The sequence below is a fragment of the Pan paniscus genome, chromosome 21 (assembly GCF_029289425.2).
Source record: "Pan paniscus chromosome 21, NHGRI_mPanPan1-v2.0_pri, whole genome shotgun sequence".
Taxonomy (NCBI): domain Eukaryota; kingdom Metazoa; phylum Chordata; class Mammalia; order Primates; family Hominidae; genus Pan; species Pan paniscus.
This window is the reverse complement of record NC_073270.2, coordinates 22,014,059-22,135,954: the sequence shown is the minus strand read 5'-3', so window position 1 is coordinate 22,135,954 and position 121,896 is coordinate 22,014,059. Positions and strand designations below refer to the sequence as shown.

The window sequence follows — 121,896 nt, the reverse complement described above, 5'->3', positions numbered from 1 at the left end:
GCTATTCTGGGCCTCTTGAATTTCCATATGAATTTAAGATCAGCTGGCTAATTTCTAACATAGAAACCACCTTGAATTTTGATGGGCATTGCATTCATCACTTTGCTTCATGATGACACTTAAAAATGAATATGCAAGTTCATATTTATGTCATAAAATTTCACTTGAATAGCAATGTAGTCCTAAGTTTTCCCATAAAACAATGAGAAAACTTAAAAGAACATATTTATTTTGGACATCACATATTAACACAGGGTTTCAGTTTGTTTAAAGACTTTATTTGAAACCGATGTCACAGCACGTTAGTCATAAAAATCATCAGAATCATCGGTGTTATGGTTTCTAGGGCGTAAAGCAGCCTCAATTTCTGAGTTACTGTCGTCAGACTCATCCCAGAGGGCTGGAAAATAAAACCAGACAGTCATTTAACATTTTTGCACTCTGGTTAAGAGCTTACAAAACAGCACAGCATGGAAGGACTGGTTAAGCGGAGTGTCAGTCTGCAAAATGCCTAACAGGGACACCACATGATGTACCTGACCAGACACACCCAAATGCATGTCATACTGCACAAATTACACATTTCAAAGTGTGTCCTCTGCACTGTTATGGAAAACAATTTGCAGAATACTTCCTTTTCCCTTCTGTTGTGCCCAAATCTTTATTATAGGATAGGGATTTAAGGTCAGGGTTACATGGAAGCAGGGCTCCCTGGGGTGTTGTATCAGCCTGATGCTGCCCCACCTCAGCTGCCCCTCCACTTTCATCTCCCACTCTTCTTTATGAGAGCAGAGAGGAGAAGGGAAAGACGTGGCAGAGGAGTAAGCAGAGATGGTTATCCTGAGACAGGACTTTGGTCCACATCATTTACTTGAGAGGTGATCCCAGGAACCATGGGGACAGTGACACAAGGAAGACAGGAAGCCAATGAAGGGTATGACGACGAGTGGGTGCCTGGCAGTGAGTGGACAGGCAAGGCTCAGCCTGCTGGGGCCCCCTGAGAGACTGCAGAACTCTCCCCAGATTGTCCCAGTGAAGAGCAAGGCAGTGGGGTTACTGATCCACCAACTTGCCTCTGTTGGTTGAGGGTTGCTCTCAACCCAGGGCATAAACTCCCTGGTACTTTGGGCTGCCTTGTGAAGGCTGAGCACGCTCCTGCAGCCAGAGAAAGCCCTCAGGCAGAGAGACACAGCTGCTTGGTGCAGGAAGCTGTAGGCGCGTCTGTGAATTGGAGCTGAGGTGCCCTGCGGGTGGTCTGGCAAGATGTGGTGGAGCGGACCACGCCTACTACATCAACAATCCCTTAACTCTGCTGACACCTGCATGGCACCACCTGCCAGCTCTGTGCTGACTTCTCATACACGACCCCATCTCATCCTCGCACCAGCCTGGCAAGGTAAGTATTAATGTTTCCATTTCGCTGGGCAAACAAACGGACGCTGAAGGGGGTTAAGAAATTGGCCACAATCACAATGCCAGTGAGTGGCCAAGCTGGGAGTCCCATCCAAGTCATCTGACTCAAGCCCATACTCTCCATCACAACCCACTGGGTACTTGTCTCCCCCACAGTAGGTAGCTGTCCTTCTAGAAGAGTAATTCACAGTGGGGTGCTTGCTAAAAAGGCAGATTCCTAGGCCTAGGTTCTACAGCAGCTCTGAATTAGTTTCCATACTGGGTTAGCAAAGTGGGACATACTGGGGCTAAATAAATAGCAAATATTTTTGTTACTGTCAGTAAAACTATTAATCAAATTATACCTTTAATTTAAGGTATAAGGGGTTTAAGGAGACAGGAGCTGAGAGAGCCCAAGCTGGGCAGGGGATATGCCACAGTGTTATGGTAGGAGGGCTAGATTTTTCCTGTGAGCTGGGTGTTGAAGGATGAATAGGAGCTCACTGGGCTGAGGAGAAGGAAAAGGAACTCCCTACAGAAGGAACAACATGGGCAAAGGTACAGAGGCATAGGTGTGCTACAGCTGAAAAAAGCTGACTGTGGCTTGACCCAAAGAGGCGACCTTGGGAGGAGTAAGCTGGAGAGCAGGGCTGGGGCCTCCCAGGAATGGAGAAAGCTCAGACTCTACCCTGCAGGTACGGGGAGGCATTGGCCGTCCTTACACAGGAAGGTCAGGGGAAGGCAGGGTTTGGAGGCTGGTGGCCAGGTGGAGGAGCTGGGATTTCCCAGGAGCTGGGAGGAACTGGGTATGAGGAAACCAGTTAGAGTTACTCCAAGAGCCTGTCCCGTCATGAGCAATGGGTGCTTCTGAGGATGAGGAGAGAGGCAAGAAACATTTCATTGGTAAAATACACGGTGCTGATAATTAATTAGACATGGAGGCCAGGATCCCCTGCAAATTCATACTTGCAAATTACAATGCTCTGCCCCTGTGGTCCATGGCACCCGTGTGGTCCTGTCTGTGAAGAACTGAGCCTCCAGAAGCCCTCAGGTTCCACCCCAGGGACAGCTGCAATGGCAGTCCCTGTGAGCATGCCCGCTTCAGGACTCACATGAGGGTGCAAACAACAAATGCATGTCACAGAGTTTTTTGGTTAAAACAGAAAAAGAAAATCTAGTGTCCGATTATCTCTCTTACCATTAGATTTTAAATTGATCACGGGTTTCTTTTTGTTTTCATGCCTGCAAAATAAAGAAACAGTCTAAGTTCTGAAAAAGAAAAGACAATGAGACTAATATTTTCATAATGAACGCATTAGAGAAGAAGCCCTTTGATTCACTGGAGGCCAGAACTTTACACTTACTTCCCAGAGTTTAAAAGTAAAGGGAAAATATCGGGATGCAGCGTGGCCTTGTCGGGAGGGTCGCTACTCAACAGCATTGCTCCCGTCCTGCGTGTGTCCTCGGCAGGTCTGCATGGCCCACCCCGCCCTGCTGAGCTGTGCCTGTGTGGGGCCCTGTGTTCTTGGGGGAGGATGATCGCATGTTCCCCTGAGGCAGGGGACCGGTTTCCCTCAACAGTCTTCTGGAAGACAGTGATGCATCAAACTTCAGTGCTTTCAGGCAAGCTAAAAATGAAACACTTGCAGTAGGGAATTCAAGATGTTGGTAAGGAAGTTAAAATACTTAGTCAAACCAGTAGCAGCAATACTAACAGTTAAGAAAGGAGTTCAAAACAAACACCTGGTAGAGGGCCCTGCAAGTGTCACATAAATGCTAGTGTTCGTGGCATCCAGGACCGTCTCGACTGAGGCCAATATGACAAGAAAACTGGCTCCACGGGATATGATTTCTCTGTGTGCCTTTTCAGGAGCTTTTGCAATTTTAATGAATTTAAAAGTCTCCTCAGGGAGTGCCACTCGAATGTTTTATGATGCTGAGATTCTTTCAGAATTGCCTGAATGGTCACAGGAGATGGTGGGAGAGAAACCATTCTTGGTGCATGGCTCGACACTTTGCCCTACCCCACGCACCACCACCGCCCTTCTCACGGCCAAGGCCTTGTTCTTCTGGACACAGGACACCCTGCAAATATATCTTTTCCTTCCCTTTGGGCCAAGTGTGGTTGACTTTTGGCTTAAAAATCTATGTTTTGCTATAATTTACTTTTTTTTTTCAGAAAAACATGCTCCACTAAGGTATCATTTTCCAGGCTACCTTTCAGTGTTCCCTTTAAATTTAGTGCCTGTTCCTTTAATTGCCATGACTGAGTAGTGCTCACAGCCATTTCTCCATGAAGCATGGAATACCCCTACGAGCATCTGGAAAGGCCAGCAGCTGACTAACAGTCCTGGAGCTGCCAGGATTGTGGGGACCTGTCAGTGAGGTGAGCCTGCAAGAACCCATTTTACAGAAAGTGACACACACATCACACACACACTAAATGCAACTGCAGGGATGTCTATTATTTCCCCACCTCCCCCTACCTGAGGACACTGGGCTAGGTGCTGCAGGGGAGGGTGGATTATAAAAATGCTAGGAGGGGTGGAAAGAGGCTAATTTGCCAGCCACGGTCCATACAATAAGAGCCACAGGGGGAGCAGGAGAGATCTCTGCCAGCTGGGAGGATGGAGAGCACTGTGGCAGGTGATTGGGGGAGCTGCAGGACCACAGAGGAAGCCCGGCACCTCCAAAGGCAGAGGCCTTCACAGGCCAGGACTGGGGAACAAGGTGTGGCGGGGTGGGGCAGCAGGGAGCCCCTGACACAGGAGAAAGGACACAGTGGCAGGTGAGCTCAGCTCCTTCCATCTCAGCAAATGGCACCCCTGACCCACTAGTCTCCCCAAGCCCCTCTCCAGTCTCCACTCCTCTTTCCTTCACACCCAGTCTGGCCCTCGGTCCTGCCAATTCCACCCCCACCCCCCTCGCCCCCCCTGCAATACTTCCTGCAGTCCTCACCAGTTCCCTGGGCACTGCCAGCACACTGGTCAACAAAACTATCAGCTCTTGCTTCTATCTCTGCAACAACCTCCTAACTGGTGACACACACTCATCTTGTCCCCTACTATCCATTTTCCACTAGGCAATGAGAGTGAGCTTTCTGAAATGCAAATCTGAATTTGTGAGGTGAATGCTCCACTTCCTCGCTTAAAATTCTTCAATGCCTTTCCATTGATTTCTGCACAAAGACCTAAATCCCAAGCAGTGCCTCCAAGGTGGATCCCCCAGGAGTGTCGTGCTGTCCTGCTGGAGCCTTCCCACTTCTGACTCCCTATCTTTACCACTGAGTCCTCGTCAAGTTGCTGTTTCACATCCACTTGTACAGCCAACTGACGTGCCACTCCTCCCCCTCTGAACAGCAAGATCCATGGGTGTAGTGACCACACCTGTTTCAGCTCACCTGGGTAAGGCGGTGCACAGCACTTAACAGGTGCTTAATGAGTATGTTCACTTGGAATGAACAAGCGAACTTCACTAAGCATAGGGCCCTGCTTAAAGGCATTTGATCAATATTCAATTATACAATACTTGATTTACATATTTCTATTCAATATTGCACTTCAGAATCAAGTTTCTTTGGCTTCCCTGCTGGCAAAGAAAAAAAAATAAAAACCCAGAAAAGGTGAAGCGGAAAAAAAAAGGAAAAAGTCATGCACAAGGCTGTAAACACAGACACATGAGAACATCTACGCGAGTGTGTGTTAGTCGTCACTTAACTCATCAAAAGCAATCAGCCAGCAATGCTGAGTCCCAGCACGGAGGTGACCCACTGAGCATTTCAGGGACCTCACTTCCGCATGTGGCACTCTAGGAAAAAATGATTTCCTGAAGCCATGTCTCTATGAGGCCACTTGAACTTGCTTTTTCTGTTTGTCCCGTGGTTACACAGTGTAGCTCTGAGAACATTTAAGCCACAGGGAGCCAGTAAACATCCCAGTGAAATGTGAATTAATTGTGTAATGCAGGGAGCCAGTAAACATCCTAGTGAAATGTGAATTAATTGTGTAATGGTTCTTAATTGTCTGTGTGATTGGTTTTCTCACAGGAAACATGTTTCAGAGCTAAATGTGCGTGGTGCGTGGCCTACCCACGGAGAAGGGCAGAGCGTGCTTTCCAGTGTTTTGTTCTCCACTCTCGTATCTAAGGAGCAATTATTTTTCCTTTTGGGAAAATCTCTGAAAGTAAATGTGACCCTGCAATTCATAGTTGATTTTTTATTATACAGAATTCTTGGGGCCAACATTTTTTTCTCTAGGTCATACCTAATATGTAAAGCTAAGGCAAGGCTGATGGAGAAGCCTGAGAACTTTCTATTGTGTGCTGGATAGAGCCAACTACTTTGGCTACTAGAGTAGATGAAAGAAAAACAAAACTGCATTTCAGAAAGTAAAAGAAATCAAAGAGTTAAGGTTGTAGGCCATGGGATATGGTCACCATGTGGTCTTATGTGCTCAGAATCTAACTGTGTAATGTTTGCTGAGAGTGTAGAAGTAATGTTTCCATCTTGTAAGGCAGACGTTGGCAAAGGTTTTCTGTAAAGAACCAGAGAGTAAATAGTTCAGGCTTTGTGGGCCATATGGTCTGCCGCAACTACTCAACTGTGTTTGTAGCACAAAAACAGCCATGGGCAATTTGTAAACTAAAAGATGTGGCTGTATTCCAATTAAACTTCACGTATAGACACGGAAATTTGAATTTCATATAACTTTCAGGTGTCACGAAACATTATTCTTTTAATTTTCTTCCAACCATTTGAAAATGTGAAAACCACTCTTAGCTTGCGGGCCGTATGGACCCAGGCAGTGGCCTGGGCATGGCCCAAGGGCCACTACTGTTGTAAAGAACTGCCTCACATGAGGCCCATGCTGCAAGCCAGAGAGCCTGCCTTTCCCCTGCACCATGGCTCAGGAGCGACTCTTGGAACCCCAGAGGGCAGACTTGGTATTTTTTCCCTAGAAGTTTACAACTGGACTGGAGGTCCTACTTCAAAATAAGCCATTTTCAGGCAAGACACTGCAGATGATTAACTGAGTAAATTAAAATATAACCATGTTCCGCTGGTCTCATTTGAATGGGACAATCGGCTGGGTGTGGTGGCATAAGCCCAGCACTTTGGGAGGCTGAGGCGGGTGATCACCTGAGGTCAGGAGTTCGAGATCAGCCTGGCCAACATGGTGAAACCCTGTCTCTACTAATAATACAAAAATTAGCCAGGCATGGTGGTCTGCGCCTGTAATCCCAGCTACTTGGGAGGCTGAGGCAGAAGAATCGCTTGAACCTTGGAGGCAGAGGTTACAGTGAGCTGACATTGCACCATTGCACTCCAGCCTGGGTGACAGAGCGAGACACCGTCTCAAAAAAAAAAGTTAATTAATTAGTTTTAATTAATTAAAAAATAATGGGACAATTATCTCTGCAGAATTTCCCAGTAGCTTTGGTCATTTTTTCTCCCAGCTGTACCAGGAATGTCCCATTCCCATTAGGGAGATGCTCACTTGTTACCATTCTGCTGTACTGACTTCATCACATCTCTCCCCTCTGCCTAGCCATTAAGCCATCTTATTTTGGATGCATTTTGGTAACTGCTTATAAATTCCCCTGCTACTGATAAATCAGATTAGGACAATGCTAATCAAAGTCACTTGTGTTCTCAACCTTGTTAAACTTAAAAAGTTAGGGCCAGCCAGGACTTCAACAGAATAGGTTTTATCCGAGAGCAGCCCTGGCACACAGTGAACACTGTATACGTGGAGTCAGGATGACACAGTGCACTATGGAAAACAGTAACAATTACGTGTCAGTTGTTCATTTTATATGAACAAAAGGCTAACGTAGCTAGAATTGGTCTACACAGTCAACATCAATATAAAGTTAGTAAGAATTACTGACAATAGGTTTTGCTTTGTGGAGCCAACAAGTAAAGACAAAAATGAGACACAGAATACCCAAGGCCAAGAAACCCACTATTTAATTAGAACACAGCATTCACAGATTATCAATCCAGAGCCTTCACTGTGCAGTGGTTGAGCCCAAAGAGGTTAAGAGATGTGTCCTAAGACACACAGAGCGAGCCAGCAGTAGAGCAAAAGTGGAACAAAATGCTCCTCCTGGGACACTCCTACAAATGTACACGTTGTAGACACCCGCCCCACAGGGCCTCCTGAGAAGCAGTAAAACAGTAGGGCAGGGAGAACCCTGCCACAGCATGTGCCTGGCTATGTGAGCTGCTTTCAGAAGCTGAGACAGAATCAGCTCTGGGGCCAGACAGACTCTGCTCACTGCATGATCCTGGGCAAGTTGCCTACCTCTCCAAGCACCAGTTTTCTTGTCTGTAGAATGGGGACAGTAATGCCTTCCTGGAAGTGTTCTGATAAATTTACAGACAATCCTGTGTGACAGCCTGCAGACAGCAGACTTCAGTAAGCAGTGCCACTGCACTGTCAGCACATTTGGATCAACAAAAGCATGTGCTCAGTTTGCTGATGTGCAGCCGTGGGTTCTAAGTGGAAGTGATGAGTACTTAGACAGGGGCCAAGGAATGGGAGGTTTGGGGACAGACGGAGGGAAGGCAGGCCTGAGATGCGTGAAGTTTCTTCCTCGAGGAACCTGATGGGTGGGTGCCCTTGAAATGGGAAGAGACAGGGAAACTGCCTCAGCCAGGCCTTCCAAGAGCAGCGGCAGAGCAAGGCATCGGACTCTGTGCTGGGGCTGCAGCAGCAAACAAGACAGACTCGCTCGATGCCCTTGAGGTGCCCACGCTCCGGTGAGGAGACTGACACCAGAATAAACACCATGAAATTGGCTGAAAAGGCAACAGTGGGGTTGTCTGAGAACTGATGACAGTGGAACTGTGGGATGACATTCCAGGCCTCCAGCATGTGCCAAGAGCTCTCATCAAGGTCAGGGCCCGAAGCCAGACACCTTTCCATCAGCAGACAAGACAGCAGCCAGGAAAGAACCCCAGTGAGGCTCTCTGCAAGTGTGTTCACCCAGGTCCTGCTTCCTGAAACTGGGGATGCATGAGCAGAGGGCATATTCACAGTCATCACCAGTCTCCCTTTGAAAATGTATGTGTCCACACACACATTCACACACACACACTCTCTCTCACACACTCACACCCTCTCACACACACACACTCTCTCTCTCACACACCCTTATGCAGATAACTGTATGAAATGCATGATTCCCTACAGCTCAAGTACATGATGCCATACAGAAGTGAGGGAACTTGTACAAACGGACTTTTATTAAAAAAAAAAAAACAAACTAGAGTGAATGGTGGAGCTATATATCCATGCTTACTCACTCAGGAAGCGCAATGACTATCCAGCACTGGTGATTAAGAAACCTGCCGCTGGGCACGGTGGCTCGCCTATAATCCCAGCACTTTGGGAGGCCGAGGAGAGTGGATCACCCGAGCTCAGGAGTTCAAGACCAGCCTGGGCAACATGGCGAAACATCATCTCTACCAAAACCACAAAAAATTAGCCAGGCATGGTGGCATGTGCCTGTGGTCTCAGCTACTTGGGAGGCTGAGGTGGGAGGGTTGCTTGAGCCTGGGAGGCAAAGGTTGCAGTGAGCGGAGATCGTGTCACTGTACTCCAGCCTGGGTGACAGAGCAAGACCCTGTCTCTAAATAAATAAATAAATGAAACGAAGCCTGCCCCACTGCGGGAGGGAGGGTATGGGAAATGGCTTCTAGCCCTGACTACAGATGATAACAGAAATAGCTAGGGGGACCACAGGAAGGGCATGCTGTGCAGCCAGGTCTCTGCTTAGGAAACGTTCAGAAGGTTAAGCCTTGAAAAATCTAGAAGGCCTTAACCAGGTAAAAGAGTGGGGCAAGAGCATTCCAATAAAATCCAGGGACATGAAATAGTGGGTCATACGCGGGCATGACATGCGGTCTGGTTGTTAACTGTTCTTGAGCAGGGGGACAAGGGGAGCTGGCTGGGAAGGGTGTGCAGTGTGCAGACTACCCGTGCTTGACAGGGGTGCAGGCAACAAGGGTCTCCTGAGAGATGTGTGGCAACAGAGGTGGGTGTCAGATACTCATTCCTGGCCCAGGGCGGGAGCAGGGGGTGGAATGTGGAGAAAAGAACAGAGGGAAAACCTAATGTTAGTAACACATTGACTCAATTTCATGGTCAATATCTATTTTTTTTTTTTTTTTTTGAGACGGAGTTTTGCTCTGTCACCCAGGCTGGAGTGTAGTGGCACGATCTCGATGCACTGCAACCTCTGCCTCCTGGGTTCAAACGATTCTCCTGCCTCAGCCTCCCGAGTGGCTGGGATTATAGGCGCCTGCCACCATGTCTAGCTAATTTTTGTACTTTTAATAGAGATAGGGTTTTGCCATGTTGGCCATGCTGGTCTCGAACTCCTGACTGCAGGCGGTCCACCCACCTTGGCCTCCCAAAGTACTGGGATTACAGGTGTGAGCCACTGCACCCAGCCATCTTTTTTTTTTTTTTTTTTTAAACAGAGTCTTGCTCCATTGCCCGGATGAGTGCACTGGTGCAATTTCAGCTCACTGCAAGTTCTGCCTCCCAGGTTCATGCGATTCTCCTGCCTCATCCTCCCAAGTAGCTGGGATTACAGGTGCACACCACCACACCTGGCTAATTTTTTTTGTATTTTTAGTAAAGATAGGGATATTCACCATGTTGGCCAGGCTGGTCTTGAACTCCTGACCTCAAGTGATCTGCCTGCCTCGGCCTCCCAAAGTGCTGGGATTATAGGCATGAGCCACTGCGCCTGGCCTGTCATATCATTTTTTTTAAAAAAGAAAAAATAGCCATGGCCCATTAACAAATATACCCAAGTTATTGTGACTTTGAGGCCTCACCAATTGAGTGTGGCAATGAGACTCAGAGGGTCCTGCCAGGAGCACTGTCTATGATGTCCAGGATAAGGAGGAATGGCTCCCGGCAGCAGGAAGTGTCCTTCCAGTTCTGGAGTCTTATTAGAAGGCTGAAAATAGCTAATTTATTATAAGACATGGTCTTTAGACTCCAAATTCTAAAATTTGTAATAATTTTTGACTGCTAGTGGAAATCAGTATTACAATTTCTAAAAGAGCAATTTCAGATTGAACGTTCCTCAAAACAGACATATGTTTCTGAAAAACAGAAGGCAAAAAATAATCCAGAAAGAAAAAAATCCCAATGACTATGCCAACAAATCTCTGTAAACACTAATTTTAGGTTTTAAAGGCCTACCAGTAATTTAACAAAGTCTGAGCGCCCCCTGATGGTTAATCGGGGTTCCTACAGAAGATGCCACTTTCAGCTGCCTGAGGTCAACTTGTTAACTTTTTCTCTTCAAATAATCAAGCGATTGTTCTTATTTGCTTTGTGCAGAAAAAACAACGTATGTAGGCTTGTGATAAGAAACGTGACATATTTAGGAAGCTGCTAATTCAGTGGAATTTAAGAATGGAGATGTGCCAAACCCAAGACAGAGAAGAGTGCTTTTATATAAGAACCTAAAGGACTTTCAGGAAAAACTCATTTTTATTTCACTGGACTATTGGTTCCTTATAATCTTTATGTTATCCTGGGGAAAATGGCACAGTGACCAGGCAAAGACAGAAAATGCCACCGCCATCAGAGCATCAGCTGCAGGCTGGCGCCCTCCACTGGCCGCTCTGGTGGCTGCAAGGCTGGCACAGAATGCCACCCATGGTGGCCCTGCCAGGGTACAGTGGCTGGGTGACTTCTGCTACCTTTCCCCCAGGCAATTATGTTGCAAGCACACACCCTTTCCTTTTGGTAAAACATTATCTGGTCCAACCAGTAAGCTGAAGTTACAAGGCAGGAACCAGTAAGCTAAGGGCAGGCTTTTAAAATATACTCTCCATTGAACAAATGGATCCGGGAGAGTGAAAACCGCTTGCTGGGGAAGGTAAAGCGAGACAATGTTTGCAGAGGAGAGGAAGCTCTGGCATGCACCCCTGAACAAAAGGGAACAAGTGGTCTTTACTTGGAGAACGGCTTCCTATTAGGACTCACTCCTTCGTACATTATGCTTTTCATCCCCACTCAACCACAAAATGATTTTGCTGAAGCAAATACAATGGTAGAAAAAGATTTACACTGAAAGAATCTTTAATAATAAACTGTTGCCAATCTGCCTACTTGCCCGTGATTTATAATACAATAAACATCGGATTCTATTACGGCTCATGCACTGAAGCTGCTGCTCTGAAAAACGGAATATGAAAGCACCCGAACCCCACCACCATCACAATGAAATGAGCATGTATAAATGTGCTAAGAGTATCTCTTTGCATCTTTTATAGCTTGTGTGTATTAATCTGTAACGCTTATTAAGAAAGTCATTGCTATGCAAAGCAGCACCCAATCCCTTTCTCTGGCTTTTCAACAGGAGTGCACTGTTTAGCCAATAGGACGGACCCTCTGGCCCTCATTCTGCATTCATCACAGGCAACATTTGCACAATGTATCTCTCAAAGGCGGCTGAAAAGAAGGCCTTAATACTCATGTAAACAACTGCAAACCAATTACTTAATGAATCAGGCCCACACATAATGAGGTGCAGACAAAGAGCTATAAATGCATTTTTGCGCCCAAGCCGCTGCTTTAAAGTAAAATCCCTCAGCTGTAGTTTGGGCTTAACTAGCACATCATAATTATTGTCTCTAGGACATCAGAGGAAGCCATTTTTTTTTTTTTTTTTTTTTTAGGTCCAGCGGGTTTTTTTTTTTTTTTTTTTTGAGGTTGCTCATCAGCTCACTGACAAAATAGAGCAAAGAAGAATTTTAAAAGTGCTACAGCAGCACTGCACTGTTATGTTTATTCTCAAGTACCGGGTTTCGAGACCACTTGTAAAAGCAATAAAGCACAAGGAGTGACTGCAGTAAGTGGGATCCTTAAATGTAAGCCTCTAAGAAATTTCAGTGAATCCAGCACAAACAGCAAAACTGGAGCTCTCCAAAGCCCAGGGTGGCATATGAACCACACCAAGCCCAGCACAAGAACCAAACCGTGACAAACAGCACGCCAAACCCACGCACTCTGGACCCAGACCTTTTCATCACTGGATTATTATCAAGTGCCTAGAACCAAGAGTTCCTTCAAGGCCTTTTTGTGTGGGTTTTTTTTGTTTGTTTGTTTTCTTAAAGGGGATGATGAGATTACTTGTAATTTATTAGGAAATTAATTTCATACGGAAACGATACTAATAACAAAATACCTCTGCCTCAATTTGAAGGAGGAAAATGCTTGATTTTAGTTTAGTAAAATATAGACAAGATGTGAAATTATTAGACTGAGAAATGTTTTACAAAATCCAATTGCTTTCTCAATGTCTTTAAAAATTTCCCAAAGAACCTACGTAAAGACTGTTTAGGAAGAAGTGAGTTTTTTAGTGCCTCTATATATTATTAAGCCAAATGGTAACATTCGGCCCTGAAAATTATCTGTAGAATTTACTGTCTTTTAAACTTTCTTTTAGGAGACCTAGAACTTGAATTTATAATATAATCATAATAACATAATACTTTAACACTCTTCCTGTCCCATTTACCTCCCACTTCCTTCAAAATTATGGACGAAAACTCAGGCATTAAAAATAATAACTTCTGAAAATTAAATGAGTTATTTCCCTAAAACTGAACTTGTCAAGTTTCTAAAACTTATAATTTTAGAAATTCAATCTCATTTTAATATACTCCAGGTTCTAAAAACATTGTATTGTTTATAAAATATGAATAAAAATAGGATTTTTTTCATTTAAAAAATTCAGCATTTCTGGTTCAAATCATTTTCTCTTATGGAACATTATACGTTATACTAGAAATGTAAAGTTCCTGTTCTAAAATTTCATCAGAGACAAGCAGTTAATTCAAATGTAATATAATCAACTGAAGGACACCTTTTTACTGAGCAATGCTGTTCCAAAAGGAAAGTTGCTATGCCATTTTAAACAATATTTAGCTCAAAGCAAAAGAGTAGGGTATTTCATCAGGTGATGGCTTATATTCCCATCTATAAATTCTAAGTGACCCGAAGCTACTGTGATTAGTATTTTATGTTAATGACAAATTCAGCACACAACTCTCTTATCACAGCTCAAAAAACTTACAAGAAGCGAGTGCTACAGTTTGACAAATGTGAAAAGATAAATTTTGTTCTTTATGGAAAATAAGCAAGAAAGTATTAGAAAAGGAAAGAATAATCTAGCCTAAACACTTGGTTAAAAAAAAAAAAGAGGAAAATAAGAATATCCAGCAATTACTAGTTTATATATTAGCCATCACAAAAAGAAGAAACATGCCACTTTATTTCTTTTAAGGCCTGATGTTTTCTCTCTGCCCTTTTTCTGACAACCTCCATTGTGTGGTCTCTAAGCAGTCCTACTGCGAGCAGCTGTAGACGCTAATTTGTGGTTCACTGAGGTGTCAATTGAGTCTTAAACCAAGGAAACAACAGCTGCAAAACAATACTTGGCTCTGGTGCAAATATTTTCAAAGGTAGACTAAAGTTTCAACTGTTATTTTAGATAAACAAAAACCCAAACCATAACCCTCCAAGTCATACAACAAAATAATACGCAGCCAGAGTTTAATTCATTGCGCTGTGACATTTCTCATCTTGTTGCTGCTATTCAGAAAGGCTTTCACAACTTTACCTTGACAAAGGACTTCCTTCACTAGATGAAAAACTAGCTTCCGAAGCAATTTTGTTAGCTGTCTTTGTCTCGAATGCACCGCTGCCAATATTCAAACCTGTGATAAGCGTAAACATGGAGAGTGAGGGTTAGCTGTCATGCAGCCATGGGACAAAATGAATAAAGTGGCCTCACAGTAAGTTTGGTGAAACAAACGCCAACAGAGGAAGATGCTGTTCAAGCCACAGAAGGCAAGGGAGCTTCTGAGGCAGAGAATGAAATGCTGGTAGAATACCGAAAGGGAGTGAGGCACTTTCCTGTGATACCGAAACAGAAGCCACAAAAAGTGAAAACTGAAATCGGATATCCAAAGAGTTCAATTTTAAATGACTAAGATGCACATGTAGGCATATGGATCTCTACTGTGTCACAAAGCACTGGATAATTCCCATTGTTATAACACACGGGCAGCAAACCAGGGCTCAGAAATAATTGAGACCCGTGGATAACAGTTACCCACCTTATCCACTCTTAAGCCCCTCTGTAAAATCCTCTATTTTCCATCCCACAGAGAAGAAAGAATCTCCACTGAAAATCATCAAGGCCACTCTTTACCAGCCTCTAAAGGCTGAGGAGGAGGATGCACACTCCACCTCTTTCTTTGGAGCCAGAGACTTGGATATTCCCACAATGCCCCCCAGTTTGCAGGGCAATCCCTGATCTTTGCCTCTTGGGAGTTCTCAGCCTTGGATGTTTCTGCTACAGGTCTGCTTCTTAACTGGCAGTCAAAATCACAGATACAGCATGCATGGGCATCTTTGCAAAAAGCATTTGCTGAGTTTCTAACCTGTAACCTGCCTGCTTGCATGTACACTCTGCAGCAAAGTGATTATTTTAAAAATGTGTCCACATTCAGCCCAAAGAGGGTGTCCACATGCTTACCAGGAGGAGGTCTTTTCAGACATGAAAACTAAGCCTCAAGGTTTATTTAAGTGGCTTTCCTTCAGGTCCAAAGACTCAGAAGTAAGTGAAACATGCACTGCTTCTTCATTAGTTAGATGTGGGGTGGGCTTCTTGAGTGCAGAGTACACCACCACCTCCCATCCCTGCTACTTCTAACAACACTGTGAAGCTGCCCTACACCCTCCCAGCCCACTTTCTGCTTTTCTTTGGGGCTCAGATAAGTCCTTAGGATCAGAATGAGAGTAAGGGTAAAAGACAAAACACAGCCAAAGGATCTGACTACAATGACAGTGACAGCAAACATAGGCAGGAGCACTTCCATAATTCCACTGCCAGAAAATTTGGAATCCTGCAAAACATGTAGTGTAATTTTGAGTATGGGGCAAGGGAAATGAATTTAGGGGTGCTTGACTATACAACCTAGAGTGTCATTTCACTTATGAATAAATTAATAAAAATGCATTAAGTACAAGGTTATTAATAGTACCATAATCCATAATTTCTGATACACATCGAAGGGACTACAACTTATATGTCAAATTTACTCATCTTTTTGTTTGTTTGTTTTTTGAGACAGGGTCTGGCCCTGTCACCCAGGCTGGAGTGCAGTGGTGTGATCTCAGCTCAGTGCAACCTCTGCCTCCCGGGTTCAAGCCATTCTCCTGCCTCAGCCTCCTGAGTAGCTGAGGCGCCTGTCACCATGTCTGGCTAATTTTTGTATTTTTAGTAGAGACAGGATTTCACCATGTTGGCCAGGCTGGTCTTAAACTCCTGACCTCAGGTGATCCACCTCCCTTGGCCTCCCAAAGTGCTGGGATTACAGGTGTGAGCCACAGTGCCCGGCCAAATTTACTCATCTTTTGCACTTGTCCAATTAACTACTGAAAATTACACTTAGCAGAAACAGACGTGTGGAGTCACTTGCCAAACTGTGTGTGTCAGCTATCCAGCTGAAAGGCTCTGAGCACGGTGTTACTCTCCTGGGGCCTCATTTGTAAAATGGGAGTGTTGAATACATTCTTTCTAATATCCCTCTGGATTCAAATTCCATGACTCAAATGTGAAGAAGGTCATGGAAAGCAAACAGTTAAGAGTTTGCAAGTGACGACAACCTCCATCAGGACAGAGGCCCTGTTTTATAACTCAATAAACTACAATGTCTTATGTTTGCTGAGTTCAAATCACCACTAACACCACAATGGCCGGCTCTCCCAGGGGGCTTTTCACTATCAGGCACTGTGCTGGGCACTTAATGTGCACTGGTCACCAAATCCTCAATACCACCAAAATAACTGAATTTTGCCGCAACTGACTTTAACCACTAATATTATCTAGGAATCAGCTCTCCAAACACAGCAAGTCTGATGTACTGTAAGTATGTCCCTTGAAAATATCTGTCTGAAAAAGGCATTTTTTGTTTTCCTTTTTAGATAGGGTCTTGCTCTGTTGCCCAGTGCAGTGGTGTGATCATAGCTTGCTGCAGCCTCAAACTTCTGGGCTCAAGTGATCCTCCCACCTTAGCCTCTTAAATAGCTGGTAGTATAGGAAGATGCTAACACGTGTGGCTAATTTTTAAATTTTTTGTAAAAACAGTGTCTTGCTATATTGCCCAGGCTGGTCTCGCACTCCTGGCCTCAAGCAGCTCTCTCACCTTGGCCTCCCAAAATGCTGGGATTACAGGCATGAGCCACTGTGCCTGGTTGAAGAAGACATCCTTGAGACAACTGGGAAATCTGAATGTGGACTGGGAATTACATGCTATTTAGAAATCACTATTCATTCTGCTAGATGAAATTATGGCATGGTGGCTAAGAAAGTCATTAATGTGGATTTCCTTCTGTATTAATCCATTTACTCTCACAAAGGAAACTGAGGTAACTTATACTCTAAAAACTGGTGTAATGAAAGGAAAACCACTGAAAATAATAGATGTATAATAACAAAGTATAAAAAAACAAAATTACAATTAAAACAAAATCTTAAATTGAAGGAACTATAATTAAGCTTAAAATTTAGCTTTCCTCACTGGGCATGGTGGCTCACACCTGTAATCCCAACACTTTGGGAGACCAAGGCAGGTGGATCACTTGAGTCCAGGAGTTTGAGACCAGCCTGAGCAACATGGCAAAACCCTACCTCTACAAAAAAATACAAAAATTAGCTGAGTGTGGTGGTGCGCACCTGTAGTCCCAGCTACTTGGGAGGCTGAGGAGGGAAGATTGCTTGAGATTGGTAGGTTGAGGCTTCAGTAAGCCATCATGCCATTGCACTCCAGCCTGGGAGACAGAGCAAGACCCTGTCTCACAATAAAATAAAAAAAAATAAAAAAATAAAATTTAGCATTCCTGGGATTTATAATCCTTTCAGTAAAAGAACTCAAAATCCCCCAACATTCTGGTGAGGGAAAGCAGCCCAGTACAACACTGCCCACTGAATGACTAAGACACTAGTAGCCGTGGGGAAGAGAAGGAATTTGGGTGTGTCTTCTCAGGGTCACTGGTGACAAGTCACTATCATGACATGCTTGGCAGAATCCAGGGCCTGGAAGGGCCATTGCCATGCTGGCCAGCACATGTCTAGGACATAACAAAAGGGCTTTTCCACATGTCCATTTGCTAAGGATAAAAAAGTACTAGCTCATTCTGTCCTGGTGACAGCTCGTTACAGAGCAAACTCCAGAAACCTTCATAAAGAATAACCACCCTTCTCCGAACACAGCCCTGCCTGCCACTTTGGGCCCCTGGACACTGCCATCTGCTCTTACTTACCTGACAAGTGTGACACAGAAGCATCTGTCTTTTGAAACCTGTTTTCAGTTTGATTTGTATTATCCTGAAGGGTGGCCTTCTTCAGCAACTGATAGGCTTCTGTTTCTATTGATTAAAGAAAAGCACAGAAATATTACATTTTTTACTGCCCAGAAAGAAGCTTTTTAAATTCTTCCTATGAGATTAACACTTCTTAAATGCATGCAAATTATTATTTTTTTAACTGTCACTTTTTAGACATTCTGAAAACAAACAAAAAACTATTTAGTTGAACCCGGGTTTCAAGACTCAAAGACAAGCTGTATGAGTTTATTTGAGGCAGCCAAATCACAGTCATTATTTTGAGTGGGTCTGTGGATAGGTTCCCCATCACAGCAAAACAGTTTCACTTCCCTCGGGGCCTTGTAGAGGCAGCTATGGGAATGAACCAGAAGAGAAAGCAAGTCTTCCTAGGTGGTCAGGTCACTTAGAAACTCTCTTTGCTCTGGCTCTTGGGCTCTCACACTCAAGTGCAGGGGCTCTGGGACAGGGCTGGGGGAATGGGGAGAGGGTCAGGAAGGGTGGTGACAGCTGGATGAGCTCAGAGTCCCACAGCTGAGGAAATCTAACCAAGTCTTGCCATGGGGAAGGAGCGAGAACGGGTTTGTAGAGAGCAAAGCCAGGTGTCCACAGGGATCAGTGGCAGCCTGCACCTGCTCATGTTCATAGGATGCTCTTGGCCATGCAGGGCTTCTAATGGCATCTGCTATAAGTGAAATTGGGGAAGACTGTTGTGAAAAACAGTAAACAAAAATACGTAAAGAACCTGAGTGACACAACCTTCCCCATTACTCTAAGTTTCAAGGGCACCCAGATGAAATGCAGGATGAAGAATCAGAGTTTCAGCACAGACGTAACAAAACAGCATCCATGTCTACATCTTCAATGTAACACAAAAGGAGTCCCACTGTCAATGCTAGGGGCTGGCAACAGGTTGGATTCCTGCTTTTGCTGGCTTCATTTAAGAACTTAACCATGAGACGCTATTACTGGATTAAAACTACCATCACACTGAAGAATAAAAATACAACTTACCTTGCCCTACTGAAAATCAGTCAAGATAAAAATGAGTATTTAAAATGAACATTATACTTTGGAATATTAAATAGTACATAATTAAAATATATACAGATCAGGGATTCTTTGCTCTGAATATAATAAATTCTAAGGCAACACTTTTTTAACATTGCTGGATTGTGAAATCAGTTTAGGTCGCTGAAACTAGTATTTTGAAAAATCTGATAAAGAAAACATCAGACACAGTGCATACAGAGGGGAAAGTACTGTTTTGTGTAATGTGTGTATGTGTGGGGGTCGCTGGGACGAAAGTGTTTCCTGATGAGGCTGGTCGCATTGTCCTAGGATGGCTCCAATGGGATGGTGTTGTGATGCCCTCTGGCTAATCCTAACATCCATGTTACTTCAAATATACTGTAAGGTAACTGTGAAAGAGGGATAATATTAATAAAATCAAAGACAGAGTGTCTGAATTCTAAAGGTAAGGAGTCAGTGTAAAAGAGGTAAAAATGCCCTGTTTTGTTTTTATTTTATAAAAATCAACCAAAAAGTTTTTCAGCTCTCAAGATACAAGTCCAGATCTTAATGACCACGTTATTTCTACATTCAATTAAACTTATTTTGTCAAGGAAAAGATAGCAAAGATGGAAATTTGAAAAAAAAGGAGCAGCTTCTTGATAAACAAAGCCTCCTGGCCACTTTCAAAGCTGGAGCTGCATGCTGCAAATTCATTTCTCCATTGTCTGAAGGTAAATCACTTGACTCCAGTGAGACGGCTCTCCTGCTTCTCAGAAACCAGGAAAACGTGTCACTGGCAATCAGAAGGGGATTTCTGTGAGAAATATCAAGCTAGTAGTCCTGAGGTAATTTCAGATTTGGGGGGGATTAAGCATTCTGCCCAAACAGAAGAAGGGCTGATAGTATTACTGGTTTGAAGTTAGCAAGGGAGGAAATTACCAATGTGAAGTGAGATCACTTCTAGCAACAAGGGACCATTTTGATACTCTGGAAAAGATGAGCCCTTTCTATGCTCCACACTTTCCATTCTGGTCCCCCTCCCTTCCTTCCTGAAGAGTGTGGGCTCAGGAGCTTTTGGCTAACCACCCATCCTGAGATGGCTCACTCTCCTGCCCCACGCAACCAGAGCCCACCACTTCCCAATCACCTCACTGGTGTTTCATCCTTAAGCCTCTGTGGCCCTTCTCCAAGGAGAGTCACCGAGGCCCACCTGGGCAGTTTTTATTTGGGATGCAGCTGCCCTGACCTGAGTCCTAAAGGGCTGGCGAGATCAGGCTGAGGACTGCTGGGCACATCTCTCACCCCCAATCCCAGTGTGATTCCCTCCAATGGTCTAAAGGCAAAGTGAAGTTTAAAAGGTACAAAGATGAAGTGCATTCACCCAGAGGAATGACACTCACTGAGGCAGGACCACAGACGTCAAAGGAGCGGGAGAGGGCAGAGCGCCTAGCACTGCTGCCGCTCAACTGTGGATCAGATGCATGGGAGATGGAGTCGCTCTCCCTATGCATCACCCCCCTATTTAGTCAGAATTGTTGCACAAACTATTTATGAAAGACTGAGAGATGATCTACACAGGAAAAACAAAATTAATAAGGGTTGGCTAAAACAAATTAGAAGTGATTAAAGAATACATAGTCTGCATAGAACAAGGTTGGAGAAGGGAAGGAAAGTTCAGATATTGCAAACAGACTGGACAGGGTGGGCATTGTGGATCCAGATGCCTCTAGGGCCAACCAAGCAAGTTCCTCCAATAAGTGACTATGGCCAGGCAGGAGCAGCAGGAAGGGCCTGCCCTGTAGCAGGCAAGGAGGCACATGACTTGTCTATAGAGCACAGCTGCTCCTTGGCTCCAGCCAATTGCTGCCTGGTGGGAAAGTGGTCCTGGTCTTGCCAGACTTCTGCCTTTTCTTTCTTCTTTTTAAAAATAAAACACTGCACAGACAAAACAGAACATATTTGTAGCCTCCAAACTAGATGGTAGTGAGCAACTTTTTGTGTTCACTGAAAGTGGTACAAGAACACTTAGGGAAAAACTGCAGCCAAAGAATACAAGCTAGATGTTAGGAAAAGCTTTCTTGTTGAAAGGGTTGTTGGAACATGTTACCCAGGGAGGATGCATCAGCTGTATGAAGATTTTTAAGGGGCTGTCTGTATCAAACAGACCAGGTTTCAGACTGGAGGCAAGAGTGTACTTTTTCTAGGAGTTCTCAAACAAATCAGACATCCTCCTGAAACAGCCCAGAAGACTTGGCCAGGATGCTAGTTTCATGAAGCAAGAGTGTAAAGTTATGGACATGAGGTGTGTGGCAATTCAGGCCCAGGATTTTTTTAGAAGGAAGAAAGACAGTGATGAACCCATCAGTTAAAAGCTCCACTTTGTTGCTGCTCTGCAAATTCATAGTTATTAAATGAATGAACAAATAAAGGAGCAAAAGTAAAGACTCTAGAAGTTCAAGTTAGTCTGTTACAAACAAGGTAGGGACAAAGTCGATATATTTCCAAGGTGAAAAGAATTTAGTTTTCTCAGCTGCAAGTAAACCGTAAGTCTGAAAATTTAGGATTGGGTGGTTGCTTTAAAGGTTTCACTTTCTAGCCTGACTTAGAAATCCAGGGAAACACTTCCCCCCATTAGTAAAGTTAAACTCTCAGAAAATACTGAGTAGTGAAAATGTTTAGATAAAACAAGCATTTCTAAAGAATACAATCATTTTCGGTTGGAATGTTCTGATACACACAGAAACAAACACACACGCATGCTCAAGGTTTCGGTTCTGAATCTTTTGTTCAAGCATTGATTATATACTCAAATCTGCGTCAAGATTTAGTTTAAAAAGTAGAAAATATTGTAGTTTAAAATGTAAGGCAAGGCAAGGGGGGCCATCTCATGCAGTCTACAGCTCCAGAAGGTGAACATCTATCCTTGTCTATTCACTCCTGACTGATGACATGAGATAAATGTATTTTCCCTTACTTTGTTACATAAGCTGCCTGAACCCACTCATCTACCTTTCTGCAAAGTGCTGAAGGATTGCTGAGACTGTTTTTTTTTCTTTTTGATATGCGTTTTGTGTATAGAAAATAGAAACAGCTACAGGAAGAAAGTGAAAACATGCTGAATAAAGAGGTGGGAGAGAGATGATGTTAAGGAGAGGAGAAAGAAAAAGCCTCAACTTCTTATCTTTTTTCTCTTTTATATGCAAATGTACACCTGCTAAAATACTTCTAAATCTACAAATAAAAAGAAAATATCTGATGAACAAGTGCTTTTAACACCCCATTACAAGAGCCAGACAAACACGTGGTTCACCAGTCTCTAAGGGGTGTCTTGGAGGCAGGGAATCTGCCCATTGCTTTTGCAGAAATCCTTAATGAAAAAAAGAAGAGTTGGGCTCAGAAAAAAACAACAAAGGGAGATGCAAACAATACTATCACTACGGCTAAAAAACCGACCTTGAACCAACAGAGAACTGGGTATGTTTGAGTAAGGAAGGATAACTGCTATTTCTATATGAAGTTAAAATGAAATCTGAAAAATATTCTCTGTCCACTGAGTTTCTCAGCATTGTTACTTTTCACATATTTCTACACCTAAGTGCTTTTTCAAATTGTACTAGGTGTGTTGCTGACACTGCAAACTTGGTCATTTTTGCAAAATAAAATAAAAATTGTGAGATATATTTCTTAAGTTACTTCAAAAGATAAATATTATCACTGAGAATCCAGAAATCATTTGCCTAGTAATCTGCTTAAATAAAAATAAGGGCCGGGCGGGGTGGCTCAAGCCTGTAATCCCAGCACTTAGGGAGGCTGAGGCGGGCAGATCACCTGAGGTCGGGAGTTCAAGACCAGCCTGACCAAAATGGAGAAACGCTGTTATCTACACCACTGCATGGTGGTGCATGCCTGTAGTCCCAGCTACTTGGGAGGCTGAGGCAGGAGAATTGCTTGAACCTGGGAGGCGGAGGTTGCGGTGACCCGAGATCATGCCATTGCACTCCAGCCTGGGCAACAAGAATAAAACTCCATCTCAAAAAAATAAATACATAAAAAATAACGAAATAAGGCCGGGTGCAGCGGCTCACGCCTGTAATCCCAGCACCCTGGGAGGCTAAGGTGGGTGGATCACTTGAGGTCAGGAGTTCAAGACCAGCCTGACCAACATGGTGAAACCCCGTCTCTACTATAAATACAAAAATACAAAAATTAGCTGGGCATGGTGGCGGGTGCCTGTAATCCTAGCTACTCAGGAGGCTAAGGCATGAGAATCACTTGAACCTGGGAAGTGGAGACTGCAGTTAGCCGAGATCACATCACTGCATTCCAGCCTGGGTGAGAGAGCAAGACTCCATCTCTGGAAAAAAAAAAAAAAAAAAAAAAAAAAAGAGAAAATAGGATATGGCTGCTTTTGCAATTCTGAAAATACAGAAAAGTCATCAAATATATTTAGGAATTTTTTTTTTAAAAGGCAGGAAGATACACAAGTTTGGGTCCATAACCAGAATGACTTTTCACATCCAGACTTTCTGCAATAAACTCTACTCCACCTGTAGACCTGGGCCTGCAAATTCCATTGTCAAGGTTGCTCTCTGCACTCTCAGGAAGACGGCTGATGCACGAGAAGAGACCCGCCTAATTCACATGAGTTGTCTGGGGCTGCTTCAGAAAATAGAAATTTATATCATAGTCTTAATTTCTATGGGGCAACTCAACAATTAAACCTGAAAACAAATTCCAGGCTTGAAACTGACCTTTAACCAACATTCCCAAAACGAGCTGAAACACTTTTGCTTGCCATTTAACACTGTTCAGTCGTGAGAGGTGAATTTTCAACTCTCAACCTCATGAAACCTTTAACTTTTCAAAACTTGAGTAATCTTCATCAGAAAGCTGTATTTTATTGATTTAAATGGCTTTTTAAAAAACAGTATATTTTAGCCATTTGTACTCAATGATTTATTTAATGAGAGAAATTAGAAATGGCAATCTTATCTTTACCATTATTTATAGTAGGTTCAGGAATAATTACTGTAGAAGATGAACTGGATGCTAAAAATGTAAAATATGAAGAAGTCCTTCCTCATTCCCTGTAGTTGGTTGAATAATGTTGTTCCCCTCAACCCGACAAACTCATGTCCTCCCAGAACCTCAGAACGTGACCTTATTTGGAAATAGGTTCTTTACAGATATATTAGTTAAGGTTCCCTAGATGAAATCATTCTGCATTTACAGTGGCCCCTAAATCCAATTTCTGATGTTCTTCTAAGAAGAAGAGCAGACACAGAGACACAGAAGAGAAGGCCAAGTGAAGACAGAGGCAGAGACAGGGCTTATACTCCCACAAGCCAGGAGCCACTGGCTAGCACCTTCAGAGGCAAGGGCCCTGCTGACGCCTGGATTTCAGACTTCTAGCTCTCAGAACTGTGAGAGAATGCATTTCTGTTGTTTTAAGTTTGTGATACGTTGTTACAACAGCCCTAGGAAAATAATACACTCCAACCCCTCATTTTATTAAAATATTTAAAGCCCAATTTTGTCTCTCTCTCAGAGTCTCCTGTGTAAAATGAGGGTGCTTCAAAACAGGACCTACAAGGGCTCTTTTGAACTGAGACCCCTGCTCCACAGTTCTCAAACCTAAGAAGTTACCTGGATGTGTTATAAAGTACTTATGCCTGGGTGCCACTCCCAGAGGTTCAGAAATAATTGCACAAGGGTGTGGCTGGGGCATGGGTATGTTCTAAAACTCTACATGGGATTCTACCATGAACCGCTGGGGAGAATTTCTCTTGGCATTTATGAGTTCATCTCCCTGAATATAGAAGCATCCAGTCCAGAAGACCCTTCAGAAAAGTACCTTTTATCCTTTAACGACCATGTTAAATAAACAGCACTGCCCTGCAATATAATGAGGACTGTTTTGCTACCGCAAGTAGCAGGCAGCAGGCTCCATGGGTGAAGCCCCAGCAGGCTGACCCCTGGCACAGAGACAGGGTCACGTGGACTTTCAATGGACAATCCAGCGACACACAGTGGTTCCCCTGGTTTTGCACAAGCTGGGGGTTTCCCGTTCCAGGCACAACAGGTAATATGTCTTGACTGAGTCTTGTCGGGAAAATGCTTCTGGGATAGGACAGGTGAAGCACATTCTCGGTAAAACCTCAGTACTAGTGGTGTTATGCCAGTGTGCTTTGGGAGCCCAAAGTCATCACTACCGTCTTTCCTCCCAGGATAAATCCAGTCACCAGTGACAACCTAGCCACTATATCTTTCCAGCCCTTTTCCGAATTGATGTAAAACTCAAGCAATCATGTTTTGGGAAGCACTGCCTAGAACTCCAAGTGGCACCCTCCAAATCTATACTGACCTCCTGGAAAGACTCTAAATGGATGTCTTAGTATTACCCTGCATATTTCAGCTTGCCAAAGAATATCCACGAGGAATGGCACAGTCAGGCAACCACTTTCAACGCAGCTTGACCAAGAGAATTGGTGTCAAAAGAATGAGAGTCTGAATGGACATTCTTAGAGGCTTAATCCTCTTGAGATAAAAGCTGAGAGCCCTTTTCACATGGAGCTTAAGGAGACTAGTTTTGCCAGGATGGGCACGTGGGGTGGGAAAAGTATTGGTGGAGTGCATGACTGAAAGAGATAGTATTCTGTCCTGAATCATCAAGCATTTAAGAAAATTCCTTAATATCCCCATTTTTATTCATTTGACAAATTAAGTGCCCACCCTGTGCCAGACACTGTGCTAGGTGCTGTATTTTTATGACATTTAGCATAGCTGCATCATCTGCTAAAGCTAAAACTCACTTAATGCTGAAAGGTAAATTTAGTGTGAATACAAATAAAATTGTCAATGTGGGAAATTTTCACTTTGCGGATGTAAGTAGTTCAAAAGGCAAACTTTCTCTCCCAATCTAGATAAGCATCACTTTCCTCATGGCCTGAGTGTTTCAGGCAAACTGACCTACATATTAGGTCAGGAAGTGTTTCAGGGAAACTGACCTCCCAGCAGCCCAGCTGGGCTCAGGTTTGCCCCACTTTATAAAAGGCCTACCTCTCGGGATGAGCTGCATTTGAAAATCCTTGCATGCTGCCCACCTCTCCAGGCCTAACCCAAGAGAAAGGAAAGGCAAGCTTTGTTTATCATTGCTCTCAGAAGCAGTCTTGCAAAGCCCATCTTCTGTTATGATGTACACTGATGTTTAATTGATCCGGACATCCTGATGCAGTTGTCTTTTTGGTAAAATAAAAAAGGCAGGGTAGGCCGGGCGTGGCGGCTCACGCCTGTAATCCCAGCACTTTGGGAGGCCAAGGTGGGTGGGTGGGTATCTTTAGGCCAGGATGAGAGTACAGCCTGGCAAACGGGGCAAAACCGTCTCTATTAAGAATACAAAATTAGCCAGGCTTGGTGGAACATGCCTGTAATCCCAGCTACTCAGGAGGCTGTGGCACGAGAATCGCTTGAACCCGGGAGGCAGAGGTTGCACTGAGCCAGGATCGTGCCACCGCACTCCAGCCTGGGTGATGGAGTGAGACTCTGTCTCAAAAATAAATAAATAAATAATAAAAAAACAAAATAAATAAAAGAGGCAGGGCAGTGAAATGGAAGGAGTTCAAGGGCCCAAATCCTAAAGTCTGAGTTCAATTCAAGATCAAACACACCAGCTACATGGCCTTGAGCAGGATACCTTTCTAAGTTTGTGTTTGACCACTTGTAGGGTGAGTACTAATGTTTACCCTATAGGACTGTTGTAAAGGTTAGAGATGAGGGAGGCTTAGTGAGGGCAGGGATACCATCTTTTGTGGTTTCTGGTATCCCAGGATTCAGCCCACGTAAAAATATTAATTTTATTAACTAATATAATTAAGGATTTTATATATAATCATCTATAATGATATATGATATATAATATATAACTAATATATATTGTATCAATACATCTAATTATATACTACTTATTATATACAGAAAACCATACATTTATAGATATAAAAATTCATCTTTGATTTCCACCTGGATTCTTTAGTGAACAACAACTAGACTAATAAAAGGGGTAGATTATATTCACAACAACAGATCATACAGGCTATGGAATACTGACTCTGTGTTTGTGGGTGGGGCATCAGTGTGTGCCCAGGAGGGTTTCTATGTAAATCTAAACACAGAAAACTCGCATGCTCCATAATAACGATTAGCAAAGCAGATGCCTTCAAAGTGATAGCAGACTCTTTAAGGAGGAGCCCCAGCCAAGAAGACCTCCGTTTTGGGGTGATAAGCAAATGAGAAAGGGAAATGAAGAGATGAGAATGCTGGCACACTGGATTCCATTAGCATAGAGGAAGAAGCACAGTCCCTTGGCATTAGAAGGACTGTCAGGGGTCACAGAAGCAATAATTCCTTCCACAATGCTCTTTTAAAGAGCCACAGGGCCAGGCAAGGTGGCTCATGCCTATAATCCCAGAACTCTGGGAGGCCAAAGTGGGCAGACTGCTTGAGGTCGGGAGTTGGAGACCAGCCTGGGCAACATGGTGAAACCCCATCTCTATAACAAATACAAAAATTCGCCAGGCATGGTGGTGCATGCCTGTAGTCCCAGCTACTTGGGAGGCTGAGGAAGGAAGACCACTTGAGCCCAGGAGATAGAGGCTGCAATAAGCTGTGATCACAACAATGCGCTCCAGCCTGGGTGACAGAGCAAGACCCTGACCCTGTTTCAAAAGAAAAAAAAAAAAGTCATGGTTCCTGCCATGGTTCAAGCACTCACCCCTGGAAGATACTGAACTTGGTTTTGCTGAAATGAAGAGCTAGAAAGTTGTTTTGTTACTGAGCTACGCTCTATAATTAAGCTCGATAAATATTCTACCTGGTATATGGCAGCTCCTCAAATATTTAAAGAGCTACTGTGCCCTTCTCAGGTTAAACATCCCCAGGACCCCCTCATTCTGATAAAGGTATGACTTCACAGCTTCCCACCCCCAACCTCTTGTGACTTCCCAGATTTCACCTCAGCCACGTCTTCTCTTATACTTCTTCTGAAATGGCTGAAAAGCAAATAAAGACACACAGAAGGATCCCACACTGAAGAATAGCACTTCTGGGTGCCTAAAGTTACTATTGTAACCTTCCTGTCAATTCAAGGAACAGCTGTAACAAGCAGCTGTCAGTCATAACATCTGGGTGTAGTTACACTAAGGTAGCCCAAAATCTCATTATAAAGCAATCTCACGCACAAGGGAGCTCCCCACAAAATGAAATCACAGAAAAATGCTGAAGATAATTTTAGCGTATTGAGGAAACTGGTGCCCACATTGGACTCACTGCTTTAAAAGTGTTCCACATACATGTGTGTATGTTTCAGAAAGTATGTTCCACAGAACATTAATTCTGTTGGCTATTAACAGAAAGAATTCCATTTTCAAATAAATGATAAGTTATCTGAAACTCTAGGCTCACACTTTTAAACAATTCCTTTGCTGAAAGTCTTTTCCAAGTCTTCACTATGCTTCTATGCATTATGCATACTGCAGAGAGAGAGAAGGATCACACAGGGCTGGGCAACAAAATATGTATTAATTGATGTATTTTCTGGGTGGAGCATTGCAAATAACACATTTTGGAAAATGCTGCATTAGCTCATCAATACTTGTGGGGCAGCACACACATCAGGGGAGGTCTGCTGCCTGGTGATCAGGTACCCTGCAACATCATCCATTGTGAGCAAGTAAGGGTTACTAAGGGCACATAGGCACCCCGAGACAGAGATGTCTGGGCCTTGACCAATGAGATCTTCAGGAGTACTTCAGCAGCTGTTTCGGAGTTTTCTCTGTGGATGTCCTCATGGGACTAAGTGGAAATTGGAAAAGTATCATCAAACTCTTCTTGAGATTCCTTTTTGATAAGGTAACTATCCTTCTGGATTTGAATCTCAATTGTGTTCTCAAGTGGCAATTTCTTGCAGAAACTAACATAGCAGTACTATCGGGAAGCACTGTCTTGCAGGTATTGCAGCAGTACTGTGCTTGTGTGGGTCTTGGTCCCAAGTGGCCACCACAACTCAAGGAAGGTATACAGGTCCACAAGAACAGACTGAAAGTGTCCACTCTTCCAGGGGCTCATCTCACAATGGCACTTTCTGTGATGCTGCATCCTCATTCTCTCTACTTATGTTCTTCTTTGAGTTTGCTTTGTGAGGCTCCTCATAGCTGGTTTGGAAATGCTGGGGATTGTGGGGGCCAGCACAGAAGACCAGGAGCACTAATAATGTTCACATGAATATTATTATACATCACAGATAAAATTGAGTGTCGAGTATCTGCTTGGCACTTTCACAAATGATTTCATTTAAACTTTAAGACAATCCTATTGGGCAGTATGTCTGCTTTCCCAATACAGAGGCTCAGAGAGGGTAGAGAAACAGAGCAAGGAGTAAAAGAGCTGACACTGATGGCTGGTTGCAAAGCCCCAGCCCAATTGCTACATTTCGTCAACCTTCAGGGGACAGCCTCTGGAATATTTTCTTTGGAATATTCTAGAAGGAATGCAGCCCACACAAACACAACCAGCATGCACCCACACAAACAGGACACCCCAACAGAACTATTATAAAGAGGCAGGCAGACTCTGTCTTAAATTAAACTACATACTTGCTTTACTCTACCAAAAGTGAAATCTCCAAATAGTTATGCCAAAGTCACAAACATTTAATAAAGGGATGATGGTCAAGAACTTAGAGATCAAAGTAGCTGCAATGATGGACAAAGCAACAGTATTAGTAGTGCCAAGGTGCGTGAGGCCCTCAAACATGAATTTCATGGGAGGTCCCTGGGTGGGGATAGTACACTGGCGAGGACAGAACAGTAACACCTTAACAATGTATATGGCTTTGCTAAGTTTTTAAAAAATTTCCAAAGTACTTTTTTTAATGTCTAATATTTTGGCACAAGGCATTTTTTTTAACTGCCAACTATTGATGGATCAATGGCAGGTTGTTGGAATTACAATTTCTTTTAAAATCTTAATGGCAAATAGCCCAGGTTGCTTCTAGCCATATTGCACTTCTGCATGAGAAGGGATTTGAAACCCTGGTACTTAATTATCCGTTTTCTTATAAAGAAAGTATATGAGAAAATACATTTGCATTAACTTTGGGGAGAGTCAACTACTCCCAGCAAGGGATGATTGTAAAGAATACTGAAAAGAGAAGAAAAAATGAACAAGGTCATTTCCTGGTTTCTCCTTAATAATCCTTTATAATTTTAATTGAAATAAATTCAGAGGCCATTAGATACTTCTGCATCCAAAAGTAAATGCAAGAGAAAAGTATCCAAATGACTTCATGGTTATCTGTAGTTTGGGATCATCTACATTTCTATTAATAAAAATAACAGGGAGCCATACCAGAGTTTGCAGAAAATGCAGACTAAAAACACAATAAACATATCATTGGTGAAAATGTTTAAAATGAAAAAACTCTGCATTTTAGAGTGAAATATTATCTGAATGCATAATATATACAATAACTGCTCTACCATAAACTGCTTTTTCAAAACCAGAGTTCATCACAGAAACATGAGTTTAAAAAATTAATCATGCCAGGAACTGCACTGCCATAAAAGCAAGCCATTCTTTTCTGCTTATAAACAACAAAACTACCACATATGCAGATGCATGCCTCAGTACGTTGGTGCAATGGTGTATTTACTTGTGTAAATATTTAAAGTCAGACCTTTGAATTTATAATGAAGTAGTACACCACTTTACAAAATAAGGTACTAGTAAATTCAGATGTATGACAAATAGAACTCTGTACAGAATACTAATTGCTGCTGTTCTTATTCTAAAAAGAAAAAAATAATGATATCGTTCAGATTCCACCTAAACAAGCCTAATACATGTGCAGAAATCTTAAAAGGTCTTGATGAAGCCTGATTGGTACAATTTTTAAATTATCAGACAGGCTTTGTAACTGAGGCAAACGCAAGCTTCCTATCTGACATTTTTTTATTATCTGCTTATTTTAATATACATATGCAATTACTACAGGAAAGAAAACAGTAAAATCAGAAACATCTATAGTTTGCTGTGTAATGACCGGGTGTTCCCCAGGGAGATGGACCTTTTTACAGAGACGCAGGTGCTGAAAGGGTACATGATGGAGGATGTTACAGGTGTAAATATATAACATGGTGATGAAGAATTCAATAGACACGGTGATTTTCCACCTTAGTTTATGTTAACATAAGTATATACGTTCTGCTCTTAGGATTAATCTCCTGCTCCAGCATGCAGTAGCTGAATACATGTGCTCTTAGTGGGGTCCACAAACCACTGACCCAAAATGTTCTGATTATATAATAATGCTAAATCTTGTGTCTGAAACTCTTAGGCAACCATAGCTTTACCTGTGATTGGGATGTCTGCAGCCACGTTTTCTTTCTTGCTCTTGTCTCCACAGCCACTTGAAACTTCTAAAAATTGAATGCATAATAAAAAAAATGTATTTCAAAGTTAAGGAATAGATCCTTTGGGTGTTTGTCATTCCCTTTATGTTCACTTTTTTTTTTTTTGGTTAATGTATTTCTTGTCTGAAACAATACTGTTCCTAAAAGGAAACCTATTCTAAAATTAAGGTATCTCATAAATAAAAATTTAAAAATAAAATTGAATTAAGGTACCACTATGCTGCTTTCATGCAAAATAATTGGGCCTGACATCTATCAAATTTGGGTGGGACATAAAATAAGTGAGTCTCACATCCTGCACATGTACATCAACTCGAGCAATTCCTGAGGAATTCATAGCTGTCTTGGAAAACCATTAAAGCAGTTAAATGGCATGTCTTAGCAGTAATGCTTAAATAATCACAGTTTCTGGGTGCTCAAAATTGGTTATTAAATTTGGGGGGCATAAATTCATTGATTCTTAATCAACTGTTTAGACACTGATAAGGTTCTATTATAATTAAAAGTAATGTTTACAATTATGAGTAAATTCTATTAGGTGATATCAAACACTTCACAGTACTTTATGGAATCATCTTCATCTTTGTGGGATCAAAATTATCTACTGCCAAGCGATTAGTTTTGTTAAGATTTTGTAACTTCTTCATACTTATTTTATTAGAAATAAATTTACTAGAACTACAGACTTACAGTTAGATTTCCCATTCCTGTTAGACTAAAGGAGAACATATATATTTATTGGAAGGTGGTATAAAACAAATACTATATTATGCATATTAAAATCAGAGGTATTCACTAGTCAGTGATATTCTATAGGTATACCTTGAGAAAGATGATGATGACCCTGAATGCCTTTTTGCTGTGGACACACACTTTAACAATAGTTACCTTGTTCCCTTGTAGGAACACTGTTGAGCCATACAGCAGGTTTGGCTTCCTTTATTCCACTATTGTCATTCAGAATAGATGGCAAGCTGCAAGATGATTCACTACTGTGAATAGCTGACCTATGGCCACACTCTTCTGTAAGGGCTTTTCTCAATAATGCTGTTGCCTACAGTGTTTCAAAACAAAGCACAAAGAAATAAAAACAAACTGTAGCCACATTCCTCTTGGTCTCAAAGATAGCCTTCAAATATAATTTTAAGTTAAGCTTTACTTAGGATTTAATTTGTTTCCCACATTTAAATGAAATTAAAATGTCAAGAAAAAAAAACACCTGGTTATTTTCTACTATAATCTAATTCTTTACAAGTTACCCTCACAATAATACACTTTTTGAGGGCTGAATCTTATGTAATGCAGAAATGTTCTTCTGCTTGTTAAGTATGTATATGAAACGTGACCACCTCTGTTAATCTGGGCAGGTTTATCCTCCCTTCGATATATACAAAAGGTAGAGCCTCAGACCTCCTTTCTGAAGGAAAAATTTATTCTTTGATTACATGAATCCTATTTTCTAGGCATGTCAGACAGAATTACTTTCAACTGAGAAAAAGATCCGGAAAGATGTGATCTTGCCATATCCCTACCCTCCTAAAAATGATGCATGAATTTCCCCTAAACAGGAAGATTGCAGAAAAATTTGTGGCTGAAGAGGATGCACTGAGAAGAAAGATAACTGCCCTTATTCTAAATCCCAATCTTCAATCAAGTACTAAGATGGTCTGCACTTTGCCTATAAGTCGTCTGGGGATCTGGGGAAACTCACCCACCACACTGCCTATCTTTTTTTAAAGGCACTGTCTTACCTAAATGCCTCATGTGTCCTGAACAAGGAGGAGGACACAGGTTTTTATCAGAGCCAACCTTAGAGGTGGAGAAAAAGGGGCAATTCACAGGACCGGGGTTAATAGCCAAGTCTTTTGATTTTCAGGTCAGTACTTTCCCCTAAGAAATATAAATATGCTGGTAATAAGAGTTAAACTTTTAGTAGATAACCACTGGTCACATTATCCCGTTGCCAGAGTGTATGTTTCTCTCATTTCCTATTGACAGGTGGTGATTTCCTTAGGTAGCTGGAGAGGAAACCTCGGTGGTGGTGGTGACCCACAGGTAGCTGACAATGACAGTAAATACTGGGTAGTGTTTAACCCAATTGTGGGAAAATGCACATGACAGTTTAAAATTAAAATAAAGAGCAGAAGTGGACAAATGTTCGTAGGTCATCATCAGCCAAGAGTGAAGTGTTAACAATGTAACTATCCAGTGAACAAGGTGGAAAAAACAACCTTCCTTGTGATTAACATGAAACAAGGTGAAGACACTCCGACAGGGAGAGTCAGAGCATGGAAGGCCCGGTCGGAAGGCCCGGTCGGAAGGCCCGGACGGAAGGTCTGGATGGAAGGTCTGGTCTTGCATGTTTGGCATTTCGGACACTTCAAGGCAACTGCCTTTAGTCCTGACTTCCCTGCAGAGTTCTTGCCTTCTTCCCTCCCTAGTACTGGCTGACCTCCTGGACCCATGGCCTACCCGAGGAGCTGGAGTAGCTGATTGGGGGATTTAAGGAGTTCTAGTCCCCTTGGCCAAAGAACTTGGTGTCAAGTTAGCCTTGCAGCCAGGACCTTTCTGTGGTGCAGTTCTAGTGACCAGGGGCTTTTCCTCTATTTCTAGAAACTAGTCCCTAGATTTCACTCCACTGTGATAACTCTGTTGGGATGACTTGCTCAGTATTCCCATTTCTGCAGTCTAGGGGTAGGGTCCTGCCCTTGAAGGCCAGGCCAAGGCTGGTTCCCATCACTGCCCCCATCCCAACTGCCTACACAGACCACTGCACTGCACCTGCTTCTGGAATCTACTACAAACACCTTTCTAATGAGTCCTTGTAGGCTTGACAAGAATACTGCCATTGCCAACAGTTCTGCACTGAGCCCTCTTTTCCACGGTGAGGTAAATAATGTGGTGGGCATACTGCACTGCTAGTTTAATTTACTTTGTACACAGACGCTCCTTGAGTTTATGAAGGGAGTTACATCCAATAAACCCACAAGTTGAAAAAACTGTAAGTCAGAAATGTATTTTAACACACCTAACCTACTGAACATCATAGTTAAGCTTTGCCTACCTTAAACTGCTCAGAACACTTACATTAGCCTACAAATGGGTAAAATCATTTAACACTAAGCCTATTTTATAATAAAATGTTGATTTTCACATGTAATTTATTGGATACTGTACTACTTGTAGTATGGTTTCCACTGAATGCCTAACACTTTCACACCACTGTAAAATCAAAAAATTGTAAGTTGAACCATTGTAAGTTGGAAGTCAGGGACTATCTGTATTTTATCCCATTTATCTTCACTACTCAATACTTATCTCCAGGATTTCTGTTACTTTTTTGATAGAAATGTTTATAAAAGAACATATCTTTTAAGATAATTCCACAGATAATTTCTCAAAGATGATAAGCAGGGACGAAGACAAAAGTTAGTCTCAGACAAGGACAGACAAGAATAGGTCACAGATTTCTAGTCAAAAACAACTTCTTTTTGAGACAGAGTCTCTCTCTCTTGCCCAAGTTGGAGTGCAGTGGCGGGATCTTGGCTCACTGTAACCTCCACCTCCCAGGTTCAAGTGATTCTCATGCCTCAGCCTCCCAAGTAGCTGGGATTACAGACGTGTGTCACCACACCAGGCTAATTTTTGTATTTTTAGTAGAGACGGGGTTTCACCATGTTGGCCAGGCTGGTCTCGAACTCCTGTCCTCACGTGATCTGCGTTCCTTGGCCTCCCAAAGTGTCGGGATTATAGGCGTGAGCCACCGTGCCTTGCAAAAACAACTTCTGCAGTCAGGAAAACGTCTGTAACACATTCTCAAGATGTACTGTTTGCAGATGTTCCAGAAAAGTGTATTTCTAAGGAAACCTCCAATCTGAAGGAGTTTGCAGTCTGAGACTGATGACACTAACACAGAGAGAAGCTCAGAGAACAGTTAACAGGTTGCTTTATTACATCTCATGCTGGGACTAAATGGGTTCTGCAAATTGGAGCTAATTCTCTGAAAAAAATGCCATTAGACAACAATTTTACCACAGGCTTTCTGACAGTGCTTATGATTGAACTATGCTTGGGTTTCAACTTACCTGTTATTAATAAAGGCTCTCTTTTCGGAGCCCAGAAGAGAAAACTAGAGATTGTTCCATTGGTCTCAGCAGTCTGAAGGCTAAGTCAGTACGAACAAACCACCCCCTCACTTTTCAGCCTTCCCAGGAGCCAGGAGAAAGGACTTGGAAATTAAATGCCAGGGCACAAACTATTTGTGGAATGACTGATGTTGACACCTCCATATTTCAGACATTATGGCAGATAAATCGTTCTATGAGTTACACCTACAGTACTATTCCTTTAATTATTAGCCCAGTTCTACTAGAATTTTCCTCCATGTTCAGTTTAAATATTAATCTTGCTCTATCTAGAACCCCAAGAATCATCTAAGCTGACTCTTAAATTATATCCAAAAACTTACGGTTGTGATATTCAAATGTATAAACAGACAGATGTAAGACATTAATAGAAAAGACATTGTATCCAAAACACCATTAAGAAAATTAAAAGACAAAAATTAAACTGCTAAAAAGATTGCAACAAAATGTCCAAATTTATATTTAAAAAGTTTTTGCAAGTCAATAAGAAATAATATTACTAACCTAATACAAAAATGAGCAAAGAACATGAGCTGGCAAATTATGAAAAAAGAAATACAAATAGCTAATAAATAGGTAGAGAAAAGTTTGACCTCAATTGTAATAAAAAGGTCAAATGAACAAAAAAAATTGGATGTCATTTTCATCTCTCAAATTGCTGCCCCTAAAAAAAAAAGTTGATAGTATCTAGTTTCATAAAGAACTCAGAGAAATGTTATTTTCATCCATTACTGGTAACTCTGATGACCCTTCCAGAGTGAGATCTGGCCATGCATAGCAAAAGCCTGAAAGATATATCCACCTTTTGACCTACTAATTCTACATCTAGGAATTCGTTCTAAGAAAATATTACAGATATTTGTAAAATCTGAATTGCACAGATATTCTTTGAAACTTTTTTACTAGAGGAAAAATTAGAAACAAATGTTGAACAACAGGTAAATGACTGAAGTGACAGTGGACAGGGGACCTCTGTAAAGCCATTTGAAATGATGTAAATAGAACATGTAATGGTATGAAAGAGTTCACTTTGCAGCAAATGGGGGTAAAAAAAAAACAAGGTTATGTATTTATGTATACAAATAATGCAACCTATGTTTTTCAATATATTAATCATTATTATTATTATTAAAGACGGAGTCTCGCTCTGTCACCCAGGCTGGAGTGCAGTGGCGCGATCGAAGCTCACTGCAACCTCTGCCTCCCAGGTTCAAGCAATTCTTGTGCCTCAGCCTCCCAAGTAGCTGGGATTACAGGTGCGTGCCATTACACCTGGCTAATTTTTCTATTTTTAGTAAAGACAGGGTTTTACCACATTGGCCAGACTGGTCTTGAACTACTGACCTCAGGTGATCCACCAACCTCGGCCTCTCATATCAATATATTAAATATTTAAAAAACATACACCATAATGTTAACAGGGTTATATATAAATAGTAGAATAGTAGGAAAATGGCCAGTTTTCTTTTTATCTTACTATTTCAAGATTTTTAATGCTTGTTTTTAAAAGAAAATATATGCTCGCTCTAAAGAAATCCAATTTCTGCTATCAGTGGTACCAATACAAAGAGAAAATGAATGTAAATGCATCTGATAAAATTAAATTCCCTTCTATATGCAAACCAGTGCTACTAACACAGACACAGAAAAGCAAGAGAATTAAAAATAATGGATGTGGACAGCAGATGATATTTTCCCCTAATATGCAGATTTAACTGACTCTTCCTCAAGGTTCAAGAATATTCCTCTTGGACACTGGAAGTAATTTCTTGGTGTTTAAAGAGAAATGCAAGCATCAACACTTAAGTTCTACGTTAAAGGGAACGAAGGGATTTTACCTGTGTAGCAATTTTTTTTTAAATGAGAAGATATTCATATGACCCAGCAAATGAGTATTCAGGAGATAAGAACAAGAAAACAGTCCAGCATTTGGGGAAAGCATCTTCCTGGTGAATAAAACTGGTCTGTGTGTATGGTGGGGGCAGGACCCCGATCTACTCTATGAGTGTCACCAGCATATTGCTCTGCTGTGATAAAGTTCTCCAGGGCAGAAACAGATATCACTTGGGAGAAAAGTAATATTAAGGCATCTTGTATTTTAATGAAGCACCCAACTCATTTTTTTTCCACAAAAAGTAATTACAAATTTTTCCAGTTTAAAAGCAGGCAGCTCAATTATGTAATTGCCTAATAGGTTATGTGGGCACTGCAGACCTTATCTGGTCTCCAGGGAACATAATCTGAGTTTCTGCGGCTTTGAAGATGTATTTACTCAAGAGAAGGGATTGACTCGGGCTGACAGCACAGGGACCCACAGGTAAACATCATTTACATGCGGCTTTTTAATTAGCCATTTACCCAAGAGATCAAAGTAAATATTTCTGAGCTTCATTAGACTCTTAACCAAGTAGTTTCTAGTAGAGCTTTTTTAAATTTTGAAAATCACTTACTTTGAAGATTTTATCTAAAGAGAAAGATTTAACCCGTAGTATTTACTAAATGTGTAGATGGATTCAATACACAGAAACAACTCAAAGACACTTGATTTCACTAATCGGAAAAGGATGACATGCAAACCAAAACAGTTCTAGGACTCACAAAAGCATTTTGTCCTTCAGTTCACAAGGCTTGCCCCGCCTGCATCATTTTGGTAATATTCTTTGGGGCTGTGCATTTCTTCAGTCACAACTTAACTGGATGAGAAATTACCTGTTTACCTCCATTTTTTTTTTTTTTTTTTTTTTTTTTTTTGAGATGGAGTCTCGCTCTGTTCCCCAGGCTGGAGTGCAGTGGCGCAATCTCGGTCACTGCAAGCTCTGCCTCCTGGGTTCAGGTCATTCTCCTGCCTCAGCCTCCTGAGTAGCTGGGACTACAGGCGCCCGCCACCACACCTGGCTAATTTTTTGTATTTTTAGTAGAGACGGGGTTTCACCGTGTTAGCCAAGATGGTCTCGATCTCCTGACCTTGTGATCTTCCCGCCTTGGCCTCCCAAAGTGCTGGGATTACAGGCGTAAGCCACCGCGTCCAGCCTACTTCCATTTTTAAGGATAGATTTTGTCATTAATCTATTGGTAATTTTTATGATTGTCACTAAAATGAGATCAGAATGATTTAAAAAGGAACAAAGATCTATTAGGGGAAGCAGAATATAATTTGATTCATTAGATATTAGCTGGACAGCACCCCCTCCCATTATTGGAAAAATTGAGTAGATTGGTTGTTTGGGACTTGGACCATGTTTTCTAATATAAACAATATCATTTAAAAAAAATTAGATAGCAAAGGACAGTTGATCAACACTTATTTCACCCTTAAAATGCCTGAATGTGATGTACTTGCAGTGAACAAGCATGGGAAATAATGTTGTTACAAGACAGTGCTAACTCAAAGGGATAATAAAACCCAAACAGTATCTTTCTTAAGATCTACACGTTCATCGGCTGGGCGTGGTGGCTCATATCTGCAATCCCAGCACTTTGGGAGGCTGATGGGGGGGCGGATCACCCGAGGTCAGGAGTTTGAGACCAGCCTGGCCAACACGGTGAAACCCTGTCTCTACTAAAAATACAAAAAAATCAGCCGGGCATGGTGGCACATGCCTGTAGTCCCAGCTACTTGGGAGGTTGAGGCAGGAGAATCGCTTGAACCCAGGAGGCAGTGAGCCTTGGTGGCAGCGAGCCGAGATTGCACTACTGCACTCCAGCCTGAGCAACAGAACGAGACTCCGTCTCGAAAAAACAAACAAAAAAGATCTACGTTCATCAGCAAAGAAGGAATAGATCTAGGTTATCCTTGAAAAAGGGCATGAAATCTGTGAAAGGCATACAGGGGGCTGTATCTATGTTTGTAATAATTTATTTCTTCCCTCTAAGGGAAAGGGGGGAGGGAAGGAAGTTTGAGGAGAAGAGGGAGAAGAGAGAAAGAGCAGAAGAGAGAGAAGGTGGGTGAAGTCGGGGGAGGAAAGAAGGAGAGGGAAGGGAGGGGGGTACGAAGATGGGAGAAAGGAGGAAGATGAGGAGGAGGGGGTCTGAAACAAATATGGTGCAATGGTAACAACATATGTGAATTTGGGTTGTGGGCATGGGATTAGTGGGTCCGTCCTATTACTGAATATATGTATGTTTGAAATGCTATAAAAAAAAAGTCCTGCTGCTCTCTTAATTAGAGCAGCAAGGAAAGAGGGGTCTGAGGAGGACTAAAGGTGCTCTGGAAGGCTGGAGGGGCAAAGCCAGAGGCTCTAGATGGCACAGCCACTTGGGCATGTGACTTCAAGACACAGGCAAGGCTTGATTCCAGAAGGTGCAGATATACAATCCTTGAACTATGAGCATGATAACAATAATTTTAGAAACACCTTAAAAAGAATCAAAGCCAGAAAATCCTATATTATATATAAAGATGAAAAAACATACTTTGAAACAAGACACATTCCCAAGATGTTCAACCTAGGAGAAGAAAGGCTGTTTCCCTGAATGTGGCTTTTCTAGGGAATGAGGAAGGAATATGCCAATGGACATGCTCTAAAGTTGGGCTTCCGGTTCCTCCCCTCATGATTTCCTTGGGAACTTGCTCCATCCATTTCCATTTTCTGTTTAGCATCTTTGAATTCTCTCTTGGCACCAGCTCCCAAATCAGGCCCCTCCTTCCTCTTGCCTGAACCAGGGCAGGGCTCCCTCCTTCAATGTCTCAGTCCCAAACCAAACATGAAATTCCCTAAGGCACTGCAGAAATCTATCACAGCTCTGTTCAAAAAGCTCCAGTGGCTTTTCAAAAGCTACAAAACTAAACACATTCTCCCTGGCCTGGCATCGGATGCTGCACACTATGGCCAGCAACTACTTCTTGTGCTCCTTCTCACCATCCCCAGACTTGAGCCCATGCTTCAGCCTCAGGATGGCTCTGTTGCCTGAATATGTGTTGGGTTTCCCAGTGTGCTCTTTGGCTCATAGCAGCCATTTCTTGTCACCTCTGCCCCCACCCCCAACTCGTACCATCAAAAGCCTATCTTTTAAAGATCACCTCTCATGCCACTGTACTCCCTCCATCATGACCTCCGCCTTCCTTGCTTCTCCAGGAGTCTTGGCTTGGCTCTCTTTCCTGAAAGCCCACATTTTTAACATTTTCTTATTACATGCATCCCATGATGTCACACCCCAGAAGGAGGGGGTCACATTTTATTTGTCTCTTTCCTTCCAACGGATCTGGGCTGATATCTGTGTACAGTAATGGACCGATAGGCATTTGCTGAATTGACATGAATGACTATAAAGTATTTCTAAAGTACAGAGTGGAGACGGAAAACCAGAGTGTTATAAGATGCTTTGAAATTTCTTGGAAAACGAATTCCTACATAAAACATTATGCAAAAGGCCCGAGGTCAGAAAGTTAAAAACCAACCAACCACAAAACCTCACTTACTACTTTTCTTATCGTTATTTTTTTCAAATACATAACATTGCCTCAAATGAATAATTTGCACATCTTGAGACTTTTTTTTTTTTGAGATGGTGTCGCCAGGCTGGAGTGCAGTGGCGTGATCTCGGCTCACTGCAACCTCTGCATCCTGGGTTCAAGCAATTCTCCTGCCTCGGCCTCCCAAGTAGCTGGGACTACAGGTGCGCACCACCACATCCAGCTAATTTTTGTACTTTTAATAGAGATGGGGTTTCATCATGTTGGCCAGAATGGTCTCGATCTCTTGACCGCGTGATCCACCCACCTCAGCATCCCAAAGTGCTGGGATTACAGGCGTGAGTCACGGCGCCTGGCCAAAACTTTTTTTTTTTTTTTTAAATAAAAATTACTAACCTTACCCTGTGGTCCACATTTGTGATTGGGAAAACTTCAGACAGTTTAGCTACCTACCTCTTCTTTGACAGAATTATCATGTTCTTTCAAGGTGGCAACATGCTGACCCACCTGTGCCCTCGGTACGTCTGAGTCTGGTGCTTGTCCAGGTCTATAAAACAGAAACAGGACACTCACTATAGATTTGTAATATTATAAGATTCTCACATTTTTAAAGGCCTCAATTACGTTAGTAGAAGATGGTTTATCCAAAAGTCTGGAACTCAACATATTCTGGTCTAAGGGAGTTTTGAGTCCAAGTATCCTTTTTTTTAAACTTTTAAAAACTTTGGTTATTTCATTGCTAAATGAGTATTCTCAACTTCTGCTGCACACAGAACAACCTGGGGAGCTCTGCACAATCTGGGTGCCTGGGGCCACCTCTACAGAGTCCAGGAAAAATGGTCTGGGGTGTGGCTTGGCCAGTGGGCTTTTTAAAAATTTTACTTTAAAATTTTAATCTATTTATTTATTTAGAGACTGGGTCATGAGACTGGCTTTCATCATGTTGCCCAGGCTGGTCGTAAACTCTGGGGCTCAGATAATCCACCTGCCTCGGCCTCCTGAAGTGCTGAGATTACAGGGGTGAGCCACCACGCCTGGTCTGGTCAGTGGGATTTTTAAGGCTCACAGAGTGATTCTAAAGCACAACAATGGTTTTGAACCACTGCATAGATGGTCAGTCTCCCACATGTAGTGAAGAGAAAAAGATCACATTTTCATCTCAACAGCAGATGTTTTGTTATTGTTTTGTTACACTCTTACCATGGTCTACTTACAGTTTTTTAAAAATTAAGATATTAGGAAAGAGTTAAAAAATAAGCCTATATTGCTGCTCAGGCTGTGGTATTTATGTATTAAAAGGAACCAAAGTTCATTAAAGAAATGCCCTATTCAGGTCTGGGGCAGGAAACGCACAAGATGAACCTGAAACATCTTGTTGTACCAGAAAGTAAGGAAGCTCTCAAAGTTGTATCAAAAGAACTGAAGGTGGGGAGGGGATATCTTAGGAAGCTCCCACTGTCAAAGATGGGACAATTTAAGCACCTAAAGGATACTGACTGCAATGGACTGAAACACAGGGAATACATGAAAATCCTTGAGTTCATCTAAAAATAAATAAATAAATAAAATTTAAAAAATAAAAATAAAAACCTTTGGATTCAGCCTTAAAAGGAAGGAAATCCTGTCACATACTACAACATAGATGAATCTTAAGGGGATTGTGCTAAGTGAAATAAGCCAGTCAGAAAAGGACAAATACTGTATGATCCCACTTAAATGAGGTACCTAGAACAGTCAAATTCATAACGACAGAAGTTGAATGGTGGGTGCTGGGGCCTGGGGGGAAGGGAAAATGGGGAGTTGTTTAATGGGTATAGATTTTCCATTTTGTAAGATGAAAATGTTCCAGAGATCCGTTGTACAACAAAGTAAAGATATTTAACACTACTGAACTGCGCAGTTCAAAATGGTTAAGATGGCTAATTTTATGTTTTTTTTTAAACCACAGTAAAGACAAAATAAAAATAAATTTTAAAACCTTTGGAGGCTGGTAGGGCAACAATTCATTATTCTGCAAATTGGTAAATAAAGAAATAGAATAAAGCATTTATCCTGCTTTTGTGGTCAAAAAATACATTTCAGAGTCACCAAGTAGCTGACAAGGAAAAGTTCTTCCAATAAATGCAGAAGAAATGATCAAATTAGAAAAGTCACCATTTTGTAAGTCCAAATTAATGATGTATCTAGGAAATGGTCATAATTTTGTGAAAATTACATAATAGTAAACTTCTGTCCTGAAGTCATCAACCTTTCGACATCTGAACCCACAGATCGGTCTTAGTATCACTAACCATGGGGTAACAAAACATTATGTGCTGCCCGGTTTTAAATATCAGCACCACCCATGACATTTTCTTGCTAAAATAACTGGCCTGGAACTTAATCACATATTTGGATCTAACCACCAGTTTACAGGTAATAAAGAGTAAAGAGGAACTGGTTAAACATACCAACCAAATAGAGCATGTAAATTCTCCAGGGTAAGTGACCCAATTCCTCCAACAAATCAATAGCATAAAAAAAGGAGGGAGGGAATGTCACAAAATTAAAAGAGGTTTCAGAGACATAGCCAATTGTAATATGTGGACCTTATTTGAACGCTGATTCAAACAAAACAAATGTAGAAAAACAATTTTTCAGATAAGCAAGGCAAACTGACAAGGACTAGGTATTAGATAAACTGAAGAATTTTGTGGATTATGTTAAATGATAGTATTTTCAATCCTTATATGTTAGAGGTATAAGTATTTGTGAGTGAAATGTTATGTTGTCTGTTTTAAACTACTCAAGAAAAAAAGCGTTAGGGAGAGAGATAAAACAAGACTGATGAAATGTGAGCAGTTGCTGGATCTGAGTAGTGGGTATATGAGACTTCGAATGTTTAAAAATGTCAAGGTAAAAAGTTAAATGTATATTAGTGTCTGCAACTTACTTAGGAACGTATAAAAATAAAGGATTGATGGAAGGATGGATAAACAAATATGAGAGGGCAATAAAATGTCAGGAGTACAATCTGGGTGGTGTGTATATGGATGTCCACCCTATGATTCCTTTTACTTTTCTGTATGTTTGAAAAATTTCATAATAAAATCTCTGGAAAAGAAAGTAAGTCTAGGTACAGTTCAGAACCTTCCTCAATAAATCTTAATTGTTATTACTTGTGCCTGACCTAACCCTATTTTTTTCCAGGACTTGAATAAAGTGAGATGAGTCATTGGAATCCTTTGATTCTAAGGCTTCTGACTAGTTTGATAGAAAGACCTTTCAGCAACTTGCCTTTCTTGGTTACCACCGTACCGCAATGATGTCATTAAACTACCCAATTCCTTTGTTTTGACCTTTGCATCTGTATTTGGTTTCTTAACAGACTGCCCTGCTGGGAAAATGCACTGACCAGTCATCAGCAAATTCTAGCCCATTCAGCAGGTACATTTCTTATAATAAGTAAGTCAACTATGCTTTTGGCTTGAAAGCAAGTTTAATTTGGATGAATTAAATTAGTTAAATAGCTAAGTGAGTCAAATTATCAAAGAACAGTCCCTCTGGTGGCTAATACACATGATTTTCTGCAGAAGCAAAATGAAGGCAAGACTCTTGTTACTAATACACCACCCAATTGCATCTATCCTTTGGGTCCTAGCATGAAAAACTAGCTAAGGTTTCCTATAATTATTATATTTATTTCCCACAAAAGGATAAAATTGATTAATTGACTTGCACAAGTCAAATGGAAAATGAGCTGTTGAAGGAGGTACAGCACCTAGGGTTTGTGACTTCTGAACAACTAAGGCAACCCTTAAAGCACAAAAGGAAGCTGACTGGCAGATTTCTTTTGGGATAGATCAGGCAAGAAGTGCAAGAGCCATGGCTTCCCTAAATGGAGCTTCGCCCATGGCTCTACAAAAACATACCACATCAGAAAATGTGCAAAGTGGTACAAAGGATTTAAAGGAGATTTTTCTATTTTGTCTACTTTACGTTGGAAAATTTATAACATTGATGACACATAAAAAAACAAAGTTTAATGTCAGGTAATTCTTTAATTAAAAATGTAATAAAGGAATATAGTTTAAATTGTCTATAATTAATTTCATGTACTTGAAAGGGCTTTCAATCAGAAAGGTGAAATTTAAACAAATGTATCCGTATTTCCTAACTTTAAATGCAGAGTAATAAATACCCTGAATTTAATTCTGAACACAGGCAGACTAAAATAGAGATTTTCATATACTATAATCCAAACAATACAAAGCTGACTCAATTTTTCAGTATGAGCATAAGAACACAATTGGGAAACATATCTGAAAGTAGCCACTAATATAGAGAATTAGTTGCACCTGGAAAAAAATAAATGAATAGTCTCATTATGTTTCTCATAAAATACTTATTAATCATTTTTATATTAAAATGTTTTCCAGAAGACAATAATGAGCAATTTTTAAATCAATTTCTCTAAATCACATGAATCATATTTTTATAATTCATAATTGTCAAAAACAATAGCTTGGTCTTCCACATGATAATAGTAAACTTTGCATATGACTTTTTGTTATTTTTTTTTTGAGACAACATCTTGCTGTGTCACCCAGGCTGGAGTGCAGTGGCACAATCACAGCTCACTGCAGCCTTGACATCCTGAACTCAAGCAGTCCTCCTGCCTCAGCCTCCTGAGTAACTGAGACTATAGGTGTGCGCCACCACACTTTGCTAATTTTTTTGTATTTTTTTGTAGAGATGGGGTTTCGCCATGTTGCCCAGGCTGGTCTCGAACTCCTGAGCTCAAGCAATCCACCTGCCTCAGCCTCCCAAAGTGCTGGTATTACAGGCGTTAGCCACCTGGCCCATATGAAGGTCTTAATCCTGGATATAACATAAATCAATAATGATGACAAGCGTGGTTTGTTCTTTTTTTCTCTTAAGATGCTTCATTTTGTGAGCAGGAATTCAGAAATCTTCACATTATCTTCTAGAGCAGGGGTCCCAATGCCTGGGCCACGGACTGGTACTGATACGTGGTCTGCTAGGAACTGGGCCACAAAGCAGGAGGTGAGTGGCAGGAGGGCGGAGCATTAGCTCCACCTGAGCTCCGCCTCCTGTCAGATCAGGGGGAGCATTAGATTCTTATAGGAGCATGAACCCTATTGTGAACTGTGCATGCAAGGGAGCTAGGTTGCATGTTCCTTATGAGAATCTAACGCCTGATGATCTGTCACTGTCTCCCATCACTCCCAAACGGGACCATCTAGTTGCAGGAAAACAAGCTCAAGGCTCCCACTAATTTTCCATTATGGTGAATTGTATAATTATTTTATTATACATTAAAATGTAATAATAATAGAAATAAAGTGCACAATAAATGTAATGTACTTGAATCATCCTGAAACCATGCCTCTGCCCACACCTCCCTAACCCCGCTCCATGGAAAAACTGTCTTAAACGAAACTGGTCCCTGGTGCCAAAAAGGTTGGGGACTGCTGCTCTAGAGTATGCTATGGGGGCAGGTGTCTCATTTTACAGATCAAGATTAAAGAGACAGATGTGAGCTGCTGCTACACCAAACACTCCTTTAAGGATTTTGTAACCAGTCAAAGCCTTTCCTGCCTGGATTAGAATTCTATGACACTAGGCCGGTGTGATGGCTCATGCCTGTAATCCCAGCACTTTGGGAGGCAGAGGTGGGCGGATCACTTGAGGCCAGGAGTTCAAGACTAGCCTGGCCAACATGGTAAAACCCCATCTTCTGCCAAAAATACAAAAAATTAGCAGGGTGTGGCAGTGCACACCTGTAGTCCCAGCTACTCAGGAGGCTGAGGCACAAGAATCTCTGGAGCTCAGGAGGCAGAGGTTGCAGTGAGCCAAGATCACTCCACAGCACTCCAGCCTGGGCGACAGAGCAAGATTCTGTCTTAAAAAAAGAAAAAAGAATTCTATCACACCAGAGTTATTAACCATTAAAGAACAAGAATAAATCATTCTCTCCAAACCAGTGTTTCTGCAATGGTTGATCAAACTGGCCAGGTGATGATCACAAAGCAGATAGGTCTATTTCACTTAGACTTGGAGTTCCCAGCAGGGACTTCTGGGTGCTAAGGGGCACAAGAGGAAGCTAGAGCAAGGAGGGCAGCGGGGCAGCCTGGTGACTAAAATCCATTAGGAAGAATCTGTGTTTAAAGACCTGACTGCTGTCTCTCAAAGGTCACAAACACTTGGCACTTTTTTCAAGGCTAGAGAGTGAACCAGTGATAATCAGTGTGTGTTAAACAGCATCCCCAGTCACAATGTATACAGCAATTCTAGCTGTAGCAGAACATAATGCTGACAGCAGAGAACATTCTTGACTTCTTTATCTGGCTCTAAAAAATGACTGTGGTAAAGAAACAGTTTTGAAGACTCCAGATATTAATTTTAAAATTTGTGGTGGTCATAAAGAAGGATCATTTCTTATGGAAGACTGATTTACACATAACTGTAGATCAATAGTCATGTAAAACACAACCTTTCATAATGGAAATCAATGCTCTATTATGAATGCTGAGAAACTCTAACAATCGTTAGTCTAGTAGGTGCAGACATCATGGCTTATCACCCATAATCACAGTTTGGCAGCCTAGGTTAAGAGAGTCATGAATCATTTAGTTTAACAACTCAGTTTGCGCAGAGAATTATAAATGCATATATCCTTCCCATGCTATACACCACAACTGTGGTTTATGCCAAATAGTATACAAACAGATATAAAAGGCAGTGAGAAAGAAACGGGAGATTAAAGAGCCTTCTAACACGCAATCACCAAATGACCTAGAGAGCGCAGAAGGACTCCTCCCAAACCAGCTTCTTCCACTACGCTGTAAAGGATTATTTTAAGACCGTGGTTTTTATTCTGCAGGATAAAAACTGAAAGAGGGTTTTCTGGCATTGCCCTTTACTGCCTTAGGTTGAAAAGCTACTGACCAGGAAGGTCATTTCCAGCATTTCCCATAACTTCAAGATTACTAGTACAGACGCAGAAGGTAATGTAAAACAAAGCCACTTAATCCGGTGAAGTTTTCTTGTGACAAGGTCCCTTTAAAGACTATTATCCTGATTTCCATCCACCCTTTGATAGAATCAATGTGTACTAGATTTAAGCTGAATCCTCTAAATATCCTCCCTATTTATATCTTTAACATAAAACAGCCTAAGTGGCACATGACAGGTGAGGAGGACGGCACTATGTTGTAGGCTAAGCAGACCCAAAGCCACTCACTCACTCACTCAGCCAGCCAAACAAGGTCCCTTCAGAGGGGCTTTCACAGACATGCATCTACTGACCACTCCTGAGTAATAATCTATTCTCTGCTAGTAAACAGTGCAGATGTATTTTAATAAGAGGATTGCAGCCAGGCGCGGTGGCTCACGCCTGTAATTCCAGCACTTTGGGAGGCCGAGGCAGGCGGATCACAAGGTCAGGAGATCGAGACCATCCTGGCTAACACAGTGAAACCCCGTCTCTACTAAAAATACAAAAAATTAGCTGGGCGTGGTGGCGGGCGCCTGTAGCCCCAGCTACTCGAGAGGCTGAGGCAGAAGAATGGCCTGAACCCAGGAGGCGGAGCTTGCAGTGAGCTGAGATCACGCCACTGCACTCCAGCCTGGGCAATAGAGCAAGACTCTGTCTCAAAAAAAAAAATAAAAAAAAATAAAAAATAAATAAGAGGATTGCAACTTTGTGATCTTTTTGATTTTGGAGCATTCGGAAACAAGAATGGCCATCCCACCATGACAGCAATGTCAAGCCAGTAAGCCCTGACTTGCTTTTCATAGCTGCCACCCCCAGGTAGGAGTCCTGGGAGCTGGTGAAGGACAGCTGCTCTGTGAGCTTCAAGGTCTTCTTTCAGAATGCCATTGTGATTACAGAGTCTATAAAATAAAAAAGATGCTGCAGGAGATGCTTATTTAAGCACAGATCACCAGCTTCTAGAATCTATGATGGTTCTTCATGGTTTACTGAAATATATCTGTAATATAATCTGGACATTAAAATGCAGCAACTATACTGTCTCTCAACAAAGACATAAAATGGGGCAGTTTGAAAAACTTGTTTGCGTGTATGCGGCAATTTTAAATCCATCAGAGGAAGTAACTTTTAACCCTTTGTTGACTTTAATGATGTTCAAATCCACAGCTGGGCAATCTCGTTCCACATTCCACCTGAATGATAGGTATGCTAGATAATCTTAACAGCAGAAAAGGCTAATTTTATATTGTCAATCATAACAAAGTTAGATCCCCACAACTCGTATGAAATTTACTTAAATTGTCACTGCTAAGAAATTGAAAACTTCTGGCTGAAGTATAGGTTACATCCTCTATTTCTGAATGTAGAAAAATGACTATTAGTTTTCCATTCAGATCCTATTGCAGTCAAATTTTCTTTATTCTTAATCAGAATAGGAAGGCATGGAAAGAGGGATTTATCTTTTATTATCTATGTCCAGTCTATTGAGTAAGTGATAAGAGTCTAAAAATTTGGTCACTGTTTTAGGTTAGGTCTGTCGTTGTATCACAGTAGCCTTCAAACAGATTAGTTACCATCTTTAAAAAAATGACTATTTTGAGGGATGCATGATTCTAAAAAGCTATAGGAGAAGACAAAACAGTGTTTCTACTTTAAAGGAGCTGTTCACATTTGTAGTTGGGAATATTCAACACATACCCCAAAAAGAAAATGAAGATTAGTTACAAAGCAACTTATAAAGCAATATGTTAATTTGCAAAGTACTAATTTGTAAATAGCACTACAGTTGGTGAAGTTACTGGACCTAGTTGATGGCTATGTGCCTGATGTGATAAGGATGAAGGAGACGTGGTCCGTCTATTGGAGGATGAGTGACAACTGCAGACTCAGGCTTACCCCTACTCTGAAGTGTACCTTTATGCTGGGAAGGAATAATAACAGGCACACAAGATTCAAGTGCTATTCCTGACTCTTATCCACACTGTTGGTGCTCCAGCTCCTTGTCAATTCCCAGGCTTCTGTCTAAACTCTAAGCCTGGATTCTTAGTTCTTATAGGTCAGACCCCGAGTTGAGTCCTTCACTCCTGGGTTCTGCTGCCCCAAAGCTTCCAGACTTCAGGCCTATCTGACTTATAGTACCTATGAATACCTCTTATTGCCTAGGCAAAATCTGGATCCTAATTCTTCCTGGAAGCCTTTATCTTGTCATCACTCAATTTCCAGAATAACAGCTGCCCTTAAGAGGTCCCACCAATGGTGAGCCAATTTCAGGGTAGTAAAAGAGAGCCTGTAATCAACGGTGAGAGGTATAGGGCAGGCCATCAGACAATCAGGAATTCTGAAGCGGTAAAGACACAGAGAGATCACTGGAGTCTCAGGGGCTTCACTAAGGAGGAGGAACTTGAGCCAGGCAGGTTTTAGAGAGAAGGGGAGATGACATTTGAAACTAAGGAGAGACACAGGCAAAGGTGATGGGAAATGACAGGGTAAGAGTGGTGTGGGGACCAGCAAGGGAGACAAGTTTGGCTGGGTAGGGGTTGCTGTTGGTCATAGTAGGATAGCAATGGAAAATTAAATTCAACATGAAACTCTGGAAAGAATACAGCAATAAGCTTGTGGATTTCTGAGCCATTGCTGGTTTCTCAAAAGCAGTGTTTTTCAGAGGGTTAGCCTGGCAGCCTTGCAAGGATGGAGTTGGTGAGGAGAGAGACCTGAGGCCCAGAGACCAGTCAGGAGACTGACTTTGTGCTGTAGGTGGCAGAGGAAGAGCAGGTTAAGTAGGTGAGGCAAGGGAGGAAGAAACAGTCCTTCATCGCTGACCTGGGGAGCACTCAGCTGACTACAGGGAAGGTAACGGAGACCATGCTGGCTGCTGGTGGGGTGGGGCTGTGGAGAGCTGGGGCCAGTGCCTCCATCAAAAGCTCCCCCTGAGGAGTGTGTGTCCCAGTGAACCTAGATCTTCTCAGTTTTTAAGAGAAGCTGGAAGTTTATAATTGCAAGTTTTGTTTTTATTTAACAGCTCCCAATTTTTAAAATGTGGTGACTAATTCAAAAGGTTGCCTACCCACTGACAGGACAAAGAGAACCTATCTGCAGCCCAAGGTAGGCCTGCAGGCCACCAGCTTATGATCTCCAAGCTTAGATTCCCTTTAGTCCCACTTCCCAAACCAGGATGCAAACCTGGAGCAAGGACCATGGCTTAATGTTTTTGGATATCTTCTAAAAGGTTAGTACTGTGCAGTACTGGAAACTGGCTGACACTCCATGGTGCTGGTGGATGCTGCAGTGGGAGCAGGTTCCCTCCATGGTAAGGTGTATTTTATCTTTGCCATCCTTAGGAATGGTGACAACAGAAGGCAGACTGACTTTTAGTGGTCTCATTATTGTTTTTAAATTCTTCCATAGAATGCACCTACTTATTACCTGCATCTGCACTCCTCCAACATCCCCTCACTACCACCATGGCATGCATGCCAGTGCTCAGTAATGCTTGATTGTCCTGCCAGGACAAATCCCAGATAACCTTTCTTCTTTGCCGATCTTATCAATGTAAGTGTCAGGCTTACTTAGACTAGCTCATCTCATCACCCTCTAGAAGCTTCCCTGACTACCTTACTCATAGGGATCTTTCTTACCCCTGAATTCTTTAGCACAAAAGAGACACCATCTTACCTCTTACCTTGTGCTATTCCATAGTTAAGTCACCTCTGCCGAGTCTTCTCAACAAGAGCAAAAGCCTGGTGAGAATAGCAACTGCACTTCTAAATTTTTTACTTTTATTTCTCATAGCATTCGGCATAATGCTGAGCATACAACTTAATGATACTACATGTCGAATGACAAGCTGAAACTTAAACCCAGATGAAAGAAATTCATATGACACACTTATCTTTACAGTATTTTTTTTTTTTTATAAAAATGAGATGGGGTCTTGCTTTGTTGCCCAGGCTGGTCTCAAACTCTTGAGCTCAAGCAATCCTCCCACCTTGGCCTCCCAAACTTCTGCGATTACAGACATGAGCCACCGCACCTGGCTGACAGTATTTTTATAATGGTTGTTGTTACACCAGTCCAGGGTTTCCCCCTTGGTACTGGGTGATCAATCAGCTGGCCACAAGCACTATGCACAGAGCTTATGATCTACTCTAACTCAGAACTTTCTCTGACTAAAAGATGAGCTGGTTTATGCTGAGGATTTCTAACAGTGCTCTTCCCAGATAGCAGACTTTAGTTTATAAAATATTCATCAGTTCTTTTGCTCAAAAGAACTCAACTAAAGAATTCAAACGCTGTATGGAATTAAATATTAAAGACTATGTGTTACAGAAACACTGTAACTATTTTAGAACTCAAGACCTCAATTCCTTTTTCTATGTGCGTTCCTGCCAAAATCATTCCAGCTAGAAGGGCACTGGCCTGAGGAACCTGTGTCCAGTCTCTGGCACCAACATGCTAGCCCTACCATCACCTTGTTCTCTGTGAGGTCTGGCAGGTGGAGGAACCTGCTGAATGACAAGTAACTTGTGGACACAAATGGCACTTTAAAGATGCATAGCTTATCTTATCCAACGACAGTTAAAGCATATAATAAATGTAAAAAATTTGGCCAAATTAAAAATAATTGCTTTCTAGCTTCATTTTCAGTCACACAGGATTTAGGAGACAACTCCACTCCAGGCTATTGGGAACACTGAAATTAAGGTACAGGGATTTTTTTTGTTTGTCTAATTTTATTATTACTATACTTTAAGTTTTAGGGTACATGTGCACAACGTGCAGGTTTGTTACATATGTGTACACGTGCCATGCTGGTGTGCTGCACCCATTAACTCGTCATTTAGCATTAGGTATATCTCCTAATGCTATCCCTCCTTCCTCCCCCCACCCCACAACAGTCCCCAGTGTGTGATGTTCCCCTTCCTGGGTCCATGTGTTCTCATTGTTCAATTCCCACCTATGAGTGAGAACATGCGGTGTTTGGTTTTTTGTCCTTGCAATAGTTTGCTGAGAATGATGGTTTCCAGTTTCATCCATGTCCCTACAAAGGACATGAACTCATCATTTTTTATGTCTGCATAGTATTCCATGGTGTATATGTGCCACATTTTCATAATCCAGTCTATCATTGTTGGACATTTAGGTTGGTTCTAAGTCTTTGCTATTGTGAATAGTGCCACTATAAACATACGTGTGCATGTGTCTTTATAGCAGCATGACTTACAATCCTTTGGGTATATACCCAGTAATGGGATGGCTGGGTCAAATGGTATTTCTAGATCAAGATCCCAAGGTACAGGGATTTTTAAAGTGAGTAAGAGAGAAAAAGTGCTGTGCTCAGAATTGCAAACTGAGAATTACTTCTTGGCAAAAATGACCCTGTATGAGGGCTACAGAAAATAAACTTTTCCTTAACCCTATCAGATAACTTTTACATATTCCTGCCAGTGTTATCTTTTTGGTGAGTTAAATTTTTGTGTTTCAGTTGCGGCACAATAGGCTTGATTTGCAGATTTTATTTTCTCCAGGAATAGCAATCTCAAAACGGTGTGATCTCTGATCATAAATAGTAACAAATTTGCCAACATTGGGGCTCAGAAGCTGATATCCCAAAATACAGCATTTTGAAATGCTGGGCTGAAGCAGAGATGCAAGGTCTCTCTGACCTTCCCTCCCCCACCCCCCTCCTGTCTCTCAAAGCACAGGATGCAATTGTTTTCTGAAGTTCCTTTATCTGCCTAAAGTCTGGACCTGCTGGAAGAAGAAAACAATCACCTATGGTCCCTTCTCTGAATTTTTATTAACTCAACTTACACTGCAGAAAGAAAGACTAAGGCTGTCAACACATCTGGACAGATTTCCTCACAAACCACTGTCTACTCTGCAGGCCACACAGACTTTGTCCCAGGCCACTGTATGTTCTTCAAGTCCATTCATTTTCCCCTAAAAATCATTTACTATGCCCCAAATTGCCAGCTTTCCCCATCTCCCCTCCCCTATGAAGAAGGGTAAAAAAGTATCCATACCCCAATGGGTTACTGGGTAATCATTCTCCTGCAATTTCCCTGTGCTGTGCATATCAAAACAAATTTTGCAAGTCTTTTCTCCTATTAATCTGCCTTTTGTCAGTTCATTTTTCAGGGAAACTTACACTTACATAATTTACATATTACTTTTTAGAAGTTTTATAAAATGTTGTCACTATATTTTTAGTGAGACTGAAGGTCACAGAGCACTGTAGTTGATCACATCCAGAATAAAATTTTAGGGAAGGAAATTGTATTTCAAAAGAAGCAAGCCAGGCACGGTGGCTCCAGCCTGCAGTCCCAGCTACTCAGAAGGGTGAGGCAGGAGGATCGCTAGAGCCCAGGAGTTGGAGTCTAGCCTGGGCAACATAGTATAACCCAGTCGCTAATAATCAAACAAAATAACACCCTCCCCCGTAAAAAAAAAAAAAAAATCCAGAAATGAACAACAAAATGGTATCATTTGGAGAGGTGGTCCCTAAGTGATGAACATGTAATTCAGGAATACCTTGTATTCAGAAAGGTGGGAAGTGGCAAGGCAGCCAACCTTTGTTTCAAATTCCAATTGTTTTCCAGTGACACAGAAAAACTGGCTAGGAAACTCAACTTCTGTCTTTTCATGGGGTTGGCCCTACCTTCCGTCCTGATCCTGCTCCTTGGAGCCCTGGTTTCCCTTCTTCCAATCCCAGTGTACTCCTCCCCGCCGGCAGAAGCTGGGGTTGGACAGTTCCCAACAAAGAGGGTTTGTGAGTAGAATAAACTAAAACATTCTCGATAAGGGAGCTCCAGGCTGCTTTACTGCCTTCTCTCACTAAACTCCTTTTACTGTTATACTGGTAGAGTCTGGGGCTGCTTTTTTTTCTTTCTTTCTTTTAAACAAGCCCTACCTCCTCTCCAAAAAACAAAACAAACTTGTTGGTTAACCTCATATACTAAAAATTCTTCTCAGGTACAAATCAACTAAGGTGTAAGTTCCTTTCTGGATGCTTCCCCCCTGTTCTCTTTTAGCATGTGTACAGATACATTAAAGCAAAATGAACAGGCTTCCTTATTTCAGTTATTTTAATTTTTAAACCATGACGATTTCTTTAGCCTCTGTGAGGATCAATGAGCATCCAGTCACTGCCTCAAAATTTTCCAAAGTTAAAAAACAAAAAATAATTTAGTTGTGGTTGCTTTCTTGGAATACCAAAGCCTTTGCTGTGGCTCACCTCCCCAGGAATGGCTGGCCTGGCTTTCACCATAGACTCAAAACAATCTTTCCTGGGGAGTTCCCCAAAAGCCCTTCCACCCAGTGCATTCAATTTCTTTAATGTTTCTTAAAAGGGCAATATTTATTTATAAGCAGTTGTGTCTACTTTCCTTCTGCCTGGCATGTCTATTACATGGAAAACTTGCAGGCTGCAAAGTCTGTTTAAATTATATTTACCATCCTGACTACTCTCAGCAACCAAGACAATTCTTTTTACTCCACGTGCAATAATCACTAAATTCAGTGGCTAACACTATGCATGAGATGGATACCTAGTAACTATTTGTTGAATAAATGAACAAATGCTTTATGAGGGAAAAATGGTGGAACTGGTGATAAGGTGGTCATTAAAATGTCCCAAGCTTTGTTTTCATTCCAACCGAGCATTCCAAACTCCCTCAATTTTCATCCATTTAATGTAGTTTAATACCCTCTCTTCCTGCCATGCTCCTGACCTGCTAGTTTCCCTCCCTGTCCACCTCCCTCCTCCTCCATCTTACAATTAGAATTCACTCAGGCCTAGGCTGAGCATCTGAAACTGATGTGTAGTTCCAGCTTTACATTATGAAAAGACAATTTCATCTATTGTCTATTGACAGGGCAATTCTAAACATAAAAAGGCTTTGATCTTTAAAAACATATGGTCTGGATAGAAAAAGATTACTTTTAAAACTATCACGTTCTGTTTTTTGTTTTGCATATAATTCCCAAGGAAATTTGCTACTTACAAATAACAACATTTAAAATCCTCCTAAGACCCATGAAAATTTTTACTTGAAACAGATGTAGAAGAATGCATCCAAGTACCAAATACTCAAGGACCACAACTGCTATAAAATATAACTAATGAACCAAAGCAGACTATTGTCTGTCAGTTGGAACCTGAGAGGCTAATTCAATATTTGTGGCATACCGGTTATCCCGAAGCAATTTAGCACCCTCATCAATAAGAGAAATCTCTAGTGACTCTCCCATCCACAGGTACACAAATTCAACTGGGAACCAGAGAGGTCTGTAGAAGCTCTACCCCCATAGCGATGCAAATTAAGATTTAAACAGTGTAACAATTGGCTAGCGCTAATCCTTTTACAGAGGTGTAAATGGCTATTGAGAACTGAATTCCGGGCTGCTAGCTTTTGTTAAGCAGCATTACAGGCAAATTTCACCCAGGAGCAATGCCCAGCCGTCAACTCTGAGGACTACTGATAAAATAGTTTAATAAAGCCAGTGCAATTTGCTGTTTTGATATCACATTTCTTGGCCATAAATCTAAGCATGTAACTAGAAACTACATCAAGAATTAGTGTCCTGGGAAAATAAACTGGAAGCGACTACCTCAAGCCTGACACCCAATGGCTGGAACAGCTGTATGTGAGGCCACAGTGAAGTTTGTATACAGGGTTTTGTTTGCCACACAAAACAGTTGTAGAAAGGACAAACACATACATAGTTAAACAGTATTTTTCTTTTAAAGGGCTGTCTTACAAAACCTGTGTTTTTGTGGCTACCTCAATCTCCATTGTGCAGCCCCCTGGGTGGTCCCTTCCAGGGGGCCACTTGAAGGGAGCACAATGCCAAAAAGGAGGGAAGGAGGGGACAGCAACACAAAGGCCAGCACAGCGAGGCGACCACGGCAGGCTGTGGACCAGGGGTCAGCAAACAACGCTCCTTCTCTTTACCCAGGAAACAAGGGCTCCTTCTCTTTACCTGGAAACAGTGTGATGAAGCTGACAGCTTGAATTATGGGCCACATTTGGTAGGGCACCATCCGTCTGTACTAAGGTCCTCTTCATTGTAGCACAGGCTGCACAAGCAAAACCCTTTCCTTTTCCCCACTTTGGCCTCTGAATAGACCTCATCATTCTGTTCCATTTTAATTTTCAGAACGAACCCTCTCCCATATGACTTTTTAAAAAAGTTTCTTAATGAAGAGCTGGAAGGCTTGGGAGAATTTTTAATAGGTATTTCCATCCACCCTTAAAGAGAGAACCCATCACGCATTTTTCCTCCACCCTTAAACCGCCCGAACCCATCACCCATTTTTAATAGCCAAGGATCATTTGTAATGGTGGCAGACATCCTTTATGAAATGAATAGCATTCTCTCTTTGGTAATTCTATGGATCCCAAACTTAACCCCTTTAACCGAACAGGGGTTCTGTTTTTTTCAGGTTGAAAAAATCCTCCTGACTGGACAGGTAAAGATTGGGAAAATTTACTCTTGCTTCCCTGGGTTTCTTCCAAATCAGCACCCATAGAAGGGTGAAGTCATTAGGGTGCTGGCTGAGTTCTCCAACTGAGATGCATAAACAGCATGCAGGATGGTGGCTCATACCTCTAATCCCAGCACTTTGGGAAGCCAATGTGGGAGGACTGCTTGAACCTAGGAGTTTGAGACCAGCCTGGGCAACATAGCAAGACTCCGTCTCTTAAAATAAAATACAAAACAGGCTGGGCGGGGTGGCTCACACCTGTAATCCCAGCACTTTGGGAGGCCGAGGCAGGTGGATCATGAGGTCAGGAGATCGAGACCATCCTGGCTGACACGGTGAAACCCCGTCTCTACCAAAAACACACACACACACAAAAATTAGCTGGGCGTGGTGGCAGGCGCCTGTAGTCCCAGCTACTCGGGAGGCTGAGGCAGGAGAATGGCGTGAACCCAGGAGGCAGAGCTTGCAGTGAGCCCAGATCGCGCCACTGCACTCCAGCCTGGGTGACAGGGCGAGACTCCGTCTCAAAAATAAATAAATAAATAAATAAATAAATAAATAAATAAAACAAAATGCAAAACAGATCTCCAGGGCTTATTATGGAGCCAGCTACCTGAAGTGACCGCTTTAAATATCTACTAAAAAAAAAAAATGTGGAGGGTGTAGGGTCAGAAGGGGTGATCCCTTTCCTCCTCATCATAAGGGTCACAGTCAACACCCTTATAACAAACAGGTTAACAAAAGAAAACAAAACAAATTTTATTTGATCATTGTTTTCTGTGACATGGCAGCCTTCAGATTGAAGACCTAAGGATATTGGGAAAACTTTCCATTTTTATGCTGAAGTTCAGTGAAGAACAGACAACCATGTAGAACCGTGCTTGGCCAAGAAGGTAAGTATGATTGAATGCTAACAGACTGAGTGGGGAAACTCTGCCAGGCCTGTCTGTTCATTCTTCTTGGCGTCTCTGTGCAGTGTTCCTTCCTCCCTGGTATGGGGCAGGACCCTTTCTGAAATGGGGAGTCTTACAACTCACAATCAAACAGGGTAGGTTAGAGAATTTCTTTATGGCCAACTCTACCACAGAAATACAGGAGGGAAATTCGAGTAATATTTTTAGGTTTTATGGCTGGCTTTGGGGAAAATGGGTTCAGGTTTTTATGATTCACTTTGAGGAAAAGGAATTATAGTTTCTAAAGCTTACCTCTGAGAAAATGAGGCTGAGGTACAGGAGAGTGGGAGAAGATCAGAGAGAAACTTACTTCTGGGGCCTTCCCTTTGGGGTGTCATTTTCTGAGGCCCAACGAGGGTAAATGTCTTATTATCATACAACTTTATGCCTTCCCCAAATTTAATACAATTAGGCTCTGTATTTTCAAAAAGTTTTAAAATACTACAAACATATCATAAAGAATTTACTAGACATTATAATCAGTTCTATCATTAAACTCTAGAGGGTAAATGATGATGATGAAAAGGTATCTGGTATTGTCAAGGTAGAATTATCTTTGTGAGGATTAAAGGCTGATGCAGGACCATAAAACAAAACATCAGACTCTGCTGTGTTGTTCCATGTCTGTCTGTCTGTTTCTAACCATATATACACGTGTGTTTAAGAGAGGAGACGAGGAGGCTCAGACTGGGCTGGTGAGGGTTACACTAGGTGAGCGGATTCAGGGAGAAGGGAAACAAGAAGGCATGATGGCACGGTGGATACGCTTACTGAATTTTGGCTCAGGCAATGTTGAGACCCTGAAATAAGCTGCCATGTCACTTCTCTAGGATAAGTGAGTCTCCACAGAGGCCAATTTAGTCTGATGAATGGGAATGGGTCTAGTACAGAGTTATCCTCCACTGAGCGGGCACTCAGATGAGTAGGGCAGGTCCCATCCTGGGTTCTGACTCTGCTCGGGGTCTACTTCCATGATAACAGTGAAATGCCTGGCTTATGAATATCATGCCTCCTGCTCTCTGAGCATGGTAGATACCAAATATAGGATGGCTGAAAGGATTGGGCTGGTTTGCTGTTGAACCCTTAGAGGATCAATATAGGTTGAGTATCCTTTATCTGAAATGGTTGGGAATTTGGATTTTGAATTTTTTCAGATTTTGAATTGTGTTTTTTTTTTATTTTTATTTTTTGATTTTGGAATATGAGTATCCCAAATCTGAAATGCTTCAATAAACATTCATCATGTTGGCACTCAAAAAGTTTCAGATTTTGGAGCATTTCGGACTTTGGATTTGGGATGCTCAACCTGCCCTGTATTAAACTGAAGATGCTGAATCAATTTATTATTCAAGTGCTTGTTTCTCTAAGAAGCTGCTAAGAGGAAGCCAAAGACAAAAAGAAGAAATAAGAAAAACGAAAGTGGACAAGAACAAGTATTATGAATGGATAAATGGATTAAGTGTGGAAGAAGGGAAGGCGGGATGTAAGCAAGAAAACAACAAAAGCTAACTGGCTCTCCTAGGACAGCCTGTTAGATTTGAGTTTGTTTTCTTTACTGTAGTGATTCTCAGATATATTTTAGTAGAATTATTCTACATTTGAGTAAAGTAGTATTTTCTAAGTTCTTAGGAAAATTACTCTATAATTTTGAAAACCTTCCCAAAATTGGTTTACTAAAGCTTTGGCATCTGCTATCTAGTTTGCCTACTAGAAGATAATAAAATGAATGAGAGTACCGAATGAAAAATAATGGAAAGTATGGAAGTAGCTGGGAACCAGATGCAATGACCTCTTTTGTCAGTGTCAGAGTTTAGGGGATGTCAGACAAGTCCCAATTCCGGGTAAGTGGACTTTTCGAAACGGAAGAAACGGATTCCAAGTGTACTCATGATTACAGATGCCAGTCATGCTCCTAAAACAACCATGCCCAGTCCAGTCCATCACATGGACATCAGATGTCCATGTGATGTGTGACACAGCTGATCAGTAAGGATCATCAGTCTCATGACCAGAAATTCTTTTAGGGATTTGGCTATCCTGGAAAGCAGTGCTTTTCAACGTTTAAGGTGGCAGAACACCTGAAATTCACAAAAATTTTTGCCATGAAGTATTGATATATTCCATTTATCACATAAATGAGAACATTTTTTACTAGTAAACAATAAATATATGTACACAATATAAAAATCAAACCGTTAACACATACGTCCATGATTTAAGAATCTGTCAAGATCAGCAACTTCCATACTTTCCATTATTTTTCATTTGGTACTCTCATTCATTTGATTATCTTCTAGTAGGCAAACTATATAGCAGGTGCCCAAGTTTTAGTAAACCAATTTTGAGATGGTTCTCAAAATTCAAAGATTAATTTTCCTATGAAATTAGAATGTAGAATAATTCCAGCAGGGCATGGTGGCACACGTCTGTAGTCCCAGTTACTCGGGAGGCTGAGGCAGGAGAATTGCTTGAACCTGGGAGGTTGAGGCTGTGGTGAGCCAGGATGGCGTCACTGCACTCCAGCCTGGGCAACAGAGCAAGACTCTGTTTAAAAAAAAAAAAAATAAAAGTACGGTTGGGCGTGGTGGCTCACGCTTGTAATCCCAGCACTTTGGGAGGCTAAGGTGGGTGGACCACTTGAGGCCAGGAGTTCGAGACCCTGCTGGGCAACAATGGTAAAACCCTGTCTCTACTAAAAGTACAAAAATTAGCTGGGTGTGGTGGTGGCTGCCTGTAATCCCAGCTACTTGGGAGGCTGAGGCAGGAGAATTGCTTGAACCCAGGAGGCAGAGGTTACAGTGAGCTGAGATCGTGCCACTGCATTCCAGCCTGGGTGACAGAGTGAGAATCCGTCTCAAAAAAAAAAAAGGTAGAATAATTTTACTAAAATATATCTGAGAATCACTACAGTAAAGAAAACAAATTTGAAACTAGTATTGTTTTCATATTTAAAAACACATTTCCAGTCCATCAAAATGACAAGCAAATCAAAATGAATTTACATTGACAAAGGAAAACCATCAGAAAAAAAGTGAGAAAAATAGTTGAAAGCCATAAAAGATAGGGGACTCAGAACTATTCCTCACATCTCTCTTGTAGGTTAAGGTAATATTCTAAAGCTTCCAACCCAAATTCAAAATAGATTCAGTATAAAAGTACAGAAAGCACGTGCACATGCATACACACACATACACACACACACACACACACACACACACACACACAATTATTTTTTTCCTTTCCTTGAGACAGGGTCTTGCTCTGTTGCCTGGGCTGGAATGCAGTGATGCAATCACAGCTCACTGTATTTCCCAACTCCTGGGCTCAAGCAAGCCTCCCACCTCAGTTTCCTGAGTAGCTAGGATTACAGGTGTGTACCATCATGCCTGACTAACTTATTTTTATTTTTATTTTTATTTTTATACAGCCAAGGTCTTGCTATGTTGCTTAGGCTGGTCTCAATCTCCTGGCCTCAAGTAATCCTCCCACCTCGGCCTCCCATATTGACATTCATTGACATATGCAGTGAATGAGTCCTACTGCATAAAAAGTGCTGGGATAACAGGCATGCCACGACACGAGGCCCCAGGAAACATTAAAGTCTTATTTCCTGCTTAACTTTCAAGTTTTAGGGTGTCTCATTCACCTGGCCTACCTGCAGACACTTTTCCCTCACTGAAGGGAAGCTTTCCCACTCAGTTATCAAGCTTGAAGGTTCTTTGTCAAATCCCACCTTAAAACAAACTTGGTTTTTCCAAAAGTCTGTCACTAGAAGCTCAACTGCTATTCTTCAAAGGTGAGAACTATAAGTTAAAGAGAATTAAAGGGAAAGTATGCCACAAAGAACTAAAGAAGGAAGAATGAAATGGGCAACAACAGGTAGAAATGAAGTCAGGGGACCGGGCGTGGTGGCTCACGCCTGTAATCCCAGCCCTTTGGGAGGCCGAGCAGGTGGATCGCCTGAGGTCAGGAGTTCGAGACCAGCCTGGCTAACACAGTGAAACCCCGTCTCTACTAAAAATACAAAAAATTAGCTGGGCGTGGTGGTGGGTACCTGTAATCCCAGCTCTACTTGGGAGGCTGAGGCAGGAGAATCACTTGTACCCAGGAGGCAGAGGTTGCAGTGATCTGAGATCGCACCATTGCACTCTAGCCTGGGCAACAACAGCGAGACTCTGACTCAAAAAAAAAAAAAAAAAAAATGAAGTCAGGGATGCAGAGAAGGAAAGTGTTGGGTCTGCCACCTGGCAACCATTAACAGAACCCAGTTTTATTCTGACGAACCACTACTCCCCTATCCTAACCCATACAGCTTGAGTGAAGCATGAGATCCAGGTAAAAGCCAATGGACTCTGCCCTTGCTTCAGTGATTGTGTAGGAGATGGGCATAAGATGTGGTCAGAGCCAATGACAGCCTCTGATTCAGCATGCCAGGGAAAAATTCTCCAGCTGCAGGGCCTAAGAACTGAGCTGATCCAGAGGGAGTGGATCAGAGGGAAACAGAGAAGTCAGAGCCCACTGGTACCATCTGAGGCTTGGGCAAAGCCAGCCTGAAGACTGTCTACCACTGGGCTGCATTGACATATGCAGTGAATGAGTCCTACTGCATAAAAAGAGAAAATACACTTTAAAAAGGGTTAAAAAGGAAAAAAAAAAAATCCTGTAATTTACTGTTTCTGTATCAGTTTTATTTTTATTGTAAGCATGCTAATTCTTTGATTATAAAATGTAAAATATTTTGCATGGCCTGAAAAATATTTAGCACATATGTAAAAAGAAATGGTCATTAAAAGCATTCCCATTATGGGAAGATTTCCAAGGCCATCCATGAAAGCCGTGAAGCTAGCCACACAGCCAAAGGCGCCCTTGCCTCTAAACAGCAAGCACCACAGAGCTGCGGTCCATGGTTTTTAAGCTTTGGAATTCAAGAGATTTTTTTTTTAACTGCTCTACTGAGATATGACTCACATATCATAAAATTCACTAACTTAAAATGTACACTTCAATGGTTTTTATTAGTATACTCAGAGTTGTGCAACCATCACACAATCGAATTTTAGAACATTTCTGAAAGATGGTCTTAATTTTTTTTCTGATTATGAAAGCAATACCTATTCATCACAAACAACTTGCCTGTTGCATTCCCATTTTAACCCACCAGTCACAGGACAAACACCTTGCTGGGGTAGAGTTGTCTCCAGATTCAGTCCCTTTGGCTGTTCTCTGCATCTACTAACCTTTCTTTGGACCAAATTTAGCAATCGTGCAGTTGCCTACTCAGTGTCCATCTCCCTTCTTCCTTTTCGTGGGACCCCAATTTTGTTTAGTAATCAACCTCTCCCTTGTGTAACTCATGGGGCAATAACCCCTTGCCTCATTCCAGAGTAGACTGTGATTAATCTAAGCCAGGGGTGACCAAATCCAGCCACAGCCTGCTGTTGTATAGCTCTTGAGCACATATTTAAAGAGAGAAAAAGGAGAGGGAGGGGAGAGGAGAAAAGAAGCCTAAAATATTTACTATTTGGTCTTTTTTTTTTTTTTTTTTTTTTGGCGGGCGGACAGTCTCATTCCGTTGCCCAGGCTGGAGTGCAGTGGCACAATCTCGGCTCACTGCAACCTCTGCCTCCCGGGTTCAAGTGATTCTCGTGCCTCAGCCTCCCGAGTAGCTGAGATTACAGGTGCACACCAACACGCCCAGCTAATTATTGGTATTTTTAGTAGAGATAGGGTTTCGCCATGTTGCCTAGGTTGGTCTTGAACTCCTGAGCTCAGGCAATCTGCCCACCTCGGCTTCCCAAAGTGCTAGGATTACAGGGGTGAGCCACTGCGCCTGGTCTTACTATTTGGTCTTCCAGAGAAAAGGCTTCCTTAGTCTAGGACAATTATAATAACCCTTGCCAGTAATTAGCTTAGGAATGGGTCTGTGAACAAATTTTAGTCAACAAGATGCAAGGGGAAGTCTATTGAATACTTTCCTTGCTTCTAACAGAGACCCAAGAAGAGAGTCTCTTTCTGTCTTTGGAAGCTATATAAGGCTGTGGTGTCTAGATGGGGTCCTTGGTATTTATCCACCTTCTGACTCCTCACTGTATCCTCAGATGGTGGGGGAGAGACAGAGCTCTCTTGTGTCTCTTCTTATAAGTGCATTTAATTCTATCATGACAGCCCTACCTTCCTGACCTCATCTAACCCAAAGTACCTCCCAAAGGTCCCTTCTCCAAATATCACACTGAGGGTTACAGCTTTAACATATGAATTTTAGAGGGACACAAACATTCAGTCCATAATAGCACTGCTGCTGCCACTTTGCTCCTGGCTGTAGGAAGAGGTCAACACTGAGGATGTCAGAGCAGGGAAATGGAAAGGATCTGGGTCTTTGACAACAAAAGTGACGGGCAGTACCAACCAACCCCATGGCCTGCTCTACCTCTGGACTTCCAGAAATGAGACAGAACAAATGCATTTCTTGTTTAAGCATCTGTGTTTCAGACAGTGTTCCTGTTATTGGCAACCAACAGCATCCTGATATATCAAGATAATAGCTGAATGTTCAACAATGCCAGAAAACTAAGTTTTAAAAAAGAACTCAGAAGCCAGGTGTGGTAGCTCACATCTGTAATCCCAGCACTTTGGGAGGCCGAGGAGGGTGGCTCACTTGAGGTCAGAAGTTCAAGACCAGCCTGGGCAACATGGTAAAACCACGTCCCTACTAAAAATACAAAAATTAGCCAGGCATGGTGGTGCATGCCTGTGATCCCAGCTACAAGGGAAGCTGAGGCATGAGAAACGCTTGAACCTGGGAGGCGGAGGTTGCAGTGAGCCAAGATCACGCCACTGCACTCTGGTATGGGTGACAGAGTGAGACCCTGTCTGAAAAAAAAAAAAAAACTCTGATAGATGGCTTTTCAGTAATTCAAATTTGTGTTTCATTGAAAAGAATTTAAGGAGATATTTTAAAATGACAAATGTGCATCCTGCCCCTAACATGTCTCCTCTTTGTCCTTTTAAAAAATCTGAGTTAACAATAGAACCCTTGCCTTTGGTGTGGCTGGGCCAGCATGAGGCAAGACCAGGTGGCTGCTCTTGTGTGCGGACTGGAGAGATGAGGAAAAGACACTTTGCAGACCCTGACTGCATCCCCTGGGCCTACAGTGGTGCTATTTGCTGGCATGTGAGCCACTCCTTCAGTTGGAGAAACAATAGTTCCCAGATACGGGCGATGCTTGCTTATCTCCAGGCCTCCGTTCATACTGCAGCCCTCAAAATCTGGAATGACGAATCTCCTTCAACTAGCCAAACCAGTCATCATGGTTATTCTGGTTACCTACTGCTGTATAATAAAATACTACCCAAATTTAGTGGTATAAAACAACAACCAACAACTTTTTATAATCCTCATGGCTTCTGTGGTTCAGTAATCTGGACATGGGTAGGGCTTGTCTCTGCTCCATGATGTCTGGGGCCTCAGCTTGAACATCTGAGGGTGACTTGGAATAAAGGGACTGGAATTATTTGGTGATTCCTAAACTCACATCTGGAGCTTGGGCTGGAATTACTGGGGCTCAGCTGGGACTACTGACTGGAGTACCTATACCTGGCCTGTCACTGAGGCTTGAATGCTATTGGGCTCATTTTCTTAGAAACCTGCCTATGTTCTGCTTTCTCCTGCCTTATTTGGGTCTTGAACAACCAGGGCTTGACTCTCAGAGTCTCCTCTCTAACTTCTGAAACCATGGGTAAGCCTGTTCCACCAGAATAAACTACTCTTAGATCTCAAATTCGTATTGAAAGAAGTTTAGTTTTGCTACACCCGTAGTAGGATTTGGCTTGACTGCTGGTTCCCTTCCCAACAGAGGCTGAAGTCCGCTCTATGCTCTCAGTAGCCTTCCTGACTTTTCCTCCCCTTGCACCCGTCCCTCGCCCCACCCCCTACCACTTATTTGGCTCCAGGAGAGTGGGGGTAGGGCACCTTAACACTTACTTGGGAGACTGCCCCAAAATGTTATAATTTACTTAAATATAAAATGGTGAAAAAAATTCTAGGAAAAGAGTTGTCGTCGTCATCATCTTTTTAAAAAACTGCCTGAATTTCCTTATTTAAAAAAAAAAAAAAAAGCAAAGAACAAACCAAAACCAAAAATTTTTGAGTTTGAAAATGAGGTGAAATACATAGCAATATAATACTGGTGGGAGACTTCAGTATTCCATTTTCAATAATAAATACAACAACCAGACAAAATCAACAAAGAAACAACAAACTTGAACAACAGTACTGGTCAAATGGACCTAACAAACATATACAGAACACTCCACCCAAAAGCAATAGCATTCTTCTCAAGTGCTGACAAAACATTCTCTAGAACAGATCACGTGTTAGGTTACAAAACAAGTCTTACAAATTTAAAAAGACTGAATCATACCAAGTGTTTTCTCTGACGAAATGGAATAAAATCAGAAATCAATAGCAGAAGAAAAATTGTAAAATTCAAACAACACACTAACAACCAATGGATCACAAAATAAATCAAAAGGGAAATTAGAAAACATTTGAGACAAATGAAAACAAAAATACAACATACCGAAACTTAGAAGATGCAGCAAAAGCAGTACTAAGAGAGAAGTTTATAGCAGTAGAAACTTACATTTAAAAAGAAGAAAAGCTTAAATCAACAACCTAACTTCACACCTTAAGCAGAAAAACAGAACAAACCAAGCACAAAGTTAGTAGATAGAAGGAATTAATAATGATCAGAGATAAATGAAAAAGAGAATACAAAAAATAGGAAAAAAAATCAATAAAACTAAGAGGTTTTTGAAAAAATAAACATAATTGACAAACCGTTAGCTAGACTACTTAAGAAAAAAGAGAGAAAACCCAAATACATAAAATCAGAAATGAAAGAGGAAACACTGCAATTGATATCACAGAGATTAAAAAAGATCACAAGAAACTATATAAACTATTATAAACCAACAAACTAGATAACCTGGAAGAAATAAATAAATTCCTAAAAACATACACATACCAAGACTAAATAATAAAGAAATAGTCTGAACAGACCTAAAACTAGTAAGGAGACTGAATCAGTAATCAAAAACCTCCCATCAAAAAAAAAAAAAAAAAAAAAACCCAGGACCAGATAGCTTCACTGGTAAATTCTACCAGACATTTAAAGAATTAATGCCAATACTTCTCAAACTCTTCCAAAAAAACTGAAAAAAAGGGAATACTTCCAAACTTATTTTATTAGGCCCGCATTACCCTGATGCCAAAGCCAGGCAAAGATACCACAAAAAAGAAAACTACAGACCAATATGCCTAATGAATATAGACACAAATATTGTCAACAAAATACTAACAAACCAAATTCAACAGTACATTAAAAGAATCATAAATCATGACCAAGTGAGATGTTTATCCCTGGGATGCAAGAATGAATCAACATATAAAAATCAATGTGATACACCATAGTAACAGAATGAAAGATAAAAATCACATGACCATCTTAATAGACACAGAATAACTGTTTGACAAAATTCAACACCCCTTCCCAATAAAAACCTCTCAATAAACTAGACATACAATGAAATTACCTCAGCTTAATAAAGGTCACATATATAAAGTTCACAGCTAATATCATACTCAATGGTGAAAGCTGAAAGCTTTTCCTTTGAGATCACGAACAAGACAAGGATGCCCACTCTTGCCACTTCTGTTTAATACAGTACTGAAAGCCCTAGCCAGAATAATTAGGCAAGGAAAAGAAATAAAAGCTATTCAAATCCAAGTAAAATTGTCCCTGTTGCAGATGACGTGATATACAGAAAACTCTAAAGATCACATACACACACAGATGCATACTGTTAGAATTAATAAATGAATTCAGTAAAGTTGTAGGATACAAAATCAACATACAAAAATCAGTTGTGTTTCTATACACTAACAACAAACTGTCTGAATATGAAATTAGAAAAATATTTCCATTTACAATAGCACCAATAAGAATAAAATACTTAGAAATAAGCTTAATTAAGGAGGTAAAAGACTTCCATGCTAAAAACTACAAAACATTGATGACAGAAATTAAAGAAGATACAAGCAAATGGAAAGAATTCCATGTTCATGGATTAGAAGATTTAATATTGTTAAAGTGTCCATACTACCAAAGCAATCTCCAGATTCTATGAAATTGCTATCAAAATTTCAATGGCATTTTTTTCAGAAATAAAAAAACAAGACTAAAATTCATGTGGAATCACAAAAGACCCTGAACAGCCAAGACAATCTTTAGAAAGAAGAAAAAGCTGGAGGCATCACACGTCCTGATTTCAAAATATATTACAAAGCTGCCATAATCAAAACAGTATGGTATTGGCATAAAGACAGACATATAGACCAATGGAACATTCAGAATAGAGAGCCCATAAATCAATCCATGCATATGCAGTCAACTGATCTTTGACAAGGGTATCAAGAATATATGATGAGGAAAGGACAGTCTTTTAACATATGGTATTGGGAGAAACTGGAAATCCGTATGCAAAAGAATGAAACTGGACTCTTATACCACACAGAAAAATCAACTCAAAATGAATTAAGGATTTAAATATAAGACCTGAAGCTTTAAAACTCCTAGAAGAAAACAGATGGAAAAAGCTTCATAACATTGGCCTTGGCAAAGATTTCATGGATACGACACCAAAAGCACAGGCAACAAAAGCAAAAATAGACAAGTGGAACTACATCAAACTAAAAAGTTTCTGCATAGCAAAGGAAACAACTAACAGAGCAAAAAGGCAATCTACTGAATGAGAGAAAATATTTGCAAAACACATATAAGGGGTTAATTTCCCAAACATGTAAGGAACTCCAACAGTTCAATAGCAAAAAAACTAATAACCTGATTAAAATATGGGCTAAAGACCTAAATAAACATTTCTTCAACGTCTCCATAAAATATATAAATGGCCAAGAGGTATATGAAAAGACGCTCATCACTAATCATCAGGGAAATGCAAATCAAAACCACAGAAAAATTTCAGTTCATATGACTATTCACAAAAAGAACAAAAGATAACAAGCACTAGCAAAGATGTAGAGAAACTGGAACTCTAGTACACTGTTGGTGGGAGTGTAAAATAGAAAACAGTACAGAGATTCCTCAAAAAATTAAAACTAGAACTACCATTTGATCCAATAATCTCACTTTTGGGTATTTATCCAAAATAATTGAAATAAGGATCTCAAAGAAGTATTAGCACTCCAGTGTTCATCACAGCACTATTCGCAATAGCGAAGATCTAGAAACCACCAAAATGTTCATCAACAGATGAATGGACAAAGAAAATACACGTACAATGACATATTATTCTGCCTTAAGAAGGAAGGAAATTTTGACACACGTCTTGACATGGATGAATTCTGAAGACAACATGCTAAGTGAAATAAGCTAGATATCATTTCTCTACCAAGTCCAATCTACTGAGAAGCCCATCAAAGGCATTCTTTATTTCTGTTACAGAGTTTAATTCTAGCATTACTTTTTTATTCTTTATTATAATTTCCATCTTTCTGTTTACATTACCTATCCTTTCTTGCACATTGTCCTCTTTTTCCTTTAGAGCCCTAGAGTCCTAGCATATTAATCAGTTATTTTAAATTCCTAGTCTGAAAAATCCAACATCTGCCATATCTGAGTCTGGCTCTGATGCTTGCTCTGTCTATTCAAACCGTATTTTTTTTTTTTTGCCTTTTTTGTGCCTTGTAATGTTTTTTGTTGAAAGCCAGGCATGATGTACTAGGTAAATAGTCCTTTAGGGTGAACAGGTACACAAGCCTTCAAGCTGAGGTTTTATGTTCATCTGGTTAGAAGTTAGGCTGTGTTTATTGTCTGTTGCAGCTGCAAATGTAGGTATCAGAGGCTAAACTTTCCTTGGGTGTCCTTATTTTTGTCTCCTTCCCTTGTCTTCAGCTTTCCGGATTGATTGATTGATTGATTGATTGATTGATTGATTGACTGATTTGAGACAGAGTCTCACTCTGTCACTGAGGATAGGGTGCAGTGGTGCGATCTTGGCTCACTGCAACCTCTGCCTCCCCGGTTCAAGCAATTCTTGTGCCTCAGCCTCTCAAGTAGCTGGAATTACAGGTACCCGCCACCACACCCAGCTAATTTTTGTATTTTTAGTAGAGACAGGGTTTTGCACTGTTGGCCAGGCTGGTCTTGAACTCCTGACCTCAGGTGATCCACTTGTCTTGGCCTCCCAAAGTGCTGAGATTATAGGCGTGAGCCACCGTGCCCAGCCTCCATTTTTTTTCAGACAGGGTCTCACTCCATTGCTCAGGCTGGAGTGCAGTGGCGCCATCTCAGCTCACAGCAACCTCCACCTCCTGCGTTTAAGTGATTCTCCCAACTCAGCCTCCTGAGTAGCTGGGAGTACAGGTGTGTGCCACCACAACTGACTAATTTTTGTATTTTGGCTAATTTTGTATTTTTTGGTAGAGACCAGCTTTCACCATATTGGTCAGGCTGGTCTCAAACTCCTGACCACAAGTGATACGCCTGCCTCAGCCTCCCAAAGTGTTTGGGATTATAGGCATGAGTGAGCCATGGAGGAGGAGCCTGGCCTCCTAGAGACTTAACTAAGGTCTGAGACATGTGGTTCATTCAGTTGTATAATTGTTTCCTGCTACTATACAGGACTCCTATTGATGTGGTGGCAAGGTATGGGGAAGAGGAAGCCTTTTACGGTACTTGGATTAGGTTTCAGTCTTCTAGTGACCTGTGTGGTGACCTGGGCTGTGACCTTCACAAGTGCTTCTCAGTTCCTATCTAACCCCTGCCTTTGCTCCATGTCACTCATGTTCTTCTGACTAAGGCTAGAATCCCATATGGTGAGATGGCTGGCAAAGGATGGAGACCTGGGTTCATTCCTGTTGGCCAATGGAGACTTCTTTTAATATCTCCTATACACCAAGTGACAATGGCTGTGACTACGATTATTGCCTACTTTGCTGAGGATCAGGTCTCAGGACTATTCCCTTCTTAGTTGGTTTGGATTTTTACAAATTTAGACCAAAATAAGGATAATGAAAGTCTTAGATTTTTCAGAAACTAGGTGAGCTAACAGGAAAAGCAAAGGCAAGATAAGAATGAAGTGACAGGTAGAAAACAAAGGGAATACCCTGACGGCCACATCTACTGCCACTGGGTTATTTTTCCAGAAGTATAATGCATAGCCTTACTTTGGGAACAAAGGACAGAATCTGTGTGGTGGCAAGAAAAGGCTCAGGGGCCACCGGTGTTGAGGTGCCAAAGGTCATGTTCAAGAGAAACAGGCAACTGTGCTGATGAAAACAGACAGCTGAGAACAGACATCTGAAGGCATCATCACATCTGAAGGAATGCTGAATTTCTAAATATGCTTCCAGCTCCTTATAAAGTGAATTCAGGGTAAATTCTAAATGAACATAGTTCAAACCTATTATTCCAGGCACATGACTTTCAGCAACAAAGTTTTCTCAGATGCAATAACTTCTTTCCTACATTTAACTTTGAAGAGGAGCTAAATTAAAATCACTGGATGGGATTCAATCTGTGTGATCACATTTTTATGACCTTGAGAAACCAAGGCTTTCATTTGACTTAGTTTAAAAGGCAGCATTACATTCTGTTTTCAGTCACACTCCAGGAGGAGAGAGAACAAAGCAACTTTGCAAGTACTTTGTTCAAGCCTGAATAAAGGCACATAGCACTTCATTGGCCTATTTGAGGTTGGAAAGCACAAAAATCAATATGGACGGAGCAAGAGGTCAAATTGCCACTGCTTAGTTTTCTTTTCTTTTTTCTTTTTCTAATTAAAGAATCTAATTTGCTTTTTGAGCTTCCTATTTAACCTTATAAAATATTATCTTTGATGATACTCCAACTATCCAGGTAGTAAAGATTCACTGGGAGACAGCATAGGGTACCAGTTAACTCTGGTCACAGAGGGCCAGTTTGGAGCACACACAGCTGTTTTATGACTTTCAATATGTTACATAACTCCCTGTGCCTCAGTTTTCTCATCTGTAAAATGATGATGATAATAGGATTAAATGATTATAAATAAAGGTGTTAAAACAGTGCCTGGCACGGAGTCAGTACTAACAACCATTTTGGTTGTGATTTGGGTGGTAGAAAACAGAAATTAAGAGCATGCATTCTGGCATCAGACTGTTAGTTTAGACCCTAGCTGCACCTCTGTGACCTGACCAGGTTATTTGAGCTTTCTAAACCTCATGTGAAACATTCTACTTGGCACCTGCAGCACAACACCCTCCTGGTTCTCCTCGTTCTTCCCTGCAGCATCTTCTGAGACTCCTTTGCTGGTTCCTTCTGATCTTCCCGACCCTGAATGTGGAGTCATGCCCTGGGCCACTTTCCTATTTACATTCACTCTCTAGTGTTCTCAGGCCCATGGCTTTAAAATGTATTTATATCCTGATGATTTACAAATGTATTTATCTAGCCCTGACCTCTCTCTGAATTCCAAGTTCATGAAATCCATCTGCCTACTCAGCATCTCCCTGTGAATGTCAAAAAGGCATCTCAAATCTAACATACCCAAAACTTCTGTCTTGATTTTCTTTCCCTCAAGTCTGTGCCTCCTACATGTTCCTTATCTCAATAAATAACTCACTCTGTCCCCAAACCCTTGAGTCATCCTTCTACTCCCTTTCTCTTATAACCCACACCCAATCCATAAAGAATCCAGCTAGTTTTTCTTTTTTTTTTGAGATGGCATCTCCCTCTGTTGCCCAGGCTGGAGTCCAGTGGCACAATCTCGGCTCACTGCAACCTCCACTTCCCAGGTTCAAGCAATTCTCCTGGCTCAGCCTCCCAAGTAGCTGGGATTACAGGCACCCGCCACCACACCCAGCTGATTTTTATATTTTTAGTAGAGACGGGGTTTCACCATGTTGGCCAGGCTGGTCTTGAACTCCTAACCTCAAGTGATTGGCCCATCTTGGCCTCCCAAAGTGTTGGGATTACAGGCATGAGCCACCACACCCAGCCCTCCAGCTGGTTCTTTTATATAAAAATATATCCAGAATCTGACCACTTCTTACCACCCTACTGCTGCCACCACAGTCCAAAGCAACAGCACCTCTCTGCAGGATCTCTGCAATATTATCCAAACAGCACTCCCTGCTCCCACTCTTTCCCCAAGTTTATTTTCCATAAGTGGCCAGAGTGATTCTTCATTTTAATTGAAGTTCAACCCAAAGTCCTTCCTTCAGCCTACTGACCCTTCACAACGTGGCACACTGATACTCTCTCACTCCAGCTTCTCCCTTCTCCCCAATACCTGTTCGGATTCAGGTGCACCAGCCACTTTGCTGTTCCAGGAAACACTCAGTATGCCCCCACTGCATGGCCTCTGTACTGTGGTTCCCTTTGCCTAGTATGCTGTTTCTCAAGACATATCCCATCCCTCTCCCATCTCTCTTCCAGAGGAGAGAAGAAGTATAAACTAAGAGACAAACACATAAACCAGTGTAAAAGATGACAAAGAACAGATGAGGTTAAGTGGATAGAGAAGGCATGGGCACAACTGAATGTGGCTTACCAACTCTCTCACTTCAGGTCCTACTCAACTACCATCTTACCATAGAGACCTTTCCCCACTATCTTATATCTTGTATTAAACTGCACCCATGCCTTCTCTATCTACTTAACCTGCTTATTCTTCATCATAATACGTTTTTTTTTTTTTTTTTTTTTTTGAGACAGGGTCTCACTTTGTCACCCAGGCTGGAGTGCAGTGGCACAATCTCAGCCCACTGCAGCCTCAGCCTCCTGGGTTTAAGTGATCCTCCTGCCTCACCCTCCCCAAATAGCTCAAGCGTGCGCCACCACACCTAGCTAATTTTTTTGCATCTTTTGTAGAACGAGGTTTCACCACGTTGCCCAGGCTGGTCTCGAACTCCTAAGCGCAAGCAATCCATTCGCCTCAGCCTCTTAAAGTTCTAGGATTACACATTAGTCACCGTGCCTGGCCCTTTGTCATAATACTTTTCACACAGATTGTCTACTGGTTTATATTTCCTTCCTCTTCTCCACATGCATGATCATAAGTACCATAAGAGCAAGAACAATACCCGGCACAGAGCAGGTGTTCCATATTTAATGTTAAAAGAATGTACCCCTTTTCTCGTTATCTATAGACTAATAAAAAACTACCTCAAAACTTAGTAGCTTAAAACAACAACCAAGTCATTATATCTCATGCTTTTGTGGATTAGGAAAGCAGGCAAGGAGTGGCTGGGTGATTCTTCTGTTTCACATATTATCAAGAGAGGGCATTTAGTGATATTTAGCCTCTGGATGGATTTGTCTGGAGAGTTCAAGAAGGCTTCACCTATATGTCCAGCACCTTGGTGGGGATGACTGGAAGGATAAGGCTCAGCAAGGACTATGGACTGGGGCACCTACACATAATTTCTTCAGCACAGCAGCCTAGAATGATCAGACTTTCAATATGGTGGCTTGTGGTTCCCATAGTGAGAGTTCCAGCTAATAGGGTAGACACTGCAAGGCCTTTTATGTATAACTCAACCTCGAAAGTCACATAGCAAAAGGTCGGGCATGGTGGCTCATGCCTGTAATCCCAGCACTTTGGGAGGCCAAGGTGGGGGGATCACCTAAGGACAGGACTCTGAGACTGGCCTGGCCAACATGGTGAAACCCTATCTCTACTAAAAATACAAAATTAGCTGGGTGTGGTGGCACGCGCCTGTAATCCCAGCTACTCAAGAGGGTGAGGTGGCAGGATCACCTGAGCTTGGGGAGGTCGAGGCTGCAGTGGGCCATGATCACACCACTGCACTCCAGCCTGGGCAACAGAGTGTGACCCTGTCACAAACAAACAAACAAAATACATTTAAAAAATAAAATTTAAAACTTCTGCTCTGTAAAAGACACTGTTCAAAGGAAAAGACAAACCATAGATTGGGCGAAAATATCTGCAAGACACACTATCCCCCTGATAAAGGACTGATATCCAAAATGTAGAAAGAGCTATTAAAACTCAACAATAAGAAAACTAGCAACTAAAATAAAAATAGGTGACAGATCTGAACAGACATCTCATCAAAGAAGATACACAGGTGGCAAATAAGCATATGAAAAGATGTTCAACATCATATGTCATTAGAGAACTGCAAATTAAAACAATTGCATACCACTAAACACCTTTTAGAATGGCTAAAATTTTAAAACGACAATACCAAATGCTGACAAGATGTAGAACAAGAACTCTCATTCATTGCTAGTGATAATGCAAAATGGCACAGCCACTTTGGAAGACAACAGTTCAGCAGTTTCTTACAAAGGTAACCATAGACTTACCTATTTAGCCATAGAAAAGAATGAGATCCTGTCATTTACAACAACATAGATGGAACTGGAGGTCATTACGTTAAGTGATATAAGCCAGGCACAGAAAGACAACCTTTGCATGTTTTCATTTATTTGGGGGAGCTAAAAATTAAAACAATTGAACTCATGGAGACAGAGAGTAGAAAGATAGTTACCAGAGGCCGGGAAGTGTAGTGGAGTTCGGGGGCGGAGAGAAGTGGGGATGGTTAATGGATACAAAAAGATAAGTTAGAAAGAATGAATAAGATCTAGTATTTGACGGCCGGGCGTGGTGGCTCACGCCTGTAATCCCAGCACTTTGGGAGGCTGAGGCGGACAGATCACGAGGTCAGGAGATCGAGATTATCCTGGCTAACATGGTGAAACCCCATCTCTACTAAAAATACAAAAAATTAGCCAGGCATGGTGGCAAGTGCCTGTAGTCCCAGCTACTTGGGAGGCTGAGGCGGGAGAATGGCATGAACCCAGGAGGGGGAGCTTGCAGTGAGCCGAGATCGCGCCACTGCACTCCAGCCTGGGGGACAGAGAGAGACTCCATCTCAGAAAAAAAAAAAAAAAAAGATCTAGTATTTGGTATTTGATAGCACAAAAGGATGACTATAGTAAATAATAATTTAATTGTACATTTAAAAATAACCAAAAGAGTATAACTGGATTGTTTATAACACAAAGGATAAATGCTTGAGGAGATGGATACCCCATTTACCATGAAGTGATTATTATACATTGCATGCTTGTATTAAAATATTTCATGTACCCTATAAATAGATACATATACCTACTATGTATCTACAAAAATTTAAAATTTAAAAACTAAATAACCCCATACCAAAAACAGACTTACACATGATCCATCAATGACACTCCTTGGTATTTACCCAAATAAGTTGAAAACTTATGTCCACACAAAAACCTGCACAGAGATATTTATGGCAGCTTTATTTACAATTGGCAAAACCCAGAAGCCACCAAGATGTTCTTCAGTAGGTGAATGGATAAACTCTGGTACATCCAGACAATGGAGTATTATTCAGTGCTAAAAATAAATAAGCTATGAAGCCATAAAAAGACATGGAATAACCTTAAATATACATTACTAAGTGAAAAAAGCCAACCTGATAATACTACTTGTTACATAATTCCCACTACTTGACATTCTGGAAAAGACAAGACACTAAAAAGATCAGTACTTGCAAGGGGTTCAGGTGGGGTTAAAGGAAGAGGGGTGAGTAGATGGAGCACAGGTATTTTCAAGTACAGAAACTATTTCTTTGGATTGGTTCCAAGTCTTTGCTGTTGTGAATAGTGCCGCAATAAACATACGTGTGCATGCGTCTTTATAGCAGCATGATTTATAATCCTTTGGGTATATACCCAGTAATGGGATAGCTGGGTCAAATAGTATTTCTAGTTCTAGATCCCTGAGGAATTGCCACACTCACTTCCACAATGGTTGAACTAGTTTACAGTCCCATCAATAGTGTAAAAGTGTTCCTATTTCTCCACATCCTCTCCAGCATCTGTTGTTTCCTGACTTTTTAATGATCGCCATTCTAACTGGTGTGAGATGGTATCTCATTGTGGTTTTGATTTGCATTTCTCTGATGGCCAGTGATGATGAGCATTTTTTCATGTGTTTTTTGGCTGCATAAACGTCTTCTTTTGAGAAGTGTCTGTTCATATCCTTTGCCCACTTTTTGATGGGGTTGTTTGTTTTTTTCTTGTAAATTTGTTGGAGTTCATTGTAGATTCTGGATATTAGCCCTTTGTCAGATGAGTAGGTTGCAAAAATTTTCTCCCATGCTGTAGGTTGCCTGTTCACTCTGATGGTAGTTTCTTTTGCTGTGCAGAAGCTCTTTAATTAGATCCCATTTGTCAATTTTGGCTTTTGTTGCCATTGCTTTTGCTGTTTTAGACATGAAGTCCTTGCCCATGCCTATGGCCTGAATGGTATTGCCTAGGTTTTCTTCTAGGGTTTTTTTGGTTTTAGGTCTAACGTTTAAGTCTTTAATCCATCTTGAATTAATTTTTGTATAAGGTGTAAGGAAGGGATCCAGTTTCAGCTTTCTACATATGGCTAGCCAGTTTTCCCAGCACCATTTATTAAATAGGGGATCCTTTCCCCATTGCTTGTTTTTGTCAGGTTTGTCAAAGATCAGATGGTTGTAGATATGCAGCATTATTTCTGAGGGCTCTTTTCTGTTCCATTGGTCTATATCTCTGTTTTGGTACCAGTACCATGCTGTTTTGGTTACTGTAGCCTTGTAGTATAGTTTGAAGTCAGGTAGCGTGATGCCTCCAGCACTGTTCTTTTGGCTTAGGATTGACTTGGCGATGCGGGCTCTTTTTTGGTTCCATATGAACTTTAAAGTGGTTTTTTCCAATTCTGTGAAGAAAGTCATTGGTAGCTTGATGGGGATGGCATTGAATCTATAAATTACCTTGGGCAGTATGGCCATTTTCACGATATTGATTCTTCCTACCCATGAGCATGGAATGTTCTTCCATTTGTTTGTATCCTCTTTTATTTCACTGAGCAGTGGTTTGTAGTTCTCCTTGAAGAGGTCCTTCACATCCCTTGTAAGTTGGAACCAACCCAAATGTAACTTGGAACCAACCCAAATGTCCAACAATGATAGACTGGATTAAGAAAATGTGGCACATATACACCATGGAATACCATGCAGCCATAAAAAATGATGAGTTCATGTCCTTTGTAGGGACATGGATGAAACTGCAAACCATCATTCTCAGCAAATTATCGCAAGGACAAAAAACCAAACACCGCATGTTCTCACTCATAGGTGGGAATTGAACAATGAGAACACATGGACACAGGAAGGGGAGCATCACACACCGGGGCCTGTTGTGGGATAGGGGAGTGGGGACGGATAGCATTTGGAGATATACCTAATGTTAAATGACGAGTTACTGGGTGAAGCACAACAACATGGCACATGTATACATATGTAACTAACCTGCATGTTGTGCACATGTACCCTAAAACTTAAAGTATAATAATAAAAAAAGAAACTATTTTTTAATGGTACTTTAAAGGTGGATACATATCATTATGCATTGATATACAAAACAAAGCAGGCCAGGCGCAGTGGCTCACGTCTGTAATCCCAGCACTTTAAAGGCAGGCAAATCTCCTGAGGTTAGGAGTTCGAGAACAGCCTGGCCAACATGGTAAAACCCCATCTCTATTAAAAATACAAAATTAGTTGGATGTGCTGGCACACGCCTGTAATCCCAGCTACTTGGGAGACTGAGGCATGAGACTAGTTTGCACCTGGGAGGTGGAGGTTGCAGTGAGCCGAGATCGTGCCATTGTACTCCAGCCTGGGCGACAAGAGTGAAACTCCATCTCAAAAAAAAAAAAAAAAAAAGCGAAACAAACAAAAAACCCACTAGCATGAGAAACTGCTTGTTGGTTAATGCAGATAGCCACAACCACTTTTAGAGTTCCTAGCAGTCTATAATGTTCCACTACTGCTTACCTGAATGTGAAAATGCACTTGCTCAGATGGTGAAGGTACAAGGGGAGGGGAAGCACAGGTTACCTTGGCTGCTGAATCACTCACTCAGCTACTTTGTTACCATGTATTCCCACAAGGAACCCTGAACATGTCCAATTCAGCCTGTTCCCAGTCATTATGGGTAGACACTTCTATCCATGCAATCCTTGCTTCCAATTCTTCAACTGAGTTGCATGAATTTTCTTATTGCTGTATCACAAATTGCCACAAATTTATGATTTCATAGTTCCCATGAGACAGGAGTCTGGATCTGGGTTAGTGGGGTCATCTGCTCAAGGTCTCACCAGGCTGAAATTAAGGTGTCTGCTGGAGATGCAGTCTCATCTAAGGCTCAGGGACTTCCTCCACACTCACTGGTTATTGGCAGAATCAATTTCCTTGTGGCTGTAGGACTGAGGCCCTTAGCCCCTAGAGGCTGCATGCCATTTCCTGTCATGTGGTCTTTCCCACAAGATGACAGTTTGCTTCTTCAGGCAAACAAGAGAGTATCTTAGCTGCTTTAAATCTCTCTGGCTTCAGGCTGGGCGTGGTGGCTCACGCCTCTAATCCCAGCACTTTGGGAGGACAAGGTGGGCAAATCACTTGAGGTCAGCAGTTCAAGACCAGCCTGGCCAACATAGTGAAACCGGGTCTCTACTAAAAATACAAAAATTGGCCAGGTGCCGTGGCTCACGCTTGTAATTCCAACACTTTGGGAAGCTGAGGCAGGCAGATCACCTGAGGTAGGGAGTACAAGACCAGCCTGACCAACATGGAGAAACCAAGTCTCTCCAAAAAAAAAAAAAATACAAAAGCTCTTTCCGCCATCTTTCCGTGCCGCCACAATGGTGTGCATGAATGTCCTGGCAGATGCTCTCAAGAGCATCAACAATGCCAAAAAGACAGGCAAACGCCAGGTGCTTATTAGGCTGTGCTCCAAAGTCATCGTCCAGTTTCTCACTGTGATGATGGAGCATGGTTACATTGGCAAATTTGAAATCATTGATGACCACAGAGCTGGGAAATTGTTGTGAACCTCACAGGCAGGCTAAACAAGTGTGGAGTGATCAGCCCCAGATTTGACATGCAACTCAAAGACCTGGAAAAATGGCAGAATAATCTGCTTCCATCCCGCCAGTTTGGTTTCATTGTACTGACAACCTCAGCTGGCATCATGCACCACGAAGAAGCAAGACGAAAACACACAGGAGAGAAAATCCTAGGATTCTTTTTCTAGGGATGTAATACATATATTTACAAATAAAATGCCACATGGACAAAAAAAAAAAAAAATACAAAATACAAAAATTAGCCAGGCATGGCGGCACATGCCTGTAATCCCAGCTACTCAGGAGGCTGAGGCAGGAGAATCGCTTGAACCCAGGAGGGGGAGGTTGCAGTGAGCCAAGGTTGCGCCGTTGCACTCCAGCCTGGGCAACAAGAGCAAAACTCCATCTCAAAACAAAAACAAAAACAAAATTAGCCAGGCCTGATGGCGGGCACCTGTAATCCCAGCTATTTGTAAGGCTGAGGCAGAATAGCTTGAACCCAGGAGGCAAAGGTTACAGCGAGCTGAGGTTATGCCACTGGCTTCAGTAAGGGCCAGTCTCTTTTAAAGTCTCATCTGATTAGGTCAGGTTCACCTTGGATAATTTTCATTTGACTAGCTGAAGGGCAACTGATTTGGGACCTTCATTATATCTGCAAAATCCTTCATCTTTGTCACATGACAGCTTCATCACAGGAGTAAAATCCATCAGACTCCCAGTCCTGCCCACTCTCAAGGCAAGGGGATTACACAGGGCACAGACAACAGGGAGCGGGAATCTCAGGGCCATCTACACTTCTGCCTACCACATGGATGATTAATCCTAATGAACTAATGCTATCAGGTTAATCCTCCTAAATCAAGCCTCATCACACTGTCCTTCTCCTAAAATAACCTTCAACACCTCTAGAAAGCATAGAGTGAACTCTAAATTCATTAACCTGATATTCCAGGCCTTTCTCAACCTCACCCTAGGTGACATTTTGAACCTTAACTCCAAAAGGCCCTCCTCACCCATGGGGTCCTTTGCTCTGCCCCTCCCATGTCCTCTGTGTTCTCTGCTCCGCGTTCCTTCTTGCATTTTCCTCCAGACCCTATTTGCTCTTTCCCTCCTCTTTCTCCTTCAAAGCCTATACAGACTTCAGGATGTTGCACAGATTCTACATTCTGGATCATATGCTCCTATGTGTCCTCCTTTGTCCCATTTATGCATCTTTGCTAATTAAATTCATTCAAGTGATTTTTCTCCAGGCCCCCAACAGACCCTAAAGTAAACTGAAATATTGAACTGTTTAGGTTATAGTGCTAGCTCTATAAATATGATGCTATGCTATGGTCTCAGACCAATAACCCTCAGAGCAAAGGAGAAGAGCTCCAGTTAAACAGTAAATTAAGAAAATGTGGGGCCTCAAATGCAGTGGTGATGTCAGCAAGTTAACTAGCATCATTTAAAATCACCTTCAACCTATTCCTGGAGAATATTTTTACCCAGAAAATCAGTAGGCTCAAATCTGATAATACAGACACAGCAACAACCACTGCTGACTGACATTTTCATTCTGGGGGCATTTTATTAAGAGAAATACTCAAAATTCCCCACATGCCCATATTTTCCAATAAATACTGGAAAACTATATGCCAAAACTCCAAGGAGCTTGACTTTATGCCTCCAAGATCATTAAAAAAAAAAAAAAAAGTCATTCGAATGGAGACAGAATGAACATTCTTGACTCTTAAGAGAAATGTTTAGTAGGAATTCATACACATACTCAATTTTTTTCACCTCAGAAAAAGACTGAGTCCTGGGTAAGTGTATTAGTCCCCTTGTTAGCCTACCAAAGTACTAACTTGTCCACCATGCCATAAAAATAAGCCCATAAACACAAAACTAGAGATAGATAACATTCTACCTCCAGTAATAAAGTTTCTGATGATGTAATATGTATTACCTGTGCCTCTTTGATGAGAGAAGTATTATTACTAGAAAAATCCATTTGGCTTGCCTCTCCAATAAATCAAATTTCCCAATGACAGGAACCATGTCGGTTCTTCCATCCATAGTGCAAGAACTTTGTACTTGGATATGCTCTTAATAAATATTTCCTGAACATCAGTTTGGATACAATCTATCAATTAAAGCCTATTCATAAACTTTTCACCATAAGTAGACAATGAATGGTAAGAAGCAATATATTAAAAGGTACAATGGTGTTCTAAAGAGAACATATGCCATACAAAAAGGCCCACTTGGCTTTTCACTGCTGCCAGCTTTGTGGAAATGAAAGGGTGACCAGCATTACAGTGTAACAGAAAATTCTGGGGGTGGGGCAGTGGTGTGACATTCAGGCAGACAGGCTGTGGGGTGTTCTGCCCCAGCAGATCCAGTAGACCTACGTGACACCACTCTGCCCCGGCCTTCGTTTCCTCATTTGTAAAAGGTGAGATCTACCTTAGGTTGTTTACTTAGGTTCCTTCCACCCCTAAAAGAGATTTGATGTTATTAATGCCATTTTTCAGCATAAAAATCACTTTTCAACAGTTAACAAGTTTTCTACATAGTAGATACACAAGAACTTTCTACAAAGTTTTCTTCTAGCATCTCCAATCAGTAGCACAAAAGCATATACAAATTTTTATCAGTAGGATAATATAAGTTCTCAAATGTATAATGCTGATGTTCCCATTTAACATTAGAGATTTCCAATGTTTCCTATTTAGATTCAAAAAAGGAAATCTGGCTTATATATACAATTAGAAGAACTTATTAATTCATATTTAATCAGAGGACAAAAATGATAATATGGCAAGGAATATAAGGATTAAGCTAATTAATTAGACATAAAGTTCTCAGACTCTAATGCTGCATTCCTAGTAAGTTTAACTGTCACCTTCTGTGGTACCAAAACTTCAAAACAGATTTATTTTCTGAAAGGCTGGAGAGTAAGGGGTTGGGGAATGACTTATAAGTTAACCAGGGATTATGTGTATATAATTATAAGCTGCAATCACCATGATTCAATGATATTCAAACTTTTAAAGTTTTTTTGTTACAGAAAGAAGGAAGGGAGGAAGGAAAGAAAGAAGAAAGAAGGACAGAAAGAAAATTAGGTCTTGCCTAAAAGATTACTTATGAGACTTAAGGAATTTACACATTCAAGGCTGAGTGCTCGATAATACATTCCCAGTGGAATGGTCTCTAGAAATGTCTACAATTAAAAACAGAACAGTAGAAAAAAAAATTGAATGGCTTACTCTCTTGTCGGTGCGTTAGTGGAGGATTCCTTTTCTGAATCAGGAGAGCTTAGGGTTTGCAAAATACAATTTTTTTCAGTGGATAGGGCAACTCTTTCTTGCTCAGCATGGATTAATTTTAAGGCCTCTATTCCATCTTCTCCCTCCATCTTGCCACCTGGATTTGGCTGTGGTTCTGGGCTCTCTAAAATCAGATCATCTTCACTTATTGAAATGGTAAGGTCACTGCTGGTGCTCCAACTTTCCTCCTCCTCTTCCTGCATTTTTCTGAAGGGCTTTTGTGACTTTGGTTCCCCGTGAGCAAGATGATCTGCAAGTGGCGACATGAACTGATTACCAATCACTGACTTCAGGGGGAAGCAAGGTAACACACAGCAGAATTACTCATCAGTTAAAAACATGGAGAAGCAACCCACACACAATTCATTACGGAACTTAAAAGCTTAAACATGTTTTCAAATGTTTAAAAAAATCACAGTGGGTTTAAAAATCAGCAAATTCACTCCCATGTACATATTTAAGAGTTCATTAGAATGGAATTTGTTGGCAAAGATACTATTTTATGACAAAGAGAGATAATTAGTACATTTTGTCCTTACATAAGATCACTACCACCCAGAAAAATCAGCAACCAAACTCAGCCTCTCATCCCACCTGAAACACCTTCCCAAGGAGAATGCTTCTCTTGAGACCACTTATTTTCAGATTCACAGTATTCTGAAACTGATATCGGAGAGACTGGCGGGCTGGCTCTTTTTTCCTCAACTTCAATATGTTCCTGTGTCAGTATTTCTCCCTCTGATCCCTCTGATCTGCTGGAACTGTCACACTTTAAATCAGTGGTTCTGTTCTCTGGACTTAATCTTTCCCGTAACGGGGAATTGAGTTCAGCAGACTTTTTGCCTTCAGATAAATTACTCTTGCCATGACGTGTGTTACTTTCTATCTCCAAGCAATGAGTTTGTTCCTCCTCAGACAATACACTGGCTGTGACTGGCGTTTTCTCACCAATCTGAAGAGATGCCTTTCCATCTATGTTGTCAGACTTATTTAAGCACTGTGTGTCATTACTAGTTTGTACTACACAGCTGTCTGTCACATTACTGCTCTGGGCTGTCTGTCGGTGTGAATGTGGGTCAGGAATTGAAAAGTTCTTTGTGGGCTGGGGAGATTTGTGCTCTGTACTGAAATCTCCCATGCTTGAGACGGCTGACATTTGGCGGCCCATAAAGATTGTTGCTGGTTGATACAATCCTCTTGACATGGCTGTTCCTGAGTTAATCCCCTCCTGCACTGCAACCTGCAACACCAAAAGAGATGTGAGTTAAACATACTGTGTATAAACAATTAGGTGGCTTTTTTTTTTTCCAGAAATGAAAGGAGGTCAAACAAAGCATGATTATTGAAATCAGCACCTACCATGTATTATTAAACTCATGGCTTCCTACACAATGAATGAGCAAAAAGCAGTAAAGTCCATAGGATTTAATTTTAATAACAATGATAGTTCACAAAACAAATATAGTAAAGAAAGTAAGCCGAGTGTGGTGGCTCACGCCTGTAATCCCAGCACTTTGGGAGGCCAAGGTGGGCAGATCATCTGAGGTCACGAGTTCGAGACCAGCCTGGCTGACATGGTGAAACCCCGTCTCTGCTAAAAATACAAAAATTAGCCGGGCACGGTGGCAGGTGCCTGTGATCCTAGCTATTCAGGAAGCTGAGGCAGGAGAATCACTTGAACCCGGGCAGAAGAGGCTGCAGTCAGCCGAGATCATGCCACTGCACTCCAGCCTGGAGACTCCATCTCAAAAAAAAGAAAGTATAGAATATGTTTTTGAAAAAAGAAATACATGCTTTGAAAAGACATCATCAGAAAAGTGAAAATATAACCCACTTAATGGGAGAAAATACCGTAAATTATGTATCTGATAAGGGTCTAGTACCCAAAATATATAAAGAAGTCACATAACTACATAATAAAAAGACAAACAGCCCTTGAAAGTGGGGAAAGGATTTGGATAGACATTTCTCCAAAGAAGATATATGAATGGCCAATAAACACACAAAATGATGCTTAATATCATTATTCATTAGAGAAACATAATTCAAAAGCACAATAAGATATCACTTTACCCACTATGATGGCTGTCTTGGTCTGTTCAGGCTGCTATAACAATACCATAAACAGCGCATAAATAACAGAAATTTGTTTCTGATAGTTCTGGAGGCTGGGAAGTCCAAGATCAAGGCAGGCGCCAGCAGACTCTGGGTCTGGTAAGGAACTGCTTTCTCTCAGACAGCATCTTTCTGCTGTGTGCTCGCAGGGTGGAAGGGGCAGGCAAATTTCCATGGGCCTCTTTTATAAAGAAACTAATCCCACCCATGAAGGCTCTGCCCCCTTGATTTAATCACTTCCCAAAGTCCTCACCCTCAAAAACCATCACCTTGGGGATCAGAATTTCAATATATGAACTTTGGGGGGGACACAAATATTCAGCCCATATCAATGGCTATACTAAGAATGATAGGTGTCTTAATTTAGGATTTTTAAGATGGAGAGTACCCCTCCAATAATTAGGAGAAATATGAGATGGAAATAAAGACATTATCACTTACAGGTTCTGGGGAGTACATGGCACACCTGGAGGCCACACACACAAACGTCAGGGAGTGCAGGCAGAGAGAGAGAGAAAAGGGACCTGTGTCCTTACATGGTAGAAGCAGGGGTTGAGGGGAAGGACACATGAGCCAATGTCTTTACTGAGTCCCAGGTGTTATCCAAACAGGTTTCCCACAGGCAGCCTGGGGAGTTTTAACTGGTGAGTTTAAAGCAAGCAGGCATGAGTTCTGGGAGGTTACCCACTGACTGAGAGGTGGTCACTGTGGCATATGGTCCATGGGGGATGCGAAGGTCAGAAGGGCCTGTCAAGCAGGCTGCATCCAGCTGTCCCATATGGAAGTGGTCACCAGAGAGCAGCTGTGTAAGGCAGGTTATCTGGACCGACCACACTGAGGAACTGCGAAGGAGGGTGGAACTGCCAACTGTGTCAGGGATGACTGAGTCCTGCTTCTGGTATGAGAAGGTTCAACTTAGATTTAAAACGGATGCTGAGGCAACATAAAATTATAAGAATTCACTACAACAGGCAATAACGAGTGTAGTCCAGGATGTGGAGAAATTAGAATCACACACTGCTGATGGGAATATAAAACGGTGCACCCACTTTAGAAGAGTTTGGCAGCTCCTGAAAAAGTTAAACAGAGTTACCATCTAACCAGCAATTCCATATCTAGGCAGAAGTATGGAGAGTGTAAACATATGACTACACAAAATCTTGTAAAAGGATGTGCATAGCAACATTATTTATGATAGCCAAAAGTGGAGATAACTCCAATGGCCAACATTAGATGACTAGATAAAATGTAATACATTCATACCAGAGAATAATTTTCAGCCATGAAAAGAAATGAATTACTGATACCTGTTACATCATGGATGAACTTCAAAAATATCATGCTAAATGAGAAGCCAGTCACAAAAGACCATATACTGTAAGATTTCATTATAGAAAATGTTCAGAATAGGCAAATTTTTAGAGACAGGAAGTAGTTAACTGTTTGCCCCAGGCTGGGGACTGAACGGCTGGGGTGGGTAGTGGGGAGTAGAAGGAATTGGGGGAGGTAAAGAGTGATTCCTAAAGGTATGGGGTTTCTTTTTCAGGAATGAAAGTATGCTCACATTGATTGTGATTATGGCTGCGCAACTCTGAATATAATAAAAACTATAAAGCTATCACAAAAAAAGAAAATGAACAAATGAATACAAAATCCTTAGAAAAGAAATTAAGTTATGCAGCTAATCTGAGATTAGGAAGAGTTCCTGGCCTTGAGGCTGAGATGGGAGGATTGCTTGAGCCCAGGAACTTGAGACCAGCCTTGGCAACATAGTGAGACTCCATCTCTATAAAATTAAAAATTAAAAAAAAATTTTTTAATTAAAAAATATTTGGGCACCTGTAATCCCAGCTACTCAGGGGGCTGAGGCAGGAGAATCGCTTGAACCCGGGAGGCAGAGGTTGCAGTGAGCCGAGATCTTGCCACTGCACTCCAGCCTGGGTGACAAGAGCAAAACTCCATAAAAAAAAAAAAAATAGTAATAATAAATAAATAAATAAATAAATATGTATATATATATGTATTTTATTAGCTGGGCATGGTGGCACACACCTGTGGTCCCAGCTACTTGGAGACTGAGGCAGGTTAGAACTGCTTGGGCCCAGGAAGTCAAAGCTGCAGTGAGCTATGATCACACCACTGCACTCCAGCCTGGGCTACAGAGTAAGGCCCCGTCTCAAAAAAAAATTAGGAAAAGTACATCTCTCCCATCTCTCCCCACAGAGGGAGGAGAAGCAGGAAGATCCAGCAGGATAGAAAAGTACAGAGGAAAAAGGAAGTTCTACCTCCATGATCCTTTAGTCCTCTAGCTGTTCTCCCCAGAGAAAGCAATTCTAAGTTTCTTGCAGAAAGGACCTGGATACACTAGTAGGTATGTGCGTAAAGGGTGACATACTTTGCATTATATAATTATAGTTTTTATTATATCCAATTTTAACAGCTGCATATTATCCTATTCTATAGATGTACCATAATTTATGTAAACAGTCTGCTATTGAAGGACATTGGTTTGTTTCCCACCATCTTCCACTCCAAATCATGCTGCAGTGATTATCCCTGAGTGTATGTCTCTCTGCACACAGGCAAGTTTATCAGTAGGATACTTTTCTAGAACTGAAATTGCTGGGTCAAGCCTGCCTTATAGAATACTGTCATTTCACCATCCAAAGAGGCCATTATGTCATTTTAAAGAATTTTCCATTATACCGTATGGTTTAAATAGCAAAATGATATTAATCAACATTCTGACTCACCAATATGAATAGTATTCATAATATACTGTGTCTTCTATTCCTTTTGTAATAAAAAAGCTGATATATATTACACTGATATAATAACAAAGACAAATTTTAAAACAGGAAAAATTACCTATTACCACTACTGTAATCTAACAACTATTTTCATTTTTCCTGTTATAAAAAAACTAGTTGTGTAAATAGATGGCTCTGAGGGATGGGCTACTATGGAGACTTTAGCAGGGCTAAAAGGGCTGAGGCCTCAGAGTGGCTGTGCAATAGCAGTTACTTGGTGGAGACATGAAGCAAATCAGTGATCAGACTTAGAAGTCTGAGAAGCCTTTAATTTTTCATTTTCAAGACCAGTTTATGAAGTGTTAATGCACCAACACCAGAGCAACGACTAACCCAGCACAGGGAGGACACGGCAGGCCTAAGCACCTTCCTCTTTTGATCCGCTAAAGGCCAAGCCAAAGCACAAAAGAAGGCACATCTCAGATATGAGAAAGACACCTGAGGAGGGCCAAAGGAAGTGCCCCTGAGTTACTGCTCTCAACTAGTAATTCTCAAATGTCTCCAACCCCCTAAGATAGGCAAAACTGAACAACGAATCCAGAGCCAAGAACTGGAGAGAAACAACAGATTGGTAATCTGCACAGTCAGGAAAAGTAGCAGGGAACCATGATGTACTTATAGTAAATGCTTCAGAACTACAGAAAGTGAAAATAAGGACCCAATTCAAGAGACAACACTGTTAGCAGAGGTTTATTTCCCAAAAAGAGGAGTATTTACCACTCTCTGTGACAGCAAGTAGTTATTAACTGTTTTGCAATTTTGCCAAGCATTGCCAGACTTCTTGGAATACTGAACTCTGGGTCCTCAACAAACTCTAGTAATACACTAATTAATAAGTACACGGCATGTTAGTGGTCTGTAACAAATAAGCAATTATAAAAAAGTGGCCCTTAATTATGTGTAAAAATAAAAGTCTGTGGACGATGCATCATTCATCCAAGGGCCCAAAAAAGGCAACGTGTACTTGAGGATCTGCTTCAACTCAATAGGAAGGTTGTCTTCCCGCACTATTTCTAGTTGTTGCCAGTATTATTTATAGGAAGCAGTAACTTTTTATTTTGACATAATTTAAACATTTTTTTTTTTATTTATAGAGATGTGGTCTATGTTGCCCAGGGTGGACTCGAACTCCTGGACTCAAGTGACCCTCCTGCCTCAGCCTCCCAAGTAGCTGGGACTGCAGGTGTGCATCAGCATGCGTGGCTTTATTTTGATATAATTTTACACTTACAGAAACATTGCAAAAATAATACAAAACATTCCCCTAACAGTGTTTAGCCAGATTTACCAAATGTTTACATTTTATCCCATTTATCATTTTCTCTCCCTCTACATATATGTGTTTGTCTCTGTATGTGTGTATACCTAAATATAAGCTATGATTTTTTTCTGAACCATTTGAGGGTAAGTTGGGACACCCTGCCTATCTACCACTAAGCACTTCAGTGAGCATTTCCAAAAGCACAGAGACACGCTCTTTCTTGAGCACAGTTCATGATCAGAATCAGAAAATTTAACATTGATATAATCTTGTTTTCTATTCCACAACCCATAATCCAATTTTGTCAATTGGGCCAATAATAAGCCAGTAACAAAGTCATTTATTATTATTATCACCAAGTATTATATACTATACATAATTGTTTCTGCTATACTTTCATACAACTGGCAGCACACTAGGTTTGTTGACACCAGCATCACCACAAACATGTCAGGAATGCATTACACTACAATGTTAAGTCATTAGGCAATAGGAATTTTTTCAGCTCCATTATAACCCTATGTCTAAGACTGATAACAATGTAATACCATTCTATAAACATTATATTGAATTTTTAAAAATTAAAATTATAACAATCCTGGATTGGGTCCTGGAACAACAAAAAAAGAAGACATTAATGGAAAAACTGGCAATATCTGAATCAAGTCTAGAGTTCAGTTAACAGTAATGTATCTGTGTTGGCTTCCTAGATTTGCCAAGTGTGGCATGGTAATGTAAGATGGTAACAATGGTGGAAACTAGGTGAGGGATCCAAGGGAACACTTTGTACTATCTCTGCAACTTTTCTGCAAATCTAAAATTATTGTAAAATAAAGATGATTTTTAAAAATTATAACCCCCCAGTACTGAGGAAGGTTAGGTGAAATAGAAGCTGTCACACCGTTGGTGGCTAAATACATGGGCAGAATCCTCGTAGGAAAGAATCTGGCATCAAAAGTCCTAACCATGCTTGTTGCTTTGATTCAGTAATTCTATATGGAAATCCATCATAATAAGGAAATAAAGCTAATAGAAAGCAGCTATGTGGACAAACAAGTTCACGTAGAGCATTATTTCAAATCATAAAAAGTTGGAAGCAACTTATATGACTATAAAATAGGGAAAGGTCATGAAGTCATAAAAATGAGGCAAATAAAGACTATGTCATAACAAAAATACTTAGATATGGTAAATTTAAAAAATTACATACTCAGTATGCTTATACCTATACTCCTGTATGCTTACACAGGAAAAAGATATTTACCAAAATGTGTTTATATAGAATTATGTCAAGAATATTAACATTGCTATTCTCTTTTCTTTTTTCTGGTTTAATAAATTCAATTTGATTTAAACTTTTGAAAACCATTTTACTGAGATATAATTCACATACCATAAAACTTATCCTTTTAAAAGCATACAATTCAGTGGGTTTTTAGTATATTCGCAGAGCTGTGCGACCATCACCACAATCAATTTTGGAACATTTTTTCCATCACTCCAACAAGAAACCCCATACCTTTTAGCGTAACTCCCCATCCTCCCTAGTCAGTCCCCAGCCCTAGGCAGCCATTAATCTACTTTCTGTTTGTAAAAATCCGCTTATTCTGCACATTTTATGAATACGTAAGTGGAATCGTATAATATGTTGTCTTTTTTTATTGGTTTCTTTCACTTAGCACAATGTTTTCAAGGTTTATCCATTTTGTGGCATTTATCAGTATTTTATTCCTTTTCATGGCTGAATAATATTCTATTTTAAGGATATACTGTAGTTTGTTTATCCATTCATCAGATGAGAACATGTAAATTGTGTCCACTTTTTGGCTACCATGAATAATGCTGCTATAAACTTTTGTCCACTTTTGGTGTCCAATCTTGTACACAGCAAGCTGCTATGCTTGAATGCTATGCTATGAACGAAACTGTTGCCTCGTATGGTAACTATATGTTTAACTTTTTCAGGAACTGCCAAACTGTTTTCCAAAGTGTTTGCACCATTTTACATTCCCACCGGCAATTATATAAACTTTTATAACAAAAAATGAGAAACTTGCAAAAATTAACTGCTGCTCACTATAAGACAATGCTGCATTTGAACTAGCTCCACACTTGCAAAGTAAAATACTGGCTCCAGTGAAATGTAAGCTGAGTTTCTGTAGGCTGGCAGGTTTCCCATTTGCTGAGATCAGGCTCTAAGACAGGTGTCTCTTTTCTTTTTTAAAAGTCTGTCATTTTATTAGCTTAGCAACAGGAAACAGAGTACTCTTTAATCTTAAATTCCGAACAGTATTATGTGTCTTCTCAAAGCAGTTTCTGAGCCAGGGAAGCTGAAAACAGAATGCCATGTTTCACATTATTGTTGACACAGGAATAATATTAGGAATTCACAAGTTTTTGAGAGACAGATGTTATTGCCAAAAGCAGCAGCATGTATCAGTATTTAAGGATCTGACATAATGACCAACTTTTCCACACCTTCCTATTACTTTCTGTAGTTGAGTGCTAGAGATAAATCTATAATCCAAGATTTTAGTTCAGTTTTCTTCTCTTCTTGTCACAGTTATTCATCTGCAGTCTTGAAAAATGTTGAGAGTTGTGGGAAGCAATAGCAAAGCACATGAACATGACTGAAAATATTTATTAGTGAACAGAAGATAACTTTTAAAAATCAGGAATTCATCTTTACTGGGGGAAAGAAGAGGAGTGAACATAAGAAGAGATCAACAAGTTTAGAACTGTAATGATGTCTTAATCATTATGAACTACAGTATTTAAAGGCAGACCTTAACCACTAATATACTTTGAAAAAAAAGTTACACTTCATGTTTTGCAAAATGCTAAGGAAATCTTTATTTTTTCTTCTTCTTATTATCTTCACAGACAAGGGAATGAGAAGCAGCAAGTTAAATGCAGAATGGAAATGAAGCTGTTAGACCAAATTTTCAGCTTTTCACATGGTACAATTATTGTTTTTAATTTCTAGGTAAGCAAGTTCTTAAGTCACATTGAGAAGATTTTTAAAAATCCATTAACAATAATTTACATGCAACAATCCTGAAGTTATATGTTTATTATAAAATTATTATACATATTTTACATGATACACGTATCACACACTGAATTGTGTCCAATTCATATGTTGAAGTCCCAATCCCCACTGTGGCTTAAAGGATAGGGCCTTAAAGGAGGTAATGAAGGTTAAATTATGTCATAATGGTGGGACCTTAATCCAATAGAATTGGTGTCCTTATAAGAGGAAGAGACACCAATGATCTCTCAGTTCATGCACACAGAGAAAAGGCACATGAGGACACAGTGAGAAGGCCCCTTCTATGACTCAAGGAGAAAGGCCTCACCAGAAAGCGACCCTGTTGGCACCTTGATCTTGGACTTCCAGCCTCCAGAACTTCAAAAAACACATTTCTGTTGTTTAAGCCACCCAGTTTGTGGTATTTTGTTATGGCAGCCCTAGCAAACTAATACAGTATGCCATTGTGATTTTTAAGTCTTCTTCTTACATGTTGCCACCATGATAAACGTAGTCATCACCAAAATCTCACAACTTAGCCCATCGAGAGATATCTCTGGCCATGAAATTCAACAGTTATTGGAACTATCTAAATTTAAGATGTATCTGTTAAATTAGGCTTTAATGGTGTATTCTGTAAATTATCTTGCACAAAATCAATCTTTACGAATTGTCACCATCAAGTGGTATTACCTCCTATTTCTTCAATTCATAGGTAGTCTCCCTACCCCCACAACAACCTCTTCACTATCTTAAATAAGTGGCAAGAATCCAGGATCAAAGTAAGGCTACCCTAGTGGAGAACAACAATGGTAATGATGGTGGTGACAGTGGCATCAAGAGCAGGGAACATTTATCAAGCATGTACGAGGTGACAAGGAGGAGCTAAGAGATTTATATTATGAAAACAATCATTATTATTAGCCCTACTCTTATGAGACTTAGCCAGGTTGAGCAACTTGTCCATGTTCACAGAGCCAGAATTCAAACTCAGATACCAGGACTCCAATGCAAACCTCTTATGCTACAATATTCAAAACTGAGTCAGTCAAACTCAAATTGCATTACTGAACCACAGCTTTTAAAAACAAACAAACATAAAAATCCCTAATAGTGAATCTGAAGCCTGTGCCTAATTTCTAACTTCAAATAACTCAAAATCTGATCTCACTAAGATAGACCCTGAATAGAACTTGTATATGATAAATAAAACCTAGTCTGTGGGGTAAATGGAAGAGTAAGAGAAAAGCAGGTATGAGCTTCAAGAGAAATTCGGCATTCCAAAATAGTGACAGCAGGTAACTTTCACAAAATAAACAGAACACCCCAAAACCACTGTTTCACATCCGTAGGCCTAAGCAATTGTCTTGGTCAAAGTAATACAAAGTTAAGTTATGGTTTTCAAGTAACACTTCCTAAGAGGCTTAACAAACACCTAAAACTGTCAAGGTAACAGCTCTTTCTTTTTATAATACAATTCAATATCCCCTGTATATGCTCCACCATCCCCAAGTAGGGTAACTCAGGATGAAACTCTCTTAGAGATCTCCATTCACAAAAGAAATATGCAGAACTACATCAGAGGGATAGAAAGGCACCTCCAATTTCCTATAATTCTGAGGGATTTGAGTAAGGACGTAAGCAACTCACACTCCCCCACAATGAAAAGAACAGTCTCAACCACAAGCAGGCTCCTTCTTCCTAAAATGAACTAACCACCTGCTCATCCCTTCTTCATAGGTTTAATTTTTAAAATCGTATAAAAATTATTAAATTATAGAAATGAGACATAAGGCAAAGGGATGTAAAGAACAAGTTACTTATTTTCCCCAGCTCATTGCCTCCCTCTCCCCTCCATGAAGTAACTGAAGCAAACCAGTTAGGATGCCTATTCACACCTTCCTTCAAACCCAGGACAACTAATTCCTTGCTGGTAAGGTTTGGCCACTTGTACAAAGTGAGAGCATGTTGTAAGCAACTCTCCGCAACCTGCTTTGCTCTCTTAATAATATTCCTTGGACACTGCCCAGATCATGAGGAATGCACTGGATTCTGGGTGCCATATGCAGAATACTTGATCATGAGGGTGCTCTCTCTCCCTAGCTCAGCCTCTCCTCCGCAGCTGCTCATTCAGGCTGCTTCTGTGTTTTTGCTGCTACAAATAATGTTGCAACACGCAGACTATATTTTTGCCGTTTTGAACAAAAGATTTTCTTTCTAGGGCACAGATTACCAAAAGTGGGACTGCTGGCACAAAGCATATGTGTGTATTCATCGTGACTGTTACTACCAGATTCTTTTCCAAGGAAGTTCTAGGCACTAACTTTTTTTTTAAGACTGCATGAAGTATATCTTTTTCTAATAATACAGTATTTCATGGACTATATGAATTTGGAAAGTCTTCTAAAGAACAAGAACTCAATACTCGTTCTCCTATGGAGCTTCTATAAATCCTTTTCTACTATCAAAAGGAGAAAAGAAACAGTGTTTCCCCACAAAAATTTATCTTTTTCTTGTTAAATTGACTTATGTTTCTTTTCCCCTTCTCATCCACTTTTTTTCTCTTCCCCCTCTTTCCACTACACGATAGGCACCTCTATCTGTGAATACGATTTTCTCACTTGTTAGAGCCTCTGTCACATAATACACTTGCCACAGAATCCCGCCACAGAGAAGAGCAAAGGAAGACAGCTGGCTAGCCAAATGTCCCCACAATGGGTAAGTTTTAAAAATACTGTCTTTCCTTCTTGACTACGAGAGAGTAGCTAATATCTTTTAAAAAGGCCCTCTCCCACCATTTTCCTAAGTAAATCCTTTCTTCCAGTAACTGAAAAGCAGACTGATGTATTTATTAAGACTCCAGACCAGTATGCCACTTGCTAGCTGTGTGACTAAGAAATTAAGTTACTTAATTTATTTGAGCTCCCATTTCTTAATCTGTAAAATGGGTATTAAAATAGTTCTTATTTTGTAAGGTTGCTGTAACCAATGTGTATTTCTATACGCCTATATTATATAAAATCCTTAGAATAGTGCCTGAAAGACCCATGGGGGAGCTGTCCATCAGAGCCACACTCCCCACCAGCTCCTTGGAAGGCACCCCCAAAAGCAGGAGTGGAGAGTCCAAATGTCATCTGCCCTCGAACACCACATGAAATGGGGAGTACCCTTCACTCAGAGAGCAGCCCACCCCTCTTCCTCCTTTCAGGTCAGCAGGTTATCATCACTCACCAGGTGCAGGGTGCTGTGGGGTGGTGTGGCGGGCAAGAAGGGGCTGGGCCCTGCCATGTGGAAGCTTACTGTCAAGTGAGCTGGGAGAGAAGAGCATGTTCTACCCTCTCTTGAAAAAAAGGTCTGCAGATCTGCAGATGTAGTTTTAGGGCCAGGACTTGAAATACAATTTGTGTAATTCGGGTTAATTTCTAATTGTTTTCTGAATACAAACACATATAAATAAGAAATCAGTTAATATAAAAAGGTCCAGCTGAACACAGAGAGGCTACTTTTTGACTTGTCATGGCTCTGTCTAAATCAAGTACAGCCATAACTTTGAGAATGGCAGAACCGAGGGCCACGTTCCCCGTGAAGGCAACTGCTCAGAGCCCCCGTCTAGGGAGATTTTTGTGTTGTTTATAGTTGAGCAGTGATTCAAGGAGGCTGCTGGTGAAGGTGGCATTGTGGGCTAATAAGGATAAGAAATCGGGCTTATACAGAGAACTCAAAGGAATAACCTCTACCTCCTCCACCCACTGTTATTTCCCTTAGCAGGTGTGAGAGGGCGGGCCCATATCCCTGGGCCCTCATCATTCCAGTACCTGCCCAGTGTCCTCCTCTAAGCACCTGCGCCTCTTGGCCCAAGCGTTTCTCTCAGCTGCTGTGCAGCACCAGAAGAGGAGCCAGGCGTGGCACTCTGGTAGTGACAGACCTGGAGGGGAAACACCTCCCTTTCCTACTCCTTGAATGGGATATCCCTGAGGCATGCCCTACACAGTCATCCAAGGTTCCCCAATGGGACTGAGCACCAGGAGCTATGAGTGATAACCCACTCAATCACACACTCTTACAGCCCGCTTTCCCTTCCCCATGCCATCTTCCTCTCTTTTCTATCTGTGCTTCCTGGGACCACCTCCCAAATAAACGACTTACACTCAAATCCTTGTGTTAGGGTCCTTCCCAGGGGATTCCAACCTAAGTCACTTGCTCTTTCGATAGAGACACTTCAGTATAGTTTTAGGATTCCTTTCTCCCTTGCTGCAATATTTATTTCAATCAAGTTTCCCCCACACAAGGTATCTGGTCCCTTTACTCCTTGGAGATGAGCCAGGTCCTACAGTGGCTGCCTTGGTCTTATGAATGGTGCTCAGATCCTGGGAACACATCTGGAATGGAAGAACCCTTTCCATCATCTCATACTGGGGTGCTGTCTTCTCTGTCGTGTGCCTCTCCTGCAGTGGCACTGCTCCTGGGAGCACCTCGGACACATGCTCAGATCCGTGGCTAAAGCCACTGCAGAGCTCATCCCTGCATACCAGGCACACAGCTGCCTCCTGTGGCCGTGCAGGCTTTCTCCCTTCAAGTTCTTCTTCAGTCGAGTTGTAAGGCATTTCTTCTGCCCAACAAAGCCAACAGAAACGGACGCTTCTTTTATTGCAAACATGGGCAGTTTAGGGGGCGGGTCCTCAGCTTGCCATGGCTCACCTGATTCAGCTCAAATACTACAGCACCAAGGAAGACCATTTCCTCCCTCAAGTCTAGGTAAAAATGCAGTATTTAAAGTTGTTTTTATTTCACCAGGAATTTCTCCAACTTTTGAAGAGCTACCCATACTATCTTTTACCCATACTACCTTAGAGGGCATTGCTGCAAGGTGGTTAACAGCATGGATGCTGAAGTCCAGTGGTCTGGGTTTGAATATTGGTTTTGCCTGGTTGTGTAGTTTTCGGCAAGTTAACTAAATTTTCTGAGCCTTACTATAAAATGGGGACAACAATATCCTCTAGTTCCAGGGTTGTTGAGAAGATTAAATGAGTTGATACACATAAAGTGTTAATACAGCACCTAGCAAAGTAAAAGTGCAGTGATTATTACCCATTGTTACTACCAGTATTAAAAGTGGGAATAACACCTTTATAACCATTCTCCCACCTGATCCTTGCAGGGAGGGTTACCACAGTGGAAGTGAAGCTCCTCAACAAGCCTTCAGCTCTGTCATGAAATTCCCTGGTCCTCCACACCTATCCATCCCTGACAGAGTATAATCAGTTTGCTTCTACTTCTAGTAGAATATATTTCACAGCATAATAGTTCAAAGAAACCTTACAACCCTATTCCCAAATGTATACTGTCATTCAAAAACGCCATCTCAATCTTTCTTGAGGACATACATTTTTATGTGTTTTTATGTATATTCTCTAGTCACCGTTCTTCAACCAGAAGAACATGTCTGGAAACAGAGTTTGCCCCCAAAATAAAAAATAATAATATATATAATAGAGGTGAAGAATTACTATAGTAAAATTTGTGAGGATCTGAGTGGGGCTTGAAATGTGCCTTTTTGGTAAGACACATTTTTTGTAAGCTGACTAAGTAAATTAATAGTGGAAACAAGCATGGCAGATGAACAGACTAACTATTAATCCTTCTAAGCGAATGTATGATTCTAAAGAGCAACTACTGGATGCAAGCAAATAATAGATGTCCTACACCAAAACTGAGCCAGAGTTTTTATATTTAAAAAATGGACACACACCACTTGATGACTTTTCTTGGCATCCAAGTTACTGCCTATGGTTGAAAGCTGTATAGCCACTTAAAAAATACCTTTTTATAATTCAGAATGATCACCAATTTGATAGATCCTCTCCCCTTTGTTAGTGTTTTCCACCTCAATGGCCATCCCCAATACAGGTCCTCCATTCTGTTAATTCCTCCTGTCTGAATGGAGCCTGATTTCCTCAGTTCCACGTACTCCTCCCCAGGCTCATCCTGCACAGCACTGCCAGCCTCATCTTCCCGCAGCTGCACACATGGGATGTGACTGCTCTGCTCACAAGTCCTTCCTTCATCTGCCCCAACACACACACACACACACACACACACACACACACACACACACACACACACACAAATTCCAGGAGGAAATCTCAGTTCTTAGCCTGGGACCATAGTTCCAGGTACCAAATCCCACAAGGTAGCTTTCCAAGCTCATTTTCTACCACTGACTGGCATCCTGCACATCCTTCTATGCCAGCTCACACACCACCTCCTCCACCAGGGCTGGGGTTACTCAATTCACAGGAAGCAGAACCTTCTTTCTTCTCATTGCTCATGCTTGTCCCACGTGACTGGCACTTTATCACACACTATTCTGTGCCTTAGAAAGAACATTGCTTTGTGAGAAGCACTTTGAAGGTAAGAAAATTGTGGCCTTCATAGAGGTGCCTACTGTTGCTTCTCAAACAGAACAGATGCTTAACAACTATTTATTGATTCAACCAGTGACTGTACTATGCTTCAGGAAAGGCCCTGGAGGTCAATGACCAAGACCAATTCATATGACTGCCCAAAGAAGAGAAGCTTGGATTTCCACTAAACAATAAGACATAACTCATATGATAAGGAATGGTTCAGGAATTAGTATAAGGATTAACTAAAACATGATTTTGCTGAAATGTATTTACCTTTTAATTGGTTGAACATCAATGGAAAATTAGAAAAGGCAAAATATAAATTTCTCAAAGTGTTACCTAATCGATTCTTATACAGCCAATAGTCAAAGCTTCTACGGAAATGACACCTTTCCATATAAATGAAAAGACTTCTAATTATTATATGTAACATTTTAAGGGGCTGTCAACTGTATGTCTCTTGCCCTAATTTTAAATATGTCCTAAAAGGAGACTCCACAACTACATGCAAGGTAAAGAATCAGTGGGTAAATAAAGAAAAAAAAAAGCTTCCATTTTCCTGAAGTACCATTGACACTGCCGTGCTAAGAATATGTCTATCAAGAATGGCATAGAAAGAACTAACTGGCTTCTAGATTAAAACACATCAATTATTTCATGACTGAATGTCAAACAGAAAAACTGCCTGAATGCTCTAAAATTCTATCACATCATACCACATTTGGTCTACATCGAATGGCATATACATCATTTATCATTAAAGCCTTTTTATATAGGTCAAGGTTACTGGGGCTTGGTGTTTTGTATCTTACAGTTTAAAGAATGCTCTAAATTCTAGGGTTTTTTTTTTAAATTTTTTAATCTATGAGGAAGGAAAACGAAAACTTTCTATAAACTCAGATTAATGCCTGCTAATGCACGGAAGAAAGAAAAACTAAAACCTTCCTCCTACAATAAAAACAAAATAGTGTGGCCTCTGTTTCTTTTCTGATAAGAGTCTTAAATACCAAACAGTTAACTGCATAATAACATTTACTGGCAGCCAGGCAGCCTGCTTAGCAGATATATAAAGCAGGTAAAAGGAGAAAAAGTTAATTTCTTGGCTGAATGATTCCATCGGTAGCTATAGGGCAAACCTGAAAGTCTTTTAGTAAAGTAGCAGTTGATTCTTCTATCAATCTGTAGCACACACACTCTTCCAAGGAAAGCATTAAATATGAAAATCATATCCCGTTATCATCTGTTTCCAGCTTTCAGCCCAGTAAGCTTTTCTTAATGAATGCTGCAGCCTAAGGAACAAGCACGCTGTTGGCTTTTCTGAATAATGGAGTGATGCTACCATTTTTGCTTATTACAATATCGACTGGCTGGGGGGGGTTTCACACATAGTCACAAGTGACTACTCTTGCCAGCATGCTCCAAGTTATTACAAGATGTTTTTAGACATTTCATCTAAAAGAGCTTTACTGCTTTTAGTGAAGAAAACATCTACGGTCTTGAACAGAATCATTTATATGGAGATAGGCGGGAGGATTAGAAGCCTGCATTATAGCAGATACATAGCAGAATTTATTTAAGTATTCCTTGTTGATCTTTTTGTCTATTGCTTAGATATGCAATCTTTTCTTTCCACGTTTTCTGTGCAAAGGTTAAAATGTACAAAATTATATATATTCGCACAAATAAAAGAATCAAAATGCTGTATTTTGTTTACTTTTCATTTAAAACACTTCTCAAACTAAGAAAAGAGCAGCTACAAGGATGATTTAGAAAAACAATTTTACCTACTGACAACACTGAGGTTTTCTTTAGAGTCTATCCTTTCTTCACAAAGTAACTCCCTTTCAGCAAACTTAATTAAATTAGACATTAAAGCAATATTCTGTAAGCAAAAATCTTTAAATAATCACGTAAGGTTTAATCAAAGGGATCTTTCTAATAAGATGATTTTATTTAAAACAATATCTCAAAATATAAACACTCCAGAATTCCTCTGTTAACAGAAAGGTTATCAATTTAGTTTATTACCTTTTCTCTGTCTTCATCTGTCAGTTCCTCTTTTAGTCCCAGGCTATCTTTTGAGCGTAGCATCTTCTTAATTTGAGTCTCATATTCAAGCTAAATATAAACAAAGTTTGATTTTGTGATAAATATTTTTACAACTAGCACCTGTCTGTATACTGTGGTCTTTACAACATACAGGGAGCATTGAAGTAGAAAGTAAAAGCTGATGTTGCCAAGAAATTCACCTTATCTTAGAAAATGAACAATTTTGCAAATGACACATATCAAAAGTTGAATTTTACAAAATGCTACAATTTTTAAATAAAATAAGATTTGATGGATTTTTACTTTCATCAACTTAGGGAATAAAATCTTTATATATATACACATATATGTGTGTGTATATATATGTATACAGTTTGATACTTTATCACAAAAATACAATCCCTTTATTATGAAAGTAGCACATTAGACAGTGTTTCCTTTTAGAAGTTTTGCCCCAAACAACAAAAAAAATCAATCCTACTGATTTCTTATCTATATGATATCTACAAAATATCATGATTCTGATCATCACAGCAATTGAGTATACTTGCTAGATCATCAACTTAAATTCCATTTTCTATGAATAAAAATATACTGCAGACATCAATGATCAGAAACCAGTTTGCTCTGGCACTAATAACTACATAAAGATGTCTGCATCATCACCACACTATAATTGGTGAAAGTGATTCAATCTTAAAATGGCTTTTTCTTAAAAGCAAGGCATAAAAAAGCACTTTGATTCAGTACGCTAGTAATTAAAGCCTTAAAAAAGTCATGGATTGTGGTCCATCAAAGATAAGTATCAGAACATTTTCTAAATTAGGCAGGTATGCACTGTAATTAGAAACACACCTATAAGATGATGAAATGAGAAAGCTGTTTCCTTAGTTCTCTGAACATAAAATAGGCCTGAGCTTTGTTTTGACATACAAAAAACAAATGGGCAATAATAACCAAACTGATTTGTTTCCCTCAAAATATTTTGAAAGGTAATATTAATATATGCTGTCTCATTTTTAGTAACAGTTAGGTATGGATTTTTTTTTCTCCAGCAGAGTACTATATGATAGATGGCAGTAATTCTCTAAATAGATATCCAATTAAATGAAAATTTTATCAGGCCAGTACAAATGATAAAATAATAAACTAGGAATAGATAAAGCAATAACAAAGATACAATTTACATCTCTCTGTTCCATATCTATTCCTCTGAACTTAGAGATGTTTACATTTTAGCCCCAAGAGCTTTAAACAGGCATCCTTTACAGATTCCAAGGGATAGTATCTCAAAAAGAAATGGGGGATGAATTACAATATAAACATAAAATTACAGGTTAAATAAAAATTCTTTTTTCTTGTGACTACAAATGTTTTCTTACGCTCTTTGAGATCAATGAGCATTGTACCTGATTTCCTCATTATAGGATCATTTCAGAGCCATACCTTCCAAAGACAGAGCACTTTCTCATAGAAATATAAGAGTTTTATTCAATTCATTTTGCTGAAGGAAAAAGAAGTGATAACTGCATAAAGTCTTCCTAAAGAACAGAAAGAAGTATCTTTAAAAGCCCAATTTAGATTGCTCTCAATGCAACTAAAAAAGTCACTGAACTGTAGATACTCTTTAGCTAAATTAATAATGCAAATAGAAATGGCACAATGAAGTCAGAGAGATACAATGATAAATTAATGATACAGAATGTAAGTCTATATCCCCTGGGACCATGGATTTCCATCAAAAAATGCTTTGTTCTCTTTATTTTTCCTTTTTATTTTTGCATACAACACCTGGTTATTATCCATGTCCTGAACACTGGAGAGCAGGAGTTTTCCACAGCGCTCTCCAGAGCCTACTCATGCCCCAGTAACATCTCCTGGTCTGGAGCCCCTCTAGGGATAAATAATTCCCTTATCTCCCCCGCCCTAACCCAAGAAATCTGTTTTAATAAACCCAAGAGCACTGAGTTAATCCATCAGGTAACTTGTTCTGTCTGTCACTGTATTGCTTCACAGCACTGGCTTGATGCTGCCCACCTAAACTTAGCAGGACCTTCCCATTTACTTCCTCAGTATGCACAAGTAATTTATTTCAGCTGAATTAATGAAATCTGTTAACAACGATTAACAGATTGATGGAGGATTGATGGAGGTTCTGGCAGAAGTTTCAGGTCTCTGGGATTTCTCTCCATGCTCACAAACGTTTTCCACTTTTGATACTTTCTGCATTCTCACTTTCATCAATTTCCCCTCCATCACTTTACTGTTTGCCTGAAAGTGCCACCACTACCTTTTTTTGCTACAGATTTCCTTTTTCATTGTTTTTCAGGGTTGCACAGCTAATTCTCAAGTTACAGAATAAGTGAATAATTGAACTGAATCGAAGTTTAAAATCTGCTGGCCCTGTCTCCTCACATTAGAGTTGAGGAAATGGGTACAGAGAGTTACCTAATGGGCTGATTTGATCCTCAAGTCAGTATGAGAGATGCAACTAAGCTTCACAGTCTTTCGTTTTCTCTTCTCCTATTTTTTTCCAATATCTGTGCTTCCTCTTAGATCGCGAACTTTTACCAAAGATACGGGGGAACGTTCATTTGTTCAACTAATGCATATTAACAGGCAAGACACTTTGGTTGATAAAAAAATGGTATTTGCTACACACTTTGCCCTCCAGGGGCATGAAGGTTGTGCCCTGCTCACAATGTCTGTCACAATCCTTAGCAGAAACCAAATCAGAGTTCAAAAGACTTGTTCTCAAATATTAGCCCCTTATAGGCATACATACCCTAATGACTGAATTTTCAAGGAGAAACACATCTATTTTACTTTATTTATTTTTATTTATTTATTTATTTTTTTGAGACAAGGGCTTGCTCTGTCACCCAGGCTGGAGTGCAGTGGCATGATCACAACTCACTGCCCTTCAACCTCCCAGGCTTAATCAATCCTTCTACCTCAGCCTCGCAAATAGCTGGGACTAGAGCACATGCCACCACATCCAGCTAATTTTTTCTATTTTTTTGTAGAGACAGGTTCTCATCATGTTGTCCAGGCCTGGAGAATCACATCTTTAAATAATGACATTATATATTCAGAATACCTCTGCTATTAAACAGAAATGCTAACTGGGAAGGTATAATAAAAAGTATCATCAATACCACATTAGTTCTCACATAGTAGTTCATGGTCCATAACAGAATGAGACAAAAAATATGGAAGAATTAATTTCAGTCAAGGGGGAAGTCTCGATGCTTACTGAGTGCTTATTATGTGCCATATTCTGGGTCAGATACTGAGAGCATTGAAATAATAAGACAAGGAGCTCACAGTGAAGTGGGAAAACAGACATGTAAACAATTATAATACCATGAAGGAAGTGCTTACTGAGATAATTATGACACAGACCTAAGGCAGGGCAGGGGGAAAAAGGCCTTCTAATTGAAGGAGGTATGAGATAATGTGGTGCTTTCAAGGAAATGCAAATTGTTCAGCATGCTTAAAGTACTGCGGGTGCATGTAAGAGTGTGTATGTGTGTGTGTGTGAGAGAGAGAGTACGTGTGTGTACGTGTGCGGGAGATAAAGATGTAGAGAGACAGTGGGAAGATATGGGGGTGGAAGAGTTAGAGGATCTGGAGAAGACAGATTTGGGGGCAAGAAGAGGCAAGGAGACAGGAATAGGAGACAGGGGAGAGATAAGAGGGAGAAATGGGGATGGTAGAAGGTGGAGGGGGGAAATTAGGGAGAGATGAGGAGAAAAAATGTGCACGTCTGTGTATTTGTGTGAGAGAGACAGACACAGAGAGAGAGAGAGAGAGAGAGAGAGAGAGAGAGAGTGTGTGTGTGTGTGTGTGTGTGTGTGTGTGTGTGTGTGTGTGTGTGTGTGTGTGTGTGTTGGGAGGAGTAATAAGGGTGAGGCTGCTCTGTGCAGGCAGAGACCAGCATCTGGGCTTTGTCCTCAAAAGCCTGGGCCAGCATTTCAGGCCAAGGAGAGACCTAACCAGATGAAGACTCTTGTGCCTGCCATGGGGATCCTCCCTGAATGCCCTGACATGTAGGCCCCATGCCTGGCAATACTGCCATGAGGGAGGCTAAGGCAGATGCTGGCAACGTTCTACACACATCCCTAGGACCTTTCTGGGCACTCCTAAGTTCTGGAATCTGGGGCTCCGTGCCTAAGGCTTCTCAGAACCTGGGAAGGCTGCTCTGGAGAGCGTTTGGTTAATTCCCTACCACCTACAACCTTGCCCATCAGTCCTCAATCAATGCTGCTTAGTAGCTGCTGGACACATATCCCGAATGTGCAAACCACTTGCCAGAAGTTCCCTGTAGGATTTGGCGCCAGGCTGACTATGGTAGCTGGCTTAATAATACACCCAGTGCCCTCCTTGCCTCCCTTCCCCCGTTTCCTACTGATATTCCTTATTTCCCAAATCAACCACTTACTGTCAAATCCCTGTTCTCCAGGTCTGCTTCAGGGAGAACCCAACCTGAGACAAGGATAACGGGCACCTGAGTGAAATTGCTTTAAGTTAGGACCAACTGGGGCCCCCTCTACAAAAGCAGCTAATACAGGGAGCAGGGGGGCAGAATGAGGGAGAGGAGGGCAGACTCCTCACAGCATTAATACTAATATTTACATTCTTGGGTTTTTTAAAATTTACTTTATTATTATTAATTTTTTTTGGAGAGCCAGGGTCTTGCTCTGTCGCCAGGGCTAGACTGCAGTGTCACCATCATAGCTCACTATAACCTCAACCTCCTGGGCTCAAATGATCCTCCCCCATCTCAGATTCCTGAGCAGCTGAGACTACTGGTGCACACCCCTACAGCTGGCTAATTTTAAATTTAATTTTTAAATTTTATTTTTAAATTTTTTGTACAGATGGGGTCTCATTATGTTGCCCAGGCTGGTCTCGAATTCCTGGCCTCAAGTGATCCTCCCACCTCAGCCTCCTAAAGCACTGGGATTACAGGCATGAGCCACCATGCCCAGACCTAATATTTATATTTTTGAACTGTGTTTATTCAGCCCCTTTATCCAACTGACAAGTAGCAGCATAGATATAACACTGTATTTTCAAAACTACATAACACGTCAATATCCTTTAAAAGCCCTGAAAATTATTATAGGCCTCCAAATAAAGTATTATGAGTCATAAAATCAGTTGACAGTGTTTTCAGTATTTAGCTCATTTTAGGAGATTTTAGCATTATATAGTGAACTGGGCCCAGCCCACCTCTACAAAGTGGGAGAAAGTCACTTGGTATCAGTTTGGGCAAAACCCCCACTTCTCTCACACTGCTTCACTTGGTTGCACTTTCTGGAATTCTACCAATTTGAAGTTCATTTGTATTAACTGTAGTCTGTTCAAGGTGCAATACCTGTGGCATTTTGGGGTGTGTGGGCAATGCACTGTGAACACCTTTCTCCCAAGACTTATGTGAGGTCAGTCAAGAAAGGAGGTAAACATCTGATACCTGGATGGCAGCATTAAGAGGAGACAAGTGGTTCTGGCATACCTGGGCCACCACTGGACTCTGGCCCAAAAGGAAGAAGTAGAAAAAAATGGGAAAACACCAGAGACAAACATCCCCTATGTTGAACCTCAGCTCACTGCACAGCCTGCTGAAGAAGATGGGATCACTGGAGGGGTCGCTGACATTGCTGTCTGGGTTCGTAGGCACACAACAAACATTCATTGGCTTTGGACCTAGGGTGATGGTCAAAGTCCAGTTCTCCATGGAACTCACATCCTTCCTGAGTGTAGTGCCATGATTTGGTCTTTTACGCTACTAGAAGAATTTTTTTTAAAGGCATTCCTTATCCAAAATTCAAATAAGGAACACCTACATAATTTTTGAACCATGTTTATTAATAAAGCTTTTCATATTCCTATCTAGTTTGTCATGTTAAAATGGTCCCCCATGTTGATAGTCTTAAGCAGCTCATACAAGCTTTTTTTTATAACATATCCTATTTTATATAATGAATGCTCTCAATATAAAAAATTACAAAAGATGATTCTTCCCTTCAAATTCCTTCCTCTCAAATTTGGTTATAATAAGAAATCAACAATTAAATGAAGCCTCAATATGAAGATAAGCAGAAATGTTCTATTATTTCCTTTATTTTATTGGGAAGACAAAATTCCCTCCTTTGCCCATCACTTTCATTTTCTCCATGAAATCTTTGAAAAGTGGTTTACAACATCGATAATGACAACTTTTTTTGAACTTTAAACATTTTTCATGAATACTAAAAGAAAAAATTGGGGAGCTAAAACTTGCTATTGCTTGAACACATTTAACCATATATCTTGGTTTCTAAATACCCCTCTCCATTAAAAAGAACCATAGCTCCTTGGATAGGAGGCTAATTCCATATCTGAAGGAGAAAAAATGTGAGGTAAACCTGGAATATCTTGTTATGCCCCAGATCAAAGAAGGCTCAGAATTAACGGGGTTATGTCAAAAGGACACAGGAGCCAATCTGGAGAGACTCCAATTGGCCAAATATAAGACAATAAAACAACAAAAAGAATAATTACTGTAATTGATAACATACTAGTAAATAGAAATTCACAAGTCCATCATAACATTAAAAAAAAAAAGGGTCTACGGCCATACCACCCTGAACACGCTTGCTCTCATCTGATCTTGAAGGCTAAGCAGGGTTGGGCCGGTTTCATACTTGGATGGAAGACTTCCTGGGAATACCAGGTGCTGTTGTAGGCTTTTTAAAAAAAAAAAAAAAAAAAAGAGGTTGAAAGAAAGAAAAGGGGGAAAACATTCTTCGTTATAGAGGAAAGTCAGCTAACAGAAGATACAATAAAACAGAAAATCACCACTTTTCATAACCTCCACTAGAAATAACTGGTTCAGGCAAGGCTCATCTATAGGTTCTAAAACCATTAGGTAAAAGGATACTGAGGAACACAATATTCCCATGATGCCAACCCATCACTCTATAGATGAGTTACTAATATGCAAAAGGGAAAAAAATGTACCTTACAGTAGAGACATCTAGAGATCATCATCTTAACCAAGGGGTCAAAGTAAGCCTCACCCAGGGGCCACCTGACATCATGGGCCTCCTGATGGGATGCAGTTGGAAGTATAACCTCAGGTGTAACTATTTAAATTAAAATTAATTAAAATTGACAAAATTAAAAATACAGTCTTCAGTGTCACAAGCCACATTTTAAGTGCTCAACAGCCATATATGAGCAGTAGCTGTATTAGATAGCATCAGCATAGATACAGAACATTGCCATCACTGCAGAAAATTCTACTGGACAGTGCTTGTTTAGACCACATTTCCAGTTCACAGGAAATACAGGGGATGCTGTGCAAGTTAAATGATGCCTTAGATTCAGAATGCGGATCATTCTACAAGCAGATGGACTGCCTTTTTCAAAATAGCCAATGACATGGGGAAAAAAAAGGAGGAATGGTAGGAGACTAAATTAGATTAAAAGAGACAAAAAAGGCACAATAATCAATAACACAGAAAACAATACATGAGCCCTAGTTGGCTCCTGGTCTGGAAAAATGAGTTACTTTTTGGGAGAAGTGGGGAAATCTGAATACGAGCTGAAAATTAAATAATATTATGTCTGGGTGCAGTGGCTCAAACCCATAATTCCAGCACTCTGGGAGGCCAAGTTAGGATAATTTCTTGAGACTGGGAGTTCGAGACCAGCCTGGGCAACACAGTGAGACCTCATCTCTACAAAAAAATAAAAAATTAGCCAGGCAAGGTGGTGCATGCCTATAGTCCCAGCTTGAGGCTGAGGAGGGAGGCTCGCTTGAGCCCAGAAGGTTGAGGCTACCATAAGCCATGATCACGCCACTGCACTTCAGCCTGGATGACATGGTAAGGCCCTGTCTCAAAAAGCAAATTGTGGAATCATTTTTAATCTTCTTAGACGTGATAATGGTATGATTACGTAGGAGACTGTCCCTATATTTAGGAGATCCACGCTCAAGTGCTTAGGAAAGAAGTGTCATGATGCCTGCAGCAGACTTTCAATGGCTCAGAGAAAAAAAAAATACACATACAAAGCAAATATAACAAGATATTTACAACTACTGCATCTAAGTGGAGAATTATGAGTGTTCATCATAAGAATTATGCTAACTCTTCTGTGTATTTGAAAATTTTACAATAAAAGGCTGAAGAAAAACTGCAGGGCAAAAAAAAAAAAAAAGAAGGTAGGGGGTGCTCAGTAGCAGGCTAGCAGGCAGAATACTGAATCCAACTCCTCCTGTGACCAGTGTTAAGATGGGTTAAATTGGACAACACCTGACCAGTGCAAATGGTGAGGATAAAGGCCTAGCTCCTGGCCCTCCACACTTGGCATAATCTGTGGAGCAGCAGGAAGCCAAGCAGCAGCAGGCAGCCAAGCACCTGCACTTCAAGGGGAAAAAGGTGCCAGAACCAGAGAAGGCTGCAAGAGCAGTCACTCTGGGTCACACAGACCAGCAGCATAAAGGCAAACTCCTCGGGGACAGTTCTACCCTTACTACTCTCCCAACGCACTGTTTGCCAGAGAAGAGGGGCCCAGACCACAGAAAAAGAACCCTTTCAAGACAGAATCAGTTTCTAGAGAGAACCCCAATGCTGCTCAAATTCAGTCATTCAGCCAACAAATACCATGTGTTACACCGTGCCAGGTACTGGCTAGTGATCTTGCCTGTGTTAGAGATATCCCATTGATTTCTCAACTAAAGAAGAATCTTGGAAAATGCAGTTTCAAGTTCCCTGATAAAACTTAGCCACATGGTAATTCACAGAAAAAGCTGATACTTAATCCTAATTATGAACAACAAAACATTAGTGACTACCACTAATCTGAAACTTAGTACTCATTATTTCTCATTTTAGCAAAAAAAAGATTAAAAACAAAACATAAACCTGGGGTGTGCATCTGTAATCCCAGCTACTCGGAGGTACACAGCTACATGGGGTGTGCACCTGTAATCCCAGCTACTCAGGAGGCTGAGACAGGAGGACTGCTTAAGCCCAGGTGTTCAAGTCTAGCCTGGGTAACACAGTGAGGTCTCATCTTGAAGATAAAAAAAAAAAAAAAAAAAAAAAACCACAACAACAAATAAAATAAAACACAGTAAAAAACAGGAAGTCACCTTCAGTTTTTGAAGCTTCTCTGTATTTGTGGTGAAGTGTACAACATGAGCTTGGACACGCTCAAATCGCTTTAAATATTCTTGGTTTCGAGTATGAGCCTTCTTTTCAGATTCACATATTTCCTTCAGATAATTCTTTAGTTTTACATATTTCAGCTTAACTCTAGAAAATTAAAAGCAGTTTTAAAACAATGGACTAGACTTGGACGAATTTAAGAAAGAGAATTTTCTTCATCAAAATTGTTAATGAGACAATGTATTCTAAGGTATTTTACCCAAACCACTGAAACCCAAAGAACAAAATGTATATGCACATTTTTGGAGCCAGAAAGTTAATGCAGCACCACTGAGGTATAATATCGGTTTCCTCTAAGCATAACTCCCCTGAGAAATATATATAAGACCACATTCTAACATTCACACAGTAAAGATTTCTATGGATTTATTTCTCAAAATTAAATGTGATTTCAAGAGTAGTGTCTATGTGGACATGTTCGACGAATGGCTCACTAACATTCTTATATATGACAATTTCAAAAATAACTGCTCATATGGAATTAAATCAAACTATAAATCACAACCCATAAAATTAAGAAATTAAAAAGAAATTTAAAAATGTAAAATACCAAAAGCTCTCATTTAGATAATATAAACATACTTGTTAGAAATTGCTACAATATAATTCACTATTAAAATATTTTATAATATATGGACTGTAATTACTCCAACTGTGAAAAAAACTTTAAGACTCATCCAAAGTATAATAGCAAAAACATACTCTGCATTCCAATTTTTCTGTACATAAAAAAACATACTGGATAGTTCAAGTTGTGCAGTCGACTTTTCTCATGGCACCAACGCGGTTAATCCTAACTCTTCTTCCCTGTTATACAGCATTTCAATTGTTGGCTCAATAAATTATTCAACATTCTTTCATCAAACAAAAATAAATTTTAAAATGACAAAAATATTCACCCTCAAAACAAAGATTTGCAAAGATGCTGGAGATGTCCAAAGTTGTTTAACAACAGATCTTAAACTTCCAATCCTAGGCCAACAATTTTCAAGAAAGTCTTTATCGTGTTAATAATTCTGCGCTTTGACCATGGTTGGCTGTCTTCATTTTTCTTTCTGAATAAAAACTGAAGGCTGGTCTTATTGCTGCCCATGTCTCTGCATTTTTGACGCAAGTAACTGTAATAGAGGTAGAACCTAACATACTGTCGTTCACACTCAGGCACTCAGTAAAGCTGCTGCTGGTGGTGTCTACCCGGAGTGGGTACAATTGTACCATGCCTTCTCCATCCAAATTCTAGTTCCATTCCAGCTACCACATTAACCTTCAAAGCTGACCACATGAGTGAGTAACTCATCTACCCATGCAATTATCCATATATTCAGCATTCTAAAGATCAAAGTCTTTCAGCTAAGGTCAACAAAGAAAACAATGAAATAAGTAAATACGTGATGAATGCTATGAGGGAAACTAAAAAGGACTTCTACACACCGGGCAACCTGACCTAGCTGAAAGGGCCAGGGAGGCCTTCCCAGTGGAAATAATTTTCAGCTAAGACCTGAAAGATGGGTCGGGCATGGGGGTTCATGGCTGTAATCCCAGCATTTTGGGAGGCCGAGGTGGGTGGATCACCTGAGGTCCGGAGTTCGAGACCAGCCTGGCCAGAATGGTGAAACACCGCCTCTACTAAAAATACAAAAATTAGCCGGGTGTGGTGGTGTATGTCCGTAATCCCAGCTACTCAGGAGGCTGAGGCAGGAGAATTGCTTGAACCCGGGAGGCAGAGGCTGCAGCGAGCTGAGATCACACCACTGCACTCCAGCCTAGGCAACAGAGCAAGACCCTGTCTTGGGAAAAAAAAAAAAAAAAAACCTGAAAGATGAATGAGAGTTAATTAAAATTGATGAAGCCAAAAATGAAAAGATGAGGGGAAAACATTCCAGGTGGGGGAACAGCATGTCAGAAAGCTCAACGGCAAAAAATAGGAAAAAGAATGTTGATAAAATTGTAATAAATAATAATTGGCTGTAGGTCAGACACTGCTTTAAGGGTCTGTATGCATCTTAGTGAGTTCTCACAGCTGTCATTGTTCCCATTTGACAGAAGAAGAAATGGAGGCACCGAATGTTGGAGTAATTGCCCCAAGGTCACCGGCTCAGAGCTGGTGAGGCTCAGATGGAACTGAAGCACCTAACCACAGAGCCTAGAAGTTTATACCACATTACAAAACATCCCGTCATGCTTAAGAGCCTGACATTTCAGTCAGTGTCGAATCTTAGGGAGAGGCTGGAGAGAGATGGTGATAATGTAAATTAAAAAGGGTGCAGATAATGGCGTGTCTGGTGGGCTGCTGGATGAGACACCCTTTGTGCCCACCTCATGCCTCCTGGCCCGACCTTTTTTCTACCATCCACAGTCGCCACAGTCGCCACAGCCGCCACAGCCTGCTGCATGTGGTATAACCTGAGAGCATCTGCCTCTGCCTCTGCCTCAGCTGCACTTGGCATTTCAGGGCTGCCGTTCTGAGTTTGCAGCATGGAAAAGCCTAGATGTGTAAAGGAGTTAACTCCACCTGGGGCTGCCCTTACCAGTGGGGGTCAGGAACCGGTAGGAATACAGCCCCATCTCCTTTCGCAGGATTAGACACTGTGCGGAGCAGAAGGGTAGTCTACACTGCTCCTCTGAAGGCTCCTCTGAAGGTCTGGAGGGACTGAGCCCCAGGTGCTCACTGCAGTGAACAGCTCTTATTTCGGTCAGCCCAGCCCTGCTCTCCAATTTTAGGTGACCACCTTGTCAAATAAATTACCACTTATACACAGACCCTCGTCTCAGACTCTGCCTTCTGGCAGGTACTAGGTGGAGGCAGCCTTGTTTGGATTTTCTTCTACAGGCAATCTAAGCAAGCCTATTTTTAGCAAATCATATCCTCTGTCTTCCAGGAAACAACAAGAGGCTGGGAGAGAAGCAGCAGCTCAGTGAACTGACGGCTTGGTAAAAGTGCCCATCCTTTTCTCACACTTGCCCCTCCCACCACCAGAAGGCCAGGAGCCTTCCCAAGAACAGACTGCATGAAACGTCTACACACAATCTTCTGCCCTTTAGCCATGGGCTAGAAAAATGGCAGCTGCCAAGGATCCCCTCAGACTTGAGCCCACTCTTGAGGCCACAGCATCCACAATGCTGGCTATTTCTTCCACACACAAAACAACTGATTTCTTGTCTCTTTCAGAGTTACTAGAGTCATATGGCTGTCTACCTCAACTGGAAGCTTTGGAAGTACACTAAATCTTAAAACCAAAGAATAATTTTGAAGACAAGGGAAAGAACTGACCTAATAGGTAATTTGACTTTAAAGAATTCTTGGCCTCTCTCTCTTCTGGATGAGATCTTTTCATTTCTCACTCATAGTGTGACATGGATAAATTACAAACTTAATGCTATCAAAGCCAGAAGTTCTTCATATGAATAATATAAGAGGTAATGCCATACTTTTGGCTTAAGGATAAAGTTCAGTTTTTATAAAATAGAAATTAAAATATTTAAGATCTGCTCTTAATAGTGGAGGAAGAAACCTAAAAAGGATAATGCGTACAATATATTATTCACTGCTTATAATTTTAATAGTCATTCTCATATATCCATGAACAAATGAGATACCAGGTAATCCTGCCTACAGTAGTACCTTGAAAGATCAACTACAGTAATTATGTCTTAATCATCACACAAGCTCAATGTGTTTAAATTGCAACCAAAAAGATAAGGCTATGTCTTATTTTAAGATTTTTAAGCAAAACAGATTCTTGAAATAAAACAAATATGAAATAATGAAAATAACATATTTTGATCTCATACCGATTTTAACCAAATTTATTTGATAGTAATTATATTAAACTGCACTGTTTATTTCAAATTACTACACACTAAAAATAAGAGAATGGTAAGAGTACTCCAACTAGGCTGGGCACAGTGGCTCACTGCTGTAATCCCAGCATTTTGGGAGACAGAAGCGTGGGGATCACTTGAGGTCAGGAGTTCGAGACCAGCCTGGCCAGCATGGTGAAACCCAGTCTCTACTAAAAATAGAAAAATTAGCCAGCATGGTGGCACGTACCTGTAATCTCAGGTATCCCAGCTACTTGTGAGGCTAAGGCAGGAGAATTGCTTGAACCTGGGAGGCAGAGGTTACAATGAGCCAAGGTCACACCACTGCACTCCAGCCTGAGCGAAAGAGCAAGACTCCATCTCAAAAAAACTAAACAAAACAAAACCAAAAACCCAGTACTCTAACTACAATATTTATGACATAACATTAGGGTTAAATTTTTTATTAATATATGGAACCTGGCTTGAAAACTGTTCCCACTATCGTCTCTTACCTGCATGTATCAGACTGATTATATTCATAAAGTTTCTTTTCCAGGTCCAATCTCTTCTTTTCACTATAATAAAAAACATTTTATAAGTAATTACATGATAAGTAACAGGGAGTTGGATTTAGACCATGCTCTTCTTTGAAATAATGGCTTTGTTGCAATGTGTTGATTAGAGGTCAAAAAAAGCCCAAATACCAAATCACACCTTTGTGAGAATGCTTCTCTGGTCTAAGAAGCAGAAAATGCCAGATGCATCTAAAACAAAAGGCACAAAAGTATGCAGCAGTCGCCAGGGAAATCTAAAAAACAAAACGAACACCAATAGGAGACAAAAGAATAAAATCCACAAAGTAAATGGGGAAATGCAATAGGAAAATTCTGGGAAGCAGGTGCCTTCATTTAGCAAGTATTTCCTGAGTGCCTATGATGACCCAGGCACTGTTCTAGGCCTGGAGACTAATATGGTGAACTAGCCAGCCAAGACTCCTGCCCTCAAAGAGTTGACATTCTAGGGAGAAGGACAGACAATAATAAACAAGATAAGTATATAAAATGTAACGTAGCCAGACTTCTCTGAGTCGCTGGCATTTCGGTGATGGGGTCCCATCAGATCTTGTGTACAGATTGAAGACTGGTGGCTTGCTCTGTTTTCAACCAGACAAGCCTGGGCACAGCCAAGTGGATGAGACAGAGAAAGACCTCTGAAAAGTAAACCTGGCCTCACTTACATCTGATGAAGACCAGGCCTTCTAAGACCATCATTTCAAATTTGGAGGGATTTCTTTTTATAACTCTGTAATGGTGCCATTATTTGTCACAGGTTGCAGTTTTCCTGGAGCTACTACCAGTAAAGACTGAACCTGTGCTGTTCAGGTGAGTGCTAGCAGTAAGCTAAGGAGAAAACCTGTCTTACCCCACAACCAGCCTGGGCAAGGACGAGGGGGAACTGGGCAGCAGAGGAAGCAGAGGCAGCCAAAACCAGGGGGCTGGGGGATAAAACTGATGAAGCCATTCAGTCCCAAGAAGAGTGCCTGGGAGGATTAGCCACAGAGGGTTCCATCTGAGCACCACTATTTGTTTCAATCCCACCTAACTGAAGCTAAATTGCTCATCTAAGTTAACATTAAGTAAAGGCCAAAAAAGAAACCACATAATATTCCATCCAAGCAAAGAATCCTAAACAAAAGGCTGTGAAATAAAGATAAGGACTCCAACAGAGGTGATCTCAGGTTGGCTTCCTGAGGGAAAGGGGCTGGCCCCATGCTCCATTTGTGAGCTCTTAATTATCAGTTTCTATATATCTTCAGAATAGTTCTTTTCCTTTAAAAAAAAGATCATCCCAAAAGTCACTGTTAGCTACATTACAGGTTACATAACTTTCTTTCCTTTGCATAATGTTAAATGGAAACTACTATTTAACCAAAATTCATTTAATGGGAATATGGGGTCCAAAATCCAGACACAGAATCTTCACTTGGGGAACACAACCCATGGGTTGCAGTATGCCTATGTTAAAAAGAAAAAAAAAAAAGATTAAAAGGAAAAAAATTACAAAAACACACATTTTTAACTAATAGCATCACAAATCTTTACCTTCTCACTAGTAAGAGTGAACTTAGAATAAAAGTGAAGGAAACATAGCATAATTGCTTCCACATTAGAAATTTTTATTAGTTACCATTCCCCCCCTAGAGTTTCATGATCAATTGGGTACTTGGTTCATGCAGAATGAATGACTGGATAGTGTGAGCAACTTGTCATTAAATTACAAAGAAAGGAAGACCTCTGAATACATCTATGACCCCATGCCCTGAGGTAGTGCTTCATTTCTGTTGTATTCCTAAGAAAGCATGACTGCAGTCTGGTAATGAGACACCATCAGATAGACTCAGCTTGAGGGTCACCCTCTAGAATGAAAGCTGTACTCTATGAACTTGTCAGGAACATGAAAGACAGGGAAAGACTGAGGAATCGTTCCAGATGTAGGGAGACTGAAGAGACATGCCAACCAAATGCAACCGCGGTTCGCAGGTGAGCCACTGGACCAGGGGGAAAAAAAAGGGAGCATCGTTAAGATAGCTGGTGAAATCTGATGCAGTCTGCGGACTGGTTTCACCACTAGGAGGGCTGTATGGTGTGATCATGTACAAGAACATCCTTGGCTTTTGGAAACACACATTGAAGATTTTAGGAGTGATGAGGCATCATATATGCACTTCTCAAACAGATCAGAAAAGGCTAATGGTTTTAGATAGACAGATTTAAATAGATACTCAACTGATATCTCAGTGTCAAAAATCTAATAAAATGTTAATAGTTGAGGGATCTGGGTGACAGGAACACTGGAGGTCTTTGTCCTATATTCGCAACTTTTTTGTAAGCTAGAACTTACTTTAAAAAATATATATATATATATATATATATACACACATTTTTTTTTTTGAGATGGAGTCTCACTCTGTTGCCCAAGCTGGAGTACAATGGCACAATCTCAGCTCACTGCAGCCTCTCCCTCCTGGGTTTAAGGGATTCTGTTTCAGTTTCCCAAGTAGCTGGGATTACAGGCATGCGCCACCACACCCAATTAATTTTTGTATTTTTAGTAGAGACGGGGTTTTGCCATGTTGGCCAGGCTGGTCTCAAACTCCTCACCTCAGGTGATCCACCCACCTCTGCCTCTCAAAGTGCTGGGATTACAGGTGTGAGCCACCATGCCCAGCCACTTTAAAATAATTTCTAAAATTCACCTATGACTTCTAGTGAAAAAGGACCACAGTCACTTTGGAAATCCACCACCTCCCAAGCAGCAAGTTCTTCTTAGTAATGAATGTAAAATTTATTTGTAAAACATCTTCAGCAGATGCAGACATCTGCTGCTCACACTTCTCTATCATAACACTTCATACCCTGATAATCAAACTCCTCTTGGCTTTCTCTCCCAGGCAAAACGGTGGTAATCTTGTTAACTCTTCTTCACAGGCCTATTTTCTAGCCCCTCATCCACACTGCAGCACCTCAGAATGCTGAGCCCTCCATGTCTTTTTAAAATTTAATACTAAAAACCAGGTATTTGCCTCAATGAAAAGCCTTTCCATGGCTTGCAATTCTTACATATTAAATCTCTATTTCAGAATCTTTGAAATACCCATCCCTGGGATGCTTACCCATAGTTCATGTTTTCAGTCACCCCTCACTTGGACCTTTCAGTTTTACACAGCTAAGTGGTCCTTATCTTGCTGAGTTTTCTACTTTTAAGCCACTTGTTATTCTGTTTTTGTCTCGATACCACAATTCTATACCATCTTCAGCTTACTGTACTAATATCTCAGTGTCAGTTTCTAGACTATTATGATATCTTACTCTGAATCAATATAGGCACTGAAAAAACCGCGGCTGGCTAATGGGCCCTTTTAAAAGGATGTTTTTATATAACCGTAAGAGCCAATTCCACTTATAAGTTTCTACCATGTTTGTGGGTGCTATACACACTGTAACAAGTCACTCCATTAGACTCTTTTAGATTCAATTATTGACTTTCACCACAATGCAGAAAAAACACTGTACACACATAGGAAAACATTCAGACGATAAAATTACATCTACGTGTAACTACAGCTAACATGACTTGGGCTGGAAATATGCTGGTTATTTGACCAGCTAACATTGCAATGACCACCTCTAAAAGGGCTGAGAAAGAGGGAGGTTTTTTTTGTCTCCCACTTCCCAGAAGTTTCTGGATTGATAAAGCAGCTGTGACTACCCAGGGTTGCTCCCTATGAAATGACTCAGGAATTTTAGGAGACAGTGGTATCTGTGATCAGTGGGATGGTTTGTGTTTCTTTGTTTAAAAAGGTACAACCAAGGCCGGGTGCAGTGGCTCACACCTGTAATCCCAACACTTTGGAAGGCAGAGGCAGGCAGATCACCTGAGGTCAGGGGTTCGAGATCAGCCTGGCCAACATGGTGAAACCCCATCTCCACTAAAAATACAAAAATTAGCTGGGGTTGGTGGTGGGCGCCTGTAATCCCAGCTACTAGGGAGGCTGAGGCAGGACAATCGCTTGAACCCGGGAGGTAGGGGTTGCAGTGAGCTGAGATCATGCCATTGCACTCCAGCCTGGGTGACAGAGTGAGACTATGTTTCAAACAAATAAACAAACAAACAAAAAGGTACATCCAAACACTCAAATTGGATACAGACAATAATATTCTTTACACATTGCTTTGCAAAACTACAGCTTTCAGCTTTTTTTTATTTTTTTACTTTAAGGCCCATTATTCTAGCAAAGAGAGAAAGAAAAAAATCTGTGGCCTTACTTTGCATATTAGTCAAGCCCCCTCATTCCTGGTAAAGAACCAAGGTTCAGAGAGGTGGAACAACCTGCTCAAGGTCACACAATTGTTCGTGGACTAGAATCCAGGTTTTGATATTTCTACTGCAGCCTTTTCTGTATCTAGAATTATTTGCCTCTATAACTGTGTCCAGTGTGCATTAATTTGAGTTAGTTATAAATTCTTAAAATGAAAAATGAACACACACAGCAACAGATTTGTACTGACTTAAAAATAAAACAAATCTCGAAATGCAGGACCGTGAACAGGCTATAAAATTTGATTCAAATTCCTTATATATTTTCAACAGCCTCACCTTGTTTAATAATTAAAGGAATAAGTGTTAATCATAAAGTACATAATTATTATACAGTTATTGTGCCATAAGGACTATAAACAGCCAGGTGTTCCTAGCACAGGAAACAAAAATAACTTACAATTAATAGTTCAAAAAGAATGCCATTTATGAGTGCTGTAAGAATGCCAAGAGTCACAAAAGTTAGGGAATGGGTTGAAACAGGGAAGGCTCTACAGGAAGAGATTTCTTTTTAAAGTCAGAAATTAAGAGGTCACTGATATGGGTGAGCGGTGACATGTCAGAAAGAAAATAGGACGTAGAAAAGGAGTACAAGGTAAAAAAAATGCTAACGACAATTAAGGAAGCCTGTTGTAGATGCTCTGTAAATATCTGACAAGAATTAAATCTAGCGTAAGATAAATGTAATTCCTTTTCAAAATCGCTTACTTCTGCCTTTATTTTCCATGTAATTATTGTTATCATTTTAGCACTGTCACGCACACAGCTCTCCTGTTCACTAGAATGATTTTGTAACTTTTAACACTCATTAAATGTTTTGTTTATCAAGAGATCCAAAAATGTATTTCCTTTCTTGTCAACTAATGAGAGTTACAACTCCAATTAACTTAGCAGCTAAATAAGAGGTCCAGCAATTTATCTTTTACGTGGTTATTCATAGTACATTGCGGTATAATTTTCTCTCTATATGCACTCTTAGATCTAGCTGTTTTCAGTGGTTCCCATCTTTCATATCTTAATCAAAGGCATCATGAACCCTCTGGAAGCTGGACTTCTCTAGCTGGAAATTTCATCCCTTCGCTGGAAATCTAGCCAGCCCTCGCTACCCCTAAAAGTCTCCTGAGTTTAAACGGGGGCACATGTTTGACACACACACACAACCGTCTGCGTTCCAGGACTTGTCATCATTGATGCAGTGCAGCTGTCACGGCGGGATGGAAATTTGAAGAGAGTGGGGAGGGGGCGTGTAAAAGGGGACAAGAGAAACTCACAAGGCTTGATGGAGAGTGACAGGCAGAAGAACTCCCACCTTCACTTCTGGGCAAATTCTGTGACGCGGCCGCATCCTCAAACCGTAGACCAGGCTTTAGCTGCTATTGACGGGGCGGGGGCGGTCTCTCACCTCTCTCCGCTCCCACCCCCAATACAGGGGGTGGCTCTAGTAAACACTGTCCTCCAGGCCCCACTGGGAGCCTGGGGGCGTTGCGCGCGGGCCTGGGCCCCGGGGAACCTCGGGCGGGGGAGCGGGAAGGAAAATGGGGCAGGGCACGCGGAAGACCCTCGGCGCGGGCCGACTCCCCACCCCCGCCCCAGTGCCCTTACCTGTCCCGCAGCCCGTGCTGGAGTTGGCCCAGCCTCTCGTAGTAGTCGGGACTCGACAGGGGCACGGCCGATGCGAGGGTCCGGCTCATGCTGCTGCCGCTGCGCCAGCTCAGCACAGCCTCTGGGTGGCCGTTCGGCCGGGGTTGCCGAAGGAGACCGCCCCACCATGCACCGCGGGTAAACACCGCGCCGGGCCGCCTGCAGGAGGCGGGGCAAGACGCCGTGGGGGCGGGGCGCCGCTGAGGGACGGGGCGGAAGCCGGCTTTGTGGGGGGCGGGACGAAGACCTGCATGGGGCGGGGAAGAGGCGTGGCAGAGGCGGGGCGCCGTGAGGCCGGGGCGGACCACGTCGGAGGGGCGGGCACTCGGTGCCCTCTCCTCTCTCCCCTGACGCGGTGTCTCCTTTCCCCTCACCTTCCAGGATTCGCACAAGCTACGTTAATGTTACAAGGCGCATTCCCTCCCTTTCTTTCGTCTCTCGCTTGCTTCTTTTCCTCGATCTCCTTTCTTGCCAGGATTTGTTGAGTGCCAGGCACTGTACTAAGCTTGTTCTATTATATCAGCACTCAAAAGCGACACAAAACACCACATAAAAAAAGACAAACCCTCAAATGCTAAACAGCTGTGCTCAGCCCCGACAGTGGACCAACCCCTTACTCGAAAATCCGTGCTGAATCTAAGGATTGTTCCAGGTGCCAGTATCGTTGGCGAGAGGGAAAAGTTGATAACTAGTTGCTTGGGAAGCAGACGTTTGTGCAGACAGCTCTAATGGACAATGCTCCTAATGTCCTGTAGGATCCTCTAGCAGGAGCCCGGGAGCCAGACTGCCTGGGTGTACATTCCCTATCCACGTCCCAGCTGCCAGGCCGTGTGCAAGTCACCCCAGGTTTCCTCATATGTAAAGTGGGAGGCTGTTAACACAGGATTAGTTTAGGATTCGATTGTTAATATGTGTTAGTGTTTGTAAGTGGGCCCAGCACATAGAAAGCATCAGGTTTTATTATCATCACCAACGTCGGGAAAAAGCTTCCTGAAGGAAGCCAACCATATTCCAAAACCCACTGGGCAGAAAAATTAAGCCTTAGCCTGCTTCTCTGCCTTCCTTTCCTTTTTTTTT

At 41.1% G+C, this 121,896-nt stretch overlaps 1 protein-coding gene and 2 pseudogenes across 5 annotated transcripts; 2 read left to right on the top strand and 1 right to left on the bottom strand.

Annotated features, from left to right (window-relative positions):
• Positions 1-256: 256 nt before the first annotated feature.
• On the bottom strand, positions 257-121,211 carry KIZ (kizuna centrosomal protein). Of its 5 annotated transcripts, none has more exons than XM_003810625.7 (13): positions 120,781-121,211; positions 114,813-114,875; positions 110,421-110,583; positions 101,252-101,341; positions 84,194-84,839; positions 83,540-83,849; positions 41,312-41,405; positions 32,189-32,354; positions 31,241-31,306; positions 17,760-17,864; positions 14,050-14,146; positions 2,591-2,634; positions 257-400 (listed from the first exon to the last, which is right to left on the bottom strand). In XM_003810625.7, exons 1-13 carry the CDS (start codon positions 120,867-120,869, stop codon positions 303-305), a joined length of 2,031 nt encoding a protein of 676 aa, XP_003810673.2. In that variant the 5' UTR covers positions 120,870-121,211; the 3' UTR covers positions 257-302. The 5 variants fall into 5 exon arrangements, with proteins under 5 accessions (XP_003810673.2, XP_057156891.1, XP_057156892.1 ...); XM_057300908.1 differs by having other exon boundaries at positions 41,366-41,405; positions 120,781-121,005; XM_057300909.1 differs by lacking the exons at positions 110,421-110,583; positions 114,813-114,875 and having other exon boundaries at positions 120,781-121,011.
• LOC129394930 (small ribosomal subunit protein uS8-like) lies at positions 73,478-80,984 on the top strand (annotated as a pseudogene).
• On the top strand, positions 107,887-108,008 carry LOC112437994 (5S ribosomal RNA; annotated as a pseudogene).
• Positions 121,212-121,896: the final 685 nt, after the last annotated feature.

Bases quoted from the DNA above. Each gene is read 5' to 3' on its own strand.
- KIZ (XM_003810625.7), bottom strand. From the start codon at position 120,869: ATGAGCCGGACCCTCGCATCGGCCGTGCCCCTGTCGAGTCCCGACTAC. The intron at 83,850-84,193 runs GTGGGATGAGAG...CGCCACTTGCAG, and splicing joins TCCTTGGGAAGGTGTTTCAG to ATCATCTTGCTCACGGGGAA. The intron at 14,147-17,759 runs GTAAGTAAGAGC...CGCTTATCACAG, and splicing joins TTCTGTGTCACACTTGTCAG to GTTTGAATATTGGCAGCGGT.